We start from the raw sequence: 144179 nt of genomic DNA on the forward strand, positions 1-144179 counted from the left end.
CGCTTATCCGTCAGGGTCGCGGGGGAGCTGGAGCCTATCCCAGCTGACTACGGGCGAGAGGCGGGGTTCACCCTGGACTGGTCGCCAGTCAATCGCAGGGCCAACACACAAAGACAGACAACCACACACTCTCACACTCACACCTAGGGGCAATTTAGAGTAGCCAATTAACCTAATGTGCATGTTTTTGGTATTGTGGGAGGAAGCCGGAGTACCCGGAGAAAACCCACACAGGCACAGGGAGAACATGCAAACTCCACATAGAAGGGCCCAGACCGGAATTCGAACCTGGAACCCTCTTCAGTAACATACAGTAAAAATAATCTCACAGGATGTTTCACAACAAGACTACAAGCTATCCAGCCGCGTTACTTTCCCCAAATCAGTCCCAACATTTTCACCAACACTGGAACTACTTGTGGGTGTTAATTATCAGGAATGAACGGACACCCTGCAGTCACAGGCTCATTTTAAAGTACAATATTGTTACAATGCTCTGATGGCTTCGCAGGCATTTATGATGTTCTGTGGTTTTACTGCCTTAATCTAATCTGATCTTTTTTTAGTTTGTGTTTTTATTCTTCTATACTTTCATATAGTGTGTGTGTGTGTGTGTGTGTGTGTGTGGTTCTGTGAAATGTTTGTCAGGTTTGGTTCAGAAGCTTCCAGCAGTAGCAGTGAAGCAGCCAATCAGAGTGTGACAGACGAGTGAGAGTCCGACCATCTGTAGGTGGACTGATGCCGACACAGCCACACACACACACACACACACACACACACACTCGGTATCTGTAGATTCCTCATATAATTGCACACTGGGGGACAGAGGTGTCTACATACTTCTGGCAAAAGATGCTGTGTGTAGCGTTAAGGCTTGCAAATGACAACAATAACAATAAGAAATTACAACTCTGATTTTTAAAAAAAATTTGAAACCTGCTTTGTTTACATGAGCAGATCTTCTTCTTCTTTGCCTTTTGCTGAAGCATTTCTTGGCACATTACTGCCACCAGCTATCAGTTAGTTAAACAGCATGAAGCTGACGGCTGTTTAGATCTTCAACACAGGGAGCCACTGTTAAAGAGAGACCTTTGAGACTGCAGTTTTAGGTTTCTGTTATTTCACTTCATATCCACGAAGTAAGCCTTGTTTTAAAATGTGCCACACTCTTCCCTCTTTCATTTCATTTCATTTCAAAGAGACCAGTACTTAAGTTACTTTAAAGGTGCTGAAGTGGACTTGAGTGAATATAACACATGAACAAGTCCTGATGCAGCTGCGTGCTCCCTGCAACATTAACAAAACCCACCACATAAGACATTTGCTTGTGTTTTCACTCTGTCTGTTCACTCTGTGTTTTATTAGTTGTATACTGAATATGATTATATGGTCTCATCCGTTCAGTTTATTTTCTACTTTTTGCTAATTGCAGCATAATAGAAGCATAATCCAGCCACATTCATTATCAGAGGCTGAAAATTAAGTGTTGGCACCACATCTGCTCCAGAACGCCACAGTGTCTGTAAATACGTGTGAATCGCACCACCCAGGCTTTAGTTATTACTTTACTATTTCTAATATCTTACATTACTTCTGAGAAAAAGCATTATAATCACCAAGCAGGGAATTAAAAAATTAGCACAGAGCGACAGCACAGGAGTGCTGCTGGTGTCTATTTCTGGAGGTGTTTCTTTCTCCCAGTCACCTTCAAGAATAAGGTGAAAATTGAACCCGGGGGGGGGGGGGGTTATCCTCTTTGTCTCTGTCACCATCTTTGGCTCATCCCCAAAAAAATCCAGCGAGTACCACAAGAGCTGGTTTGTGTCTGCTGGAGACAACTGACTGGCTGGGTCCTCTGGGGAAACACAAGCTGCCGATGTGCAGAGAATCTAGCAGTTCAACATGTCCTCAGACTGTACACACAGGCAAAAAACAGCCAGGAAAGAGGACATCTAAAAACAGACTGTTACTTTAGAGTGAGGAAAGGACAAAGGTGTCTGTGAAAGTCTGATATCTGGTGTCTCCGAATGAAAATGTTGGTGAGTCAGCCACAGGTCTGATTATCAGTAATATTCTGCAAAATAACATTCATAGTCAACATGAATGATTTCTCATAATCGCTCACCATCAGGATAATTTTTGAACTTGTGCATAAGATCTATATCAAAATTAAATATCAAAATTTAACAGTTTAACAGTTTTGATATTTAATTTTGTGTTGTGCAGCAGAGATATCTACTTAAGTTAGCATGCTAACCAGCTAGGCCCAATTCACCCTGTTTATAATACCTAATACGGAAACAAAACAAACTCGAGAAATGTCCAGAGAGGAAATAAGCTTATACCTGTTTTCCTTCCTAAACAGAAAAATACAGCTGTACACCTCCTGAACTTAGTTCAGTTAATCTCTGAACTAAGACAAGTCTTGTTGCACTTCATTCCGCCTCCTTTGCCAAAATCAGTAAATCAGCATCTGCTGGCATCCACTATGTTAAGTTAAAAACTTGCATGCTTGGCCTCAGCCTGCTGCTGGTGTTACAACTTAATGTGTGACCTGTCAGATTTTCTGACCCACAACATACCGTATGTTTGTGTAGACAAAACTGGGACTTAAGAAATGATTATTTTCTGAATAACAAGGTATAAAATTAATATTATTTCAGTCAACAGGACTAAAAACCCAACAACATTTCAGCTCAGTTCAACCAACATGAGCAGATATTCAACAAAATCTTCATTCCACCAAACAAACTACCTAAAAAGACTCTTCAGATTCAATGAAATTCAACCAATCCTTAAAGCAAATAAAGTACTGAATCTGAATCCAAAGTTAGGTCAGGTGTGTCTTCTTTTAAAGGTATTAATGACTGGATTTACCCTGAGAGCTTTCATTAACAGATCCACAACGGCTCATTAGGAGAAGCAGGATGACAGGCTAACCAGCACTAAATGCCTGCTGCTTGAACCTGTTAATGGAACCACTAACCTCTGATCTATCACTCAGGTAACTGCACACCATCATTTATCTACATGCGCTTACCTGCATTCCTCCTGCCAGAGTCTCCTGTCATTGCGTTAAAAGTCACACCGGAGATGTCTGAACATGCAAATGAGGAGAGAAGAGGAAGTAATGGGTAGAAATAGTAGATGTACAGTTGTAGTTCTGTATAGATATCACACTCACATTCATGTAGGAAAATGAGACTTAAGGCTGAGATCTCACCTCCAGCTTGAAACATTTTCTGTTTTACCATGAAAGATTCATTTTTGCACTTGGTTCGAATTATTATTTTTTAATTATATGTAATCACATGGAATTTATTTACCTGCTTTCAACTTGTAACAAAAGTATCTTAAAAGCAAACAGGCACATGTAGATATCCCACTGAAGTCTATCATCTGCCCCTCTCCAATTGAATCACCATCTCACATAAACAAAGCAACAAAAAGTAAAAGAGGTTCCAGAAATACGGGATGCAGCACATCTCCAGAGCAACTGCAAACGGATGCTCGTTAGACTGCTGGCAATAGTTAAAGCCACTGTTAGCTCAGCTCACTCAGGTAGCCAAAAGAAAACACAAGGTGTGCAGAGCTGGAATATTTTCACATCTCACTCTGTGAACTGACGATTTATTTTGACCAGACCAGATGTGATTGTGGAAAGAAAAATCAGAGTTTTGGTGAGTTTTATTTAGTTTTCTCCGACAATTTAACCAGGCAGTTAAGCTTGTCATAATTTGGTAAGAGAGAAACTTGAGTGAATCAACTCGTTAGATAGCATGACATAGTGTGGCCCCTGTTTGGCTTCTTCACTCAGATTAAAGTGAAAATGTAATGATAATATTAATCAAAGCTCAGCTTTGGCAAGGAAACTCAAGTGAGGTGATGGAAACGAGAGAGGAAGAGCAGACACTGTACAGGACAGTTTGGTACTGTGTCCCGGTGCTGTTCATCACAAACTGGAACTTTTCACCATAAAGGCATCACCACTTTCTGTGCTTTTTTATTTCGTTTTCACTCCTTGACAGTACACCACTGATTTATGGCTCATTTAAAAACTGCACCCCACCATGAGTCACATGTCTATCAAACACTGACAACTGGTGAGAAAGTTTAGGAAGCGTTTACCAAACCAGTCAGTCATCACTCTCGAAGCTTTACTCTCTTACAAAGCAAAACATGTATAACTCTTCCCATTTAATAGGAACAAAAACACACAGAGACACATATCCTGTATGGTGAGAAAAGGAAAAACATTATTTTAAATTTTTATATTTTTGAAGACTCAGAGTCATCTAAATACTACTATTGTATAAATACATGGTACCTTTGTCTCTGGAAAATAATATCAGTTTGCCATTGTGGCTTGTAAATGTATAGATAGCCTAAAACCACTGCTCATGTCCCTATAAAACTCCAAGGCGCACCCTGGAGGCTGACAAGCACATAACAACAGCGGAGAGCAAGACAGTGTGAGCATCAATCTGAATAGAAAACTAAAAAGCCAGAGTCTTGCTCCTGGACATCCATTCAGCCCCTGTTCAAAGGCTCCTGTGGTCTTTTGTGTCATTCAAAGAAGCAATTTGCATGGTAAAATTCTGCTGGAACATTTCAAACCTGCCCAGTTTTTCCTCAGGATGGTGGTGTGTCGACAGAGAGCTGAAGCGTTGAAAATGTGGGCTTAACAAGGTCAACATCCTTCACCAGCTTCTCACCAACAAGCACAACAGCTACTGAAGTCAGTGAGCGTTTCACCCCTGAACTATTTGTACATCACTTTCAAAACTTTTGAAGGCATTTTTTTATTTAAATCCCTTTTTAAATGTAAGCTCTGAGGATTGTCTGCAGGTGTATATCTCCAATAACCCTACCAATGCATTTTAAAAATGTCTTCTGTTTTTGAGTATGTTTTCGTACTGATTTAATCCAGAGAATACAGCAGCAAGGTGAGATGCACTTTGTTTAGGAACTTTGGGGAAAGTTTTTCAAACGTGGGCATCAACTTAAATATTTTCCTCTGTGGACTCATTTGGGACCTCTGTCTTTGAAACAAGATTTGATTTTGCAGACTTTATGAGGTTGACCTAAATTATTTCCATCTGAAGGGGCACATTACATCTGGTGAAGATGATAAAACAGTGTATAAAAAAATATGTTTTCAACAAATTAAATCAAAATACATGAAAAGAATATTTATCCAAAATAAATACATGCTCAACTGGTTTCTCTCTGGACTTGACATCACTCAGCAGGTCAACCTGTTGTGCCCAGTGAAAATTTGCTAAAACAACTGTCATCATCATCATCATCACCTTCCTTGGATTTCTAGTTGAAACCAGTCAGTCCCAGAGAAATTGGATTTAAATATTAATCTCTGTTTTCTGATCTCTGATCAGTTTTCCTGGGCCACACAGTGGTGCAGTGGTTAGCACTCGCCTCACAGCAAGAGGGATCCAGGTTCGAATCCTGGTCTGGGCCCTTCTGTGCAGAGTTTGCATGTTGTCTCTGGCTTCTTCCCACAATCTCAAAAACATGCACATTAGGTTAATCGGCTACTCTAAATTGCCCCTAGGTGTGAGTGAATGGCTGTCTTTTGTGGATCAGCCCTGCAACTGACTGGTGACCAGTCCAGGGTGTACCCCACCGCTCACCCATAGTCAGCTGGGACAGAGTCCAGCCCCCCTGCGACCCTGACGGATAAGCGGTATAGAAAATGGATGGGTGGATATAATGCTTCTCCAAAAAATGTTCAGTTGTAGCAGATGTTCCTGCCCATCTCGTCATCACATCTTCTGCAGTTCAGTTCAGCCTGGTTTGGCTCAGTTTACTTTGAACAGAAGCACATCACATTCACCAAAGAAAAATAAACACATAATTCTGAGATTATTAGGAGACACATAAAAGAATCAATTTGTTTCTTTGGTGAATTCAATGTGCTAAGACAGACACACTCTAAAAATATAAAACAATAAAAACACTTATTGCCGTGAGATAAAACCTCACTCAGCATCAGCACAAAAATAAAAATACCATCAGATACGTTCAATAACAGTAGTCAGCTCTGCAGATGACTTTTGTCTAAAATGGATCCTTTTCTCCAAATCCCCCCTCTGATGTCACAGTATGAAACATGTCTGGCAGATGATATATGAAGCATGCTTTGTTGGCAGCAGTCGATCTACCATCTCTGCTCTATTTGCACAGCCCCAGAGTAAGAAAAAAGACTTTGTATTTCCAAGTTTACATTTACACCAGCAGGTATGAAAACCAGACATTAATCACTGAAGGACACTCAGGTTTAGCCACACACACGCGTTTCAGGTCAGACTGTCTCCTCCACAGCATCCACTGCCCTGAGTTTTGAGGTCAAACACCAAACAGTCCACTTATCAGGTCGGTTCAGGAGATGGAACCAAAGTTCTATTAATATAACTATCATCAGGAGGTTTCAATCCACTGCAAACTGTTGACATGTACCTGACTGTATGGAAATGAAGTCTGTTTGATTCTCAGGGATATTTGCTTCCAGGTTACCACATGCTTGGACCTGTTTCTCATCAATTCAGTGTTCAATATGTCTGTTTGCACTATTATTATTCCAGTCAGCACAGCAACTTGTGGTTCTGCTAAAGGTCACTCTTCTCCATGAAATAGACAAACTTTCAGCTAGAGAAACCTCTCTTGGGAAACCAGTGTTTCCATTAAAAGGCCTGTGCAGCACTGACATGCAGCGTATGTCCTCTATGCCAGTAGACACCACGGCGTCTCGTACCGGTCACACTCCAGTTTTATGTTGATGATTGTGCAGGGAGCACCGCTGATAGTCAACTCCTGTCGGGACTCCACCTGGTAACGAAGGTTAGTGAGCCCCCCCTCCGGATCCACCTTAAACTGCTCCTTCAGGGAGGAGGGAACGAGGGAGATGTTAATACTCTCAAGGCTGACCATTGCCTGTATATAAAGATGGTAACATGAGAGCTCCCCAAAAGTGAAGCCAAAACATCTGCATCGCCCCCTGGTGGCTGCCTGCAGTACAGCTCATAAACCCCTCCCCCTTCATGTTAGCAGATGGGACATGGGCCAAACTAAAAACTCAAAGTACATTTCAAAGAAATTTTTCCCAAAGATGGTTTCTGTCATTTTAAGTAGTTTTTTATCACACTGATCTTTGTTCAAGTGTTCATTTTTATGATTAGTTTGGATTTAATTAGGTATCTGCTAATGCTATAAAAAGACAAGATGGTAGCGCTTAAGATATTCTGGCTTCATTTTTGTACAGTGGGAGGAATTGAAGATGCATTGTTCATTTTTATATACGTCAGTGTGGCTGACAGTGGAAGCTGTGTTGTGTTTAATGTTGTTCTGCAATAGTTTCACATTCACTCATTTTCGCATGTCACTTCAGTTGTTACTCTTCAGCATCTCTCCAAGAACCACTGCTACCCTTTTCACACCAATTACTTTTTATAAAAGAGAAAATGATAACCACTCTGCATACTAACTGCTCAACTGCTGGTTACATATATAAATATTCAGTCTAACACAATATTAAGTTTCTGTTTTGTTAAAAACTGATTTCTCCTTGTGTGAAGTGCTCAGTGTGACAGGTGAACTCTGGTACCTGTTTCTGAGCTGCCACTCTCTTCTGGTCTCTCTTCCTCCAGGCCGGGTCATGGATGTGGAGGAATGTTTTATATCCTGTTGTGATTCCACTTGGTCTGAACAGCTGCAGATGAAAACAGCTATGAGCTAAGATCAGATCATGTGAGGCTCTGGTAGCTTTTTATAAACAGTCGGGAAGAAAAACAAGGCAGATTTCCTCTTTCTAATAAGGTCTAACGTTGTTCAGTGTTGTAAGACTTTTACCTGTAACTCAGCTTTTCGCAGTCTTCTGTAGAACTCGTCATCCTCTCTGCCCCAACCCCAGAACCGGTTTGACATCCCGTTACACTGCAAAACAGGAAAGGTAACCATTTTATTTTCTGCTTCGGAGCCATTGAAGTCTGAAAAGAAATAAACAAGAAATCACTAAGGTCACACATCCATTCCACTCTGAAAGCCTTGTCTCTAACTTTGACCCTACACCTCCAGCAGTTCATAGCAGCTCACTCTTCTGTCTTTTCTTTGTTTCATTTGTTCATGTCAACCACAGCCTTGCCACAGTTGGCATGACTTTTAAATCAACTAACTGCAGTTATTGGAGGTGATGTGGTTTTGGTCTTTTAGACACTTTATCACACATTAATAATTAATTTTAAAAAGTGTTGTTGCAGCTACATGTTCCCACTGAGAAAAACACTGAAAGTAGACACTGAACAGTTCAGGTCAGAGAGGTCACTCAAAATGGTGGTGAACAACATCGAAAAACCCTCAGAGACCCCAGTGTGAAGCAGCTCAGTACCATGCTGTAGTGTTTCTTGGTGAGCAGCAGGATTCCTCCCACATAGGTCTTGTAGTGGTACAGCGGGTGCAGCTCAGGTGAGGCCACGTGAAAAGGTCCATCCTCGGGGAAGCCGTACTCAAGAGCTTCGTTCAGAGGCAGCAGGTCCACGTCGTGCATCGCCAGGTAGTCTGTGTCATTTCCGCTCTCCAGGTGACCCACATTGATCAGAGATGCTCGGTTAAATCTGAAACAGGAGACAAACAACAATATAACCTCCCTGTAGTTTTAAGTCACTGTGGTGTCTAATATGACTATCAGTTCAATTCAGTTTAGAGAACAATAGTGACATGAGTGTCATGTCACTTTTGTTGTGATGTGGCGCATGACCTGACAGTCGTGTCACTTTTGTTGTGACACTTTCCGAACAGAGCAGGTTTAGACCAAACTCTTTAATTTAGTTTTTAATACAGACAGAACCAACATTCCCCATGAGTTATGTACAGTTTGTACTGGTTGTATTATGTAAAGTTGTATAGCAGGCAGCACGGTAGTGCAGTGGTTAGCACTGTCACGGTTCCAGGTTCGAATCTGGTCCGGACCCTTCTGTGTGAAGTCTGCATGTTCTCCCTGTGCCTGCGTGGTTTCTCAGGCTTCCTCCCACAATCCCAAAAACATGCACATTAGGTTAGATAGACAGATACTTTATTGATCCCCAGGGAAATTCAAGGTTAACTGGCTACTCTACATTGCCCCTAGGTGTGCATGTACGGTTCTCTTTCTTTGTGTGTCAGCCATGCTGGAGAGCAGTCCAGGGTGTACCCGTAATCAGCTGAGATAGGCTCCAGCACCCCCGGGACCATGATGAATAAAGCGGTATAGAAAATGAATGGATAGATGGATTTATAGTTGTATAAACATGTGTTTATATATTTTTTGTTTAGTGTAGAGTACTGCCTGGTCCCTGGAGGAATGCTGTCTCGTTTCTCTGTTCACTGTACTACTGTAAACAGCTGCAATGACAATAAAAAAACCACTTGACTTGAGCAAGCACAAAGAAGATATGGACGGGGACAATTTCTTCTAGTGGATTTAGGTTTTTTTTTTTTTTTTAAGTGATCAAAGGAGTATGGTCCATTGCAGATTCCTCACCTGTAGTGATCCACCTGGTTGATGACAAGGATCTTGTGTCGGATCTTCTTCTTGTTGAGGAAGGTGTGCATGAAAGGGACAAACACGAGCAGCTCCTCAAAGCGTTCTCTGAAGGGGACGATGAGGGCCAATTTGTGAGGACCCCAGGAGCGGTCGTCCACTGCAGACGCCAGACTATCAGCTGGGCAGGGTGGGTGCTGAGGGGGGCGTTGGTCTTCACGTGTGGAGGCGAACATGTCACCTGAACAGCTGAGCTGCAGCCAGAGAAGAGAGACGAGCAGCAGCACCATGCAAAGGCCGAACAATTTGTAGACCGTACATTTACCAGACAGAAACCTGAAAACACACACAAAACATTGATGGGTACACAACGTGCACACACTCTGGTGGTTAGACACTAGTGATGCACAGCTAAGATCTGCATTGCAAGGCTTCTTACAGTCATTTTAAACATGTCCATGTGCACAGTAATGTCACTGCAGCAAATACTTTAGGATGTTTGATTTCCTGGATGGTGTGTGACTTTTTCTGTCATCAGTGATAAACGGTATATTAATTTCTACCTCTTTTACTTTTGATTATTTATGTCAACAGATTTAACTGCAGTCTGAAATGTAGAACTGAAAATATAAATCTGTAATAAACTCAAAGCAGCTCTGAAGCACCTGAGAACTGTGGCTGATTGAGCATGAGGACGTTTTTATCTTTGCAGCTGTTGAAGATGTCAACAAAGTGTCTGATTATTTAAACTTCTCTGAAGCAGTTTCACACTGTCATTTCTCGAATCCACTGAGTACACATGATGTTGAAATGAAAAACACACACTCACACATGCTGCCAAGCATCCAAACAGAAAAATATGTTCTTAACATCTAAAAATTTCATTTTCAAGCAGAATCAAACATGTCTTGTTCTACAGAGTTTTATATATGATATTCTGCTTTGTTATTTCAGACAGTATCATAGTACGGTCATATGGTATGTCATATGGTACACTTTGCCGCTGCTACTCTCACCACTAAATTACTTTTCTTGAGGCAGTACTGCACTCTTAGCTCAAGTACAACACCAGTTGTGGGTGTTGTACGTGTACTTCTATCACTCGGTTGCTGTTGGAATTTCTAGTTAAACTGTTCTCTATAGTTTCCATCTTACTTTATTCTTACTTTAATATAGTTTTAATTGTTTTCTCTGTCTATCTGTGTTTATTTCTGTCTTTGCACTGCTGCAACCCTTGAAGGGAACAATGACAGGCTCAACAGCAAGGACAAGTGAGACACCACCGTGGGCTAGTAAATATAGCAAGTACAAATCCTGCACACTACAGACAGCAGAAATCTAATCTATGATGTCACCCATTCAAAATATATTCCTTTGCTCTATTTGTATTTGTCTTAAATTGTTGTTGCTTTTCATTTACACACTTACTTGTTTTAACATGACAGCCCTGTTTATTTGACCTGTCTTTGTTGTTCCCATGTCCAGCTGGACAACTCTACCTAACTAGAGGTGATTGCAAATTTACTGACCGAATCCAATTTCCAATATTTTTGTAAGTGTGATCTGTCGATTACTGATTTTTGCCGATTCCGATTTTCTTTTAAGAACTATAATTGATGCAACTGCTTTATCATAATAAAGATAGGAGAGCCTGCTGGCTGGTTAATCAGTGCATCTCTAGTTAAAACCTTACGTAAAGCACATTCTGATTCTTCTGATTTAAAGGTGTCACACTGAAACCTGTGGAAGTTGTCACTATTTCCAGTCATATTTTAGACTTAAGAATGGATTGAGTAAATCATCCGTGGATTAAAAGATGGTTCTCCGTCTGCTTATGGAATGTGTTGTTAAAGGGCAATTCTGTTGTGGTGAGCCGTTGCAGGAACTTGATTTTATATCCAAAGCCATGGTTGAATATTTATCTGTTTTCGACAATCTAGATGAGGAAACAACAGCAACAAAGCTGTGTCCTCCAGGCAGTCCACGAAAAATGCGCACACAAAGTGCAAAACATGCAGGTGACATCAACAGAGGTTCCCAAACTGCATCTGACAAACACAATTTTACAAATAAACATCTACAGAGACTGCAAAGTGTTTAAAAAAAACAAAACATTTGACAACATTTTTTGTTCCAGTTTGTAGTAAAAAAACTATGATATTTTCTCAGAGGAAAGTTTTATAAGCTGACTTTTAGAATCCAGGGGGGAGTCCAAATATGTTTACATGAAGTCACATCATTTCATCGTCATCATCATTTTTTGGTCATTTATCCACGGGAAGAAGAAACACACACCAAAATACTAAACGTTAGTAACATGTCTCAGAAGGACCTTTAAAACTAGCATATCCAGCTTCTTCTGCAGCACAAACATGAAGGAAGATGAATTTTCAAACATGGTGCATGGTTGGGTCACAGAGACACCAAAAACTACATCTTGATGTTCACACATGCTGTAGCAGAGGGTTACGAGCTGGTTTATACTTATGAGGGTAACGAAATAGCCTGCAACAAGATGGTAAACTTTCATTTCGCTCACATTTGAGCTGCAGCACAGACAGATTTCTCCTATTTGTCTTCCTTTCATACTTTTTGCTAACAGTTCACCAAAGCTTACAATATCAACATTTATGTACAGAGATCATTATTCATGCAGTGAGACTAATTTGCAGCTAACACATTATGACCAGGAGCGTTCTGTATAAGGAAGGTAGTTTATAGAGTCTACAAGGCTGCAGCTGGACCCTTCTCCATTTTATTTCCTCTTGAGTAGTTGTAAGTCATCTGGCGTCTTAGTGAAGACCTTTTTTGTTTCCACAGAGTGAAAAAAATTAAACTCAAAACTCAGATTTTCCTTGTGGCATTATTCCATCAAAAACAAACAAAAAATCCATTACATTCCTTGCTAATTTGGGAATTCTGGATCTTTGGAAACTTTGTGAACTCCATTAGAATTTACAAGAAAGTGACTTTAATGACCTCTGGATGTCCCTGGACCACAGTTTGGGAACCACTCGTGTCACGGTACCTACTTACTTCTGTCCTTGACGGGGAACTTTAGGGTTCTCATTTCTTGAAAGGCCAAAAAACGAGCATCACTTCAGCAGTTCAGTACTTTCTTTATTCCACACTTGCTTTGAATGTAAAAAAAAAAAAATCCATCTTACCTTCTCTCCTCTTTTAAGTACAGCACGGGTTTTCTTTTCGATGAATACATCATCCTTACAACCTGCCTGATTTTCAGTCCAGTTAAATTCCAAACAACGACAACTACTTCTACGGCTTCAACTACTCAAACCAACACAAAACGTGCTGTTCATCATAATGACTGATTTTTCACTTGTCCATCCTTTCTCATTTGTACGCGTTGACGGAGACCAAACTGTCCTCTATGAGAACTCTTCACTCTCTCTTTGAGCACACATTCCCAACGGCACTGTAGTTTTACACCTTAACCGGTTTGTTCTGGGCCCATGTCTATCTGTCCATCTGTGAGCGAACAACCCTCCTCACGTTAACTGTTACCGTACACGTATCATGTAGCGGTTCATACACACCGCCGCTCCGGCTTCAACACTTTCACCTTTTTGACTGGTTTTATCTGCGACACCGACTGTCAGCGAACATCCGTTAATGTTTAAATTCGGTGAAAAAAACAACAACAACACAGTAACAGCCGATAGTCGAAATATTCTATAATTTCGAGCAGGAAAATGTCAAACAGAAGCTAATTGTAATTCTGTCCGGCGAGTAAATGAGTCCGAACGGCAACGAAAGCAATCAGTAGAAAAGGTTCCTAGAGTTAAAGGAACATTACACCACCAGTGGAAAGTCTGATTGGGCAACTATTGCTCTCTATCTTGAGATGTTTGAACCTTTTCACGTTTATGTATTACACTGCACAACATTTCAGAGGGAAATAACGTGTTTTTAATTCAATTCAATTCAATATATTTAGACAGTGCCAAATCACAACAACAGTTGTCAAAACACCCATGAGTAAGCACTTTGCGATAATGGCGAGGAAAAACTTCCTTTTTTGAAGACAGAAACCTCTGAGCAGAATCTGCCCAATTTTTGCAATGTTGTGAACGTGAAAAAGGCAGTCCTTGAAATTTGAGCTCTGTGTGAGTTATAGGACATATCCTGATCAGAGATAACTCCCAGATTTCTTATGGTGGGGCTGGATGCAAAGATAATCCCATTCAAGGTAGCTCTGTCATTAGATAATTTGTTTCTAAGATGTTTAGGGCCCAGTACAATAACTTCAGTTTTGTCTGAGTTTAGAAGTAGAAAATTTCAAATTATTTTGTGTATTTAAGGCATGAATGAAGTTTGGTTAGCTGATTGGCTTCATCTGGTTTCATTGATAAATTCATATAATTGTGTGTCATCTACATAACAGTTAAAATATATGGAGTATTTCCTAACAATGTCATCAACGGGGAGCATATATAGTGTGAATAATACTGGTATGAGCACAGAACCTTGGGGGATTCTGTGACTAATTTCTGTGTATAAGGAGGATTCATCATTAACATGAACAAACTGATTGTGATGAGATAAATAAGACTGAAATCATCTTAATGCTGCAGTCCCTTTAATTCCAATTAAGTGTTCCAATCTGACTAATAAAATATAATGGTCAACAGTATCAAATGCAGCACTGTGGTCTAACAATACCATTACAGAGACAAGACCCTCATCTGATGCAAGTAAAAGATCATTTGTGACTTTGACCAGCGCCGTCTCTGTGGTGTGGTGAGTTCTAAAACCAGACTGGAAATCCTAAAACAAACTATTATTAAGTAGGAGATCCTCAAGAAAGCAGTTTGATCTTAAGGAGAAAGGGAAGGATAGATATCGTTCTGTAATTGCCCAAAACCTCTGTCTCAAGAGTAGGCTTTTTAAGGAGAGGTTTGGTTACAACTAGCTACTTTAAAGGACTGTGGAAGGTAGCGTGTTGTTAGAGACAGAATTATCATGTCTAGTAAGGGAGTGCTAAGTAGGGGTAAAATTTCTTTGTGCAGCATAGTTGAGATGGGGTCTAAGAGGCATGTTGTTTGTTTAGATGAAGAGGTCAGTGAATTTTGTTGATGAACGTCACTGGGAGAAAAGTGGTCTAGATCAGTGATTCCCAACCACTGTGCTGTGGCAGTTGTGCCGCCTGTCAACCATGGCTTCCGATTAGCCTGTGGGTGATGGTCCTGGATTCAGTGACATCATCAATGCATTTGGTGATATAGTCCATAACTGCTTTTGTGTATACCTCAATGTTGGTATGATGGTTGTAGGTGGCTGCTTGCTTGAACATTTCTCAGTCGGTGGTGTCAAGGCAGTCCTGAAGTGCTGAGGAGGCACTATCAGTATACACTCTTACTTACCTCTGAACCAGTTTGGTGACTTGCACCTGTGGTCTGTACGCTTGCTTTAGCATAACAGAGATGTGGTCAAAGAGCCTGATGTGGGGGAGGGGTGAGGCTTTGTATGCTCCTCCGTGAGTTGTGTTGACCAGGTTCAAGGTATTGTTTCCCCGTTTTGGAAAATCAATGTGTTGGTATATACTGGGATATATGCATGACTGAAATCCACAGCCAGGATGATAAATCATCTAGATGGGCTGCCTGTTCCTCACTGATGGTGTAGTACAGCACCTGAGTGCCCCATTCCTGTCAATCTTGCTAGAGCTGGGAGGGTTGTAAACAGCGACTAACAACATGGCTGTAATCTCCATCGGCGGGTAGAAAGGTCGACACTTGATAATTATAAACTCTGCCAGAGGTGAGTGATGTCCGCAGTCTACTGTGGCATCACTGATGTAAACACAGACCCTGCCACCACGGGTCTCCATCTTCAACCAGTGCTCTGTCTGACTGATAGCACATTATCCAGTGAAGTTGAATGCCTGAGTCCAGGATGTTGTCGTTGAGCCACGTTTCCGCAAATACAAAAACACAGCACTCTCTTGCGCGCTGAGCAGATCTCAGAAACCGTATCTTGTCCATTTTCTTGTCTAGAGAACATACGTTGATGAGAATAATTGTTGGAGTAGCCTAGCCCAGATAGCCCAGCTTAATCTTGCACAGCCTACAGCACCTCCTATGCGCATGGGGTATAGTAAACAATGGTGATGTAGTAGGCCAGCGGAGTAGTCCACGTCTCTGTAGTTTTTCATCCATCTTGGAGTTTAACTTACAAATTCCAGATCTGCCCATGTCTAGAAAATCCTCCAGTTTGTATATGCGCCTTGAGATGCACAAACACGACAAACACTTAGAAAAAGATAAAAATGAGTCAGGGCAGGGACAGAGAGGGGTCGCTGCGTCTGTACACGCCCCCAATCTTTAGTCACTCACTCGCTCCTTTAAACCAAATGTGACAAAAACTTTATTTCTGAGTGCAATTTCAGACAGATTTCACATGGACAGTCTCTCTAAAATTTAAATAAATTCAAGCCCCTCTTCCAGTCCAATTCAATTGATTTACATTCTAACCCAGGAAAACACTTCTGAAATCTACCAGTAACATGAAACCATGTTAACACAAACCAAAAGAAAGAAAGAAGGGAATTAAAAGAATATAAAGGAACAAAATCTTAATAGTGGAAGAGGTAAAACCTTTAAAGTGAGACTAGACTGACAGTGTCAAAAATCTGCCACCTTCCTCTGAAGCTTCTTAAAAATACGTCAGCTGATGGACACTCCTCAGGTTCTGATTTATTCCACAGGTTTCTTCTAATTGAATATGAATATGTTATGATTCGGGTCTTTGTGGTGCTGCTTGTAACCGGTCAATGTTGCCATAACAACAATGACTGAATAACATTATAAACGAGCTGGCTTGTGTTACGGGAAACAGAATGCATCCAACTTAGTTTTTAACAGATGCGGTACCACTCTGAGTCCGGTGTTACGACTTACAAGTACAAATCGAATGCAGCATTACAGTTAACGTTTTTCTTCAACAGATCCATTCAGTGTGGCTTTCTGATAAGTCGTCAGTTGAGAGTTCAGTGACTGACGTCACTGACAAACACTCACAGCTGAAGGTTGTTCCACTGGTGTCCTGACTGAAACCCCTTAATACTTCTTTTGATTGTTTTCCTTTAAGTGACTGGTTTCTAGTCAATAGAAACTATTCACAATAAGAACAGATCCATACAAGGTATGGATCCACACAGGGAGGCATCTCTGGTAGTGCTGATAGGCTTAAAAAAAGTCCCATCTGAACATTCTTGTCTGTGTTTCCATCAACATCTGAGACAGATTTAAAAAAGCAAACAAAACAAAACAAGCAGAGTATAAACAGATCAGCAAACGAGCACTGAGACAAAATCCAGAAAAAAGAAACATTTAAACATTCAGTTTGGACACAGTCAAAACGGAGATCCACTCACATGCAGTAACACAGAAAATGCCTCATTTGGTTCAATGTCATATAAACTGAATCTGATAGCAGAGATACCAAACTACACTTGGCTCAAAATTTACTGTAGGTACTTAAAAACATGAAAATCTGTCAGCCAGTGGAACGTGAAACCTGGTTATCTTCTTTGCAGTGTCCACTTTTTCAGGTGTTTTAATCAGCAAAGCCAAAATTCAGACAGATTATTCAAAAGCTGTACATGTTAGAAACATGTCTGAAATCCAGTGGTCCAATAATGAGTTATGATATACTTTTGAATACAAGTTCATGTGTGTTTGATGGAGACCAGTCAGATACTGTGTTCCTGAAAAAACAGAAAGCCCACCTCCACAGGATGCAGTTTAACCTCCTGAAGAGTGTGGGGAAGCATATCAGGAAGTTGGGAGGAGCGTCTAATCAATCATCATCATCAACATGAACAGTTTATTCTTTGAATATTTTTAGCTATGTTCAGGTTAAGACGCTCCTGCATGGTATTTAATATCTCAAAACTGATTTTACAGATTAAAGTGCCTGCTTTTAATTGGGGTTTCACCAAAACCAAACTGTTGTTTCATCCTGCGTGACACTGAACAACAACTCTGGAGGCCACATCTTTGAGTTATGAAAGGAAAAACAGGGCTAATTAATGATGATGATAATAATAATAATAAAATTCATCATTCATCAAATACAAAACTGTCTGGCTGGTAAAGGTTGACTTGTTTTGTTCATATGACCCAGTGCAGCAGAAGAAAACCTATGGAATAAATAAGATGTCACATGTTAGCTGACAGTCAACTGCAAATATGAGGGGCTCATTACCAAACACTGAGAATATTATCATCAATAATCAAAGATGTTTTCATGCCGAATTGTGCAGAAGCTGGACTTCACTACGTCTCGTCTCCTCACTGGTGAATGCTGCTGCTCAGTTCTGAATCAATCAGTAGAGGCACAACATATACATACACACACACACACACACACACACACACACACACACACACACACACACACACACACACTCCCCTGAAGAAAAGTTACACCAGTTTCTTGGCCTCGAAGAAGCTCTTGAGGTGTCTCATCTGCCAGATGCCGATGGCCACCAGGATGAGAGTCTGGACGATGGACCACCAGAGAACCCGCTGGTTGGTACTCTCACTGGTCTGACGGAAACGCTCCTCACGGTACTGAGAGAGGACAGACAGCAGGGGGTGCTCAACAGCACTCTACAACACTAACAACTTTCTGTTTCAGGAAACACAAAGAATCATTTGCAAAGTTTCTTTAATTTTAATTTCTTTAATTTTTAAACAAGCCAGAAACTAACCCTCTGGTAGTTCTGCTCCTTCTGGATCTGGTCGACTTGCTCCACCAATTGCCGTACTCTCAGCTGTAGCTCTGTCAGTTTGTCTTTGGCGGCGATCTCAGCGTAGTTGTTGGCATGTTCGCCCACCTGGATATCCAGGTGAACCCTCTGCAACACAAGTTAAGCAGGACGTCATGAAGGACTATAATGCTGCAGCACACACTGACAGATGTCACCAACAAAAACTTTCACCCACAATAAACATTATTACAATTATATGTAAAAGAAAAGCACACTGGCACAATGTGTGTGAATAATGAACGGTGGTGATGAATTTATATACATGATATACATGATACATGATGATTATACAGGACGTACAGGAGGAAACAGAGAGGCAGTGCAGGTTGTATCTAAAACAAAATGTGGTGTGGACAAAACGTCTGTGATGCCAGTCTGCAGGGGGATGTGCCTACTCACCAGCATGCCTCCAGCAAACAGGGAGAACTTAGAGGAGTTGGAGTGCAGACAGATCTGATGCTCTCCAGGTGTGTGTGACGTGAAGGTGAACCTTCCCTCTGAGCCGTACTGCCGGGACAGAATCACCTGCAGGAAATACGGAGAGCATGCAAACACGTTTGATAAGAATGACACTGTGAGCTGATGATGATGACCATTCAGACACTTCTGCTGTTCATTGGAACTCATGTCTGTGTTCAGTCTTGTTGTTCACCTTATCATCAGGATCTTTGACCTCCACAAACATCCCCAGCCCCTGAGTGGCCGGCAGGTACTCTTCTCTCTGTTTGTCATACAGTTGAGTCCGATAGTTCCCTGCAGACAGAAAGAGACATGTTGTGGTTAGAAATCTGTGTATGTGACCTCTTAGTTGATTTCAAATGATTATCAAGGCCTGTCAATCTTTCATAAAAAAAATATGGAAATGTTATCCTTTTCATTTTGTCCTCAAAATAGAATTTTGTATTATTTTCAAGTTACATATTTTCAGAGTCACACACACAAAGTCCAGTTTCCAAATTACAAAATTTTAAAGCACGTTGTAATCACAAGGTGGATCAGAAGAACTATTACTGACAGTAACAAGATACATTCATATTTATTAAACTGATGAGAACTGTTGGCTAGAGATCACTACTGATGTGCCCACACAAGGGCACTCTTCTGGCATAAGGGATTAACAACAGTTGTTCTCATATGTACTGAGAGCAGAAAACTATTGTGACTGCACCACAACATACTGTAAAACAGGACACACAACCTAAGAACATGAATTCTTTACTTGTTTATACAACAGCACTTTATTGAAATGGAATAAAATGAAACAAACTATTTTTAATGTGCCAGTGACTGTTAAAATACTACAAAAAGTAAAGAAGTATTTGCATTGACCTGCACCTGTTTGTGTTGCAGTTCTGCATGACTATAGACCAGGTAGTACACCTGTTCTTGTCTTACATAAGGACAAAACTGACAGTTATAAAACTGTCTAATTCAATAACTGTATAGAGAAACTCTATTCTTCCGTAGCCTAAATTAGGTGGTATATTCAAAATATACGTGTCTGGAGGACACAACATAGTAGATGTTCGGCATAAATGTATCGAAATCGTGTAACTCTGTCCTCACTGATGCTATTAGTGAGGCTGCGATCCATTACTTACAACCAAAGGTAAAATACGTTCACCAGAAGTCACTACAGGAGCTGAGAGGGAGCTGACCACATGAACACCAAACTACAAGATTTGTCTGCGCTTTAGTTTCTCTCTTATTAAGTAAGCTCCACCACAGATGTTGTGACAAGCACAAGATGAGACATCCCACCCTCTCTGCTTCAAACAGGTCGTGCCGCACATATAAATGCAGCGTAAGAGAACAGTCCGCCTTATGGCATGCATACATGTGGCTGTAAGGCTTGGCGTGAACCTTGTCTAATATGACTCAAGATCTTCATCATACATCTTGTATGTTTTGGAGATTCTTTAATGGTGGTTAAATATCGCGTTACTAACGTTATTTGCCACTCTTAAATTACTTAAGATGCTTATGCTTTTATAATTGGGCTGGTGTAGTGTGTTGCCTGGCGACTTCTTTAAGTCACACGCAAAAAATATCGCTAGATTAACCATAGCTTTCTGACAAGTTACTCCGAATGCGTGCGTCTACTGAAGATGAACACAACAACAGTAGAGAATCGTCTGTGTGGACTTTCTATGCACACGAAAGATAAGTTGAACTCGGTTAGCCGATTAGCTAACTAGCTAAAGTTAGTAACAGTTAGCTTTAGCCGGTGACCTCCTCTCACCGCTGACACTCACCGATGATCATCGTCTCATCAGGGATTTCCTCTATAAAACATTTCTTCTCGGTCTCTCCGATGTGAAAGTACAGAGAGGACACGACACTGTAGAAACCGTTCAGCAGTAACAGTGACAACACAGACGACTGCATCTTAACAGAAACCATTTTCCTGCCGAAAGACAGCTCCACTGGGCATGCGTAAACACAGCAGTGCCACGTAAACCATCGCTCGGGTCTATCCAATCAGCTCGTCGTGAGAGAATGTTGGGCGTTGTCGTTCTTAACTGCCTTGGGCAGTTTCATGATACTACGTTTACATGTAGTACATTGCTATAATTGTCTAAAAAGATGTTTGGTTTTGTTTGGCTTTTTTGTCCATAGGTTAGTTTTTGAAGAAATATAAATTGTCAAAGGAAGCAATTCTTTTTCTTTGTCTTCTTCTCCTAGTAGTAGTTACTGTAACGTAGTACTACCACAGCCCTTCTAAGGACAGCCTTTCTACTCCCTATTAAAACCCATCCGTTCATTTCCTACCGCGCTTAACCGTCGCGGGGGTGCTGCAGCCAGTTGACTACGGTCGAGAGGCGGGGTACACCCTGGACTTCAATCGCCAGTCAGTCGCAGGGAAAGACAGAAAATCACACACCTTGGGGCAATGTAGAGTAGCCAATTAATGCATGTTTGGGGGATTTCGAAGGAAGCCGAAGTACCCAGAGAAAACCCACGCAGGCACAGGGAGAACATGCAAACTCCGGGATTCGAAGCTTGAACCCAGTGCTACCCGGTGCACCATCATGCTGTAGATACAGCTATACAACTATACATAATACAACCTGTGCAACATGTACATAGGGAACGTAGGTTCTTCTTGCATTATAAACTAAATTAGAAAGTTTGTTACAGGCTTGCTCTATGTGGAAAGTGTCACAAAAGTAATGAAAGTTGGCTGCAGTTCGCCTAGGGGGCACTCGCGATATAGTCCTCTGAAGGGAGTGAATGTAGCTAGATAGCTAAAATAATTATTTACACCTACTTCTAGACCAAAACGCCCAGGTTTTATTTTAGCTATTGTAAATATAGGTTCGATTATATATGAGACTTGAAAAGAAAAATACTAATGCCCTTTCGTTTTTCTTACAGGGCAGACGGTTTTGCCTACAAAGTGCTAGTATTTTACTAATGTATGATGTACGCTGATTAGTCGGTTAAAGATTTACGACTAGCAGCGTTACGTTACAGTGGGCTACCAAAGAGAAAAAATAATATGTATATATATACTCTAATATTCTATTATACATGGATATATCCATATATCCTTAGAAGGGCTGTGGTACTAGTAGTAGTTGTAGTCTTCCTTCAGGGGGCAGTAAATAAAAAAAAGGCGCTTCGCTGTAACCAAACATGAAAGGTCTCTTCCTCTCTTCCTCCCAAGCTGTTTCCATGGCAATCAGACATGGCGCCCGGTGAGTTTCACATTCTTTATGCCAAATATACATTTTGACGCATAATTAACACAGTTTCCACACTGTAAGTGTTTACTGCACATAGTGAAACGCGTTACAGAAACAGTTGGGTAGTGTGAAGTTGGACCATTGGCATTCGGTGAAGTTAGCCTATGTTAGCTGTTATTCGGACAGCAGTAACATATTAGATACGTGTATTTAAAATAATAACAACCTGTAATTAAAACCACCACCAGAACTTCATGTCAGAAGTTTGCTCTTGTGCCTGAAGCCCCTGAAGCCCCTGGGATCATTCGTTTTTATCATCGTGATGGGACACTTAAACTTCAATGACATACTGACGTTAGTCTTCACAAATAAACTGACTAAAAGCTAACACGTTACTAGTGCATCTGCGACTGCTAATCAGGTGGAGTGTAGCAGACGGAAAATACTTGTTAATATGAAAAATTGATAAAAGTTTGACTTATGTAATGATTCACTTGTGGAAAAACTCCCAACAGCTTTGTATTTTTCCTTCTTGTCTGCAGGGAGCCAACCAATTGTATCCTTCTCATGAGAGTGATGCCGAGATGCAGCTGCTCTGTGTCTGTCCCTGTCTCTGTCTCAGGTGTTCCTCTGTTGTCCTTTACTCATTTCTTCTTCAGTTTTCATCCACTCCTCTCCAGGTCCTCCTTTATCTGAACAGCTGGTACTTTGCTGCTTTCTACCTGGCAGAGATTCTGATGATGGTTTATAAAGGTCTGTCTTTACATGTCTGCATCACACTGTCAGCGATGAAGGAAGTGGAGCAGTCATACACCTGACTGATATCAAGATTACATTTTTCTGACTCAAACTCAAAATACGAACTGATTATTTTTTTCTGTAAATGTACTAAAAACTTCAGTTTATAGGTTGAGGCAGAGTGAGATGTCTGCATTGAAAATGTTCATCATATGAATTTTGGTGACACTTAAATATATCTCGCTGTAGTACTTCTGCTTTACACTGTATGCTCAAACAGTTTCGAGTCTGTTTCATGAGTATCATCACTACTCATTATGCTGCCAAGTACTGCAAATGTCCAGCATATACAATAAGACGTAAAAAGGGATATGTCATCTAAAGTCCAACATGTGAGAGCTTAAAGATCAGAAAGTTATTCTTTTCTGATTTCAGGAAACTTTTCAATCAAACTCCACATTTTGAACTGTGTCTCCAAGCAGACAGCTGGAAGATAGAACCAAAAAAAATAGATAAAGAATGAAAAATCTCAAATTAACAGGGGAACGCAATTTCTAAAGAATCTGCAGATGTGAATGATACCAGAATTCTAAACTCTGTTACAAGACTAGTATAAAAACAGCACTCTGTACTGCTTTCAGTGCAACAAAGAAAAAAATAAAATGAAATATATTGCCATTATACATAAAGATTACATAAATCTTACTGCAGATCAGTTTAAGTTGGAACATAGTAACAAAATCAGGTTTCAAGGATCAGGAAAGATTTCAGGTTTTATTCATTTAAGGGAACCAAAAAGCTAGTACATAGTACAGATAGTATGTATATATATACATATACATACATACATACATACACATAATATAGTACATATTATGTACTCAGAGTATATTTTCAAATCTTCTTCAGAGTAAAGTGTATATAGTGATTAAAATCACATAAAAATGCAAACAGACACCTTCATTGAAAGACATCTACACCTCTCGGGTCGTGACAGGTCCAAATAATTTCACATTTTATTCAAAATAGAAATTTAAAAACTTTCTGCAGGCAATAACATGTAGCTGGAAGAAGGAGGTCACACCAGTGTATTGAGTGCAGAATAACATGATGGCATTTCCAGTGTCAGTTAACATTAAACTGAAAGCATGTGTTTATGGACCAACTTTTATCCTGTCCTGTTTCTTCTCCAGGGATTTTGCTGCCCTACCCATCAGATAATTTGGTCCTGGATGTGGTGCTGCTGCTGCTCTTCCTCGCTCTGGAGACTGTCAGGATCTTTTATGGTAAGACACCAAATTGACAAAACACTCACCTGTTTTCAAGTCTAATCAGTAACTAAACTGCATGTTTGACCTTTTGATTGATTTTTATAAATATCTGGTGATTTTGATGGTAGTAACATGTTTCAAGCCAAATGGGACAATAGCAACAGTAGACTGGGAAAGTTGTGTACTGGTCAGAAAACATCAGTTTGGAACATTAAACAGGTAAAAAGCTGAAAAACAGCTGAAAACAAAACTTCTCTCTTTTATGTCTGAAAAGGTAAAAATAAAGCACCAAATGACAGATGCTAGCTGTTAATATGTGTGGGAAAGTAAACATTCCCACACAAGTTTGCATGATTTTATACTCACTCACCATTTAGTTCCTTTTTATTTATTTATTTTGTGATTTTATCAAAGGCCATAAGCAACCTGTTAAGTAGGCTGTCGCTGCTGATCAAATCATTGTTTGATAAAACAAAGAGAAATACAGATCAGCGATGGCTGTGGTAACAGACAGTTAAAGATAACAAAAACTTGTTAACTGTCACACAGTCGACTGTGAATGTCACTGATAAGGCTTAAATCACTGACTTGCAAAGCACAGACACAGACACACACAAAAATTGTTTATTGTGAGTGTTGGAAACCTGAAAACCAAACAAAATTGAAAACTGAAGAAGTCAGATCCAGTTGACAGCAGGTATTATGTCACTGTTTCCTAAAAACTCACGTTAAAAATTTACCAACTCTGGAGGCTGAGGTACCAGCTTAGTGTGGACAGACAGACATATATAGTAAGAATGTGTTCTTACAGTAAAAGTTAGTTAAAACTCAGACTGAACAGCAGCTTCTTCTAGAGGGAAGCCCTGAAGGACATGACAGAGTCATGGGACGATGACCTCATAATGCTGTGTGGTTGTTCAGGTGGAAAGGGGAACCTGTGCGAGCGCTCTCTAGCCTCGTGTGTGTCGCTCTTCATGCTGATTCCCTGTGCAGCGCTGGCTGTTTACTACTTGCTGCTGCAGACCTTCGTCCTGCGTTTTGAGGTCCTCCTCAACACCATCTTGATCTGTTTCTACATCCTTGAGTTCCTACTTGGTCTCCTCTCCATATCAGCCTTCTCCAGGTGACTAAATCCCAACCATCTGATGTGTGTGTGTGGTTGGGGGGGGTTCTTGGTTCTACGAAAATTTTCATTCTTTTCATGTACCTTTTTATGTTTTCCTTGAAGGTCCTAAGTGTACTGAAGTAGAAACATCCGTGACCTCACCTTAAAGCAGGATGGATCAGCAGTGGATGGAAAATGTAAAGATTTTTTTCAGATGCCATGTTGGAGATAAAACATTGTCTATTTTCATATTAAAAAATAAATCTGTTTAGGAATTAATATTTTTTTCTGTTGGTTTCATACAAAACCAGTAATATGAATTTTAGTCCTGAAAATATGTTCAATACGATTATGAAGTTAAAGTCACACTACCTAATTTCTACCTCTAGAGGTCTCTCAATCAAAATGAGGAAAACAAAAGTCAGTTTGAGGATGTAGTGAAGCAGCATGGACATGTCTGTAACTTATTTTTACAAAGATCACCCGGTAAATGAAACTGATGATTAAAGATACTCTAGTTCCTGTTGACTTCAACAGTTTACAGAGACATTAGCTAATAGAAGCTAATAAAAAGTCTCTCAGGCTGCTGCAGGGAGTAAAGCTGATGATAAAATGTTTCTGTATGTGACTGCAGGCTTTCAGGAGACATTGTGCACCTCTGAATGACTTCAAGGAGTATTGTGATGGTGGATTGTTCTGCTGGAGGCTGTTTGAGTGTAACACTATCACTATAGCAGCACAAATCTTACTGTCTTCTGTTAAATGAATATTTATAAAATTAATAAAATTGTTCTTTTTGTAGACACTGCTGCATACTCATTAAAAACACTCGACTCTATTGCCCTCCTTAAAAAACAAAACAATAAAGCAAAAGAGATTAGTGACAACTCTAACATCCACAAATTAAAAACCTCAAAAGAAAATGGTGTTCCACTAAACTAGAATTTCATCTGATCTTGCATGATAGTCTCAAATCATACAGAAAGGCCCTATGGAATACCAGGGAAGTCTATTACTTAGCGTTAATTGAAGAAAAGAAGAACAACCCCAGGATTCTCTTCAGCACTGTAAGTATGGAGTCATGATTTTATGACCTTTTTAATTATAAAATTTTACTCATTGGAGACAAAATTTTACTCATTGGAGACAAAACACCTCCTAACCTCAACTGGTACTCTCTCAAGAGAGAAAGGAAAGGTTAGATACTGGTCTATAATCCTTGAGAGATCCTTGAGAAAGCAGTTGCTCATCAGCTATGTGACTTCCTACATAATGATAGAGTTTGTTGAACCTGCTTCATGAAACACGCCCCTGGTATCTGAAATTTTCCCTTCAGTTGAAGTAAGCGGCATAGCCCAACCCCTGAAAATAGACCCTGAAAAATATCCCCATATCACGCCTGAATTCAATAATAAATAGGTGTGACCAAATAGTCTTGTCTATATAGTGCCTTTCTATTGCTGACAGCCGTGAGCCTGTCGTTAGCTACAGTTTATTTTGAATCTTTAGACCGGAAATACCCACACGCTATTTTATACTGTGAAAGAACACATACCAGTAGCTTGACAACCGGTTCCCTCATTCGCCCTCGGGAGAAGGTAGCTGCTAGCTGTAGGAGGAAATCCACGAGTAAGATAACAGACATCTGTGTACAGTCTGAGGTAGTGTAACTCCGCTCTTTCTGCCAACCGTCTGTCTGTTTGTGTGTCTATCTCAGTTTCTCCCGTTGGTACATTTTCTGAAACCATAGGTAAAAAATGACTATGGCTAAGTTAGCTAACTTAGCAAGTTGAACTCGGACTGCAGGCAAACCGTTGTTAGAACCTGTCTCTGAGCTGATGTGGGCTGTTATTTTTTGGCTTCCACATTCCTAGGCATCCAAGAGGCGACATAATTTAACATTAGTTACTGCTATCAATATTGGACTTTGTTATTTTGAAGTCTACTCAGTCTATTATTCTGATGCGCCTATAGTGCTGTCATTACGGTAACTCCATACACAGTACGTTATACCAAGAAGCACGTATGAATGTTCAAATAGGAAAGCTTAATCACATGCTTTAAACATCATGTGTGACGTACAACATGTTGTAATGTAGTTATTTGTTACCATATTTATGCCAAATGCCACATTATAAAACACGTTTAGGTAGACTGATGCTTCCAGTGTTTTGTATTCAGAATGTCCTTGACTACCCCATTCCACAAATAAATATTAACTCACTCTGACAGGGCTGTATTGGGGCAGGAGTTTTTAAAAAAAGATCGCATTTATCCACCTTTCTTGTAATAGTTTACTCACTTGTCATTGCGCAATTTTAGCAAGTTTTCAAGTTGAAATCCGTTATTAATAAACATTGTATGACTGTTCAGAGCACAACCTCGTTTTTGTTTGGTTCAAGTGTTGCATAGTACACGCCCTCTCCTCTCTCCCTCCCTTCCTCTCTCGCCCTCACCTTTGCGGACAGCATGCTTGCTAGCTCAATGATATCGGAGTACTCTGGCATGTGCGCAGACATCAACATGGACATCCGTTAATTATCCAGTGCTTAATCCATGGATCAGATGACGGAGGTGATAAAAATTATCACTCTCATTTATAGCAAATGGGTTGCTATACCATGGTCTGGATGAATACTAGATTCTGATGTGCTGCAGGATGTCAATTAATTCCTGATAACAGAAACATACTAAATATACCTCCCCTCAAATTATCTGTTTATTGCTCTAAACCAGTGTGCTGGCTACTGAATTCTTGATATTAGAAATAAATTAAATGAAAAAAATCTGAGCATCAATACTGAGTGTAGTCCTGCAGTGCCTCATCCTCATCACAGGATGGCAGCTATACTACACAACACATTGCCTCTCTGAATTGTCATATAAACATATATATCATCTCACATCCCTTTTATTATGCAACTTGCTATTAAGAGAGTGGGTGACAGCACATGGACTGTCATTTGTTTGTGAAAATGTTGAGATTGATTTGGGCAAAAGTAGCATGGCTGACAGTAAATACTGTCATATTTCTGTTTATGAACCGTAAGCAACATTTTGGACTCTGACTCATGTTAGCGTAACATTAGCTTTCTGGATCACAGTTAAGCCAGAGCGGAGTGGACTATGGAGTGGATCCTCATCCCAACTGCTTCACACTCAAAGAGCTAAAGCAAGGCGTCTGGACTTGTGAAGATTGACTTGAAGATGTTTCACTGCTAATCCAAGCAGCTTCATCAGTTCTGAGAAGGAGGAACTCAGCCTTGCTTTAACTCTTTGAGTGAATATGACCTGGATGACTGAGAATCTCCACAGACAACTGCTTCACACTTTGTTGAAAACAGTCCCAATGTGAGCTGGTGGTCACTGTTCAATGAAGCCAATAGGAGTACATCATCTGACAGAGTCCAACCCTAACTCGGAACAGATTTCACTTATTGCTGGAAATATGAACCATACTCTCAATCTGACAATACAGAGATTGGATGGCCCATCGCATCAGGCCATACACCACATATTCCCGGAGGAATCCTCACAGGATACCTTTGGGGACACAATTGTAAGCCTTTGCCAAGTCCACAAAACACATGTGGACTGGTTGGACAAACTCCCATGCCATGACCCCTTCATCACCCATGTTAGGCTGTAGAGCTGGTCCAGTGTTCCACAACCAGGGTGAACACCACATTGTTCCTCTTGAATCTGAGGTTTGACTAATGGTTAGACTGTCTTTTCCAGCACCTTCACACCTTCAGACAAGGTCAGTTGCTCCCCATCCCCAATGTAAACAGTGTGAATGAAGTGCCACTGCCGCTTCCCCTTCCAGAGTCGCCGGATAGTTTGCCAGAATTTGCCAAGTCCACGTATGGACGCCGTTATGTTCAACCATGGTGTTAGTTATGGACAAACTGATCAGCACAGAAGTCCAATAACTGCACACAGCTCGGGTTCAGATTAGGCAGACCGTTCCTCCTAGTCACAGCCCTCCAGGTCACACTCTCATTGACACTTGAGATTTGAAGTCCGCCAGCAGAACAGTGGAATCCTCAGTAGGGGCATCTCCTAGCACTTATTCCAGGGACTCCAAAAAGGGTGGGAACTCTGAACTGTTGTTTGGTGCATTTGCATAAACAGCAGTCAGGGCTTGTTCTCTGACCCAGAAGCACAGGGAAGCAACCCATTCCCTCACTGGGGTAAAGTCCAACAAGCAAGCAGCGAGCCAGGGTCTATAAGTAAGCCCACACCTTCCCTATGCCGCTCACCTGGGGCATCTTCAGAAAAGAGTCCAACCCCTCTCAAGGAGCTTGGTTCTAGAGCCCAAGCTCTGCGTAGAGGAGAGCCCAACTATATCTAGCTAGTATCTCTCGACCTCATACTCAAGCTCAGGTTCCTTCCCCACCAGTCAGGTGACATTCCATACTGTAACAGCTAGCTTCAGCATCTGGGGATCGGGCCACCAAGGTCCCCACCTTTGTCTTCTGCCTGATCTACTCTGCACCAGACCACATTGACTCCTCCTGGAGGGTGGTGGGCAGACTGAAGAAGGATCTTTTTAGAAGAATCAGTTTTATTGGCAGTACAGTGACACACACAGGAGCAGTCAAGTGCCCGGGGAGCAAATTGGGGGTTAAGTGGCTTGTTCAAGGGTGCATCAGCCGGCTAATGGAGGGGGAACGTTTATCGCATTAATCACTCCACCACACCCAAATTTTTCCTGCCCCCAAAAATGTGGGGTAATTTTTGTACAGGCAGGGTCTTGAACCCTGGTCTTCCAGACCAGCGTCCCTTGCCTTACCAGATGCGCCACTACAGACACATGTCCCTGCTTTTTTTTTTTTTTTTTTTTTTTGTTATTTTTTTAGATTAGATTCAACTTTATTGTCATTACACATGTACAAGTACAATGCAACGAAACGCAGTTTGGCATCTAACCAGAAGTGCAATAAGCAGTAAGTACCAGGTATACAGTAATTTACAGTATGTACAGGTGTCTATGCTACAGATATACTGTAAACATGATATACAGGTAGTTGTCATAATATGTATGTAGATGTAGGTCCCCAGGAACTTAAAGCTGGAGACACGTTCAACCGTCATCCCATTGATGTGTATGGGGGCATGCGTGCCTCCTCTCTCCCTCCTGAAGTCCACAATGAGCTCCTTTGTCTTGCTGGTGTTAAGGAGCAGGTTGTTGTCTGCACACCATGTGACCAGGTGCTGTACCTCCTCCCTGTATGCTGTCTCATCATCATTGCTGATAAGGCCAATAACTGCGGTGTCATCAGCAAATTTGATGATGGAATTGGATCCATGTGCAGGCCTACAGTCTTGGGTGAAGAGGGAATAGAGGAATGGGCTCAGCACACAGCCCTGTGGTACGCCTGTGCTGAGTGTGATGGTGGAGGAACAGATGTTGCCTGACCTAACATGCTGAGGTCTGTTGGTCAAGAAGTCTCTGATCCAGTAGCAGAGGGAGGTAGAGGGGATATAGGTTGTGTTGATGCCCAGATCTCCAAGTTTGGTGATTAACTTGAAGGGTCTGACGGTATTGAATGCTGAGCTGAAGTCCACAAACAGCATCCGTGCATATGTGTTGTTATTGTCCAGGTGTGTGAGCACAGAATGCAGTGCTGTGGAAATTGCATCCTCTGTACTCCTATTGCTGCGGTAGGCAAACTGATGTGGGTCCAGTGTGGGTGGGAGGTAGCTCTTCAGGTGTGTTTCAGAGTGTTTTGGGACTGGTACAATGGAGGTGGTTTTGAGGCATGTTGGCACAGCTGCTTGGGCAAGGGACAGGTTGAAGAAGTCCATAAAGACCCCGGCGAGCTGCTCCGCGCATGCTTTTAGCACACGACCAGCGATGCCGTCTGGGCCGGCAGCCTTGTGTGCGTTGGTCCTACTCAGTGCAGCGCAGACGTCTGTGGAGGTGAGGGAGAGAGAGTCTGGTGTTGGTGGCCGTTTCAGTGTTGTCCCTGTCAAAACGAGCATAAAAGTCATTTAACTCATTCAGAAAGGAAACAACTGTGGCTGTCATGGACGAGTTACCTGGTTTGTAGTGACTGATGATCTGGATGCCCTGCCACATGCGTCTTGGATCGGAGTTGGAGAAGTGCTCCTCTACCTTTAGCTTGGCCTTTTTGATGCCCCTCCTCAGATTAGCTCTGGATATGCTGTAGGCATGTGCATCACCTGATCTGAAGGCGGTGTTGCGGGCTTTCAGCAGGAGCCGCACCTCCTTGTTCATCCATGGCTTCTGATTTGGGTACGTGGTGATCTGCTTCTCTGTTGTGTAGGGCTGATCAAAAATCATCAATCAATCAATCAAAAATACCGATACCTTCACTTCGATACCGGTTCCTTAACGATACTTTTCTCGATACCAATTTTATAATATCAATTCTAACAAAAAGAAGATTACATTATACATTACAGTACAAGTCTTTAGTTTTATTTTTCAGCTTTGGTATTTCGCCAATCCAAGCGGTTTTCTTACAGACAAAATAAACAAGGAATAATTTCCAGTGCAGTTGCAAAGGTGGAGATTTTGAATCAGGCCGCTTGGTACGGTAGCCGACAAGTACAAACACAGACAGGTGTTACAAATACAGAAATGCACTACATATAAGAAACAGATGCAAAAGGAAAACACTGCAAATACAGAAACACACTGCATATAAGCAAACAAATGCAGAAAGAAAAGCCGCACATCCAGTCATACAACGTAAGTGCTCCAGACCTCTAGGGGCAGTGCTGAGCTTCCACCCGAGAGACAGACAACAGACGTACCAATGTCAAAGAAAAAGAAAAAAGAATATGTAGTATATACGTAGCGCATTTCTGTATTTGCAGCATTTTCCTTTTGCATCTGTTTTCCTATATGCAGCGCGTTTCTGTATATGCAGCACATTTGTACTTGTCGGCCACTGTAACCTTGGGCTTTGTAACGTCCACAGGCGGACTTGAATGCTGAGAGGAGGAAGGATGCGGTCCGCTGCGGACTGTCCGCTCTTCTTGCAGTTAAACACGGGGCAACTTTCTGCTCTGAACTTGATTGCGTGCACGGTCAGGTGCTTCACCAAATTAGCTGTGTTGCCGGCCTTAGCAGCAATGACTTTTTCGCATATATTGTATTGCGCACTATTGGTATCAATCTTGCTAAAATGGAGCCACACTCGACCTCGTAGCATTTTTTTAACCAGTTCAACGGCACACACACAACTACAGTTTCCAACACAGATGCATGTGAACCGCGTCTATATGCCGCAATTACAGGTAACGTTACAGCCAATCGCTGGTAGCATGATCAGGTCTTGATCACGTGATTAACCTCTGGGTATCGAAACTTGGCACAGAAAGACGAGGCATATTTCGATACTCGATACTATCGAAGCATTTCGGTCAGTACCATAAAAGAACCGAAGTTCGGTACCCAGCCCTACTGTTATGACACTGTCAATGGTGGTGTTGATATAGTCCAGCACAGAGGAGGTGTATGTATCAATGTCTGTGTGAGAGCCACAGGTAGCCTGAGCAGCAAACATACTCCAGTCTGTGTTTTGAAACCTGCTCTGGAGTACATGGTCTGTCCCTTCTGGCCACACTTTGATGGTTTTGGTTGATGGCTTCACACGTTGGATAAGTGGTGAGTACTTAGGAACAAGAAACAAAGAGAGATGGTCTGACTGTCCGAGGTGGGGGAGGGGGGTCACGGTGTAAGCCCCAGGAATGTTTGTATAGACATGGTCCAAAGTTTTGTTTCCTCTTGTGTTGCAGGAAACATGCTGGTGGAATTTTGGAAGCACTGTCTTTAAGTTTGAGTCATTAAAATCACCGGCAACTATAAAGGCAGCTTCTGGGTGAACAGTCTGTTGTTTGCTAATGGGTGCATAAAGTTGGTTCATAGCCAGCTTAGCATTAGCGCCCGGGGGGGGGGGATACAAGCAGCAGTTATATGAAAGTGACATATTTTGTCATTGGAGGGAACTCTCTCCAACAAAATTCGTGCTCTGCATTTAACCCACCCAAATGACGTGCACACACACAACAAGCCCGGGGCAGTGGGCAACCGCGTGCAGCGCCCAGGGAGCAGTGGGGGTTAGGTACCTTGCTCAAGGGTACCTCAGCCATGGACACCGGTACGGGGGATCGAACCAGCGACCCACCGGTTACGGGTCCGATACCCTAACTGCTGATCCACGACTGCCACAGTGGAAGTGAACTCCATTGGAACGGTCTACACTTAACCACGAGAAATTCGAGGTTAGCTGAGCAGTGCCTCTTAATAATGACAGAGTCTGTACACCAAGATTTGTTAATATAAATGCAGAGTCCTATACTTCTTATCTTACCGGAGTCATCTGCCGCTCTGTCTGCTCGGAGTGTGTGACGTCCGGCTAGCTCGATAGCGTTGTCAGGTACGCCGCTGTTTAGCCATGTTTCGAAGATCATGACATTACAGTCCATAAGTCTCCTGTTGTTTGTGATACGGAGTCGTAGCTCATCCATTTTGTTCACCAGACCGCACGTTGGTGAGAAAAATGCTGAGTAGAGAGAGCCGGTGTGGTGTTAGCTTTAGCTGAGCTCTTAGCCCCCCACGTTTACCTCCCTTTGTTTACCGTCTCTACGCCGCCTGCGTGCACTTCCGTCCGGCCAGGTAGAATGCGTAGCCTCCGGTGTTCTGGCGATCTCAAGGATAAGCCGAATATTCGTAACAAAATTGTCGGAATGTCCGATGTCCAAAAGCTCCTGTTGGCTGTAGGATGTTAAGCAGAAGCTGTTCTGAACGAACAGACCCGAGATGAGCAGGTAGATTACTGCAAAATTGCAAAATCTGGAGAGACACTGAGCCTTGCTGGTCAGATCTTGCTTTGGGCTGGATCCGGCCAAGTCTCATGGGTGAAAGCCAGGGCACCAGGAGCTCATCGACGGGCCCCTTCCCCTTGGGCCCTGGCAAGCCACCAAGCAGGGTACACTTGTCCGTGCTTTTATTCTTCATAGAGGTCTTCATGACCTGTTTGTGTCTGTGAGGTGACTGCATTAAATGCTACAGGCTAATCATAGTCCGAAATCACAACACAATAGAGTGCATTGTTTCATGCTGTTAGTAAAGTGACAGTCACTGAATGCTCTACTCAGCGCAAGGCATTTAAGTTCTGAAGACAGTACTTTGAGAAAGTACTTTGAGTTTTGATTTCCATTTTACATCGGTGTTCAAGAGGCAGGGTGGTGCCTTCGGGACACTAAGAACTCAGGAGAGAGCTCCTGAATGTTTGACTGTGTGGGAGCATCTTATGACTAATAGCATGTCCATTCGTGACACCAAGTGCCATAGAGACTTTTTGTTAAATGACTGTTTTGGGACAAAGATTTATCTGCCAGTGTCTCTTTTGAAGGCCAGGTCATTTAAAACAAACAAAAAAAAACAAACAAAAAAATTTTCAGTATAAAAACCACATGTTCACAATGTAACGTGTTGACAGAGCGTTAACAATGTCTGAACCCTATAGAGACACTGTAATTTATTTTTGGGTGGTTGACATATAAGCCGGAAAAAGTTTTTTTTAAAACCTGAAAATTGTTTTATGACATATGACTTTTATGACTCTTAACTTTCCAAATACATATGTGTTCTTATAGGTTTTGAGTTAAAATATGCATTTTTCATCAATTTGCTCTATCAGTGCCTTAAATTGTCAGATGGTGTGACATGAAAGCTATTTCATGTAAAGTGAAAATGAGGTTTTTATTTTTATTCTAATCAGAATCAGAATCAGAATTCCTTTATTTATCCCCAAAGGGAAATTCTTTTTCATACAGACATTGCACTTGCAGTTTTCCCAACCAAGAAAGAAAAGATATAAAAATAGGATAAACAAAAACAAGATAAGTATAAATCTAAAATTTAAAAATGCAGGTATGTACATGTGTATAAAACATATATACATAAAGTAAGTGTGTCCATCACAGTGCAGAGTTTAGTAGTTTGATGGCAACAGGCAGAGGGTGAGAGGGAAAGTCCAGTATAGTCCTTATTTTGGACAACATCCTCCTCTCAGACACCACTGTCAGAGAGTCCAGTTCCTCTCCCACAACATGGAGTCCATTCATGAAATGCCAGCATGGTCTAGATAGTGTCAACCGTTCTCACTAATACTTAACACTAACTTAATCATGGCACAAATTGAAAATTGCCACCATAAACCAAAATGTTCTAAAAAGAAATGTTACAAACAAACATTTTCATTTTTGAATATAAAACAGTAAACTTAGCAAACTAGTCTGTCCAGAAGGGCGTGATGGAAAATGAAGGCCACCACTACACCACTACAAGCTTTCATCAGACTAGGTGTAAAACATGTTGTTTGTTGTGGTCAACTGTCCAGAGTATGGCACAGTCTGCTTCAGGCACAATGTAGATAAATGTATTCACTACATTTCTCTTGGGCATCTTCTCACATTTATGTACATATTGTTGAAAATATAGAGTTGTGGTTAAAGCTGTGAATCACAGACAAACACAGCTGAATGAAATGCAATTATAACTCAAGCCAGCACAGTGTGTCACAGTGTAGCGGACAGCTGTGTAGTAGTGCAAGTAAAAATGCAATGCAATATTATAATCCAAATCATATCCAAGTCCTGTGAATGTCTGACGACCAGTCCAGGGTGTACCCTGCCTCTTGTAGTCAGCTGGGATAGGCTCCAGCCCCCCCACGACCCTGACAGATAAGTGTTATAGAAAATGGATGGATGGATGGATATCCAAGTCCTTTTATGAATAGCAAATTTTTGGTGAGCAGGCTTATGGAGAGTGGAGATGTGAGTGTCAGATCCATGGAAGAGATGACAATCTAGATTGTAATTAAAGATTTAAAAGTCATTTGTGCTGATAAACAGGGCCCAGCGGGCAGACATGCATTCCAACAGAAACATCTTGAAATATACAATAGTTTGCAGATTCTAGATATTATAACATCTTTATTCTTATAGTAAGTTAACTAAAATTGTCCTAGGAAAACACAATTACCCCTTCAGTTGTTGATATACAATTGCTAATCTGCGTCAGCCTAGTATCATTAGTTCACTAATAATACTAGGCGTTTGTGTACTGAGTCATTAACGTATGTTCTCTAGCAAAGGGTCATGTCCGAGTTCCTAAAACTGGGCTCAAACTTTTGGCTGTTTTGTGCACAGTTATCACCGATTCAACACTGCTGACAAAAATGATTATTTATTTGTTGCTGTGACATGACTGTATGTATACGCATAGATTTATGGATGGATGTTTGGTGGAAAATGGATGTCTGTGGCAAATGAATGATTCATCCATTTGGATGAACCTAGAGCCAATCTGTGCATTTCTTTTGTGTGTGTGTGTGCATGCTTGCTTTTATATGCATCACAGAGAGCTTATAAATGTCTCAGCTTGAGGCTAAAACAATCAGCTTCACCTGGTAACCTGCAACAGGTACAGAGGACATGGTACCCAAGTACCACTTTAAAAGTAAGACGACTTTATTTACAAATAGTGGCAGAAATTTAACCAAAAGTATGTGAGTCAGGAGGTATGGCCAAAAAGAACAAAAGGGGGGATGAAGACCAGGCTAGCCACACAATTGGCCCAGAACATCCTCCCTAATCCGTCAAAAACACAAAAGGCCTACAGCCTTTTAAAAAAACAAACAAACAAACAAAAACAACAAGACATCAACAAAAGGGCAAGACTCTGAGCTGCTCAAGTTTTGTGTCTGAAAGAAGAAAAGAGAGCTCCTTGTTCTTCTTTAATCTCTCTTAAACATGGACACCTACAGGAAAGAGGAACTTAGGCTACATCTCCATTCCCTTATTTGATATTTCTTTGCCTCTCAATTTTCACTTGAACTAGAAGTTGTTCTGACTCAAAATCTTGCGTCCCATCCTAAAATCCGAGGCAAAGAAATATGAGTGCAGACTTCACAGAAGTTGCAGTGTCACATGCCTCCTTATTGGATATCAGTTAAAGATTGGGCATCCCAACATCACTGGAGTTTCATGCCTGAGTGTAGATGGATAAAAGATTAACTCAAATTAAAGTACTTGAATGTATCACTCCCATATTTTCTCCTTTATTTTCTGATTTACCATCTAATTAGTTTATGTACCCCAGTCCTTTCAAACCCTCCCTCCCGCCTTTGGCCCACACCTCCTGATTTACATACAGCTTGAAAATCAATATGTGAAATATGAAATGGCAGAGGCCTAATGGAAAATGGAAAAGAGAAATTTTTAAAATGCAAAATTACTAAAAATTCTTTGGTTAAAGATTTTAATTTAAAGGTTTATTATGTAAAATTTAATAGCATCTAACACTGAGGTTGCAGATCTGTAACCAACTGACAACCCTTGTCTCACCTTTCACTGTGGTAGCTACTAACAACATGAAAAGATGAAAGGCCCTCTCTGTAGCCAGTATTTGGTTTGTTTGTTCTGGGCTACTGTAGAAACATATCAGTGCAACATGTTGGACTCTGTGGAAGGAGTAACTGGTTCCTCTGTAGATATAAAAGGCTCATTCTTTTGTGTAATCTTTTTTGAACTTTGCATGTTATGGGTTATAACAAATGCTTACAAAGGTTAAACACCCACTAATGCTTCACCAGTTCTGTTAACTTTATATACTAAAGAGTGCAGAAGTTTCTGTTCTAATAATCACATCATTAAATTCGCAGATGACACTGCAATTCTAGCCCTGTTGAAAAAGAATGGTCAACTTTTAGAAATTGAAATGTTTGTGAATTGGTGCATTGACAACCACCTTGTTCTGAATGTCAGTAAGACAGAGGAGATGGTGTTTGACCCGAGTGGAATTGGTGACCACAGACCTGTGATCATCCACAACCAAACCATCACACAGGTCGCATCATACAAATAACTTGGTGTCTTTATTGACAACTCACTTACACGGAATGCACATGTAGACAGTCTCTGTTGGAGGCTACAACAGTGGTTGCATTTTGTTTTATGTCATCTGAGAGTTCATGGTGTTGATAAAAAGTTATAATTTTTTATCAGGCAGTCCTTGAGAGTTTAATCAGATACAATTGCACATCTTGGTTTGGTCACCCTTCTGTGCAGTTAAAAACCAAACTGCTCCATATGATTCGAACTATTTGGAAATTTATAGGTACCAAGAACAGACCCTCTGGCAGGAGATTTCCCTTGCTGCAAACTTAGCAGATTTAAAAATGCATTCATCCCTCTGTCCATAAAGCTTTTAAACAATAGCAGATAAAGCCAGAATGATGATTCACTTTACACTTTTTGAGGGGGGGGGGCGTGAGAGCAGGTGGCACAGAGTTCAAAAGTCTGATGGCGGTGAGGTAGAAACTGTTCTTAAGCTGTGTTGTGCCGGTGTGCATAGTCCTATAGCGCTCCCCAGATGGCAGCAGAGTAAAGAGTCTGTGACCTGGGTGGGTATGGTCCTTCAGTGTGTTTTTTGCTCTGCCTGTGCACCGTGTGTGGTGTATCTCGACTAGTGTAGGGAGCTGGGTGCCAAAGATCCACTGGGCAGTTTTGATGATGCATTGGAGGGCCTTCTTACTGTCCGAGGAGCAACTGGAGTACCAAGTTATTATTGTGTGTTGTGTAGAAAGAGTAATGACAGTGTACAACAGCTGTATGACAGTGCTATAAAATTCAGTAAAAAAAATTTATGGAACACGGCATTGTGTTTTTACATTACTTGGCATTAAACATCCTGGCTAATAGTACTTTTGTATTATGCTAGTGTTGTCTCTTTAAATGCAATGCTGTATTGTTAAGGTAAAATGGACTGTAACATGGCATGAAAGGAAGAAAAAGCAAGAAAACTCAACTAAGTTTGAATTTTACATTTAGTTATCCAAAGTTCAGTCTAGACTTGACGGTAGGCTAAAATGGAGGCTCATGTTTATTCACCTAATGACATTCAGGCAACAATGGTTAATCTAGGAGCTAAAACCGAGAATTCAAGTTATGGAGTAATGATAAATTTTATTTACATAGCACTTTCCAAGCATATATTACAAACAGCTTTTCAAATTAAACACAGTGATAATACAATAAAAAATGAAGATATAATATTAAAACTGGGCATTAAAATAATCCAAGAAAACAGCAAAAAACAAACCAAAAAAAAACAAACAAAACAAAAACAAAACATAACAGTAATGCCTGTATACTCTTTCAAATCAGAATATGCTGAGAGGAACATATTAGTTTTTGACATAACCCCTGTCTGTCACACTAGCAGATTTATCACTGAAAATGTGCTGAAAGTGTCCTGGAAAATAATCTCTACATAAGAGTAAGCCCGTGAGCATCTCAGGAACTTAATATTGTAAAGATCAAGCATAATACAAATGCACATACAGATTCAAAGCCAAATATATGAAAAGATAGCAGTATGTGTCTTAAATAAATCAATCAATAAATAAACATAAATAAATAAACATTTAATAATAAATAAATAAACTAATAAATAAATAATAATAAATAAATAAACATTTTTTGAATTCAAACTTAAATGAAATGATATAAAGAAAACTTTTAAAGTGGATTTTGAACAAATATATATATGTACCTAACTGTAGCTTTCGTCGGGTCAATCAACCCTGACAAATACCTGTTTAGCTGCTAGAGGGTCAGTGGTCTTTGTTTGCTTCTCCACTTGTTTGCTACATCTTTTGCACTAGGCACTTTGCACTCAAGGACATATGAGGGAATGACTTCTTTCAGCTTTTATGCTACACTGTGCTCGAGAAAGTATTGTCTGCACATTTAGAATGAAAGCTTTGTCTCTCTGTGTAGATGCCAGGTGCTGGTCCATGGGTGTGAGCAGACTGGATGTATTTTATAGAAGGCTTCTCCTCACCAAACTCTTCATTGGTGGATGGGGTAAGCCTGAAGACCTCAAGAGGTAAGGAAAAAAGAGAACACAACACAATACAGCCAGAAGTATCAGGAGTGGTGCGAATATACAGAATAAGATAACGAAGGAGGAAACATAATAAAAGAATTCACACATTTTTTTTTGCAAATGAACTTTGTTTACTGATGACAAAGTGTTCCCAAGCCCATATAGGCTTTATGCACTTTCAAAAGTGGTAAACCCTGCCCTGTCCTTGTTTGTGAACAACTGAGCCTTTCAACGATGTCCCTTTCATACCCAATCATAATATTATGATCTGCTACCAATGGGTCTGTTTACCTGTGGAAAGTTCCAGACAGGGTTTTTTGAGCATTCCACAAGTTCCCACAAGCTCAGTTGATTAGATAAATCATGACATAGATCAAGTAGATGCTGTTGTGGAATCAGTCATGAAACAGATGCATCTGTGCTGTTGTTGAACTGATTTGTCTTGTTTGTGTTTTGCAGAATCTTTGCGTTCCGTAAGACCATTGGAGACAGAGAGAAGTGCAAGTCTCTTGTGCCAAAGGACTATCCAGTTTACATAAACAAGGTAATCCATGTGTTCTCACTCTTCGCTAGTTTAACAAAAATTGTTTTTATTCTCACAGATATGTGTTTGTTCATGCCTTTGTGACCAGACTGAGGAGCATGCCGACTGTCGGATCCATGATGGGTTCTTCATCTCTCCTCTCAAGCACTTGGTTCCTGGAATCCTGCCACCAGAGGCTGTTAATGCCAGGTGCCATACATAATGTTGTCCTCTACTTCTATTGTGATGATGTTGCGGCAGGTGATATTGTCTTCTGTTCCCTGGACATTTTAAAGGTATCGTTCTCTTTCTGGTGAAATGTGAGCTTTGACAGTTACAAAATTGAAATTGAAGGTTGCAGCGGAATACTAGCAATTTAAATCTGTAAATACTAATTGGATATGTCATAGAAGAGCTTAAGTTAGGGCAGCTGGACTTGTAGTTGGTCATGAAGAAGGTGCTCCCTGACAGTCATCACAGCTTCCAATGTGGGTACACATGTGATAAGTGAAGTGGCATCGAAGGACACCATAGTCTCATCTGGGGAGAGTCTCAGATGTTGAACCTTGTCAGTTTAGGATATGGAAAGGAGTCTTGCCCACCAGGGGAGCTAGACAGGGAGATGTAGATAACAGAGTTGTTGCTGCTGATGATAGGTCTGGGTGGGGTTCCTTCTATGTGTGTTTTGGGGAGACCATGTATGGTGTGGCCTCCCTGCGGTACAGGCGGTAGTAGCCCTTCTACATGACCATACCCTACATACCAGAACAAAAAAGGAGCACACACACGCATAAAGACAGCACTGAGGGCCGGCAGAGAAATAACAGAATCGCTATCATCAAAGAGAAGATGCATAACATGGGCAAAAACACCACTGTCACATATGTGGCTGGAGTGTCTGAAAGACTATGGAGGATCTTCTCCAGACATGACATTCCAGTACACTTCAAATCTATCAACACCCTCAGACAGAAACTGGTTCATCCGAAGGACAAAACTCCTAAACTCAAACTGATCTGTACGATGGGGAGACCAAACAACCGCTCCACAAGTGCATGGCCCAGCACAGGAGGGCCAAGCACACTGGCCAGGATTCTGCAAGCAATCTGCATCTTGATTAGAAGGGACGTTCAGTTCAGAACAATAATCTTCCTTGTAGTCATATGTTGGCATCTAGCTTTAATACCTGGGACTCCCAACCAGTTAATGCGAATCTGAAGAAGCCTTTTGGATGAGAGGTGAAATGTCTTCACTTTTAATTAAACTTTCTTGTGTGAAAGATGACCTGGATGACTGAGAATCTACACATACATACTAATTAATGAATTTATTATTTCTATATTTATTTCTAAAAGAATACTAGTTTTGCTTTGAAGAACTTTGATTCATTTATATGTTTTTTAACCAGGCTTGTCACTGAGATGTAAGCCAATGTGTTAAAAAAGATACACTTTCAATTGCTGTCCCTTTTTGAAGTGGTAATATTCACTACAGTTGAACTGTTTGTCAGTTTTCTAAAGAACAACATGCATTTTGTTTTATTTGAGTTTAACAGTAGGTTAAGGCCAATTAAAGATTTTCAAAATATAAATGCAATGTTGTGGTGGATCAAGTGGCAGACAAAGCCAGGGACCTGGGTGGTCTCATCCCCGTTGCTGAAGCTAACTTTTTGGACATGGAATGTCACCTCACTGGTGGGGAAGGAGCCCGAGCTTGTACATGAGGTTGAGAGATACTGACTAGATATGGTCAGGCTCACCTCTATGCACAGATTGGGCTCTGGAACCAACCTCCTCGAGAGAGGTGGCACCAGGACACTCTAGGTCCAAGGTCAATGATCCACTTTGTAGTCCTATCACTGGATCTGCGGCTGTATATTCTGGAGACTTGGGTTAAGAGTGGAGCAGAGCTGCCAATTGATCACCACCTGGTGTTGAGTTGGATCAGGTGGCAGGGGAGGATGCCAGATAGACCCAGCAGACCTAAACGAACAGTGAGGGTTTGCTGGGAATGCTGATGACTCTGTCAGGGTGGTCTTCAACTCCCACCTAAGGCAGAGCTTGTATTGCATTCCGGGAGGGGTGGGGGACATGTAATCCAAATGGGCCGTGTTCTACGCTGCTATTGCTGTGGCGGCTGTTAGGAGCTGCGGTCAGAAAGTCACTGGTGCTATTTGGATTCATGAGGAAAAATGCCGTTTTCGCCTTGGCCGATGACCACTGAACCAGCTCTACAGCCTTGCAAGGGTGCTGGAGGTGTCATGGGTGTTTACCAAACTAGCCGACGTGTTGGAGCCAGGTCTGGTCAGGATGCCTCCCGAACGTCTCCCTCGGGAGTTGTGTCAGGCATGTCCATCTGGGAGGAGGCCATGGAGTAGACCCAGGACGCGATGGATGGACTATGTCGCTTGCCTTGCCTGGGAACGCGTCAGTGTCCCCCCAGACGATCTGGTGGAAGTAGCCAGGGAGCAGACAGTCTGGGCTTCCCTGCTGAGACTGTTGCCCTCACGACCCACACCCAGATAAGCGGTAGAAAATGAGACGAGACATATGTGATGTTTTGAACTGCCTGGGCAATAGACCATATAAAATGATGGCATTTAGATAAATTGTACTATTTCTAACTTTCACACCTAATTCATTTATAAAAATTATGACTAAAAGTGGTTTGAGAATAGAACCTGGTGGCACCTGTGTTAACTCTGATGAAGCTGGACTCCATCCATAGCCATCAGCCACAACTGCTTGTGTTCTGAAACAGTCAAACAGTCATATCATGTAGTCACATCTAACATTGTCTGTTGAGTTTCAAACAGCCAAATAAGTTGCAAGTGATTACTGATAACATGTTTGAGCACTGTTTTGTCCAAGTGAATCCTCAAAGTGTGTGTCTGCGTGTGTTGTTTCAGGTTCCAGTTTATAGTTCCTAAGCGATGGCAGAAAAACAGACCAGTATGTATTCATTTGGCTGGGACTGGCGATCACGTAAGGCACTAAAACTTTTAACCTCAACATAACTTTAACTTCAAAGTGTACCCAGATAGCCCCCACCAAACAGAAAATACTAAATAAGCTAAGGTCAATAGTAGTGCAGTTGAAGTCCTGATATAGGCTTTGGCTATTGGCTCTTGTAGATGTTCTATGTTCCTTACTAATGCCAATTGTAGTAACATGAGAATATGAAAGGTATGAGTAACACACGCCAATTTCTCTGTTTTTTGGCTATAAGAACCAACACAAATATCTACTCTAACCAGAGTAGTAGGTTGGATGTTGAGATGCCTTCTGGCCCCTTGTGTTCTTCCAAGTGCAAATGGCATTACATTATGTTACTACATTATGTTGGCCGTACCTCATTTTCATTCCCCTTTTAGCAAAAAAAAAAAACAAAACAAAACAAAAAAAACACATCTGTTTCTTTCATCATTTTTTCTTTCTTGATATGCTCCCTTAAATTGCCAATGGAGTGAAAAGATGTAGAGTCATGTTTTGAATCAAGTATCCTTTTTATTTTTGTCATACCATGATGTAATACTACCAGAATAAAAAACAACATAAAGATAAAATTCTAGCAGATTAGAGATATTATCTGTACTCTCTGACTCATTGGTATTATTGTATGTGTGTGGGTGTCTGCACGTGTGTGTATGTATCCAGTTTTTCTGGCGAAGACGTACCCTGATGGCCCGACCCATGGTCAAAGAGGCAGGAATGGCTTCACTTCTTCTGGAGAACCCTTATTATATCCTTCTGTTGTCTTTTCTCTGATTTGATCTGATTTCCTCTTTATTTTTTGTTAATTTCCCTTTAAGAATAGTTCTGCTAGACAGTCTTGAGTCTACAGAATAATCTTCAGAACATATAATTTATATATTTTGTAGGGCACATCTAGACAGAAGTAGGTGTTGTGGAGATTACTGCAAAGTTGTGCAGTTGTTTAGGCAGCGTGATGTTGTGGAGATTAGCACAAAGTTGTGCGGTTGTTTAGGCAGCATGATAATAGGTACCAAATAGGTACCAAACAACATAATAAAGAAGTTTATGACACATATAGTAGCCAGCCACCAGGTGGTGGTCAAGATCTCTTGTCCCTCTCAAGTTGTCCGTGTTTAAATACAATTCATGGTGCAAAATAGAAAAGATCTGTGCATCTACATGCATGAGCGGATGCCACATCACTTGTCGCCCTCATTGTAATTTGTTAAAATAATAGATGGATGATTGGATGATGGATATTTTTCCACTGTTAAAAATATTCAGGCAATGACAGTTAATGTGGCTCCTGCTCCACTGTTCATCTGCAGGCATAGAAATTTTTTTTTTTAAAGAATCTGATTTATGCTGTGTATGACCACTTTTTTATTCCTTGACTGACCTGTTACATGGTTATCGTAAACCCAAAGATCAACTGTAAGTTACCTCCCCTTGTGACCTAATTGATTTGGCAGTTGGTTGCATCTTTAATTTAAGAAAGAAGTAAATAAAAGGAATCTTTTCAGTTTGAAAAATGAGAAACAAAATGAAACAGTATGAGAAAAACAAATACCGTAAATAAAATGAGAAGCCTGACAAATACCTTCAATTTGAAACTAATGGCTAGATACATGACATCATGCTAACTCAGCAATGAGTGGTGGTTTGTCAAAAAGCTGTTCTAATTCTGTATTTTGGTTATTTTTTTGGTTAAGTTGTTTTGCCTTAAACCTAAAGAATTTAAGTTAATTTGGACACACACGCAAAAATCATTGTCGATATGAAGAGCTTTTGCCATTTTTCAGACAAAGATGCCAAACATTCTTCAGTTCCACTTCCTCAAATGTGGTATTTTTTCTGTTTTTTGACAGCAAATTCAATGTGTAAAGGTGATGGAGGATTAGTCAGACAAAACATACATATTCAATATATCACCTTAGACTAGAAATTAGAGCATGACTGATAGGTCAGTCAGTCAGTATTTCTCTATCACAAATTTATCCATAGCAGTGTTTATGTTTTGAGAAATATAAATATGTTTCTGTTATTTTGAGATACAGTACCCTGTTACAAGTCTGGAAAATCTAGAAGAGAATGAGTTAAATATTTGACCCACTCCAATACTTATATTGTTGTTGCACCACCAAGCAGTTGAACAAAAAAACCTTCCAGAGTTCCAGAGTGAACAGATATGCAGTAGGTGTTTTGGGTACCGAATAGACCAATGTTGTAGAACAGCTTGGAAATCATGGACAAAGTTATGGATAGATTTAGTGATCAACTGAGAAGTGATCAAAGTTTTTTTGGAATCTACTCTAACTGTTGTGAGCTGTAAGTCCAAACTTAATTAGGATCCAATTGTAAACTGCTCAAACCCACCTGGCAAGAGAACAGGATGTCATGGTTAAATACAAGATAGATTTTCAAAGCTGGCAGTAATTTACTGTGAAGTAAACAGGGACATTATTTTTGAGTATTTTAGGCGATCCAGTCTAAAGAATGTGTCAGACCTGTTTGTGATGGGAGGGGCTTTGATACTGGAGTCAACAGTGCTTCTCCATTGGCTAGAGAGAGAAGGTTACTGGCCACTAGGAATGACTGGAATCTCCATGGGAGGATATGTGAGTCATTATTTAATTTCCTTAAACACTTTCAAATTTGATTTTCTTTTACCAAACCCTTACATTCCACCAGTATTCAACTAGATATATATTCTACATAAGATGATAAAATCCTTTCTTGATCCCTTTTGGGGGATTTTTATATGTTTCTGCCATGCTTATCATCCTGGAGATGCTTAAATTTCAGAAGTACATATTTTACATGCACGCCTACATGTGAATACAAGTGGGTCCAATATGCTACTTAATCCTAACCACAGGTCATATTTTTCGTGTTTGTGTTCAGATGGCGTCCTTGGCAGTTACGAACTGGCCAAAGCCAATCCCTCTGATTCCGTGTTTGTCCTGGTCTACTGCCTCTAGTGTCTTCACTACGGTAACACATTTATTTAATTAAAAACATATAACTTAAAATAAGTGATTGCATAAATATTCACCCCTTTTAAAATTTAAAGTTACTGACCTCATTCAACAGATGTCCAGCCATTTCATGCTAGTAGTCTCACATTTTGTGAAATGGAGATCATCTGAGTGCAGTGAATATGTCTCAAATGACTGTAGTTTAAAGGCACCTGTGTCTGGAACATCACTGGTTAATCAGTATTCCTGGTTACAGTTATACTATGAAGACAAAAGAGCACTCCAAGCAACTCTGAGAGAAGGTTAGAAAAGTAAGTATAAATCAGGGGATGAATACAAAACATTTTCCAAGTCACTGAACATCCCCTGACGTTCAGTTACATCCATCATTCAGAAATGGAAGGAGTATGACGTGTAAATCTGCCTAGGGCAGGCTGTCGTCACAAACTGACCGTATAAGAAGGAGACTAGTGAGGGAGGCTGCCAAGACACCTGTAACTATTCAATTTCATTTCAGTTCAATTCAATATATTTATATAGTGCCGAATCATAACAGAAGTTGTCTCATGACACTTTCCAGTTAAAGTAGGTCTAGACCAAACCAAACCAAATCTTATATTTTTGGTACAGAGAGACCCAACAAAACCCCATAAGCAAGCACTTGGTGTCAGGAAAAACTTCCTTTTAGAAGGCATAGAAGATATGATGATAGTAGTAGTAATAGTAGTAACAATAACAATGTAGAATATAACAGTTGGTAATAACAATAACCAGCTGTCAGTGTCAAGCAGGACCACAGCAGGAGGTCTAGACATGATCTGTGGGAACCTGTGAGACAAGAAAGCACAAAGATTCCAGGGAAGAAGCCTGAACTCTGAAGGAGTTAAAAGTTCCAGCAGCTCAGGAGAAAGCCATAGAAAGAAGAAAGCTCATATTAGATCTTGGGTAGAGTTTGCCCAAAGGCATGTGGAAGATTCTAAGGTCAATTGGAAGAAGGTTCTTTGGTCTGATGAGACCAGAATAGAGCTTTCTGGCCATCAGACCGGATGTTATGTTTGGCAGACACCAAAATCTGCACATCACCACAAATACACCATTCCCATCGTGAAGCATGGTGGTGGCAGCATCATTCTATGGGGATGCTTCTTAGCAGCAGGCCCTGGAAGGCAAGAAGGTGAATGTTCTGGAGTGGCCCAGTCAAATCACAGACCTCAGTCCAATAGAGAATTTGTGACTGAATTTGAAAAGATGATGTTGCTGAGTGTCCAACCAAAGGTGCATCTACTGAATACTGACTTGAAGGAGGTGAATATTTGTGCAGTCACATATTTCATATTATATATTTTTTAATTAATTGACATTACTTTGTAGAAATCTATTTTCACTATGACATTAAAGAGGGTTTTTTGTACATTTTTTGTAAAAAAGAAAAAGAAAGCCAAATTATACTGTCCATGATTCCATCTATAAAAGCAATGAAAGGGGAAAATAGCCATACAATACATTATACAGTATAAGCACTGTATGTGACATATACTACTAGACTGAACTTTAGTTAAAGGAGTGCAAATACTTGTCCAGTTATATTAAGAGCTATGTTGGAGTGTGAGGGAGGATGAGATTTTTCCTTCTGCACATGAATCACTCTTGCTAGGTTTTTTGTCAGCCTTGTTTACAGTTGGAAGACAGTTTGGTTAATTGTAACTACTAACAGGTCCTCATTTTTCCATCAAATGTCGTCCTTTTTTAGTATATCTTTATAAAATGGTGGTATGGATTATATCAGAACCTTGTAAAGTAGTCTCATTTCTTCCATGTTGACTGACTAAAGAGGAAATGGAAATATCAAGGACATCAGCTTCAGTTGTAATAGATTTTGAACAGGTTAGAGATGGAGCAAGTGCACAAAACTTCACAAAAATAGAAGCAGGGCAAGCAATTTTTCAAATAAGCTACAGAGCAAATTAGGACATTTTGAAAACTAAAAAACAATGATATTTGGTTAAGAAGTGGTGTTAGTATTGTTATGACAACCAAATTTAGTAGGGGTACCAAGTGTTTTTCTTTCCATTCTGGTTAATGGAAGGCATGATCGTGCAATCAAACTGCAACTTGACTGGATTGTACAGACTGCAACCCTGTTGGTTGGATTTATGATCACATACCACAAACCATAAATATGGGCCTAAGCAGTTTAATGTAGCTCTGTGTTTTTACTCCGAACCCAAATCTTCATTTCTAATATTGTTTCACTTGTGCTTTTAATCAAACTCCTTTTAATTTTGTGTATTACACTGTAGACCAGCAACAAAAGGCGATGTTATCATAAGAAATAGTCAATTGTAATTGTTGCCTGTTGATTTAACTAATTTTAATTTAATAGCCAATAAGTTTGTGTCTTACTATAAGTCCCTTCCTGTGAATAAAAATTCTGTAGTAATAATCTTAAGATTGAAGAGCTATTATAAATATTTAGTATATTCTATAGTTTTGACAAAAGTACTGAACTTTTGGAGTAATTTGGCAACAGAAATAGAGATACATTTTCTTAAAATATAATTTGTGGTGGGTTTTAATTCAGAAATTCTCAGATTATGTAATAAATTATGGCACCATCCTAGTGGCAATGTGTTGCAGCAGCCCCCAGTACCTAGGTGTATTGTAGTTGTAGTCTGCTTTTTTCTGCTTTTCCTGTTTATTTATTCTGCTTTTGGACACAAGAAGTAACTCCAGTGTTTCGGATAATTTTTACAAATTTTCATTGTACTCGGAACACTGCAATTAATGAAAGCCATGTCTGTAATACCGATGGAATTGTTTACAGTCGTGGCCAGCTGATTGTCCTGAGGTGATTGACTCTTCTATTCGGAGAAAAACAGAACTTGCTGGAGGAGATAAGGAGGAGACGACGAGGCTGTAGTACAGGGGTTAAGAGGAGGTTGAAGAACAGGAGATTTAAACCTTGCATCTCTGCAGTCATCACAGGGAATGTGAGATCCTTGTAAATCCTTGTAAATACAATGGGCGAACTAGAAGCATTCACCAAGACCCAGAGAGAGTACAGAGTAACATCATGTGTTTCACGGAAACATGGCTACGTGAACAGATACCGGATGTCAATGTGGCTATCCCTGGCTTCCACATGGTGAGAGCAGACAGAGACATAGAGAGCGTTAGGGATAAAGGAGGTGGATTGCAGTGCTTGTTAACTTCCGGTAGTGCAACCCTTGACATATCTCCATTAAAGCATGAATCTGCAACCACGAACAATGGGATTTTTGACGTCGGATTGCACCTATACTATCTGTCAAGAGAATTCACAAGTGCGACTGCCATTACTGTTTACAGCCTTCCATGCAGGAATGTAAGAGTGGCATGTGACGTCATACACACCTAACTGCGAGTTTACAGATGAAACACCTGAGTGCCGAGCACAGGTGACTTCAACCATGTCTGTCTCTTCTCCACACTGCCCACTTTGTACCAGTTTGTCACATGCAATACCAGTAAAAATAAGACTCTAGACTTTCTGTATGCAAATATTAATGATGCATACACTTCCACTGCTCTCCTCCCAAATGGGTACAAAAAGAGTTAAGGTGAGCAAAGACGTCTGCAGGAGGAAACTGGAAGAGAACCTGGAGAGGAACAACATCAAAGACGTGTGGAGTGGCATGAGACGAATAACTGGCTTAAAAGGAAAGACAGAGGTGCAGCCCAGGGGAGTACACTAAAAGCAAACGAACTGAACCAGTTTTTCAACAGGTTTGGCCCACCAATGGTCCCCTGAGCAACAACAGCGCACTATCATTTCCCCCGCTGAGATCCAAAATCCCCTGCGGTAGACTCCCCTCTGTTCCACCCCTCCTCCCCCCGTGCTGATAACCATCACAAACTACACCCCCAACTGACCAGGTGAGGAGACTGTTGGAGAAGCTCAGCCAGAGAAAGGCTGCTGGTCCAGACGGTATCAGCTCTTCAACCTCAGCCTGTACCTTCAGAGAGCACCAGTGTTATTGTAGGAATGACCACAATTACGGCTGGTTGGTACAGCAAAAAGAATAATCCAAGACAGTTTTAAGGAGTTTCTGGCTGATGTGAAGACCTCTGCCAGATGTGCAGCTTCCTCTGCTGTCTTGGGGTCATGCTCTGATCCAGATCTCCAGCTCTGGATGGACCATCCTCAGGAACTGTTCAAGGATAATAGTTTCTGATAGTTCTTCAACTGTTGATCTCTCTGGCTTAACCCATTTGCCAAAAAGGTCTTTCAGAGACACATACAGCTCTCGTGAAGTTTCACCAGGCTCAATCTTGAGCTTCATATTTTGCCAGAATTACTGCTTTACCTTTTTCATACTTTCCTGAGTCTTTCATGTCCATCAGAACATAAGCACTGCGTGCCTTGCCAGTGAGCAACGGAACCAGACACACAGCCCATCCATCTTTAGGCCAGCGACATACCTGGACCATTCTCTCAAATTTCATCAGAAAATGCTCAATGTCATCATCTGGAGATAATGGCAGCAGTTTGGGATCCCTCTGTTGTCTCAGATCCCAACTTGTCTGGCTCATCATCTCATCTGGGTCCTCAAAATCTCCATCATTGTTGTCACCACGAGAGCACTCTTTCTCTCTTTGCTGATCACACTCTGCTTGTGCCTGCATGTGTGATTTCACCAGACCTGCTAGTTCATCCAGCTTGTCTTCCGCTTTAGCATCTGTCATGGTGTATGAAACACATGCTCTGCTTGGCCCCTCATCTGGTTCCTCTTGGCCATTGTTCTTCCCCTGCCTTGGCATCATTTGCTGTAACGTGCGCCCCAGCTTCTGACATCACTTGTAGGAATGACCACAATTATGGCTGGTTGGTACAGCAAAAAGAATAATCCAAGGCAAGTTTAAGGAGTGTCACAGATGTGGTTCTTTTATGCATCTATCTTGGCAAACAGCACAGAGTCATCAGAGCAGCAACAACACTCATATTGTTAAAATGGCGCCTATATATAATGTGTCTCAGCTAATGACCCTGGAAGATTCCACCCACGGGGATCCATTGCCGGCCAACATAAGTAACCCACCATTTTTGTTTCTTGATGTACATACAAACATATTCAGTTACCTATACATACCCATTTACATCAACTATTACTAAAAACAAATACATCTAAATCACCTTACATTTGTTGTACTACACTGCACACATATCCATCACCCCACACCCCTGGAACTATAAAATCTGTGTCCGTTGCCTGGGGAAGCCTTTTGCCCACACACCCTGAAGACACAAAGACTAGTGAGTACACAACACTTCTTGATCTACTTAATGCTCACACAGCATCCCAATACAGCTTAGCTTACTTCATTTTTAACCAATTAACACATATTAAATATACACATTTAATACTATGTCCCTCTCCTCTAGGTGAAACTGTGGATCACACAGCACCTATCAACAAAGTCAAAGTCAGACCTGAAAAAGCCCAATGAATATAATGATATGTGTTAAAATGTATTGTGCAAATCTTCAGTGAAGTGTTGTTGCTCTTAAAGTGCCTGTGCAGTTATTAAAGTGCATATATAGTCATACTCAGTCAAAGTGCGTGTTGCTGTATGTGCAAGCCAGGTGACGATATGCCCTTCATCACAGTTATGGAATACATCTTATGAGTTTCTGTTGCCCAAGAAGGGTCATCCTGAGGCCCTAAATGACTGCAGACCCATAGCACTAACCTCTCACATAATGAAGGTCATGGACAGACTGGTGCTGGCACACCTTAAACCACTAGTACGCTCATCTCAGGACCCTCTGCAGTTTGCGTACCAGCCACATGTTGGCGTAGAGGATGCAATCATATACCTGCTAGAGAGGGCATATTCTACTCAGGACAGACCCAACACCACAGTCTGCATCATGTTCTTTGACTTCTCAAGTGCCTTCAGTACCATGCAGCCTGGATGTCTGAGGGCTAAACTGGAGGATATACAGTGGAATGTGTTATTTCCCTTCCTCTTCACCACGTACATGGCAGACGTTAAGTACTGCATCGACTTGTGTCATCTACAGAAATTCTCTGATGATAAAGCCACAATGCGCATGGAGAATGGGAGAGAAGACAAGTACAGGGCCCTGGTTGACTGCTTTACAAAGTGGTGTGAGGAGAAGCGTCTCCAGCTGAATGAAGACAAAGGAGATGGCCATGGACTTCAGCTGTGTACAAAAAGGGCCTGAGGAGGCTCAGTTCCTTCAACATATGCAACAGGGTGCTCAGGATGTTCTATCAGTCTGTTGTTGTGAACACCATCTTCAGTTTGTTGGCATCTGCAAAGAATCTGTAATTGGTTCAGAGCTTGCCATCCCTGGAGGAGGTAGTCAGGGACAGAATGCTGGCAAAACTGCTGGTACTTACAGACAACACCTCTCACTCCCTCCATAAAACAGGCTCATTCAACCCTGCTGCTCAAAGGAACAACACAGGAAATCATTCCTGCCAAATGCAATCAGGCTCCACAATGCATCTGTTCATGTTAGATCCGTGTATACTGAACTGGACTGGTTCTCTATATCATTTTTATTTATAAGTACTTACTCTACTTCTTTATAAGTTTTTTCCATGCTTTTATATTGTTGTTTGACACGTAAGTGTACCAAGCTGCTGTAACAACTCACTTTCCCTCTGGGGATTAATAACGTTGTCTGCCTGCCCTGCCCTGCCTGTCTGTCTATCTATCTATCTATCTATCTATCTATCTATCAATCAATCATTTATCTATATAAGGAAACTTCTAATTTAGATTGTCTCAAATAAATATGTTCCTTTCCAGGAGGGAAAATGCACAAACAAAAGAATGGTCTACTCTCATTCATATATACTATAATTTCCACATGTAAGCTGAATGAATTGTTGTTAAAATGTCATGGCATGATTCTGGTAAAATTATTTATTTTTAGCATTTAATTGACATAAAACCTTTTGGCTGAACCAGCCATTAACAGGTCAGCCACAGAAGGAATACCTTAGATTGTCAAGCATAAGAAAAGATGCAGGCCTTACACAAAATCCATATGAGCTTCACTAACTTTCTGCTCTTGCTTAAAGCATTCCTCACATTGTCGTCTACTAGACAGCATGGCTGGACCAACTTTGTCAGATGTGGTGAGGTCAAAAGGGAAAGTAAAACGTAGCAAAGAACTGAAAGACTGTAATATTTGAACATAGAGGCAGTCATAAAGGGATTTTTGCACACTTGCTATGAAATCACTTCAGGAAGGAATCTCTTTATTGCCAGTAAGGACAGCAGAAACAACTACAAAGATCAATAACTGTTTTACATGTGTGTATGTATGTATGTACATATGAGCATATGACTATTGTCTTATGTTCACATTTCTTCCAAATTTACATATCTTTTTATGTTAAAAGTAAAACCATCACAGCCCTGCAGAAATTAAGTTTAATATACTATTTAAATGTAAAAATCTATCATTTATCATTTATGGTCCCTACTAAGAATGACCCTGGTGTGTGTGTGTGTGTGCTTCTGTGTGCTTCTGTTTGTGCATGGACATGCAGGGAGTCCTGAGTAAAGCAGTAAACTGGACAGAGTTGGAAAAGCAGTATGCCATTAACTCAGTGTATGAAGAGGAAATCATTAAGCTGTTGGAGTACTGTGGGGTATGTTATCCTTTAACTCTTCTTGGAAATCACTCATGTTCTTACATAGTGACTGAAAATGTCTGGAATTTTTGTGTGATGTTTGAATTTCTCATAAGAACTGGGGGGCAGAGGTGTTATTTATCTATCTATCTATATTTGTTTTGTGTAGGTAGGAGCAGATTTGGTTATTAGCAATGTTTAAAAGTCATAAAATTATTTACAAATAATGTCAATATAATGTCAATTACAGGGCCCCACCCTGTTACCAGTGACCAACAACCAAACTGAAAAAACAGTCTCAATCTGGTGTTCACTGAGTGTCAATATCTGAGAGATATTAACATGAATCAAGTGAACAGTGAATGGTTGAATCCGAGCACTAGCTGTCAGAACTGTCAGAATGCAAATAATCACAAACAATGATCAGTTAAGCTAAAACAGAATTTATTAATAAAAGTAATAATTTGCAATCAATACTACTTCCAATTAGCAAAAATGTGTCATGGACTACAACTAAAGCAACACAAGCAGCCATACTACAGCAAAGCAAAAGCACACATGCAGTGTGTGTGTGAGAGAGAGAAAGCAACGATGGTGGACGAGGTTACGAAGAGATTGGGTAACAAAAGGGGAGACGGCGTGGTTTAACGTGTCTAACAAATAGAGCAAATCTGAGTTATGCTACCGTGTGATCCCTACACTCAGATGATTGTCGGTGTCTAGGGTGTATGTATGCAGGTTAATAAAAGAGGAAAAGGAGAAGAAGAGGTGGATAGAGCAGGAAGGATCCTAATTATCACAGAGGCGCAATAAAACAGCTTATTTTACCATATGATAACAAAGTTGGCAAACCGTCTATCAGCAGGCTTTACACAGGTCATTCAACTGGTAAAATATCAGTTCACTGGCTGGTGGTGATAGGCTCAACAAGAAAACACTTGTGTCAAGCATAAACAAAACAATGAGCAAATCAAACTTAAGTGTTTAGCACACAAAGTACACAGTGTTGTTCTATAACAACAACGCAGTGAACAAACATTAACTGTAACACACTAAGTCTCAGACGTAAGCTCTTGTTTGCTCATCGCTCCTTGGCTGAAGCTGGCGGGTCCATTGTGCGCTCATCTGATGTTTACAGTGTGCTGATTTCCTTAATGGGCAGCAGGAAATCTGTGGTGTCGACTCAGTTGAAGGAAAAGTGCGTAATCCGTGATCTCCTTGTCCTTTCACGGGTGGCATCAGCTAATTGGGTGCAGCTATCTCTTTGGATTCTAATAAAACAGTCTTGTTGCTTGACCAGTGAGTAAAAGATACAGTGGTATGAAAAAGTTTGGGCACCCCTGATCATTTTCAGGATTTTCCTTTATAAATCATTGGTTGTTCGGATCAGCAATTTCAGTTAAATATATCATATAGCAGACAAACACAGTGATATTTCAGAAGTGAAATGAAGTTTATAGGATTAACAGAAAGTGTGCAACAATTACTTAAACAACATTAGGCAGGTGCATAAATTTGGGCACCCCAACAGAAAAATGACATCAATATTTTGTAGATCCTCCTTTTGCAGAAATAACAGCCTCTAAACACTTCCTATAGCTTCCAATGAGGGTCTGGAGTCTGGTTGAAGGTATTTTTGACCATTCTTCTTTACAAAAAATCTCCAGTTCAGTCAGGTTTGATGGTTTCCGAGCATGGACAGCCCGCTTTAAATCACACCACAGATTTTCAATAATGTTCAGGTCTGGGGACTGAGATGGCCATTCCAGAACGTTGTAGTTGTTCCTCTGCATGAATGCCTTTGTAGAGTTTGAGCAGTGTTTGGGGTCGTTGTCTTGTTGAAGTATCCAGCCCCGGCGCAACTTCAACTTTGTCACTGATTCTTGAACATTGTTGGCAAGAATCTGCTGATACTGACTGGAATCCATGCGACCTTCAACTTTTACAAGATTGCCAGTACCTGCACTGGCCACACAGCCCCACAGCATGATGGAACCACCACCAAATTTTACTGTGGGTAGCAAGTGTTTGTCTTGGAATGCTGTGTTCTTCTTCCGCCATGCATACTGCCCCTTGTTATGTCCAAATAACTCAATTTTACATTCATCAGTCCACAGCACCTTATTCCAAAAGGAAGCTGGCTTGTCCAAATGTGCTTTAGCATACCTCAAGCGACTCTGTTTGTGGCATGTGCGTAGAAAAGGCTTCCGCCGCATTACTCTCCCATACAGCATCTCCTTGTGCAAAGTGCGCTGAATAGTTGAACGATGCACAGTGACACCATCTGCAGCAAGATCATGTTGTAGGTCTTTGGAGCTGGTCTGTGGGTTGAGTTTGACCGTTCTCACTATTCCTCGCCTCTGCTTATCAGAGATTTTTCTTGGCCTGCCACTCCGGGCCTTAACTAGGACTGTGCCTGTGGTCTTCCATTTCCTCACTATGTTCCTCACAGTGGAAACTGACAGCTTAAATCTCTGAGCCAGCTTTTTGTATCCTTCCCCTAAACCATGATGTTGGAAATCTTTGTTTTCAGGTCATTTGAGAGTTGTTTTGAGGCTCCCATGTTGCCACTCCTCAGAGAAGATGCAAAAGGGAGAACAACTTGCTACTGGCCACCTGAAATACCCTTTCTCATGATCGGATTCACCTGTGTATGTAGGTCAAGGGTCAATGAGCTTACCAAACAAACTTTGTGTTCCAATAATTAGTGCTAAAGGTACTCAAATCAATAAAACAACAAGGGTGCCCAAATTTATGCACCTGCCTAATGTTGTTTAAGTAATTGTTGCACACTTTCTGTTAATCCTATAAACTTCATTTCACTTCTGAAATATCACTGTGTTTGTCTGCTATATGATATATTTAACTGAAATTGCTGATCCGAACAACCAATGATTTATTAAGGAAAATCCTGAAAATGATCAGGGGTGCCCAAACTTTTTCATACCACTGTATGTGGCTTAAATCTTAAAATGAAAGAAACTAAAAATACCCAAGCTTGATTAGAAGTGCTCCCTTTTTGCAACTCGGATACCAAAGAAAGCCACATGGGGAAAAAGCGATAATACTTTTATTACCTGCATGACATCACAGTGAGAGGCCAGAGTTTAAACTAGGTGTGATGAATGAGGTTTTGATGCTTTTTTTTTTTTGTTTTGTTTTTTTAATTACTGTTTTTTTTTATTCATCCACACATAAACAAACAATCAAACTAGAAAACTAACATTGACACCAATAACAGACAGTATATCCAACATACAACCATATATACAAAGGCCTCCTGTACATTGACATTTTCCTTTTTTTTCCACTTTTGAACCCACCAATCAGCCATGTCTATAGTTTTTCCCTATGCCCTGCTTACAAAAGAATACATTCCTAGGCTCTTCTAAAATGTTAGTAAAAGAAGGGTTTGAGCCAATGAGACGATATGATGCTTGCCAGGTTTCTCTTGCAAACAACAATAATAGATTCTTGGATGGAACTTTTCCCCCACTTTGTGAAATAAAAGCCTGTAATGGCATTGGTTCAGTAAGTTCTTTTTCAATCAGGACCCAACCTGGAGCTTGGTCCTCCAGAATATATGTATAAGCCAGCTGCTTAAGAGAAAAGGTATAGTACTACCAGTCCACTCTTGGCAGGTTGATGTTTTCTGTCATCACGTCTTTTAAACCTGGTGTAACCTTTATGCCCAAATACGCTAGACCGGAAGGAAGCCGTTTAAACTGCCAGTTCTGCCTAATACTAGGTGGTCACAAACTAGACAGAGGCATTGCTTCTGATTTTCCCCAATTTATTTTGTTTTGTAACCTGAGATATGAGAGAAGGTATCACTCAAAAACAAAATTTGAGGGACCGCTGTATCTGGATTTGAGGTCAGTGGCAAAATAGCATCTGCATGCAGAAGTAATTTGTGTTCCTTCTTTCCAGCTTGGATACCCTTGATATTTGTGTTATTTCTGATGGCCGCTGCTAAGGGTTCTAACTCCAATACAAAAATTAGGGGGCTCAGGGGGCAGCCCTGTCTTGTACCCCAGTGCAGAGGGAAATGTGAGGATACCCTTCCATTTGTTAACACTGAGGCCCTGGGGTTACAATATAGAAGCTTAACCCATTTTATAAATGAGGAGCCTAATCCAAACCTAAACAGCGTCCTGAACTGAACTGAGCTGAGAAGATCCTCAGGCAGCCCCATCACCCCGGACACTCACTCCTCTCCCTGTTGCCACCAGGCCGTCGGTTCCGCTGCCTGAGAACACGGAGAGGATGAGGAAAAGCTTCTTCCCCCAGGCCATTCGTCTGCTCAACAGTGAGCGTTAATCTGGACAATCCTACTCCCACTTGCACTAGATGTAAATACTGCACATTTTCACTTTTTTAATTTTATTATTTTTATAAGCTTTCGATTTTACAATATTTAATTTTTACTTACCTATTTTTTGATAGCAGGGACAAACAGAATTTCACTGCGCATTGTACCGTGTATGATTGTGTGTGTGACAAATAAACCTTCTTGTATCTTGTATCTTGTATCTTATATCTTGAACAAGTATACCCACTCCACTCTATAAAACGCCTTTTCAGCATCGAGAGAGAAAGTGACCACAGGCTCATAGTCCGTGAGTCAGAGGGGTTGGTCGTTACCGAAAAAGTGGCAAAGGTTACCATACCTTTTCGGAAAGCTTGGAATCTCAGCTTTTCAATGATGTATGATGGCTATCTGACAAGAGTAGCTGTTTTGAGTTATCACACATAATGTAGACCAAGGTTGAGAAAATAATGCGTATAAATCAAGCAGAGCATTGGACATACTGGAATATTTAATTTTGTTATGTTTGGTATCATTTTAAAGGGGAGACTCTGAGCTTTCATTTAAACCCTTTTGTGAACATTTTGGACTAGTATAGCCAACCCTGGAGCTCTTCAAACTTTTAATCACACACATTTTCCTGCCATTTCCGCCTAATTCATCTTTTGTCTTTTAGTCCTGTGGCACCAGGGAGCATCAGAGAAACTAAATTCAAACACTGAAATACTGGCATGACCCTAAGGATTCAGAAAATGTATCATTTACCCATATTATCTGATTTGGAGGGGGTGATATTCAGTCTTATATCAGACAACAATAGTGTACTATTGAGAAAATAATGCATATATCAAGCAGAACACTGACATAGCTGAAAATCTAACAACGGTATAACTGGATGGATGACATGGATAGACATGGATTCCTATTTTAAGGTGTGGCAAACCCAATTGTGACATTGCCATTACTATAAAAGGTCAAGGTCAAGACCTTTAGGCATGGTCAATGATATTTTATGATATTTTCGCACACAAGGCCACAACACTAATCAAACACCTCGTCGGAATCCTCATCAGAGGAATAGGATTGTTCCTCAAAATCATCCTTCTGGTTTTTGCACTGTCTTGCATGGCATAGGTCAGTGCAGGCCAAGTTGTTGGCAACACACTGACATGATGGAGTGACACAGTCCCTTCTGCATGAGCAGGACAGAAACTCAAGTACTGCTTGTGGACCGATGGAGACACTGAACCAATCTATGGAGAGCTGCAAGTCACCATCTTGCTCCACTCGAGACCACCCGTGCTCAACTGGGGAAGGAACTTCAGGGTTGTTCTCGAGGCATCTTCTCCAGATAGCACCTTGATAGTTAGCTCTGAGACAGTGCTTACTGAGAGAATCTGAGCATGGAGGTAACTGCCAGGATTCTATGCCTTTCTTTGCGCAAAAAAGTGCATACCTCATTTCATTGATGTTGGTGATTTTGGACTTGGAGCTGTACATTTGACATGTGAACTCCTGTAAGGCTGCATACAACTCAGGTGTCATTGTCCAGTCTAACCCAACCTTCTGAAAGGTCTCACAGAAGTTTTCATTCTTCTGAAGAAGTTTTAAGGCTGACACTTTACCACGGCCCGCAAATGCACTTACAGTGTCGCAGCCTGTGTATGCATGTAAACCAGGCAAAGCCTGGCACAACTGTGAACCCAGACCACGAGCGAGCTGAGAGATGTTTATGTAACTGGTGCGATTCTTTGTCCCTGTCTTCAGGAACAGGTCACATGTGAGTGTGTCACTGGTAGCCAGGCTTATCACCAAGACATCAGTGTCATCAGACACAAGGATGACAGACTTGTAACCAGTCCTTGAAGCATGGCAAGCATGGAGTAGCATACGGGTGTCAGCCTCTTCCTGAGTGGACGACAGTTCTGCTACCTTGTGCACTCCCTGTTGGGTCAGCTTGTAACACTGATCTTTCGCTGTAGTGTACAGAACCTTTTCACCGAGTCTCGTTCTAGACTGTTCTTTGCCCCACTCTTTGAGCAAGAAGGTAGCAAGATTTGTTTTGTTGTTGTTGCTGTGTAGGAACTTCTTCCATTGCTGAACTCTGTGCCCTGCAATGATCTGTTTGACCTCTGTGCCTGAGTCTGCACCTCTAGCCACTCTCTCCATGTGTTTGATAGAAGCTTCATTATATACATCAAAAACAATGTCAACACGGGTGCTGTGACTTGCTTCAGCTAGCACAGTGGACAAAGCATAGACTGCAATATCAGCAAATGTCTTGCCATCACCGTTCAGCTTCTGAACAAGTGCCATGCCATCTATTACGCAGGTGGAATTAAATGGCAATGATTCAGCAACACATGGGAACTTAAGCAGTTGCTTGGCAAGTGAGGATTTGCAGGTCTTCCTCAGATTGCCATCTGGCGAAGCAAGAGCCCACGGAAGTGGTCCAAGGGGATGAGAAAACACCTCCTTCAGGTTGAGCTGTCTACTCTGTGCAATCAGTATCATCTGGGCAAATATTCGATTATCAGCTTTGAGGATAACCTCTTTATTCCCAGTTTTGCATGTCTTTGCCTTTCCATGCATTGAGGAGAATGTTTTCAGTTTCATCTTGGAGAGTGGTGCATGGAACTGCTTGGCAGGAGGATTACTCTCAACACGTTCAGCAGAGAAGGTTCTGTAGGCATTCTCGCCAGTGGTGTGTGCATTCAGAAGGTCTTCAGCAACATCTGCTGGTGCTTTACTTCCAGTAGACAGAGAAACAAGGGACTCACTACCTGCAAATGGATTTAGATTAGATAATGGATTTTTTTTGAGAGAGAGAGAGAGAGAGAGAGAGAGAGAGAGAGATTAAGTGATACAATGCTCTTTTCGGAACCAGACAACAACTGGACTGTTAGCACGTTAGCTGTGATTGTGTGTGTGTAAGTGGGTCAGTGTGAGAAAGAAAAAACTTTTTTTTTCTTTTTTTTTTTTTTAATGTGTGTACTTCACCACCAAAGGGAGGTTAATGGCGCACACCGTCAATTATATTTAACTGAAAGTAAATATCGAACAAGAAGCGAAATATTGTACGAGCAGCAGATCCAAACTGAGAGGGTCAGTCAGAGTGAACTCTGGCACAGAGGAACTGTCTTTATATTCCACAGGCAGAGAGAACACACACCCCTTCAATGGGGAGGAGTCAACAATTTAGTCAGCATCACTGACATTTCTCAGAAAGTTCTTGTTCGAGAAAAAAAAAAATAATCGAAAACATTTTGTGCCATCGTTGCATTCTGTTTTTATTTATTACAAGCCCATTATTTACATGTTTAAACTGCTTAAACCACAATAATAACTTTAAATGTGGCCTCATCCAATACATGTCAAGTTTGAACATTTCTCCAAAATTAGCACCTATTTCAGTAAATTAAGCCTAATTTGCATATTAAGCCATTACTTTTAAGAAAACCTGAAATACAAGCAATACTTCTCTTAATGTATGTGATAAACTGGGGAAGTTTTGTGGTGTTATATAAAAGTTTTACCCTATTTACCAGTATTTCTCACCAGAGAACAGTCATTTTTAAATGTAAATTCCACAAAAGTGTGGACCTCATATAAATTAGGCTACATGTGGTTGTTGTGTTTTAAGGACCCTTTGAACTATCTAAAAATGATGAAAATGCTGAATAACAACTTTTTCTAAAAAATATTTACCTCAGACTTTCAACTTGACATATCAAGAAATTAGCCTAGGGTTAGGCTAATAGTACACTTCTGTTTCTGTCTTTTGAAAAACGCCATGTCTGATATAAGACTGAAAATCACCCCCTCCAAATCAGATAATATGGGTAAATGATACATTTTCTGAATCCTTAGGGTCATGCCAGTATTTCAGTGTTTGAATTTAGTTTCTCTGATGCTCCCTGGTGCCACAGGACTAAAAGACAAAAGATGAATTAGGCGGAAATGGCAGGAAAATTAAAGAAAGATGAAAGTGACATATTTTGTCATTGGAGGGAACTCACTCCAACGAAATTTGTGCTCTGCATTTAACCCACCCAAGTGACGTGCACACACAGCAAACCCGGGGCAGTGGGCGACCACGTGCAGCGCCCGGGGAGCAGTGGGGGTTAGGTACCTTGCTCAAGGGTACCTCAGCCATGGACACCAGGACGGGGAATCGAACCAGCGATCCACCGGTTACGGGTCCGACACCCTAACCGCTGATCCACGACTGCCCCTGTGTGTGATTAAAAGTTTGAAGAGCTCCAGGGTTGGCTATACTAATCCAAAGTGTTCACAAAATGGTTTAAATGAAAGCTCAGAGTCTCCCCTTTAAAATGATACCAAACATAACAAAATAAAATATTCTAATATGTCCAATATAGCTTTTTAACTTTGCCAATGCTCTGCTTGATTTATACGCATTATTTTCTCAACCTTGGTCTACATTATGTGTGATAACTCAAAACAGCTACTCTTGTCAGATGGCCATCATACATCATTGGAAAGCTGAGATTCCAAGCTTTCCGAAAAGGTATGGTAGTCTTTGCCACTTTTTCGGTAACGGTTTCCATATTTTGGGGCCCTGGCTCACGGACTATCAGGGCTATTCCTTACTTGCCAAATTACAAGATACAAGATACAAGATTACAAATTAAACCTCATCTAATGTAATATCTCCCCCTATTTCTTTTTGTTTTTCCTCGGACAGGGTTGGCAGATGCACCTGTGACAAGAACTTATCTATGTCCTTCTGGTCTTGTACCTTGAGACGAATACAATTTTTGTTAAAATACCCTAAATGTTTCATTGATCTCCCCGCAGTCTGTCATTAAGGTCCCTTTTTCATTCTCCACAGAGGTTATTAAAGTGTGATTGTGCGGCTGTTTTACTCTCTGGGCCAGAAATCTCCTTGCCGCTTCACCTTGCTCATAGTACCTCTACGCTGAAACAATGCATATTCTGCCTTCTTCTGTAGGATAGAGTTTAGCTCCAGTTTAATTTTGTTTAATTGTGCAAACACTGCTGGGTCTAGTTGCGACGCATATATTATTTTAAGATCTTTAATTTCTTTCTCCAGTTATAATAGTCATGTAGTGGTTTGTTTTTTCAGATAAGAACTGTGTTGCATTAAGCGACCCCTCAAGCAAGCTTTAAATGCATCCCCTTCTAGACCTGGGTTAGAAGTTGACCCTTCATTAAATTCCCAATGCCCGATTCCCATTTCCTTTCTAATGAAGTTACAGGATATTTCATTTTGAAGCAGTGAGGTATTGAGTCTCCAATGGTTTTTAGGGATATCAGATAAAGACCCAGAACCTAACACCACTTCAACTGGAACGTGATCTGACAATACAGTATTACCAATTGACACAGTAAGTAGTAGTAGTCCTCACTAATTGTTTATATATTAGGAAATAGTCTATCCGATGAAATCCGATATGAAACGTGTGGGTTAGAATAGAAGGTGTACTCCCTATCCTGGGGGTGTAAAACCCTCCAAATATCGACTAGTCCCAGCTCCTCTTCCAGAACCTCAATAGCTACTTGAGATACTACTTGTCAGAAAAAAAATCTGGAGAGTCTATATTTGGTGCATAGACACTAATAAGAGAGTATCTGCTACCAAACAGATCTACACTGATAGCAACCCATCTGCCTTCCCTGTCCGAAAGTTGCTTGTGGGTAGTAATGTTTAAATTTTTACAAAAAAGTATACAGTTGGTTAGATGAATAGGCACCATAAAATATTTTACCAACCCAATCCCTTTGCAACTTAGTTGACTCTTCATTATTTAAATGAGTCTCCTGCAAAAAGCAGATGTCTACTTTTTTTTGTTTTAGATATAGAAGAAGTTTGTTCTTCTTAGTAGCAAGATTTGCCCCTTTAATATTCCATGATAGTACCTTAAGCATGTCTACCATTTTAACATATCACTTCTACTATTTTACCCTCAACCATGCCGTATTGAGATCTTCATGAGGCTCTCTTAGAGATGAAACTTCTCACCTCCTCTGGAGAAGTGAAAGTTTGTCGGATGTTGTCCGCCACCCTCAGCATGCCTGGATATAACATAGTGTACCGAAGCCCCTTCTCCTGCAGTTGCTTCTTTAGTTTGTCAAACTTTTTACGCCTCTGAATAATATCCTGTGAGAGGTCCTGAAAGAAAGATACCCGCTTGCCTCTCCATTCCACACACTCCTTCTCTCGGGCCACCATTAACACTGCTTCTCTGGCTCCAAACCTCAGGAAACGTGCCAGGATATGCCGGTCTCTGTTGCCCCGCTGACCAGTTCTATGGACGCGCTCTATCTTGAAGTCCGGTCCCATTTCGATATCCAATACTTCCTCTAGAAATGTCTGCACAAACCTTTGCATGTCTCCCCCTTCAGCACCCTCTACTACTCCAACTATGCAAACATTATTACGGTGGCCAGTGTTGGGATCTCTGGCCATGCACTCTGGAGAACAATAGAGCGGCCTACATGTACCCCATAAAGCCTGAGTTAGAGTGACTGCCGGTTAGAGACCCCCACCCATGACCTACACCTAGTCGTAAAACCCTGAATTTGAACTCAGGACCGGCACGGACATTGGCTGTGTGTCAGCCATCTCCACAGGGGTCCGAGGCAACATCACTCAGGTAATAAAAGTGCACTGCGACCCTCAGTCGCTGCTTTTTCCCGTGCGTGCTGTGACAGTGAGAGCTGCTCAAGGCTCTCCAGGTGTCCAAATCGCCGAAAGGGAGCAACAATCAAACGTTTGATTATCATCAGTTTAGGTCCCGGGTCACAGTTCTGCAACTCACAGGCTGAGAAACAGACTGCTGTATTTTTCCTGTAACATTTCCTTGCCGAGGGATCAATACTCCGCATCGCCTGAGACAACGGATTGCCAGCATCCCGCTGAGCACGACGTTATGATCATTTAAGCGGATTATTAACTTTCAAACTCCGAAGGATCGGAGCAACGCAAAGTAAGAGGCTTATGTCTGGGCAGAGACAATGTAGGGTTGTTTACACATGATTTTCTGTAACTTGTAAGTGATGCATTTATTGATTTTGGGTTACTGGTCATCCACTTTCGCCAGTTCAGCGAGACCGCGCGTCACTGGTTAAGGGACCAATAGCTGAGCAGATAAGCTCTGGTTTACTGACTCCGCTATTGTGTGGTGATACGTGAGACTCCAAAGAATTGGAGTGGATTCTTTTTCTTATTGAGTGTGTTTTCTGCTCTTTTCATTCCTATCCTTCTTCCTCAAACTCTTCCTTCTGAAAAGTGAGTCGAAAGTACTTCTGAAAGCATGCGATCATGAACCGTAACAAAGGGGTACGTGGCGCCTAAAGGCTTTCGCCTATTGTTCTCTTCTATGGACACGTAAGCCACATCACGTGGGTTATCACCACCTTGGCTCTGAATAATACGGCGCATTCTTCTGTTGCCATTTTGGTTTTGTTGAGTCATCACTGGAGTGCTTATTTGCTGCTTTGTGTGCTGAGTCACCGTTTGTGTGGTTGTTCACCATTTTGTGTGCTGATTCTTTCTCACGGGCTAATTCGCCATTTTGGTTGTAGTTTCCCCACTCACGTGGCCGTTCGCCATTTTGGTTGTAGTTTCCCCATTCACGTGACCATTCGCCATCTTGGTTGTAGTTTCCCCACTCACGGGGCCGTTCGCCATTTTGGTTGTAGTTTCCCCACTCACGTGGCCATTCTCCATTTTGGTTGTAGTCTCCCCACTCATGTGATCAGCCGCCATCTTATTTGTAGTCTTCCCACTCACGTGATCAGCCGCCATCTTGGCTTCAAGGGACACGCGCCCCCCCCCCCCCCCCCGCATCATCCCTCTGCCATCTTGGTCTCCATTGTCATCTCTTTCTCTCCTGTATATATGCACACCTATGTATACATATACTCTTGCTGCTGTACCTGTGTTATCCCTAGTTAATAGTTAATGTGTGTTGATAAAACATAGATTGTAATAGTGTTTATTATAAAGTGATACTTATCTCTGGATGGTTGTTGCTGGTTAATAAATCTCGGTATAGTTTAACCTGTCGTTGTCTGTGGTTATTGTGAATGTACTTGTAATAACAGCTGAATTCATGATAGTCAGTGCTCGGATTCATCCTTCGTAATTTTAAGAGACTGTTATTTCCTATTAATTAATTTGGCTATTGGTCCCTGGTGACAGGGTGGTGCCCCGATTTTTATGTGTATAAAGCATACACTGATTTTGCTTTAATGATTATTCCCCATAATCATTGATTCTTCTGCCAATAACCAAATTGCTCCTCTAGTGCACAACACCGGCGTCTTTTAAGTATGTTATTTTCTCCTGAAGTTCAGTGTTTGTTTTGATAGCCGTGTCCACCGCCACACTCAGGCATTAAAATACATGTCTCAGTTTCAGTCACTTGAGCTCCCAGTTTCTCCACCGCTATTTTAACTGCATCCATGCCCGATTTCAGCCCACACATATTGGATGAGATACCTTGTAGTAGCGTTTTAATGCTCGTTAGCTCAGCTGTGGTATTCATCTGTGGTGGGTCTGGGGTGGCCGCCATGTGCTCCTCCGTGCCCTCCTGAGTCTGTCGAGTTACGCTTCTGAAACTGTACTGTGTAAGGGTTTTTTGGACTGGTTGCATATTAATACGAAGTTTCAATCCTACGCACGGGTATTTTCTGTATTTGGAATATGTCAATGAAAGGAGGGGGTATGATGAACGGCCTCGCAGCACACTCCCCTACGCTGCCTTCTCAGGTGCTTGCTCCACTGGAAGTCCCTGAGGAGCTTTTTTTTCTTTTCTTTTTTTTTTTAATAAAACCTACTTGATCTCCATGTATAATGTCTGGGAGTATTTTCTCTAAACATGACGCCAAGGTCTTTATCAAAATCTTACAATCCACTCCAAGAAGGCTCACAGGTCTGAAATTAGACAAATCAGAAGTGTCTCTGTCCCCTTAGAAATAAGAGAAATTAAAGCATCATTAAACATACCAGGCAGTGAGCCCCTCTCAAATGCCTCCATGTACACCTTATGCAATATGGGGGCCAAGATATCAATATATTTCTTGTAATATTCCACTGGGAAGCATTAGGAACAGACTGAGATGCAGAGCACACCATTCACCTCTGCCCAGCATCCTACTCGACAATGTCCAGTCACTGGAAAACAGACTTGATGAACTCAGGGCCAGAATAAAGTTCCAGAGGGATATACGGGACTGTAATGTCATCTGCCTCACTGAGACATGGCTGACTCCCCTGACTCCGGGCCACGCCGTTCTTCTCTTCTCGAGTTCTTCTCAGTTCAGGATGGGCAAGTCTGGTAAATCAAGGGGAGGTGATGTGTGTCTGATGGTGAACAACAACTGGTGTGACAACAGGAACGTTGTGTCTCTCAGACACTCATGTTCCCCTGACCTGGAGCTCCTGACATCCAGTGCCGTCTTTTCTACTTGCCCCGCAAGTTTACTTCGGTCATCGTCAGCGCTGTTTACATCCCACCTCAGGTGAATACGGACACTGCTCTCACCGAGCTACATGAGGCTGTACCCTCCCATCAAGCTAACCATCCTGATGCAGACCTCATCATGGCCGGGGACTTTAATCATGCTAACCTGAGGAAGGTGATACCGGAGTTTAAGCAACACATCGACTGTCCCACCAGAGGAGAAAGGACTCTGGACCACTGTTAGTCTCCTTTCAGGGAGGGATGGTTACACGGCCTCTGCCTCAATTTGGCCTTTCGGACCACGGTGCAGTCCTTCTCATGCCGAAATATAACGGCTGAAGCAGGAATCTCCTGCAGTCAGAGAAGTATCACAGTGGACTGACCAATCAGAGGCCGCTCTGCACGGTGCACTGGATTCAGCGGACTGGGACATGTTTCGGTGCAGCTCGGGCGGTGACGTCAATGAGTTCACGGAAGCGGTTGTGGGTTTTATCGGGAAAATGGTGGAAGACATAACACCAACAGCCACCATCAGAACTTTTCCCATCCAGAAGCGTCCCAAAGACAGCCCAACCCAGTAAACCCAGTATCGCCCCACTGCCCTCACATCTGTGGTGATGAAATGTTTTGAGAAGCTGGTCAAAACATTCATCACCTCCTCTCTGCCCCCCACCCTGGACCCCCTTTAGTTTGCATACCACCCAGACAGATCCACCGACGACGCCATAACTTTCATGCTGCACAAGCCACTTTCCCACGTGGACACTGGAATGGGGAACTATGTGAGAGTGCTGTTTGTGGACTACAGCTCAGCATTCAGTACCATAGTCCCCTCCAGGCTGGTTACTAAGCTGTGTGATCTTGGACTGAACTCCTCCCTGTGCAGGCTGGTCCACAGCTTCCTTACCAGCAGACAGTTCCCTGCTGTACTCCCTGTACACACACGATTGTGTGTCCACATCAAACAACAACATCATCATAAAGTTTGCTGATGACACAGCCATTGTGGGGTTAATCTCCCACAACAAGGAAGAGGCCTACAGGAAGGAGGTCACTCACCTGGAGAGCTGGTGCTGGGAGAACAACCTCCTGCTGAACTTCAGCAAAACTAAGTAGCTGATTGTGGACTATACTCTTAACCCAAATTAGTTGAGTTTACTAGGACAACGCGTGGAAACCGATTGCCTTAAATGGTTTAAGTTTTTACACAGTGGTTAAACTAGGCATTTTAAGTTGTATTAACGTAACACATTAACTAAATGCAATAGTCTTTACTAAAAATATTTAGCTCACATGACTAATTTGTTTCTTTTTTGAGTCTGTAAAAAATTACTATTATAAATTCAACATACATATATATATCAAAAAACCTAATATGTATTATTTCTCATTACTTAAAATGATTTTTAAACTAATTTTTAGTAATTTTTTATTATTGTATTTTATACAATAAAATAAGAAAGAAATAATAATCCAGAACATGAATTCATTGGGTTCAACATGTTTTATTTTCTAAATAATTGGCTGCAACAACATTAACTTGTAAAAACAGGTTAAAAAGAGGCATTAAAACAGTTTAACTGTCTGGACTCAAAGGAACAGTGAATACAGTGGCACAAGTTTACAGTGGACAAACAAAAATCAAAACTTTTTTTTCTTGTCTTAGTAAAGTTTAAAGGTTGAGGCCAGGTTGTTGGTTTAATGGTCAAGACAGATAAGTTCTTCAATACAATACTGGGAACATCATTTCTTGATGCTTTTTTGTGTTATTTCAAACAAACTGTTTATATGAAAACAAAAAATTTTCTCTGGTCTTTCATAAAATGTCAGAATACAAGTGATTAAACATGAAAGAATAATATAAACAATCATCAGCTGGAGATATGCCTGCGTCAGATCTAATAGAATGCAGAATAAAGAGCAGTAAAAGCATTGCATTCATTATTGTTTTTAACAAAATAGTGGTCAGAACAAATCCACAAAATCTGGAATGCAAATATTTGCACCTCAAAACAGGGAGACCAAACAGGTACAACTTGAGGCTTTCTGATATGGCCCTGTATATATTTTTCCTTTAAATTGTCAGCTGGTTTGCCAATGTAATCTAGGTTTCAGGTCAGTATGGCCCAACATCAGGAGCACCTGCTGGATGAAGTGGAAGGTGTTTTTCATGGACTTGGGATAGTTAAGGTGTAATGCGTATACCAGTCCAAACAGGATGCACACAGCCTTTGGCAAGTCCTGAAGACTGTCCACGACAGGTTCTCCCTCAATGACAATGTTTCAATCAATCAATCAAGGCCATTTTGTGCTGTATTTGACGGGTCTAAATGGAAAAGGTACAAGTAAAAAAGCAAAAAATAATCATCATTTTGATAACTATCAAAAATGAGACTTATTGTACTTTATGGAGACTTATGGTAATTTAACAGATATTGAGAGGATACTTGCAATACATGTTTTGTAGGCTTGTCACCAAGCAGAAGAGGAAGTCCTCTGAGCACCAGTGTGCGGATGTCAGCTGGTTCATTAGTCTTAGGGAGTAATATGACAATACATGTTAGAATATGATATGTTGCCCTTCTTTTAGTGGTTGATAAGGGGCCATCCTTGCCAAAAAATTTTGTTATGACATTGCTTTCTGAGACAGCCCTGATTATTTTTCGAACAGCTACTTACAGTTCCACGGCATCATTGAAAAACTATAACAGGTGAAGTGAAAAAAGCTTTTGACCGTTCTTTTAAAATATCGACACAAGCACATATTAACCATTAAGTGCTCTCTGTTTAGCTCAACAGTGGCTCGACAAAACAATAAGAATAATAATAACCTAAATATAACATAACATAGTGTCATAATGTCTACTAAACATGATCGTTGCATTAAACATTTCACTTAAATATTGCAATCAACGAAATGCATTTTGTAATGAGACCCACTTTTTACTAAACACAAAAGATTAACTAATGACTACTAAAAAGCTTAATTAAAACTAAAATCTGGGTTTACAGTGTACAGGAAGAAGCAGCAGAGGGACATCTGTCCAGCAGCATGAGCAATGATCATGGTTTCAGTAATAACTAAAAACATATTCAAGAGGTTGTTCAAAACATTAGGCCTTCTCATACATACTGTCTTAGTGCCAAGATAAAATATGAAAAATCCCGGTTAAATCCACCCATAATTTGGTGCTTCTAACTAACCTCCACCCCGCCCCCCGGTTAACCTGAACTAAATTAACTGTGTCCTTGAGGTGCATTTTTTCAATAGCACAGCTCTTCCTGCCTCCCAGAAACCATCTTTAAAGTTACCTTTCCCACAGATTCACACACACTTCATCTGGTTTCTATAAAGTTTCCCAGTCCTCTATTCAGCTTCTCACACAAACATCTCTGCGTCGTTGCTGTCTCGAAAAGTTTTCTTCTGCCCTTTCCATGTGAAGATGAGTGTTGCAGGGTAGACCAGCCTGTGTCTCACATTTAGCTCATGCAGATGTCTTTTCACTGGAGTGAATGCTCTTCTTTTCTCCACCAGCTCTCTGGACATATCCTCATTAAAGGACTGCTTACAGTCCTCCCAGTCGATCCCTTGTCTCTCCTTAGCCACCTGCAGCACCTTGCCTCGAGTCGATGAACGTAAGAAACACATCAGTATGGTCCTGGACGGTTGGTTCGGGCCCGGTATGGGTGCCAAAGAGCGGTGGGCACATTCAGTTTCAAACTCGCTGCCGGACTGTCCATGCCCCTGAGAAATGTTTTTTCCTCATACTGAATAACTTTGCCCGTCTCCTCCTTGCCCTCTTTCAGTCCCACCAGTGTTACATTATTCCACCTGCTGCAGTTTTCCAGATCTTCCACACGCCTCCACCGTATTTCCGGTGTCTTGTCACACTTCTCCATGCTTTTCTTCATTCGTGTGTTTACACCTTCCACGTCCGATATGTGTTGTTCTGCCTCTCCAAGCCTCACTTGTATGCTCTCCACCACATCTTTAAGCTCTTTCGTGGTCTCCTTAATTGAAACAACATCTGTCACCACCACATGAAGCGTGGCACTCATTTTCCATATTTCCTCAAACATTATTTTATTGTCAAACACTCCTCCAGGTTTAGGGTTGTTGTCACATGCCAGTGTCAGAGAGGTACATTCTGGTATTGGACTGATCTTTGAGGTTAGCTTACTTCTCGTCGCCGCTCCTTTGACAAAGTTAGCCTTGCTGTTGTTCAACGTTTTGCTGGAAAACTACAGATTTTTTAGCAAAAATTGGTATTAACTCTTATCTTTAACACAGGACCTCAACTTTCAGACCAAGAATGAAATGTGTGTCTCCAAGTTTACGTAATTAATTGATGGTCATGAGGAAGTCTCCTACTGTGCTGCCATCTTCCCTGCGTCCCACGTGACCACGCTGGGTTGTAAAACTCTTGTTCAGACCTCTGGAACTACATGTGGGCCTCTCTATTGTTTAATCTCAGCACATGGCATGAGTTCCCAACAGTATATATTAATCAAAGCTAATTGCACAAGTTACCATCAAGTGCAGTACATACCGAGGTGATGTGCTATCCCTGCCACTGTTCTGCATAGGCCTGAATCTCCTCAGCCAGATCATCACAAAGAGTGGTTATGTATACCAGTTCTGAAGTGGGGCAACTATCAGCCACCTCCTCTACATGGATGACATCAAGCTGCATGGCAAGAGCAAGCGAGACACTGACTCGTTGATCCACATCACCAGGATTGACAGCAATGACATTGGAATATCATTCGGACTAGATAAGTGTGGCTGGATGGTAAGAGAGGGGAGATGATCAGAATGGAGGGGATTGAGCTACCAGAAGGCAACATTACAGATGTTCGGTACAGTTACAAGTACCTTGGGATCCTGCATGCAATTGCAAACCATCAGGAGGCTGCAAGGAAGTCAGCTGTAGGTACCCACACAGAGTGAGGCAGGTCCTGAGAAGTTAGCTGAATGGTAAGAACAAGGTCTGGGCCATTAATTCATATGCCCCACCAGTCATCAGATACTGTGCTGGCTTTAGAAGTTGGCCAAAGGAAGAGACAGAGGCCACTGATATCAAAACAAAGATACACGGAGGGTTTCATCCAAAGTCCACCACACCGAGACTGTACACTAAGGACTAGTGAGTGTCAAAGCCACTGTCCTGTATGATACAACAAAGATCCAGGAATACATCAGGAAGATGGCCCCCAGAGATGAACTACTAAGTGAATACCTCAGCCATCAGAAACTTGACAATGATAAAGAGGAAGAGGATGTACCATCATGGAGGGTCAAACCTTTGCCCAGTATGTACCACCAACAGATAGTAGAAGTGGCAGATATCAGCCCAAGAACAAGCACTCGGTACAAGATCAGTAGCGGCTGGGATCTACCACACCATGGCAGGAACAGCATACATAAAACGCCATAACCAAGTGGCTGGCATAGTATACAGGAGTATACAGCACTGAGTCTGGGCTGGAAGTCCCAAGATCAGAATGGAAGTCATTCTCAGCCCAAGGTGGCTGAGAATGACCAAGCTAAGATCCTGTGGAACTGCAAGATCCAGACTGACAAAAGGGTGATCTGGCAAGCTGGCTATTACGTTGGTCAACAAACAATGGAAAAAGGCAGCAGTGATAGATGTACCAGTCCCAAGTGACAGCAACATCAAGAAGAAGGAACACAAGAAGTTCGAAAAATATCAAGGGAGGAGCTTGAAAAGATGTGGCAAGTAAACAACAGTGATGCCAGTGGTGATCTATGTATGTATATGTACAAGCATGCACATATAAATTCTTAAGTTTTAAAATTATTATAAATACTAAATTGATAATGAATAATAATATACATAATACACAGTGTACAATAAATTTGTACACTGTTGTTGTTATTCATTACACACGCAGGTGTGAAATACAAACAGGACCTGTAGCCATGGATTAGTTGCAGAGATGTCTGAGTGATGGGGCTTCTACATTGTAAGTATTTCAAGCATTTAGGGGTTTGATGTCTTGCTCATGGGTGCTTTGGCATTGCCCAGGAGGGGAGGTGGCACCTGTCCAGCTACCAGTCCACACACCATACTGTGGTTCTTAACTGAGTTGAAATAATAAACCAGTTCCCAAGCCACTTTCATACGAACTGAGCTATTGATGCCCCTATAATCAGACTACATTATGTGTGGTCATCCTGTGAACTGGAGAGCATACCGTCCCCCAGTGACTTCTTAAATGAATTCCCTGACTTTCTATCATACCTTGCAATAAAGTCAGACAAAGTTATCACAGTGGGAGACTTTGATATTCATGTGGAATGTTGAAAATGACTGTCTTCTGCATTCAAATCACTGGTAGAATCAATTGGCTTCTCCCAGAGTGTAAATAAACCCACTCACTCCTTTAATCATATCCTAAACCTCGTGCTAACCTATGGCATTGAGGCTGACCACCTTACAGTTTTCTTCCAAAATCCTGTTTTGTCTGACCACTCCTTAATAACTTTTGAATTTACTTTTGCAAACTATACTTTGCCTGGAAAAAATTCCACTACAGTAGATACCTTTCTGACACTACTGTATCTAAATTTAAAGAACATTCCAGCAGAGCTTGCCATTACGCCCTGTATTAATATAACGGAGGGCAACTTTGCCAATTTCACTCCCTCACAGGTAGATCTTCTTGTAGACAGCACAACAACATCACTTCTTGGGACCCTTAATTCTGTAGCCCCTCTGATAAAGAAGGTCATTAACCAGAAGAGAGTAGCTCCCTGGTTCAGTTCAAATCGTTACATTTTGAAACAGAAAACCAGACAGCTGGAAAGAAAATGACATTTCAGCCAATGTGTAGAAGACCGTCAAACCTTGAAAAATAGTTTATCAATGTATAAAAAAGAACTGCGTAGCACCAGAAGGGCATATTACTCCTCATTAATAGAAAGGAACAAGAACAATCCTAGATTCCTCTTTAATACTGAAAACCTTAGGGCTGTTGAGTCATGCATCCCTCCGACTCTCAGCAGTGATGATTTCTTAACTTTCTTCACTGATAAGATTGTGAACATCAGAGCGAGGATTGGCAGTAATACTCCACCAAATATAGTTTCTCTTATAACAACCTCCACACCCAAAGTATGTTTGGACAGCTTCTCCCCCATTCACCTCTCAAAGTTAACTTCAGTCATTATCTCATCCAAGTCATCCACCTGTCTACTTGACCCAGTCCCAACTGGACTAGTTAAGGATGTCTTTCCCTTAGTTAACATTTCTATACTGAACCAGATCAATCTCTCTTTAGTCACAGGTTATGTACCACAGGCCTTTATGGTGGCTGTCATCAAACCACTATTAAAGAAACCTTCCCTAGACTCAGGTATATTAGGTAATTACAGACCAAGATCCTTGAGAAGACATCTCCACTCTAACAACCTTTTTGAACTTTTTCCAATCTGGATTTAGAAAACACCATAGTACTGAACCAGCACTGATAAAAGTTTCTAACAACCTTCTCCTGGCATCCGATAGAGGTTTTCTCTCCATACTTGTACTTCTAGATCTCAGTACTGCATTTGATATCATTGATCACAACACTCTCCAGAGACTGGACCATGAAATTGGGATTGAATGATCCACCCTTCGATGGTTCAAGTCATATCTGACAGGTATCAGTTTGTTAACATTACCGTAATCATAATTTCTCCAAGTACAGTAAAGTTACTTATGGTGTACCTCAGGGTTCAATATTAGGGCCAATACTTTTCACTCTCTTCATGCTTCCATTAGGGAATATTATCCGGAAGCACTCCATCAATTTTCATTGTTATGCTGATGATACTAAGCTATGCTTAACCATAAAACCAGATGACAGAAGCCACCTTACCAAATTGGGAAAACTGTCTGAAAGACATTAAGTCTTGGATGTCCTCCAACTTCTTAATACTTAGTTCAGATAAAACAGAAGTTATTGTATTTGGACCTAAACATCTCAGGGACTCTTTTTCTAGCCGGGCTGCTACCCTTGATGGCATCACCTTTAATACAGCGGTGAGAAACCTTGGAGTTATTTTCGACCAGGACCTGTCCTTCAGTTCCCATATGAAACATATCCTTAAGACTGCCTTCTTTCACCTTCGTAGCATAGTTAAAATAAGGAACATCCTTTCTCAGAGTGATGCTGAGAAGTTGGTCCATGCATTCATCACTTCTAGGCTGGAATACTGTAATTCTCCTTTGTCAGGATGTTCTAAAAACTCTCTGAAGAGTCTCCAGTTGGTCCAGAATGCTGCAGGGCGAGCATTGACAGGAGTTAATAAGAGAGCACATATCTCACCTGTTTTAGCTTTTAGCTTCACTCCATTGTCTTCCTGTAGGATATAGGATAGACCTCAAAAACCCTTTTATTGACTTATAAGGTTCTCAATAACAAAACTCCGTCCTATCTCAAGGATCTCATTGTTCCTTTTTGCCCCAGTAGAACACTTTGCTCCCAGATTGCAGGTCTGCTAGTGGTTCCCAGTATCTCTCAAAACAGACTGGGAGGTAGAGCTTTCATCTACCGTGCACTACTACTGTGGAACCAACTCTCTCCATGGGTCAGAGAGGCAGACACTCTCTCCACTTTTAAGTCCAGCCTAAAGACATTTACAGTAGGGGTACAGTTAGGGCTGGCTATGGTAACTGAACCATTTTATAGCTATGCTGCCATAGGCTTAGATTGCTGGGGGACTCATCAGGATACAAGGAGCCATCTTCTCTTCTCTTCTCATCTTCTACACATTTGCTATTCTGTCTTTATCTGTTATACCGTATAGTCTGGCCTTGGTGTCTCACGCTCTCTCTGTGTCTTCACAGATTTCTCCAGAGCTCCATCCACCAGCACCAACCTCCACTTGCATCACCTCCTTCCCTGTGCTTCTTCCCTGTCTGCAGTCCCTGCTCATCAACCAACCTGCTGGTGCTGCTTTCCCTGTTCACAGCCCAGCCTGCCCACCAGCAGCTACCTCCACCTACTGACTGACTGAACAATCCCCATCTATCCCATATCTCATGTTGTTAACTGCTTTCCTGCCTGTACAACATTCATTGCACGTCTGCCAGTCTTGGGTGAGGGATCCCTCCTCTGTTGCTCACCCTGAGGTTTCTCCCATTTTTTCCTTGTTAAAGGTTTTTCTGGGAGTTTCTCCACACATTACCCAAGCCGAAGTCACTGAAGTAGTTGGGAAGCTCCTCAGTGGCAGAGCACCGGGAGTGGATGAGATTCGTACCTTAAGGCTCTGAATGCTGTGGGGCTGGGACCGGATGGTGTGCTCCAATTACATAGGGATCACACTCCTCAACCTCCCCGGGAAAGTCTATGCCAGGGTACTGGAGAGGAGAATCTGACCGATAGTCGAACCTCGGATCCATGAGGAACGATGCGGTTTTGCCGGCAGTAAGTCGGACCTGTTCCCAGTGCATGTTGGCCTTAGGCAGGGCTGCCCTTTGTCACCGGTCCTGTTCATTATTTTTATGGACAGGATGTCTAGGCACAGCAAGGGGCTGGAGGGTGTCTGGTTTGGGAAGCACAGAATTTCTTCTTTTGCGGATGATGTTGCCCTGTTGGTTTCTTCAGGCCAGGACCTTCAGCATGCGCTGGGGAGGTTTGCAGCCGAGCGCGAAGCAGATGGGATGAGAATCAGCACCTCTAAATCCAAGGCCATGGTTCTCGACCGGAAAAAGGTGGTCTGTCCCCTCCAGGTTGGAGGAGAGTTCCTGCCTAAAGTGGAGGACTTTAAGTATCTCGGTCTTGTTCACAACTGAGGGAAGATGGGAGCATGAAATTGACAGGCGGATTGCTGCAGCGACAGCAGTAATGAGGTCGTTGTATTGCCCGTCGTGGTAGAGAGGGAGCTGAGCCGTAAGGTGAAGGTCTCAATTTACCAGTCAATCTATGTTCCTACCCTCACCTATGGTCATGAACTTTGGGTCATGATCGAAAGAACGAGATCTCGGATACAAGCAGCTGAAATGAGCTTTCTTAGCAGGGTGGCGGGGCGCTCCCTTAGGGATAGGGTGAGGAGCTCTGTCACCCGGGAGGAACTCGGAGTAGAGCCGCTGCTCCTCCACATCGAAAGGAGCCAGTTGAGGTGGCACCTTCCTGGGGAGGTGTTATGTCACTCGGCTGGCCTGGGAACGCCTTGGGGACTGCCCGGAAGAGCTGGAGAAAGTGTCTGGGGAGAGGGAAGTCTGGGCATCCCTCCTCAAGCTGCTGCCTCGCGACCCGGTCCCGGATGAAGCGGAAGAAGATGGATGGATGGATGGATGGATGGATGGATTTTTCCTTAGTCACTGTGAGGGTTGAAGGGCAGAGGATGTTGCTATGATGTTATGTAAAGCCCTTTGAGACAAACTGCTTGTAAAAATGGGCTATGCAAATAAAGTTGTCTTGTCTTGTCTTGTCTTGTCTTAAATCTTTAAACCCTATTAGACTCTTGTAACATTGCCATTGGTCATTATTTCAAATTTACATTTAGGAATTGTCCATTTTTATCAAATGATAAATTAGAATTACATTTTTAAAGAAGCTCTCCAAGAATCAGAACAGTCACAAGGATGTTCTTTGTGTTAACCCCCCCTTACCGAACACTTACATAAACACACATTACCATCAGTAAGTACATGATTAACTGTATTTTGGTCTGTGTGTCCATGTCCATCAGGTAGATTCCTTTAAGATGGATCCAGAGCTTGTGAAGAATGCTGATTCTTTAGATCATCTGTGTGGCCTGTCTGGAGATGACAGGGCATCCATGGGGAAGAACTCAAAAGCAGCAAGGGAAGTGGAGACTGAGCATCGCCTGTATATTGGTAAAGGCCCTGAACGGGTTGGAGCTGGAGTGCACCAGTTGTTATCATCAGTGAACATCAGTGGGATGAACATTGACAGTCTACCAAGGTAATTCTTTTAAATTATTGTGAATAGAAGCTACAGAATGTGTGTTTTGCAGCAAGTCAAGCAACCTGTCTTAACATCTAGCAAAAGTGCATGATTTACAGGTGGACAAATGTACAGTTTTGTTGGCCTAGCTCATAGTTCATCTGTCATTGCCCCAGATATATTATGTATTCTAGCAGTGTGCAGCTCACACACGAGTTAAGTAAACAGCACAACATACAACACAAATATAAAAATGCTGGTTAATTGTTAGCCATCTGTTTGTCACTAGTGTGTTCATAAATTCAGTCTGAGACACAGTAAAAATATTGTCAAATCAAGTGTTTCTTATGAAGAGGGGTGAGAGGTATAATTAGCACAATTTACTCGCATTTACTTCGCATATGTTCAGGGTGGAGCTTAATGAAGTTTCATGAATATTAATGCTTCATATTTTATTTGCTATATGAAGAGTAAAATCTGCTTTGTCCAGAGTGCTCTGATCCTAGATCAAATGGTCAAATTTATGAGCTCACCTATTTATTTATTTATTTATTTATTTTCCATTAAAGTTGTAGCTACAATGAACCAACCCACTTGTCCTTCTGTTTCTGTGGGTCTAAGCCAAAGACAAGCCCCAAAATCCAAGCAATATTAATTCTCTTCTCGAGCATTCTTCTTTTCTCTTGAAAATATTTAAAAAAATCGATGAGTGCTATTTAAATACCGTGATAAGCAGTATCACTCAGCATAGCAAAACCATTTAAATCTAATTTATACTTATCTCTATAACACCGAATTTGGTTTATGTTGCCGTACAACTCAAACCCTCCAAGTTACACCTAGGGCCTTTTGTTTTGTTCCTTCTCAATGTGTGCACTTAGAACATGTTCAAAACACCCCAAAGTGGCATTTGAAGAGACAAGTTTTTACTTGCTACTGGTGGACATCCCTGTCTTCTTTCCTGGAGTGAGAGAAGCATACATGCCCCGAAAGATGTTTTTGATGACAGTGGTATCCGCACTTGACCTAAATGCTATATATAATCTTCCTGGGATCCCTTTCTCTCTTTAGCTCCAGTTAAGATATCCCATGAGGGCATATAGTGTAACTTGGATTGCACCAGTCATCCCACGCTGCTTTATGTAACATTTCAGATAAGGATGGGTTAAACCAAGGGGTACTACAGAACCAGTTTCCCAAAGGTCTTCAGAATGGGTACCACAGGATGGTAGTAGTTTAGAATATACACTTAAGACTTTTTGGGTAAATGGATGATGGTGACTGTCTTAAAGCAGCAGTACTCTCCTGTAAGAGTGGTATATTGTAAATGTCAGTAATAAATTTATAGTACATCGCCATTTTTTTATTGATTGTGTGATCCTTTTTATCAACTGAGAGTTAAACACAGTGCAACCAGAAAGTATTCACACCGCTTCACTTTTTCCACATTTTGTTATGTTACAGTCTCATTCCAAAATGGATTGAATTAAATTTTTCCCTCAAAATTCCACACAAAATACCTCATAATTACAAAGTGAAACAACTTTGCTTGAATTTTTTTCAAATTTATTAAAAATGAAAAACAAAAAATGTAACATGTACATAAGTATTCACACCCTTCACACCCAAATATACCAGTCCACCTGTGGTAAATTTAGTTGACTGGGCATGATTTGGAAAGGCACACACTTGTCTATATAAGCCCTCACAGTTGACAGTGCATGTCTGAGCACAAACCAAGCCATGAAGTCAGTGGAATTGTCTGTAGACCTCCGAGACAGGATTGTGTCGAGGCACAGATCTGGAAAAGGGTACAGAAGGATTTCTGCCGCATTAAAGGTCCCAAAGGGCACAGTGGTCTCCATAATCCATAAGTGGAAGAAGTTTGGAACCACCAGGACTCTTCCTGGAGCTGGCCCAAAAAAAAAATAATCTTGAGCAGGTAATCTAGCTGAAGAAAGGAATTTGCACTTAAAATAGTTCAGATTAAGGTTGCAATTTTGCAAAATGTCTGTGAGTTCTCTGCATTATTATCCCCAATGTGTCCATAATGTTGCATTGTGACGCGAATGAAAGAAAATTGCAACCTGTCCATCAGGAATCAAAACTTGATTTCTGAATGAAATTAAGTCCTTATTTATGGCTCTTCAACCTCTCCCTTCATCATCAAATACCTCATCACATGTCAGCAGATGTTACACCAAAAAAACTACAAAACAGAAAGTTACGAGGTTGATGAGAAATGGTCTCGTACATTTGTAATAAATTGCTTTTAGATGAGTTTTAAACACATGTGCCTGACTTGTTTTCTTGGAGCTATAATAGGGCTGTACAAAATGCCTCCCCCCAACTCCAAACAAATGTATAAATGTGTTACTTTGCGTCATGACTCAAGTAGTTTTACTGTCATAATATTCTTTAACAAAGTACTTCTTGACTCACTTTATATATACAATGTATATATTGGTTTTTTTACACATGTACATACCTGTATTTTAAATTTTCTTAAAAAATTTGAATACATTGTAAATACCTGTACTTTGAGATTTTAGTTTTTGTTTATCCTATCTTTATTTGTTTATCCTATTTTATACTCCGCACTTTTCTCCTTTTTGGTCAGGAATACTGCATGTGCAATGTCTGTAAGAACAAGAATTTCCCTTCAGGGATAAATAAAGGAATTCTGATCTGATTCTGATCTGATCTGATTCTGTTCAGCATTGGAAATAGATAGATGTCAGGCTGAGGCTCCGAGCAGGACTCAGATGCAGAGACTCGTGTAGCAAGAACAATCTTTATTGCGAATGTCTGTGGCAAATCCTCTAGGCAGAGTGAAATAACAGAGAGGCTATGAAAATTACCTGTCGTGAGATCTTCTCTAGAAGAGAACCCACGACTATGAAACATAAACTAAAACAACGAGGAAACGAAAGCAGGCTATAAGATTTAACAAACAGAAAACGCTCCCTTGGGAGGAAAAATACTACTTACTGAGAACGAAAAATCACTCCAAAGGAGGAAAAACAAAATCACACTATTAATGATCTACAACAAAAAAATCACTCATATAGAGGAATGGCTATGTCAAAAAATCTAACGAGATACTAAGCTGTGCTATGAAAAGGTTAAACAAAAATTCACTCAAGACAGAGGATTCAACAAAGAGATTCTAAACAAGATTTCTATGACTGTGGCAAGGTACGCTGGCGTGATCATACGAAGACGAAACACACTGGCACAAGACAAGGGAAACGCAGACTTTTTGAACACACAAGGGTAATGGGAAACAGGTGGAAACACTCAGGTAATCGGGAAGACAATCAGACTGGAGACACGAGGAAGGGCAAGTGACCTGAAACGAGAGGAGAGTTATACTTCAAAATAAAACAGGAAATGACGAGACAAAAACCCAAAACAAGACAATACCTCACCACGGTGTGACAATAGATAGATAGATAGATAGATAGATAGATAGATAGATAGATAGATGACTTTATTCATCCCTGAGGGGAAATTAAGTTGTCATAGTAGTCCGGTATACTTCAATACAGTAAAACACACAATGACACAAAATACTGGGTATATAAATAGAATAAAATACACGAAAGGGCACTTGTATGAAAATAAATAATAGTAAAAACAGTATCAGAATACTCCATTTTTTCAGAGTGCATAAAGGTGAGAGGTAGATTTAGTCCAGGTGTGTAATCATGGCTCTGACAGAGGTAGATGAGTTAAAAAGTGTGATGGCAGTAGGTAGGAACGATTTCCTGTATCGTTCCTTAGAGCAGCGGGGTTGAATGAGTCTGTTGCTGAAGCTGCTCTTTAGGAAAAAATACTTTCTATGTATGGTGTGTTAAGAGGGACAAAAAAAATCCCAATACTTTACTCATATGTCATTTGCATGTTTGTTTTAACGGTTCTGTTTGAATTTTCAGAGTCATAGTATTACTTGTCGCTCCAGTGACACTGTTTCATCATTTACTTTTCATCTAAAATCTTTTTTTTTTTCCTTAGAGGCCCACATTCACAGAACACACTTCATCTGAAGAAGATGCATTCGGTCAAATGCTGTCGACCATCATTGCATAGAGAGTCTATAAGCTTCATGAAGGGGGTCATGGACGAATGTACACACATGGCCAACTTCTCCGGTAAGTTGTATTGTGCAGACAGATTTATAGGCAATGTTTCTGAGTAGTACCATAATGCAGATGGGACGAGGGAAAGCATTAAAAACAAAACAATATCAAGTCCCATTAACAAAACTAAACATGAGCTCTCTCTCCGAGAAAGCCCAGCAGAGAATGTACTTCAGCTTGCTGAAGACAATGATTGCACACTTTTACAGTGCCATCACTGAGTTCATCAGAGAGGTAGTAAGTTAATCCTCCAGTTGGCTGCCATCATGGAGGAGGTTGTGAGAGATTAATTGGTTCTTGCAAGAATGTCCTCCACTTTTTTTAAGGCTAGGCTAAAAGAAGATGTCACTAGTTCTGCAAACCCCAGAGCTTGGATCTTGAGTCTTTTAGCCAAGACTTACTAACTGTGACTCAGTTCTTGCCTGAGGATCTGAGACTGCACTCTAGCTCATAGGGAAGCAGCAATTCAATAAATGTTCAATCTGACATCAGTGTGTGTCATCTGCATAACAATAGTAATCAATATTGTATCACAACATGTATTAATTGGTGTATCTGTCCTTCTTACTGTCCTAGTGCCTGTAGACACCAGTCTCATCATTGTGGTCCAGGCTAAAGAGGATGCCTACATTCCTCGTACAGGAGTGCTCAGTCTACAAGAGATTTGGCCAGGATGTGAAGTCAGATATCTGAATGGAGGACACATTAGTGCATACCTGTTTAAACAGAATGCCTTCAGGTAATCTACTGACTCAAAGAATATCAAAAGATGTGTGATCAGGTTTGAGGTGTGTGATACGTGACTTTGAGTCTTTGAGTACTTAGCTAGAAGACACACATATTCTTGTCATTTGTTGTGTGACTTCCGTTGAAGTCAGCTGCTGTTGGAGAAAATCGTTAGTACAATAATTAGCATGGCCTGTAAAACACACTTTCACAGTTTCATTGCTTCTTTATCTTTGTTGTGGCAACAGGTTATATGTGACAGAGTAATGGCTGAAAAATTAAGCCCACAGTGAATTTCTAAAAAAATGCATTTGCTTGAATGGCCACTTGCAGCTGTCTTCAGCATGTCAATCCCTATAAGACCTCATGTTAAAAGGCCCAACTTTACATCAAATATAAGCATGCTTACAGCCTTGCACAGAAAACAGTTTTGGTTTCAGATGTCTGTGCTTCAGATTAATGGGCATATATTAGTGCTCAGGAATTTGTTTATTATTATCATTGATCATTTATTAACCATTTGCTCCAAAACCGATTTGACATGTCTGACGAGCTGTCTCTATGCTGGAATTAACATAAATGAGATGTGGTCTGAGTGTCCAAGTTGGGCGCAAGACTCTGCATGATGCACACCAGGGATGTTGGTGTAAACAATATCCAACGCATTTGCCCCTCTTGTTGCAAAGTTCACATGCTGATGGAACTTAGGGAGTACTGATTTGAGATTTGCATTGTTGAAGTCTCCAGCAACAATAATCAGTCCATCAGGATGAACATTCTGCAGTTCGCTAATGGCCCCATGGAGTCCACAGAATGCCTCCTTTTCCTTTGCACCGGAGGGAATGTACACATTATGAGCAGAGGTGAATTCCCACAGTAAATAAAATGGCCCGTATCTGACGGTGATAAACTCCAGCAGCAACGAGCAGTAGTTAGAAACAAGCACAGAGTTCTTGCGCCACTCTGTGTTGATATAAACACACAAGCCTCCGCCAGGGGCCTTACTGCACAAAGCTGCATTTCTGTTGACATGGGTCAAGGTGAGCCTGTCTCTGCACAGAACATTTTTCTCATGTTTTTATGCTGCACCAGTATTGCCAGTGACAATAAAGATTTATTGAGTTGTATTGAGTTGAATTGAACTGAATTGAAAGTTGAAATAATTTTTAAAAAGCCAAAACAAGTGTTTGCAGGGCAACCACGATCCATGGGAACCTGCAAGCTGAGAAAGCAAAAAGACTCCAGGGCAGATGACAAGTTTGTAGCATACAGGGACATGAATGTGTACAGAGGGAGAGGGAGAGAAGTTCAGTGTACTATGGGAAGTCCTCCGGCAGTCTAAACCTGTAGCACCATAACTAGGGGCTAGCCTGGGACAGCCCTAACTATAAACTTTATCAAAAAAGGAAAATATTAAGCCGAATTTTAAATGTAAGGATGGTGTCTGCCTTGCAGACCAAAACTAGAAGATCACACTGGACAGGAGCTTGTTAATTGAAGTCTGTGGCTCACATTCTACTTTTGGTGAATCCCTACATCCTGAGAACATGGAGTTCTAGTTTGGTAAGAGGGTACTATGAGCTCTTGAAGATATGATGTTGTTTGACCATTAAGGACTTGGTGAGAAGAAGGATTTAAAATTCCATTCTGGATTTTACAGGGAGCCAGTGCAGAGAAGGACATGCGTAGCAGCATTCTGTATCAAACCGAGATCTGTCTGATGAATAAGACTGAAACCACCTTAATGCTGTTCCTTTGATGCCAATTAAATTTTCTAGTTTTTGTAGTAAGATGTGATGGTCTGTGGTATCAAGTCTAGTACCGTGGTGTAACAATACATGTACAGACAAGTCCCTCATTTGATGGAATTAGTAGGTCATTTGTAACTTTGACCAGTGCTCTCTGTGTTATAATGAATGGAAATCCTTAAATCAATTATTAATATATAGGAAGTCATGTAGCTGATTGGTGACAGCCTTCGAAAGGATCTTGGCGAGTAAGGGAAGGTTGGACATACGTCTGTAGTTGACTAGGACCTCTGGATCGAGAGTAGCCTTTTTAGATTAGATTAGATTAGATTCAACTTTATTGTCGTTACACATGTAACTCGATTCAGTAAACACGTAAAAGAGTCTGATACCGTTACGGTAACTCAGACGTAAGTGCAATAACAATATAGTAACTCTCGAAATAGTGCAAAGCAATAACCATTTAACAATAACTCAATGTTGCTCAAACGTTACTGTCCATATTCACAATATGACCAACCTTGTTCAGTTTGAACACACAAAAGAAACACGTAAAGCTCACTTTATCAGTTCATTCCTCATCCACGAATCCCTCGAATTCTTCTTCTTCAGTGTCCGAATTGAACAGCTGGGCGAATACGGCATCCAACATGCCCGGCTCGTTAACGTCGTTAACGTCGTAAATTTCTCTCAGCCACTCACTCATCTTTTCTTCGTCCATCCATCCCTTCGAGTTAGCCTTGATAATGACGCCGGCTGGAAAGTCTTTTGGCAAGGTCTTCCTCTTGAAAATAACCATGGGTGGTAGTTTCTGGTCATTAGCCTGGCAAGCGAGAACTACAGTGAAGGACGACTTCTCATTCCCTGTGGTGCGAACATTCACCGTACGTGCTCTCGTTTTATCCACAGTGCGCTTAAATCTGTTACTTCGGCCACGCCCCCTGACTACGGTAGCCACGATTGACCAATATTGATCCATAGATAAGGCGCATCGGATTATAAGGCGCACTGTCGGCTTTTGAGAAAATTTAAGGCTTTTAGGTGCGCCTTATAGTGCGGAAAATACGGTACAAGGCAATGAAATGCAGTTAGCATCTAACCAGAAGTGCAGTAAGCAGCAAGTGCGGATATATAACATCTATAGTTATATGTAAGGACAGTGTAAGGTTATTACTATGGATATTTTTACAGATGGCAATAAGCCTGTGAATATTCTCATTCATCCAGGTCATGGTTATCTCAAGGAAATTCAATCGAATGCAACTGGACTTAGTTATTTGTCTTTGAAGACGTTTCACCTCTCATCCAAGAGGCTTCATCAGTTCATGCTCACTTGACTAGGCTGGGTTTTCTTTTTTTTTGGGTTTGGCAACCCTGAAAATGGTGTGGGAATATGAAAAGTTGGCTCGGAAAATTGCAGATTACAGAAACCACCTACGGTTTAATCTGAGATGCAGACAACAAAGGCTTATACCAACTAGCCTATGCCTATGTTCCACTATGGAAGGCCATAGAGTGGAAAGAATCATAGGAAAAGCACAAAACCAACTCCTCAATGAGCAGATAAGGCAGATTAATTTCACTGTTGAAGGGCTGAAAGAGAAAACAGAGAAATTACTACAGAAATTAACATCACTCCTACCTGGTTCTATGTTGGAGAAAGTTGTGGATTTCACCAAGAAAGGCCAGTTATCTCAACACAACAAAAAGCAAAGAAAGACAGACCAGAAAGTTCCAGAACCTGCAGTCTCGGAACAATAGCAATAACAACACAGAAACTCTTACTTGGAAGCAAAAGACTGACATTCCAGCACAGAATACAGTACAAGACAGATGGGTAAAGAACTTGTCAGACAGAGAACTCACCCAACCAGAGAAAGAGGTCTTAGCCAAAGGCTTGAACTTTGCCATGACACCAAAACAGTTACCTACAGTTGATTTGATTACAGCTACACAATCAGCTATAAAGAAAAACAATTTAACAGAAACCGAAGCCGAACAGCTTAGGTTAAAAGTGTCAGCAGCTTTGTCCAACGCCAAGGCCCCCCCTTCCAACCTCACTTTTGAGGAAAGGAAAGCGGTTACACCACTCAGCAAAGACCCCAAAATCACAATTCTTCCAGCAGATAAAGGACGATGCACAGTTGTGCTCAATACAATTGATTACCACGCCAAAGTCTCTACACTACTCAGCGACACAGAAACATATGAAACCCTGAAAAGAGACCGACTAGTGGCTATAAAAAGAAGGCAATAGAATGTCTACAAAAACTACAAAAAGAAGGGATTATTGACAAAGCACAATATCACCGTCTTTATCCGCAAGATTCTATCCCTTGCTTATATGGACTTCCAAAAATCCACAAAGAAGGGGCTCCACTCAGACCCATTGTAAGCAGCATTAACTCGGTCACCTACAACATTGCCAAACACGTGGCAAACATCCTGGCTCCCTTGGTGGGCAACACCCCCCACCATATACAAAATTCCATTGATTTTGTCAACAAAGTCCGGGACTTAAAAATGGATCCAGATGAAACCATGGTTTCCTACGACGTAACTTCTCTGTTCACTTGTATACCAACCATGGAAGCTTTGGAAACAGTAAGAGAGCGACTTACACAGGATGACTCCCTCCAGGACAGAACAAAACTCAGACCAGAACACATATGCCAACTTCTGGATTTGTGCCTAAACACCACATATTTCCAGTTCAATGGCAAATTTTACAGACAGAAACACAGCCATGGGTTCACCGGTATCTCCCATTGTGGCCAATTTATACATGGAGGAAGTAGAACGCAAGGCCCTGAACTCCTTTGAAGGAGCAACACAGAGCCACTGGTTCAGATATGTGGATGACACGTGGGTCAAAATCAAAATACAAGAAGTGCAAGCCTTTACTGAACATATCAACTCAGTGGACAGGAACATCAAGTTCACCAGAGAAGATGTTAAAGATAATAGTTTGCCCTTCTTAGATTGTGACGTCCACATAGAAAAGGACAGGAGCCTCCACATTGGGGTATACAGGAAACCCACACACACAGACCAATACCTCCTTTTTGACTCACACCACCCTTTGGAACACAAACTTGGTGTTATCAGAACCCTGCAACACAGAGCTGATAAGGTACCCACCAGCTCGGAGGCCCAAGGGGAAGAACATAAACACCTGAGGGATGCCCTCAAAACGTGTGGTTATCCCAGTTGGACCTTTGTGAAAACTGCAGCTGGTTCCAGGAAGAACACCACCAAGGTGGTTGAGGAGGAAAAACAGGACAAAAGAAATAACATAGTATCCCATAACATATCCCATATGTATCTGGGGTATCAGAAAAACTCAGGAGGATCTTCAGCAAGCACCGTATCCCTGTGTATTTCAAACCCAGCAACACACTCAGACAGAAACTGGTACATCCCAAAGACAGAACACCACACACTCAGAAAAGCAATCTGGTGTATGCTGTCCAATGCAATGAGGAATGCAAAGACCTCTACATTGGGGAGACAAAACAACCACTACACAAGCGCATGTATCAGCACAGGAGGCCCAACTCCTCAGATTAGGCCTAGATTCTGCCATCTACCTACACCTGAAGGAGAAAACTCACTCCTTTGAGGATAACAATGTTCACATCTTGGACAGAGAGGATAGATGGTTTGAAAGAGGAGTAAAAGAAGCCATCTATGTGAAATTAGAAAAAACATCTCTCAACAGAGGAGGAGGTCTGCGACACCACCTATCTCCAATTTACAATGCTGCCCTTTCACCCCTTCCCAGGAGATTCAACAACTTAGCTTCTAAGAACAACTGCCATTCAGAAAGGACCCCATGTGACTCTAACGACTGTCGTTATAACACAATAGGGCATTAACAAGTCGAAACCAAATGACTGTCTCTCAACGACTGTCGTTTGGCACAGTGGGGCACTAAACGAGCCTATGACACCACTGGCCATGTGAATGCCTTTACAGAGGTTAAATACCTGGATCTCCACACCAGCTAGTTGGACTAGTCCCAGCCTAGTCAAGCGAGCATGAACTGATGAAGCCTCTTGGATGAGAGGTGAAACGTCTTCAAAGACAAATAACTAAGTCCAGTTGCATTCGATTGAATTTCCTTGAGATTACAGATGGCACTTACAATTGATATGTACATTATGAGGTCAGTAAATATGGTCAAATTTACAGGTCGATATATACAGTTGATATATACAGTGTTGTGTGAATGGTTTTAATATGTTGAAAAATGTGGAAGTGGTTAAGGTCCAAAAATGGCGGAAAAATAATAATAATAATAACAATAATAATAATAATTAGAGAATACAATTTCTGAGGAAATTGCGGGTGTTATTGCTGTTCCTGTGGAAAAGATTGCGCTAAACTGCAATGCTGGCTGAACAATACAAATGATGTATAAATAACTTTGAATACTTGAATATCTCTTCTAAAGCTTGTGCTAGGCTGAATTGCTGCCTTGAAATGATAATTAATGGGAATCATGAATGAAAGCTGTTGAATTACTTCCTTTAAAATGTAATTAATAGCAATTATGTGCGCAAGATGTTGAATATTTGTTGAAAAGCTTGTGCTCACTTGAACGACTGGCTTGACAAAAATTCAGACAAAATATTTGAAAGATTTGGAATATTTTAGAATTATTTAATGTTGAGTAAATACAGAAGAAGAGGGACATACAGAGGAAAGAGAAGGGAGAAAGATAAACAGAGAGAGGGGGTGACTGACTGACAGAAAAACAGAAACAGTAAGAGGGAAAGAGACAGAAAGAGAAAGAGGATGATAGACAGAGACAGAAGTAGAGAGTGTGCCTGTCTCTGTTTGTGTGTGTGTGTGTGTGTGTGTTGCTGAGTAATGCCCTCATAGGATTAAATAGCCAAATCACAGTTGTGTTCTTACTGCAGGCAGTGGTTGCCATGGTGATGCTCATTTGTTTGTGGTCAGTGGGGTCAGAAAGTGAGAATCATGCTGATTCTTCCTTCCTAACAATGTGGGACTACACAAAAACCATCATAAATTTACCTCAATTTTGATGTTAAAGATGTATATGTGGAATGAGAATTGTGGTCGTGGTCATGAGTAAAAGAGTGAACTTTAGGTTTATTTCTCAGCCTCTCTCCACTCTAGCAATGATGTCACCCACTCTAGCTGTGAACATTCTGCGCAATACACACCAATGGTAAAATCTGAGAATTTAATGAAACTTAAACACCAGCTGTGTAAGAACTGTGAATGATACGAAAGAGCTAATTTGTGAAAGTCTCAAGTCTTGTGAATGTTTTAAAGTCTATGACAGAGTGAGAAGAGTTTGAAAGTTAGTGGGTTTGAATATGTTTCTCATTTAAATGGATACATTTTTGCCAAAAAAGTTAAATATTTTGAAAAATTTGAAAAATCTGAATGATAGCAATAATGTCCTAATTGAGCTGAACGTTTTGATGTTTGAATGGTTTTAATACGCTGAAAAATGTGGAACTAGTTAGGGTCCAAAAATATTGGGTGGAATAATAATGTTAACAATAATAATAATAATAATAATAATAATAATAACAACAATAATAATAATGATATAGAATTCTGTGCATAGAAGAACATGTGGTGCTTGCAGCATTCACACCCAATAATAGACTAGTGGTATGTACAGCAAACTCTAAATGGATCGTAGGATAGTGCAAGATAAGTTGCAGTAAGCTACATGTGTCAGCCACTGCATTTACTGTAGGTGCATGTAAACATTCCAGTAGTGCAGGTGGGACAATGTATTACAATCATTCCCAGTTTGGAAAAAGATGTGAGGGGCAATGAGAAGTGTGTAGTCGTGTAAGGGACAGAGTTCAATGGAGAGACAACTGTGGTGAAAAAGCTGTTCCTAAATCTGCTGGTCTTGGTCTGAAGGCTCCTGATGTGCCTCCCAGAAGTCTTTGATCATGCTTCGAGCACAACGTAGACAGCATGTCCTCTGTGTATCCTAAATCACCTGAAGTGTAGGCCCTGTGATGCACAGCCTTCACCACCTGCTGCAAAGCAGGAGATGTTTGTTTGATCACAGCTGCTTTAAAGGACTGAAGTACATTGTCTGTTAATAGAAACATATTGATCATATCAAGTAGAGGAACTAACTAAGGGGAAGACTTCTTTAAGCAGAAAGTCATTTGTAACATTGAACAATGCAGCCTGTGCACAATGATGCATTCTAAAACTTGACTGGAAATTTTCTAAAAATTATTGTTAGGTAGAATGGTAGAATGTCTCTGGATCAAGAGTAGGCTTTTAAAGGAGAGGTTAAAACAATGGGCTTATGTAGACACTGAAATTATCATTATCAGTGTCCACATGAATATTAAAACCAACCACAATAATTATTCTCTTTTTTAAGGACTGAACTTGTGAAAGACTCAGATACAGATAAAAGAGTGTGGACCAGGAACATGGTACATTATAACAAATAAAACTGGCTGCACTGTTTTACAGGTTCGGTGTGAAAGACTAAGTATTAGGCTTTTGAAAGAGTGGGATGAATGCTATTGCTCTTAATCAGACCAGGTCTTCCAAAGAAAGTCAATTATCTACAAAGCTGACATCATTTCCTGGACCCCATCTCAACAGTTAGAGTTTGAATGATGACATAGAACTAAACAGGTCTTCACTGATCAGATTCAGCATGGGACCAGAGAAAACTAGGGATTCTGACATTGTCTTTCCAAATGTAGACATTGACTCAAAATATCAGCCTGCAGTTTTAAATTTGATAAGGACATCGCCCACTCTGGCCACAGGGATACATTTGACTTACCTGAAATGTTCAAATCCCAGACTGTGTTTCATAAACAACAATATGTTTTTACATTACCTTTTCTTTGCCATGCTATTTCTTGTTGTGTTGCTGTTGTTTCAGAATTGAAAGTGTGTCTGTTTTATTTCCAGACAGGCCATATATGATACATTCAACAGATTCTGCTTGAAGTATCCCAACCTGCACTAGTCATGGCAGACTGAAGACCTTTTCTCTCTGTAACAGCACCAGGACCTATAGCTGAACATTGGAAAAAAGGAACACCTATCCAAAGACCAGAAGCTTTAGCATAAAGTGTGGCAGTTAAGATCATGATGTGTCTTAGCTATAAAGATTATCTTTATAACTAAAGATAAGATAATATAGCTATCTTTCAGCAGAGCACAGCCACTTTCTAATTTTTTAATTTTTCAACTTGGGAAATCTTGGTGCACCCAAACAAATGAAAGTGAAAGTAAAGTAAAAGTATCGAAAAATGTTGTGGGATGTTCATTCGATGGTTGTCAAATAAACACTCAGGCCCCTAGTTTCACCATAAGCATCTTGACTGACGTGCAAATATGTGAGGCAGCTGCCAATTGCATCAATCAGTAGGGCACTTCAGATTTTGGTTAATACTTACCCCTAGAATATGCATACCAAATGTGGTGAAATTCTGTCCACGGTATTTTCAGGAACATATTTTTATTTGTGGCCCTGTTATAAGTCAGACCCAAAATGCTTTGGTGGAACTCTGGCCCAACATGGTCTGAAGATATGTACCCATATTTATGATGACAAATGTCCTTTTTCTTGCTAAGCCCTGCCCTTTGCAAAGTTTTTGGTTGATGGGCACAATGTTTCTTGTCTTTCTCATTTATAATAAAAAATTGGATCTCTGTCCCTCAATGTAGTGTACCTAGTTTGGTGCTGATACACGAATAAAACTGTGATAATTTGTTAATTTGTCCATCCATCCATCCTTTGCAGTGAGGTCAGGTCGTAACAGCATCAGGCTAAGTAGAGTATTCCATATGCCCCTTCCCAACATTTTCTAACTCCTCCTGGACAACATTCCTGGGGCAGATGGGGTCTACTCCTAGATGACATAACCTGGAAAAAAAGGGAGTCATCCTGGAGCGATCCAAATCAGATGCCCAAAGCACCACAGCCAGCACCTTTTGACGTGGCAGCAGCTGTACTCTGAGCTCCCCCCAGATGTTCAATGTCCTCACCCTGTTTCTAGGAAGAGATAATTTGGTCATCCTTTTTGACATAAACTCAGCTGGAAACAGTGCAAACATTAAAAAACTATTAGAGTTTATCAGAGACCAACAATAGCTTATTTAGTGTGGTGCTGTTTTTTTATTTTAAATTATCAATCAATAGACATTTTAAAAAGTTGTTATAAATTGACTACTTTAATTTGCATTTAAACAATTCATTAAAGGCCTGGGAAAGTTGGAAAGTAAATCAGAATTTCTCAAACACAGGTGAACAAAAGGGTTGCTTCTCTGCACCTTGTCAGGGAATGGGTCCTCACTGTTATTTGCGTATATGCACCAAACAGGTGTTCAGAGTACCCACCCTATGGGCAGTGACTGAAAGAACAAAAGTTCAGGTTCAGTTCAGAGTCCCCAAGAGAAGACAGGTTTATCTGGCCAAATCTTGACAGAGATGTGAGAGACTGTGTTCGTCAATTTCAGCGGTGCGTCGACAGTGAAACAGAGCAGGGCTCCCTTGGAGAGCATAACATATGCCGAACTGCTAGGGATCATCTGTGTTGACTTTTGGTCAGCCGAGGACTCCAAAAATAAATCTGTCAATGTCCTGGTCATAACAGAGCACTTCATTAGGAAGGCTCAGGCATTTCTATGTAAAGACCAGACAGCCAATCACATAGGGAGAGCTCTTTGGGAGTTATCGAAAATCTGAATGATAGCAAAAATATCCTACCGTAATTGAGCTGAACGTTTTGACACAGATGTGTCTTTGGGTTTCCTGAGAAGATCCATAGTGACCAAGGTACTAACTTGGAAAGCTGACTGATAAGTGAGTTTGGGGAGATTCAATCAGACCTTGGGTGGCATGATCCAGGCATTGCCCTTTGAAGAGAAGCCTTGGTCGCGACACCTGCAGACTTCACCCATGAACTGTATGACCCATGAGACAACAGGCTACCATCCCATCCCCGTTTTACTTCATGTTCCCAACTTACCTGTGGAGGTTCTCTTCCATACTGTCCTTCATGACTCTGCTGTCATGAGTTATGATAGGTACATGGCCTGTCTAACAGATGATCTGAAGAAGGCAGCTGTGATTGCCCAGGATCATGCTGTGAAGGAACAGAGAAGGCATGCTCAGCTGTGCAACAAAAAAGTGAAAGGATCCAGGATTGAGATTGGTGATAGAGTACTTCTTGCCAGCAAGAGGGAAAGGGGTAAAAAGAAGCTTCCTGACCATCGGCACTCAACAGTTACACTGTGGTGGACATGAATGCAGAGATATACAGTGCATCCGTAAAGTATTCACACTGCTTTGCTTTTTCCACATTTTATGTTACAACCAGAGTGGATTAAATTAAATTTCTCCCTCAAAATTCTAAGCAAAATACCTCATAATGACAAAGTGAAACAAGTTTGCTTGAATTTTTTGCAAATTTATTAAAAATGAAAAACAAAAAATGTAACATGTACATAAGTATTCACACCCTTTGCCATGATACTCAAAGGTGAGCTCAGGTGCATTCTGTTTCCATTGATCATCCTTCAGAGGTTTCTACAACTTGAGTCCACCTGTGGTAAATTCAGCTGATTGGGCATGATTTGGAAAGGCACACACCTGTCTATATAAGCCCTCACAGTTGATAGTGCATGTTAGAGCACAAACCAAGCCATGAAGTCAGTGGAATTGTCTGTAGACCTCTGGACAGGATTGTGTTGAGGCACAGATCTGGAGAAATGTACAGAAAGATTTCTGCCGCATTAAAGGTCCCAAAGAGCACAGTGGCCTCCATAATGCATAAGCGGAAGAAGTTTGGAATCACCAGGACTCTTCCTAGAGCTGGCCGCCCAACTAAACTGAGTGATCAGGGTAGAAGGGCCTTAGTCAGGGAGGTGACCAACAACCCAATGGTCACTCTGACAGAGCTACAGTGTTGCTCTGTGGCAAGAGGAGACCCTTCAAGAAGGACAACCATTTCTGCAGCAATCCACCCATCAGGCTTGTATGGTAGAGTGGCCAGACAGAAGCCACTCCGCAGTAAAATGCTTATGCAAACCCACCTGGAGTTTGCCTGAAGGCACCTGAAGGACTCTCAGACCACGAGAAACAAAATTCTCTGGTCTGATGAAACAAAGATTGAACTCTTTGGCATGAATGGCAAGCATCATGTCTGGAGGAAACCAGGCACTGCTCATCACTTGGCCAATACCATTCCTACTGTGAAGTGTGGAGGTGGAGATTCTGCATTGAAGAGTGTTAGAAGCTGCCCAAAATTAAGTATGCCAAGCTTATAGGATCATACTCAAAAAGATTTGAGGCTGTAATTGTTGCCAAATGGGCTTCAACAAAGTATTGATCACAGGGTGTGAATACTTATGTACATGTTATATTTTAGTTTTTTTATTTTTAATAAATTTGCAAAAAAAAAATCAAGCAAACTTGTTTCATTTTGTCATTATGGGGTATTTTGTGTAGATTTTTGATGAAAAAAATTAATTTAGTCCATTTTGGAATGTGACTGTATCATAACAAAATGTGCAAAAAGCAAAGCGGTGTGAATACTTTCTGTCCAAGACACAGTCACTTCACGGAAAAGAGTGATCCACAGAAACTTGCTGGTCAAGTTCAGTCTGGTAAACAACTCACGTGAGATGTCTGATCTGGCCTCCTCCATGTCAGCAGGGAGTGATGAGGCAGGAGACTGTGTGTGTGGTGGCAGCACTGGCTCTGGGAGTGACTGTAACTCGACTGTCTGAGAGAATGGCGTGGCCCCTTGGACAACACTGAACCTGTGGACTCTGAAGGAAGAACCACTGAATGGATTGTACAATTGTCCATGCCTTGTATATCAGAAGTGGACCTACCTGACGACCTGAGTATGTCCTCTGGCCCTCTTGACTGTTCAGTTACCACTGGGGACAACTGTCGGTTTTTGTTGCTGACCCCTTGACTGTTGTTTAGTTGTGGAATTATTCGTGCTTTGTACTGTCTAGCCAGTGCTTCATTTTGATAAAATTCAGTGGGGGTGGGTGCAACAGAGTTAAAAATTTTACTAATACTTAATACTTGTCTTTGTAATTTATATAATTTAACTGTTTTGTTAAATTTTAGAGTGAATTTTATCTAAATTCATCTTATATTTAATGTTATAATTTACCCTTTTTGGCACATTTGCCCACTCATACCTCTCTGTCTCTGCAGCTCCATTTGTCTCTCCCTCACAGTGCTCTGTTGCATTGCTGGGGGTTGCATGAGGAAATGCTGCCACGTTATCTTGCAATTTAGCGTGTACCTTTGGGATATATTGATTACTGGTCATGCTGTGATGTTGCCTTGCCATTTTTGTGCTGTTATGATCACTGGAACAAGTTTTATGGATGTTTTAAGATGCCCTTTTCAGTACGATTTGCCTCCTGGTACACTGTTTTATGTTATGCGACTATGTGACCATTAGCCATTTTGTGATGAAACTGTTTATTTTGTATGTTTAGGAGCAGAATTACAGAGAGGGTGGCTAGAAGGCAGCTTTTGTCTTTTGTTGTCTTCAGCAGACATGAAATAAAACTGGATAAACAGTCATCTGAGTCATTACATGTTTCTCCCTTAACCACATCTGTTACAGTACACATTTGAAAAGTGTGGCTTATCTCTGTGTAAAAACTGCAAAGTGTTGTTAGATTCATATTAGCACCACTGGTTAAGTGTTTTATTTTTTTTGTTGTTGTTTTTGTTTTTTTTTATTGTCATTTCAGCTTTTTTACTGTAGTACATTGAACAGTAAAACAAGACAACCAAAATGCTTTGGTACCTTTTGCCAGACAGTAGAACAGTGCTGATGGCTTTGCGAATGATGTCCTTGATGGGGAGGGGAGAGGGGAGAGGGGAGAGACCCCAATGTTCTTCTCAACTGTAACTGTTCCCATTACCCACTGCAAGATATATGTGTGTGTAGATAAATAATACACTTATCAGGTTTCATACCGATATATATTACAGTATTTTTTCCCTAGGGCTACAATCCAACGGTGCATGAACAAGACTTTTATTTTGTTACACGTATAAGGTGGAGCCGGATGTGACGTAAACTCACTATGTACACCAGCTGATCGCAGCAAAACCACTTTCGTCATTATTTTCATCTTGTAATGTTCTAGGACCATATCAGCAGTTGGGATTTCTTGCTGCGGACTTTCATCGGGAAACTGCAGCGCCTATTGTTGTCATTTGAGTTTAACGAGGCCTGTTTGCATGGTTGATACACCACCAAGGCCTACCTGCGATGCTAAGCTAATTAGCTAGCAGATTCCTGTAATTGAACTGCGGGTGAAAGAATTGAAAGCTAGGGAATATCTTGTCAGCCATACTCGGTCAAACGATGCAGGTCTGACAACCCGACAAATATTATACATGACGATAATAGTTGTTGTGAATTTATAGAAAGTGACGGGAAACTTATGTAGCCTGCCCAATTTTCACAGAAAGCTTCTGACAAAATATCTTGCACCAGCAGCGCTATTGTTAAGATGTGGTGGAAACTGTTCTTCTTACTCTTGTATTTCGTCGTGTTGTTTCTGCTAGCGCGGATTTTTGAGGCAGTAGTTTGGTATGAGACTGGAATGTTTGCTACTCAGCTTGTGGATCCAGTTACTCTCAGTTATAAGAAGTTGAAGACCATCCTGGAGTGTCGAGGGCTGGGATACTCGGGGCTGGCCGAAAAGAAGGACGTCAGCGCATTGGTAGAGAAATCAGGTAAAGGTCGGGAGTGCTTGGGGGATGTTATCCGTTACTTGCATTTTCTGAAATTGCGCTCAATTTAATTTGCACGTCATCGCAAAATGATGAGTCATAGTTTCGCCTTTAAACCAAGCCTATGAAATTCAACTCTGATGATATACATAATAATCCTAAAATACAACGTTAGCTCAGCAAAAAAGTGTAAAGCATTTGTGTTGTATTTTTTCGTGATTCAGCTGCCAGTCATGTAACTAATGCTGACTATTTGCTCCGTGACCGTATTAAGGCACTGTGCAACCCTTTTTTCCATTTGGTCATTTAATCTTTAAGGGCTGGGCAAAACTACCTAATCTGGATTCAGTTTGATGTGAGTGAAGGGCCAGAATTACCAATACTGATAACTTGATTTTACTTTATTTAAAGTGGCTAGTGTATTTACATATTTGTAATTATTAATCATTGGATCGGTTCTGAGTTAATCCAAAATCCACACATATAATGGTCCACCCACCAGCCACCTGAATTGGATAATTTCTCCTATTCAGAGACCCAGACCTGCACAGACATTCACTACACTGCTAATGTTTTCTGTAGGCTCTATTACCTTTTAAATTATGTCAGTTGTATTGATCTTAATTTAACAATTTAACCTTTAGTGAGGCTGCTTCCTGTACTTAAATCTTTTCGTGCACACAGTAATGCCACTGCAACATACATTATGTGACATTAAAGCAGCAAAACCAAAAGCTGTAGTTTCAAACTTGAAAGGACAGAGGACAGTCTTCAGAGAAAGCAGAATTGTACTTTTAGCTTTTGAAATAAAGGTTTTTAAACAGCTCTGATGGTGATCATGATTTAACAAAAGGATGGCTGCATTTACAGTTTCACTGTATAAACCTGGACTGTGTCCTTTTGTGACCTTCTGGGTGTTTCCATAGATGGATTAATTTACTTTAAATTCTCACCAAACATGTCAGCATGTTGCAGGATTTAAAATTAGTGAAGCTGCTATGCCTCTTGTGAGAATGAGTGCAGTATGTCTCAGGGGACACTTCACCTACCCGCAGCTCTTCCATTCCTCTTCCAGTCAGAATTTATAGATAGATGTTTAATTGACTGATATCACCCTCCACCCCTGCAAAAACAATTCAAAACTGTTGGAAATGAGCAGTCTTCCTCTTTAATGAACTGAGCCCTAAATAAATACGTAAATAAATAAATGTGGATCAGTGCATATCAAACTCAAGGTAATAAAATACGTAATACATAAATCTGGAATTGAACATCCAGCTCAAATTAGTTAATAAATAAATATGGATCTTATCAAACTAACCATTAAAATCTAGGCAGGTATAGAGATGGCTCCTCAAGTTTGGTAATAAATTGAAATTCATAAAGGCTGTAGTATTTTCCGTGACATTTAAAAGGGTTGTTTAAACTTAAATTAGTTGACTAGTCTAAAATTAAAAAAATACTTATAAACAATTCAAACTGAGCAGAAGTTAATCTACAAGCTTAATCATTAAGTTTCAAAATATACTGTGTACTTTACAAGAGCCATATGAAATCATTGATTACATTCTTCAATAACATCTTCAATGTAACAGGTAACTGGTGGTGTTGACTTAAGAAAAGACTGCTCTTTTCTGCCTTTATTTTACCAGGAAGTCCCATTGAGATTAAAATCTCTTTTACAAGCAAGGTCTGGCCAAGGTAGCAGCCACAAACATGTTAAAATCAACAAACAACAAATTACATACCAAAATTCATCAAACAAAACAGTAAACCGTAATGAGTGGCACTCAAGAAAAATAACCTGCCTCCTTTGCTACATTTCAAATTAATACCCTTAAATTTATTAATTGATACTAAATGTATTTAGTTTTAGATATGTTTGCAGGTTATTCCATGACCAAGGTGCATAGTATAAAAATACTGTTTCCCCCAGATGTGTCAAAATCTGTGGTAAATTAAAAACCACTTGGGGGAGCGTAGTTTGTAACAGCAGATGTTTGTTGGGAGACTTCTCAGTATGGCTTTATAGATAAAAGTATACCAGTGCTGTTGTCTGTCTGAATGCTGTTGTGAGTAAGTGACTTTGCATTTGTAATAAAACATAAAGCTGCATGGTGCACTGAATGAAGGCTTTGTAAAATGGAAGTGGCGGCATACATATGTCACTGTATTAACCAATATTTGACTAGAAAACATGGTTCTTTTGTGTAAATTATGACAACGTGTAATTTAAATGTGTACTGTCACAGTTAAGCCTAAACTTAAAAGGGACATATTTTGAAAAACTCACTTTTTCAGTGTTTATACACATATGTCTCTCCACCCACAGCTTCAGGTCTTACTTTGCGCGGATTCGTCATTTTTTGTTTCTCGCAAGCGCTGGACTCGAAAGCGTCATGTCTAAAGTTAGAGCCAAGCATGGAAACTGCCCTGTTGTTGGTTGCATCAACCAGCACAGTTCACTTTTCACCTTCCAGCCTCAGAGGACCAACGAAATCTGTGGATTAATTTTATTTTTGATGAAAACATCCCAGCAACAGTCCTTAAAAGCCTATTTGTGTGTGCTAACCACATTGCATCCGACTGCTTCTCTAACCCCAGTCAGTTCATTGCAGGACTGGCTCACAAACTTCGTTTGAAAGTGCAGACGAAGGCCATGTAAGTATATGAAGAAAACAATTACGCTAACAGTTGAAGTTAATATCACATGTAAAGTTATCTCTATTATTAGCCACTGACAAACACTCATGAGGCCATGTATGTTTGTTAGTTGAAGTTTAATTCAATTTCCTCTTATCAACACTATTAAATAATGTGAAATTAAAATGAGAACATGGTTGTATGTTAGATGTCTCCAAAGTCAATGCAGCTGACTTTATCGAAATTCACAATTCCCCGCCCCTCTCTTACGTGAATCGTGAGTAGACCTGCATTTGAAGTTACAGCCGACTGGTTTTATTCAGGTTATCATGAGTTAATAATGTTAGCATGCTGTGCTAGGACGAAATGTACTTTACGTGAATTTGGGCGTTTATCAGATGGCTATCACAATGTATGCACACACTTTCTGTGCTGCCTGTTAAAATGAACATGCAAGTTTGTAGACTGGAAAGATCAAGTATCAACAGCCTTTCAAGCTGCTGTGTGATTGATGTTGTCAACACTGTTTCTCTTGCCTTGTCACCGTATTGTTTGCTTGTCAAGCCCACGGTCATCTTAACAGATGTAACTGACTGTGCTTATTGTGTAAAGCTCGCATTGGGCCAGTAATGGAAGTGTAGATATCGTAAAAATGTAGTGGAATAGCTTGGATAACTAGCAGACTGTCTCAAAATTGTTATGTGATATTTGTTTGTAGTCCATTGCATAGGCTTGTTTGCACTGTAAGGTTAATTCCCTAGTAATTCAGGGAGCTCTGCATCTAGATATGCATTGTTTAAATGCTTATGTGATACAAAAAAGGCATTAAAAAATTGCTCTTCTTTGTGTCTAGGCAAGCACAACACACTGGCTGTAGTACATCATGTGGCCTGCGAGACAGACCTACCTGAGACATGCACAGTTGGCACACAATTGTCTGTCAAAACTCTCCAACTTTGCTTCAAAAGTATAGGTTTGTTGACCTGCAGTTTATTAAGAAATGCTATTCATTATGTTACTATTGTTACTATTTGTAAGTTGTTAATGCTCGCCATTTGTGGGTAACAGTATTTGGATTGTCTCTTTTTATGTCTAACAGGTACACAGAAAACTGTTGGTGTTGGCAGCCCCCCACTCCCCATCCCACACACACACACATTTTTGCAACCACTCATGTCATCAACACCAGCAAAGACACCACCAAGACACCTCACTTGGAGCTGGAGGATGATGAGGAGAACCCATTAAAGGGCAGTGCGTCTATGGACAGAACCCAGAACCACAGGATTACACATGTAATCCTGTCAACACAGCTGTGACAGAGTCAACAGATGTGATGTGAGTTACTCGAGATTTAGCCTAAGCATTGTATTAATCCATTGGATTTCATTCCACCGTTTTTGCTCTAGCAGTATGTCATTACGTTTCAAACAGAGTGGAATCTTCCTACCCTGTCAATAAGACACCAACCTATGTAGTGTATGAACACTGCCTTCTGGAGCTGTTTAAGGTGTGGCCTGTGTGTCACCATGTTTCAGATGTACAGACAAGAAAGTTAGGTACATTCCTCTGTGTAGAATAGCAGTGCCAACATTGTCAGTTCTCCCGAAAATAGAATAGTCGGCCTCATCTTGGAAGCACCCCTACTGGGGAACCTCCAACTTTCAGATGCAGTGTATGTCAATGGCACCTCTTTCTTTGGAAAAGGTCATGGGTAAAGCCTTCACTATATAAAGTAAAAAATAACTACGTAAAGACAATACAGCTACATATCATTTGGCTATATTTTATATAGAATGTGGAATGAAATACACACTCCAGAAGCAATACTGGAAAAATAAACAATAAACTGATGTGAAACAGTCAGTGTTTTGTTAACTTCATCATAAAATATGGTAAATGTTTTGTTGTTTTTGTTTGTTTTGGACCTGTTAATTTCCAATACACTTAAAGCATGTGATTTTTGGAGTGTTACTTTGAGATTTTCAATACACATACACGCTGTTTCTGTATGTGTGTATGGACCTCGATCCTCAACCATGTCTGAGATCTCCGTGCACATGAAGACACTCTTTTCCTTTGGTGTTTGCATCCACAACGCACTTCAAGGGACAAAAGCAAAAGGTTGATGCAGGTATGTAAACCCAAGTTGTACTTCAAAAAAAAAAAACATAAATTGAAAAAAGGGTTCCTATACATATGTCAGCTATATGTCAACAGTTTGATGATGATGTGTTTTGGTTTTTTTTTTTTGTTTATTTGTTCGTTTGTTTTTTATTTTGTTTTACAGGAACACCAGCCTTCTACAGATTATAAAAAGTATTGACCAACAAGAGGGTCCTAAAAGCTGTGGAAAAGGCAAGCCCTCACTACCAGACCTCATCACTGGAGGCCTTTCAGTGTCATTCTGCATTTTGCTCCCAAGAATGTTGTTTTCTCATTTGTTGGATTGTTTTGCAGGTGTAAGCCCTGTTATTTTGCCAACACTTAAGTGTTCTATGTGTGTATGCATGTATATTTTTACATATATATTTACACATACGTGCACACATACACGTATATCAATTCAGTTCAATTTATTTATATAGCGCCAAATCACAGTTGTTTCATGACACTTTCCAATAACAACAGGTCTAGGCCAAACTCTTTAATCTTATTTTTAGAGACACCCAACAAAACACCCATGAGCAAGCACTTGGCAAAAGTGGCAAGGAAAAACTTTCGTTTAGAAGGCAGAAACCTTGGAGCAGACCCCAGCTTAATGTGGGTGCCCATCTGCCTTGACCGGTTGGGTTGTGTGTGAGAGAGGGGGGGGGGGGGTTAGACAAGAGATGCTTAACAGCAGCGATAACAACAGAGTATTGGAAAGACAATAACAGTATTAACAATAATAACGATAATAGTTGTAGTAGCAGTCTAAGCCTATAGCAGCATAACTGGGGCCAGACTAAGCCAGCCCTAACTATAGGCTTTATCAAAAAGGAAGTTTTTAAGTCTACTCTTGAATGTAAAGAGGGTGCTGCCTCCCAGACCAAAACCTGAAGATGATTCTATAGTAAGGGAGCTGGTTCCTGTTCTACTTTTGCTGACTCTAGGAACCACAACCTTGCATCCTGGGAGCATAGAGTTCTAGTCGGATAATTAGGTACTGTGAGCTCTTTGATCTAAGATGGTGTTTCTAAGATGTTTAGGGCCAAGCACAATAACTTCAGTTTTGTCTGAATTTAGAAGTATAAAAATTGCATTCAGGTTTTTATGTCTTTAAGGCTTGCCTGAAGATTGGTTAGCTGATTGGCTTCATCTGGCGTCACTGATAAATTGTAATTGTGTGTCATCTGTGTAACAGTGAAAGTGTATGGAGTGTTAGGTGGAGTAAATAACACTGAAACCAGCTTAAGGCAGTCCCTTTACTGCTAATTAAGTGTTCCAATCTGTCTAATAAAATATAATGGTCAACAGTATCAAATACAGCACGGAGATCTAACGATACCAGTGCAGAGACATGACCCTCATCTAAGAAATATCTGGTCCTACAGCTGTTTCCAAGGCTATATGTAGATATGTATGTGAATGTATACATTTAATACACAGATATTTAAGTATTAGATGCCTATCATATTGTTACTTGTTTTATTTCCGCTTCCTAGACTCCCTGCCCTGCGTTTCAACAAACATGCTGCTCGTATAGATTACAATAATAACTGACACTGTTAAGCTTAAAAACCAATTGCTACTACTCTATTTCCCTTATACCGTATGTGAAAGCTGATAGTCTGCTCTGTAGATGTTGAAGGTGTTCTGTAACGAGAACACATTCATCCTCGCCTAACCGTAACCCCCCCAACCCTAACTGTTACTCCCACGATTTCAGACTCTTACTCCCACGATGCAACACAGGAAATCATTCCTGCCTGTTGCCATCAAGCTGTTAAACTCTGCACTGTGACGGACACACATACTTTTATGTATACAATGTATATATGCTACACATATACCTGTATTTTTAAATTTTTACTACACATGTAAAATACCTGTATTTTTTAGGTTTATACTTACCTTGTTGTTTATACTTTCTTTCTTGGTTGGGAAAACTGCAAGTGCAATGTCACTGGCTTCCTTCTCTTCACAGGAATGCTGACGAGAAAAAGCATCAGGCTTGATGTTTCTGGATCAAGGATGGTAGGTGAGGGCAAAGTTGAATCTGCTGAAAAACTTGCCACCTAACCTACCTGTAATTCAGCCTCTTAGCCATCTGAATGTAAGAGAGGTTCTTGTGGTTCTTGTACAGACCAAGAAAGGAGTTTCTGCTCCATGCAGCCAATGCTGCCACTCCTCTACAGCCAACAGCTCTCAATTCCCCACATCATGGTTCTGCTCAGCAGGAGACAACCACCGGGAAAAGAATGCACAAAGATGCAGTTTCTGATCTGTCTCAGGCCGTTGCAACAGAACGGCACAAACCCCAGAAGCAGAGGTGTACAGTTTCTTTAACTTAGCAAAAGCTGACAGTCTTCCACTTGTCCTCCTTAAGGTGGATAAGACTGTAGGTGTTTTGAGATCGAGTTTCATGAAAAAGAAGGGGTTCAACAACGGAGTTAATGATGGGGAGAGGGTACTTGTTTTTAACTGTGATGTTATTAAGTCCCTAGTAGTCAGTGCAAGGTCTTAAAGTCTTGTCTTTTTTGGCTACAAAGAAGAATCCAGCCCCGAAGGAGAGCAGGATAGACAATTGACACCGGCAAATCCGTAATATAATTTTTCAAAGCCAGTCTTTCCTCTTGGAATGGGTTGTATAAATGGCTAGAGGGTGAGGAAGCACCATACCCACAGTGTCTTAGCTAGCCAGGATGGCTAACGTCCATGTCAAACACAAACACAACAGTATCAGCTTCGGACTGTTCAACATCCGGCCTCTTCCGCATCTGCAAGGGTCCTCTTCTCCAGGATAATATAACTGACCGTAAGCTTGATTTTTGTGTGTGTGTTTGACTGAAACATGGCAACAACCTAATGATTTTTATCAGCTGAATGAATCCATTCCTCCTTTGTTTGTTTTCATATGTGAATTTTGTGCATCTGATAGAGAGGGTGGTCTCATAAGTTTTTACTGCAAGAAGTGGAAAATCTCACACTTGTCCACCAAGGCCCCATAATGAATTTATAAATGAATTTGCGGACGCTGTTACACATCTATTCTCACTTGCCCCTAACATTATATTGCTGGGAGATTTTAATACACACATGGACAGTATCAACAATACTCTCACAAAGGATTTCACATTGTGGCTGAATAGTTTCGGACTGCATGAATATATCAATTTTCCTACTCACTCAAAAGGTCATATTCTGGACCGGGTCTGCTGTTCTTGTGTCACTCCTGTTGATAATACTGCAGATGAGCTCCCCATCTCTGATCACATTTTACTATCTTTTCAGGTCAATTCATCATTACCCAAAGCCACCCTGCCACATGTTATTTCTTTCTGAACCATCAACCTTCGGATTATTACTTCTGATGTCATGTTTCCGTTCTAGACAAATTGAATAAATAAACTTAATGGAGCATCATCAGCTGTGTCCTGGTAGTTGCTACCTGAAGGAAAGCATAAAGGGATTCCGTTGTCTTGCAAACATGGGTTAATGACCCATTAGTTGGGTGACTTTTATGTCTAATAGTGATGTGTTCAAAACAATACTGTTTCTGCTGATCAAGAGTGTTAACTTATATATGTAGTACATATAAAAAAAATGAAGCAATGTTAATTCTGTTTTTATTCTTTTTCTTTAGTCTTTGTTTCTTAAAAAAACACCAAACTGTGAGTACTGTTAAAGTATCAGATGAAAAAGCAGTATCAGTGAGAGAGGTGAAACCATCAAAATCTTGACAATACCCATCCCTGGGTGAAAGTGAGTTTATTTATTTATTTTTTATCCATTATTTTCCATAAAAAGAAGTTCCAGTTGAGAAGTTGACTGGTATAGGAGTTCCACCAATACCAATGGTGTATTATCTATGCTTATTTACCAGCTAAATTCAGCCTAATTTCTATCTGCTGTCATGTTTACATTGTAGATTAAATGAATAAATAAACTCGTGCTTTTGTCCTGTGTTCTTGGTAGTTGCTGCTCTGAGCAGCACAGAAGGCAATCCAGTTGTCTTTGTGACAGCGGTGTCAACAATAATAGCACTTAGAAATCCTATGGGGAAAGATCTCTGTGTCCAAATTTACATGATGGAAACTGAATAACATTGCATTAGGACTGTTTAATTTTTCAGCTTAAATGAAATGCTATGCATTGAGCTTGTCATTGTAGTCGCAGTCATCTAGCAATTATGTCACAGGATAAAAGCCAGTCAAAACAAACAAACAAGCATGTTAACACTGGGATTTCAAAATAATTTACGATTTAAACGAGAATCAATCAAGAATCTTTATTGTCATTATGCAAGCATGACGAAATTTTGTAAAGATTCTCGGCTCATATGTACACATATAAATAGCAGCAAGAAATACCAGTAAGAAAAATATCAAAAATATACAACACAAAGTAAAGTGAAGTGAATAAAGTGCACTTAGTGCCAGTCTATGGTGTGCTGTGAGTGTTTGATTGTGTGTGTATGTGGCTGGGGTGGGACGTGTGAAGTCCTGTAGGGGGGTGAGATGTGAGTGTTTCACTGCAGGGCGGTTATTGTGTTACAGCTCTGGGGAAGAAGCTGTCCCTGAGTCTGTTGGTGCTGGTTTTAATGTTCCTGTACCACTTTCCTGATGTAAGTGGTACAAACAGTTCGTTGCCCGGGTGTGTGGGATCAAATAGCTGTTGTAAAAATCTACCAAGAAATTTGGAAATTTGAATCTGGAAAAGTATAGATTTTTGAAATGGAAAATGTGTAGCGCCCTTGTTATTAGCCCTTTAAAACAGATAAGATAGGTAAATACTGCATAAAGAAAGGTTATCACATGATTGAACATTAAAACAGGTCAATTTTCTGTTATTGAGTGGACTAACACTGTTATTGACACAAGTACTCAGAGTAAAACAGTCATTATTGCTGTACCTTCTGTATCTTTGGTATCAAACCACCTTGTATCTATAAACTCTTTCTCAGTTGAATTTCTTGAACATTTTGTGTATTTGACATATACCACTGATATGTCATAAAGTTGGTGAACAGTGTTAAAAAGATTTTATTACATACTGTCTACCCATAGCCTAAGGCAAGAATGACAACCACAGATGTCGAATTGCATAGAAAAATGTTCCTAGAAAAAGAAAATACATTTTTCCCCATATATGAGTCAATAACTAGCATGTATATATAGACAACCAAAACTAAAAGCAACAATAAAATGGACTGGTTTCTATTAATCACAGGATGCATAATGGTAAGTTGTTACAAAAAACAACTGGAAGACAATTCCATAGACACTCATCTCACAATATCACTGATGCTCAGTAGATGGTTACAAATGCTGTTCCAGACTGTTTTAATCAACTGCTGCAGACCCTTCCTGTACTGGGCCCTCATGAAACATGCCACTTAGTGATGTTTACAGTCAGGATGCTTTCTGTTGCTTTTCTGTAGAAATTAACAAGAAGAGACACTGCCTGGCCTTCTTAACAGTCCTGTTTACGTGCAGTGACCAGGACAGGTCCCGTGTGATGGTCACACTGAGGTATTTAAAACTGTCCACCCTTTCCACCTCAGACCTGCTGCTTCTTCCTGTAGCCCACAATCAGCTCCTTAGTTTTGCTGACGTTCAGCAGGAGGTTATTCTCCTGGCACCAGCTCTCCAGGTGGGTGACCTCCTTCCTGTAGACCTCCTCCTTGTTGTGGGAGATTAACCCCACGATGGCTGTGTCATCAGCAAACTTTATGTTGTTGCTGTCTGATGTGGACACACAGTCGTGTGTACAGGGAGTACAGCAGGTGACTCAGCACGCAGCCTTAGGGGGATCCAGTGTTGAGGGTGTGGGGGGATGAGCTGTAGGGGCCCACGTGTACCACCTGTTGTCTGCCAGTAAGGAAGCTGTGGATCCTCCTGCACAGGGAGGAGTTCAGTCCAAGATCACACAGCTTAGTAACCAGCCTGGAGGAGACTATGGTATTGAATGCTGAGCTGTAGTCCACAAACAGCACTCTCACATGGTTCCCCAGCCTAGTGTCTACGTGGGAAAGTGTCTTGTGCAGCAGGAAGGTTATGGCGTCATCGGTGGATCTGTCTGGGTGGTATGCAAACTGAAGGGGTTCTAGAGTGGGGGGCAGAGAGGAGGTGATGAATGTTTTGACCAGCTTTTCCAAACATTTCATCACCACAGATGTGAGGGCTATGGGGCGATAGTCGCTGGGGTTACTGGGCTGGGCTGTCTTTGGGACAGGGACTACAACAGACTTTTTAAAACAGGTGGGAATCACACAGTGTGAGAGGGAGAGGTTGGATCCTTGAATTCTAAATTTACATACATGCATTTCTAGTGACACAAAAAGAAAAGATAAAGGCAGACAACTACAGTGTGGATGGTATTTGTTACTAACTCATCGCACAATATCACTGATGGTTACAAATGCTGTTCTGGGCTGTTTTAATCAACTGCTGCAGGCAGAAGAAATGTATGTAGAAAATGTAACGGTATTTGTTTAATTTAAGATTGGGTTTGGGTAAATAAGTCCTTAGCCCTTTTATTCTTTATTTCCACACAGGAGAGTTGACACAGGGGGAGCTGTACTCAGCCATCAAGAAAGAGAAGGAGCAGACAGAGGCAGGAGCCAGCACCACACACTTCAGTGGAGAGATGCACTTCTATGAATTGGTGGAGGACACGAAAGATGGGATCTGGCTGGTTCAGGTAGCACTCAGTAACACTATGTTGAAACAATACAGTTGAGGTGAATCATTGTCCTGTGGGCACTCAGAATCAGAATTCCTTTATTTATCCCTGGAGGGAAATTCTTGTTCTTACAGACATTGCACATGCAGTATTCCCGACCAAGAAAGGAGAAAAGTGCGGAGTATAAAAAATAGGATAAACAAATAAAGATAGGATAAACAAAAAACTAAAATCTCAAAGTACAGGTATTTAGAGTGTATTCAAGTTTTTTAAGAAAATTTAAAATGCAGGTATGTACATGTCTAAAAAAAACCAATATATACATTGTATATGTAAAGTGAGTGAGTGTGTCGGTCACAGTGCTGAGTTTAACAGTTTAACAGTCACACACAGATTAGATTGTATTTATTTAAAAAAGTAATAAACTGGCTAATAGAGACATCCTAAGTTGAATATGAGCAAAATTCAGCTAGAATACACTCAATCAAATACTGGTTGCAGCCCTCCTCTTCTTCACAACAGTCAGCTCAACAATGAGATCACTGTACTGATTCTGAATTCTCTTCTCTCTCCTCAGTACTTTGTGCTACTTTTTCATTTATCACTACATTTTAATAAATTTAATTTGAGCAGAAGTTTTGGATTTTTTGAGTCCTAAATATGTGATACATTTCTGATCAACCATAACTGAGCAGCGCCGTAAAATTGAATTTTGTACATAAGCTCACTTTTATTCCTATCTGTTGTGTTTCAGAAATATCAGAAATATTAATGAATGATTTTTAAAAAATGTAAAGATAAGGAATACCCATAAAGATAACAAGTAGTAAAGATATGGTGTGGTAAGACATTCTGATGTAACAGCCAGAATATCCTTGATATGAGGATGACTTCTTATCCCAATTGCCAAAGGTTCTGTATTAAAGGTGCTATATTAAATAACAACAGAATCAAAGCAATCTCCCTGTCAAAGCCTAAATCTTTCTGGGCATCCAATGTCAACAGCTATTTGAGTATTTTCACCCCAGTCCAAATACAATATGTTCAACAAGCAATGCACTTTAAAATAAGGCCTCTCCGGGATAAAGCCAGCTTGAACTGAATGGATTATTGATGCTATGTGTTTAATTGATCTGGTAGCCAATATTTTTGTCAGCATTTTTGTGAGAATTTTTTGTGGGCCTGTAATTTGCAGAATCCATTAGATCACCTTTCCCTTTTTTAATGCCAGACATACACTTGCCTCATGAAGAGAATGCTTGTCTTGCAATTGATTAATTATTATTATTAATTATCCTGAGTAGGAAAAGTGCATACATCTCATGAAATGCTTGGTAAAGCTCTCCTCCAAATAACTGATTGTATGTTGATTGTTCTCATTTAGATATAGCAGAGTTCAGGATCAAAATAACTGAGATTAATCTGTCTCTCTTGCCGTAGAGGCAGAGAACTAAAGATCAACATAAAATTGTTAATATCTGTCTGTCAGTAGTTAAGATGACTTTGATGTTGCAGAGTGTCCCTGACTCAATAAGAAACCGACCAGTTGAGTCAGCAATGACATCTTCTGCTTCAAATGGAATATTATTTTGAATCAAAATGGCAGCACTCCTGGCTCTTGCACTGAACTTTGAGTGATATAAATGACTGAACCTGCTCCTTTTAAAGCACATAGTCTCATCACTGCATAAATGTGTTTCCTGCAGGAACACTATACATCTCCTTTCAGATCTTGAAGGTGAGATATGATCTTACTTATTTTAGTAGATGATTTGCGCCTTTGACATTCCAAGATATGGAACAAATATTATTTACTGTGAGTTTACTTCTCATAAAGGTAGTGGTGAGTTAGGACTATACAGTACACTATACTGTAATATAGGCAAAAAAACAAAAAACAAAGCAAAATAAAAGTCAAACAAATGGATGTAAATATATGGAGAAGAGACAAGTAACATGTCAAATGTGTTCATTTGGTTGAAGATAAAAGATTAGCATGCCCAAAAAAAAAAAAAAAAAAAAAAAAAACATAACATGAGTAAGCAATTGCCTTTGGTTGGAATCAGTCATTTTTCATCGGTTGTCCGGACTTCTGATATGATGCCAAAATCTGCCGGGCTTCCTTCACTGAAAAGACCGTTTCGCTCCGTCGTCAGCCTTGATGAACAGCCACACTGGATACAGTAGTGAAGGCTTGAGAGTGTACAGCTGATGCATGACTTCCTTGTACTCAGCTCGTTGGTCTATCACCTCTGTACATTAATCGTCGTATATGTACATTGACTTGCCATCATATTTTAATTCATCTTGCTTCTTGCTGGTTACCTGTGATTCCAAGAACTGCAGTTGATTTAGCCCAGATTCCAGATCAGAGATGTGTTGTTCATGGTTAGTGACTGTGGTCTGCACGCCTTCTAATTTGGAGTCGATGGCAGCAAGTTTGCTTTTAAATCTGACAGGTAGTGAGTCAGGTTTAGTTGGCAACTCCGCCCGCAGTTCTGCTAGAATACCGGCTAAAGTAGCAATGTTGATAGCAAAGTCAGTTTAAGCAAGTTGTTCTTTTTTTTGAAGGTTTACCGTGTCTAGACGACATACTGGCAGACTAAGACTGTTAAGGCACCGTTTAAAATGTAATTGTAGCAAAGTTGAGATTAATTACACCATCCTACTAAATTCCACTCACCGGAACTCATCAGAATTTATGGGCACCCATACACAATATCTTACACCAAAGTCAACACAAATGACACACAACCGAAGGACAAACGATACAATGATAAAAATTACTCCACTGCTGATCAAAATGTTAACTGTTAAAAAATAAATAAAATAAAGTAGAATAAATTAAAAATAAATAAATGAATGAATGAATACATAAAGACATTTAAAAAAATAGAATCTGAAGTGCAGTGGTTGGGACAAAACAACCTCTGTCCAGAGGGGAAATCTGAAAGTCACTGCGTGAAGAGTGCAATTTGTCTTTTATTGTTATTGGCTATCCAGTGTAAGTGTCTGGTATTGGGTATATGGTACTGGATTCAGTTGTGATTTGCAACTTACTTGACCATTTTACTAATTGATTTCCTGTTCTTTAAAGAGAGACTTCTGAACCATGAGACAAGGGAAAAAGATGAGATTGATTCAGTAAAGCATGATAAAATAAGATCATCATGGTTTTATCTACTTGGAAGGAATTTCCTTAGTGTAATTGGTGGTGCCCCTTTTTACACACAGCTGCACAATTCTCTTCAAAATTGATTTTTGAGTCAATAATTAAAATAAAAAAATTAAAATTAAAATAAAATATATACTGTATATATAATAAATAAATATAAGATAAGATATACTCACAGATTGGCGTTTTGTGGTTTCATGGATATGCTTAATTGAAGATGTGACTCCGCACACCACCATATTTTCACTGACAGTTTTTCATTACAGTTCATGTAAGAGCAACAGATCTAAAATCATTAAGAATTTTAGGAACACTGGATTTTTTTTAAATTTTATTTATTTATTTTTTTTTTTGCATGCTGTATCTGCAAAAAGTTATTAAAATATAAGTATAACACAGTATAACACAGATACTTCCATAACCCATAACTCATAACTCGATCAGCCGTTATCCATAGTTGAGAATAGAGTGTTACATAGTATGGATCCTTTAAGAAATAGAGTAGTACTCAATCACATGACTGAGTGGTGAAGCGAAAGAGCAAGTGGCGGGTGATGGCATGTGCTCAAAGGAAGCAGAAGTGTACACACAGTTAGCCATAAGTTTTAGTAGACTGTAAATGTCACAGTCAGTTGGTAAATAAATGCTATGATTTCTCAAGACCAAGCACAACTCCCATGTGTGTTCACCACTATTTGTAAAGTGAAGGGGTTAACCCCGAAGCAGAAGTTAGCTTTGTCCCAGGAGAAAAATTTCCCTCCTTCCCAACCACAGTCCGGAATCTAAGCAGAGAAAAGGTTGCTTCATTTTGAGAAGAAAGTGTATTAGAATAATTTATTATAAAAGTACATTTTTGTATTGAAGAGAAGTTTATTTTTATTTGTATATGCTGTCAATTATAGTTTTTAGAAAGAAAATTGGAACTGGCAAAAATTGGTGAATCGGCCAAGAAAATTGCAATCGATGCACGTCTAATCATAACAAGTATAAAAGCAATGAAGAGCATTGGCAAACTCAGTGTCAGACTTGAATTCCTCTAGAGAGGATGACTGCTGCTTCTTCTATCTACCACACACCAGGAAGTTGTGGGTCTTTTTGGTGTTTTTGTTCGTCGCTGAACTACACTTTTCGGAGCGGCGATGCAACTCCTCGCTGCCCGCATTGTTTACACTCGGGATCAGCTGATGGACCTGAAGCCGGCCACTGCTCCAGGGAAAACACCGAGAGAAATCCCTGCTGAATGCTGGATTAAAACTCACAGGGGATGCAGGGGAAATAAAAAGTTACGGAGGAAGAGGGAAGCTTTGAAACAGCGGAGGCTTATGACTAGAAAGTTTAAGCCGTGTCTCCCCTCTGTCGTCATGGAAAATGTGAGGTCACTCGGGAATAAGATGGACGAGCTGACGGCACTGTCGCAGAGTCAGAGGGAATACCGGGAGTGCAGTTTGATGTGCTTTACAGAGACATGGCTGCACCAGGATATACCCGACGACAATGTGACAGTAACGGGCTTCCATACGGTCCGTGCGGACAGAGACTGCGCTACCAGCGGTAAGCACAAAGGGGGAGGGCTTGCCGTGCTCGTCAACAACCGGTGGTGTAATCCAGCTCACATCACGGTGAAGGAGCGCATCTGCAGCCCGGATGTGGAACTTTGTGCCGTTGGACTACGTCCATATTACCTGCCCAGGGAGTTTTCACATGTTGTCATGGTAACTGTTTATGTTCCCCCCTCTGCAAACCCCAGCAGGACATGTGACACTATTCACTCTGCAATAGCCTGGATACAGACTCAGCACCCGAGTGCATTCATTGCAATCTCGGGTGATTTCAACCATATTAACCTGGACAAAACACTCCCCACTTTCACTCAGTTTGTGAACTGTCCTACCAGAGAGGGAAGAACAATAGATCTGCTGTATGCTAATGCGAAGGACTGTTACAGCACTTCCCCCCTCCCCCCACTAGGCAGGTCAGATCACAACCTGATCCACCTCTCCCCCTGCTATGTGCCTCTCGTAAAGCGTCTGCCCGCAACTTCAAGGACTGTGAGGAGATGGACAGATGAGGCGAATGAGACACTCCAGGGCTGTTTTGAGGTGGCAGACTGGCAGGCACTCTGTGAGCCCCACGGCGAGGACATTGATGGGCTCACTGAGTGCATCACTGCCTACATAAACTTCTGTGTGGACACCATTGTCCCAACCACAACGGTAAAGTGTTACCCCAACAACAAGCCGTGGGTAACCAAGGACATCAAAGCCATCCTCAACAACAAGAAGAGGGCTTTCAGCGCAGGCAATAGGGAGGAGGTGAGAGCTATCCAGCGCACCCTGAGAATAAAGATCAGGGAGGCAAAGGAGAGGTACCGGAGGAAGCTGGAGTGGAAACTCCAGCAGAACAACACGAGAGAGGTGTGGAGTGGCATGAGGACCATCACAGGTTACGGGCCAAACAGCGGAGGAGTTGATGGCGGTGTGGAACGGGCGAATGAGCTGAATCAGTTCTTTAACAGATTCGACACAGGGACCCCAATTCACACTTCAAACGACTCCTCAGCAGTACGGTTGCAGCAACCAGCCACTCCAGCCTCTCTCCCTCCCTCCACATTCCATCTGGATGGCCTCGCTCACACCTCGTCCCCAGAAGCCTGGGTTGACCACTCTCACCTGGGTACCACAAGCACTCCTCCCCCACCCATCACCCCAACGATGACCTTCACAGCTGACCAGGTGAGAAGACAGCTGCAGAGACTCCGTGCAGGCAAAGCTGCAGGCCCAGATGGTGTGAGCCCCAGGGTCCTGAAAGCCTGTGCCCCCCAGCTAAGCGGAGTACTTCATCATGTCTTCAACCTGAGTCTGAGTCTTCAGAGGGTCCCCGTGGTGTGGAAGACGTCATGCCTCGTTCCTGTCCCGAAGACGCCGCGTCCCAGCGACCCCAAGGACTACAGGCCTGTGGCCCTGACGTCACACATCATGAAGACCCTGGAAAGACTCGTCCTGGAACAGCTCCGGCCCATGGTCCAACCACTTCAGGATCCCCTTCAGTTCGCCTACCAGCCCCGCCTTGGAGTGGACGATGCCATCATCTACCTGCTGAACAGAGTCTACACTCACCTAGACAAGCCGGCAAGCACTGTGAGAATCATGTTCTTTGATTTCTCGAGTGCGTTTGACACCATCAGGCCGGCTCTGCTGGCTGAGAAGCTGACAGCGATGCAGGTGGATGCCCCACTGGTGTCCTGGATCGCAGACTATCTGACGGGCAGACCGCAGTACGTACGCCTGAAGTGCTGCCTGTCAGATGAAGTGATCAGCAACACCGGGGCTCCACAGGGGACTGTCCTCTCTCCCTTCCTCTTCACTATTTACACCACAGACTTTAAGCACTGCACAGAGTCCTGCCATCTTCAGAAATTTTCTGATGACTCTGCAGTGGTTGGGTGTATTACTGGGGGGGATGAGAGAGAGTACAGGACGGTAGTGGACAACTTTGTCACATGGAGCGGGAAAAACCACCTACAGCTCAATGTGACAAAGACCAAGGAACTGGTGGTGGACCTGAGGAGGACTAAGGCTCCAGTGACCCCTATCAACATCAAAGGGGACACCGTGGAGGTGGTAGAGGAGTACAAATACCTGGGGGTGTACTTAGACCACAAACTGGACTGGTGCAAGAACGCGGACATGGTCTACAGAAAGGGCCAGAGTCGCCTCTACTTTCTGAGGCGGCTGAGGTCCTTCAACATCTGCAGGACGATGCTGAGGATGTTCTACGAGTCGGTGGTGTCCAGTGCCATCACATATGCCGTTGCCTGCTGGGGCAGCTGCCTGAGGGTGAGGGACACTAACAGACTCAACAGAATCATCAAGAAGGCCAGCCATGTTGTGGGAGAGGAACTGGACTCTCTGACAGTGGTGTCTGAGAGGAGGATGTTGTCCAAAATAAGAACTATACTGGACTTTCCCTCTCACCCTCTCCACAATGTGTTGATCAGCTACAGGAGCTCGTTCAGCAACAGACTCATACTGCCACGATGCACCACAGAGCGACACAGGAAATCATTCCTGCCTGTCGCCATCAAACTGTTAAACTCAGCACTGTGACGGACACACTCACTTGTATATACAATGTACATATTGTATATACAATGTACAATGTGTAAAAGTAGCCAATATGTACATTGTATATACAATGTACATATTGGCTACTTTTACACATTGTACATACCTGTATTTTTAAATTTTCTTAAAAAATTTTGAATACAGTTTTTTGTAAATACCTGTACTTGAGATTTTAGTTTTTTCTGTAAATACCTGTACTTGAGATTTTAGTTTTTGTTTATCCTATTTTTATACTCTGCACTTTTCTCCTTTCTTGGTCGGGAATACTGCATGTGCAATTGTCTGTAGAAACAAGAATTTCCCTCCAGGGATTAATAAAGGAATTCTGATTCTGATTCTGATTCTGATTTGGAAGGCCCATTATAGCTTTCATGCTATCGCAGTTTGAACCCAGGTGGATGTACACTGTTGTTGTGGGAACTCATGAGGCAAGTAAAAAGGATGCAGCAATATGGATAATACTTCGACATCTGGTATACAGATGCCTTCTTTGACAGTCACAGTATGTCAGCTGTAACAGTAGAGTTACAGTATCATTTATTAAAATATAAACATACCCCATCACCATCACCTGAGAAGGCCAAAGCACAGCACTCTCTGAAGTCTTTCTGAAAGAAGATAAATCCCTGGAGTTCGTCCATTTTGTTCCTCAGAAACTGAACATTCCCCATAATCATTGAAGGCAAAGGGATACACGTTAGCTGCTGTTTTCTGAGTCTGACACTGCAGTGTTTCCCCTCGCTTACTCTTCTTCTTCTCCCTTGTCAGGTGATCCGTAATACCCTCTCCAACTAAAGTCTGGTAGCTGTAGTACGATATCTATTCCACTAGCTAACCTCAGAGAGTTCAGATGCACTAGATTGTCTCTGCTGTACCTTATCCTCACACTAGTGAAGTCACTGGCAAGCACAAGACAAACTAAAATCCACAGTATGACAGGACAAAAGGGATCCATTTTGAATTAGCAGCATATGGAGCACTTGAACCACATTAAGAAAAATATTGGAAAACAAGTTTAAAACAAATTGAAATCACCAAACTTGAGAACACCTATTTTAAAGAGTTAATAGTACCCTATTATCCCACCAGAACTTTGCGTTCCCAAAATGCAGGGCTACTTGTGGTTCCTAGAGTCCTCAAAAGTAGATTGGGAACCAGAGCCTTTAGTTATCAAGCTCCTCTACTATGGAACCATCTTCCGGTTTCGTTCTGGGAGGCAGTCACCCCCCCTCTCCACTCTATTTAAGAGTAGACTAAAAACTTTCCTCTTTGATAAAGCTTATAGTTAGGGCTGGCCTAGGCCGGCCCGTAGTTATGCTGCTATAGGCTTAGACTGCTTAGACTACCGGGGGCCCTCCCATGACGCACTGAGCTCTTTCTTCCTCTCCCTCTCCTTCTGCACACATTCATGTCCCATTAATGCATATTACTAACTAAACTTCTTCCCTGGAGTCCTTGTGCTTTCTTGTCCCGTAGTTTCCTATCGATCATGACTGGACCTCCTGCTGCGGTCCTGCTGTCGTCCTGCTCAAAACCTACTGCAATTACTACTGTTTAGTCATAATCTGATTTAATTCTGTTACGACTCAGTACAGCTACTACCATTATTGTTACTATTGTTGTTATCAAAATCACCATAGTACCGTCTGTATACTTCATTGTCATTATCATTATCTACATTTCCGTTACTTCTGGTATTATTACTGCTGCTATGCATCTCTGCTTGTGTGCTCCTTCTCTCACACCCCACCCCCTCTCCCTCTCTCTCTCTCTCTCTCTCTCTCTCTCTCTCTCTCCCCCTCTCTCTATCCCTCTCTCTCAACCCAACCGGTCAAGGCAGATGGCCGCTCATCTTGAGCCGGGGTCTGCTCCGAGGTTTCTGCCTTCTAAAAGGCAGTTTTTCCTCGCCACTGTCGCCAAGTGCTTGCTCAAGGGGGAATGTTGGGCTCTCTCTATTTACAGTTTAATTAAAGAGTTTGGTCTAGACCTGCTCAAATTGGAAAGTGTCATGAGATAACTTTTGTTGTGAATTGGCGCTATATAAATAAACTGAATTGAATTGAATTGAACACCAAAAGCACTCACTGCTGCGTGTCTGTGTGTCCAATAATGTTGCCCACAGGAAGCAATGATAAGGTGATTGGGCCGAGCACAGAACTTTACGGAATACCGTTTCTAACTCAGTCTGATAAATAGGACTGAAACCAATATACAGTAATTCCTTTAATGCCGATCAAATGTTCCAGTCTTTGTAATAAGATGTGATAGTCAAGGGTATCTCCAACCTCAGCTGACGTAGCCAATTGTTCATTACTGTGTCTGAATAAAGTACTACTTTTGCTAAAATGACGACTGAGTGTTTGAGCTGAACAAATGTGGGTTCAAAAGTATGGCACATAATTCGCTATAGAAGAGAATAAGACAAAAGTGAATGGGGTTAAGCTAGAGTAAGAGTAAGTAAGTAAGAGCAGTTAAGTACACTACCAGTAACACACAACAACAAAAAAGAATGCAATATAATTAATCATTGTAGCACGTCAACATGAACTCTTCAAATATCAGTCAATGTAGGCATCTGATGTTTTTTTTGAACTTTTTGAACTTAGGCTTATCCTATAGTTTTCTCAATCTTTAACTTTCTTCTGCAGTCACTTTATCAGTTTATTTTACCTCATTCTTTTTTAATGAGCTGGCTTTATTATATTTGTTGGCTTGATGTATCAAAAATGATCTTAGTTGCTAAAAACAACTGCAAGTTAAGTGAATGATTTCTGTAACTTCTTATGATTGAGATTTTTAAACTCAGACATTTACACTGTAACTGTCAGGTCCCTTTATTATGCATTACCTGTCCTCTCTGACCCTGTCATGTTATGGTATGTACTTGCAGGTCATTGCTCAAGGCAGGGAAGCTCTGATTAGTCAGTCCAACTGGGGGAGGATGGTCCAGAAACTGTCTCAGTTTGGGATCAGAACTGGAACCTTCAATTGCTCTAATGACCACAGGTAGGAAAACAGTCTGTCAGTTGCAGACTGACAGCCACCATACTATGTGTAGGATGTGTATTTGCACTCCCATATTTTCACGTATTCTCCAGAGACAACACATCCATAAGATGTCAAGGTTTTCTTTCTAATGTGCACAGGTTCTTAAATCCTTTCCAACTGTCCATGAACATAGCATTTACATTGTTAGAAATGCTCTAGCCAGTTGTTGTACTTTTTAGGCATTTGGGGAAAAATGTTTTCAGATGTCATCATTGCGACCATATCATGAAAAGCAATAACCTGTCCCTGTCCACTGACAATGGTTGACTCACCATTTGTAATGAAACCTCACCAGCCCTGAGCTTCTCCATAACTTGCAACTTGATATCTGTCTCCATTTTGTAAATTATCTATCTCTGAAATGATAGGGGTACTGTCCTGACAATTACTGCTTTGTCCACCTTAGTTTTAGTGAGCACAGCTGCTGGAGGGAAAAGTAATTCTTCAGCAAAGATAAATTTCTTGACTTTTTCCAAAAGTACCTATGCCGCACAATATGCTTTCAGTACTTAGGTTAATGTTGTTGAGTTTTGTATTTTCATTGGTGATGACTTGCATTTTCTCCTAAAAAAAAGACCAACAACTTGCAAATGTATGGTTGGTGTTTCAACCAGAGATGCCACTGAAGATGGGCTGGCTTCAGGACAATATTAGCTAGCAGCATGCCATATAAAAAGAGTGAGGTGAACAGCATTCTGATATACTCATCGCAGAACTGAAGGCATTTCTGTCATTCAGTTTTTTTTTCTTTTTAACTGTTTATTTTGCATCAACAGGAGGCTCTCTTTTAAAAAATATCTTTTCCAACTTTATAGCTAGCTGGCCGTCAAGCCCCATTGCATAATAAATAATTATTTTTAAAAATTGTAAAAAATGTAGTCATAGTTTAATGTTTTAATATTTAAAACCCCTGTAGCTCGTTTGTACACACATTAGAGAAAAAAGGAAGTAGTTAACAGGATAGAAAGCTGGCTGTCCAGTTGGTACTGATACAGAACATCCAGTAATTTTCAGTTTCCATATGGCATGTCTTCTATCAATAAAAAGAATAGTGTTTCAGAATGATATCTGTCTGTAGAACTGATATAGGGATTCTCTGTTTTGTTTGTCCAGGTCATGTATCAAGCGTGGCTGGCAGCGCTCTACTCTCATCATGTCTGTTCCCCAGACTTCAGCATCAAAGGGCAAAGTCATGCTAAAAGAATATAATGGTCATCGCATTGAAACTGAACACATCTTCCGCTGGATGACCTCACATGTAGCTCATCGAATCAAAACCCTGCGTCAGTCTGACCAACTAGTGGAGGAATGGCGCTCTGACCTGGCTCATCCTGTGAAGATGTTTCTGTTTGCCTGTCTGTCCCAACCACCTGCTTTCTTCTCTTCACTGTCTATTAAGTTCACTGGCAGGATTGAGTTCATCTACGTGGACATACGTCACTGGGACAACCACAGCAGCCTATCAGAGATTGGTGTTACACAGAGCCCTGCCTACATCCTCAAGATGCCTGAGGGCATTTATCGCTATGGCAACAGGTGATGAACATGGAAATGATAATGGCTATTATTAAATTCACTGGGAACAAGATGAATCTGTAAGCTGCTGTTTAATTTATGCTGACAGAGTCTGTTTAATTGTTTTAATCCCTCCTCTCCTCATTTTCTCTTCCTCTTGTTCATTTCTCTGCTCTACCTCTTCCCCTAATCTTCTCAACTCCTTCTCCTCTCTCTTTAGTACTGGGGAGTACCTGTCCCTGGCAGCCATGGATACTTTCCTGCGTTCGGTCCAGCCGGAAGTCAATGATTTATTTGTCCTCAGTCTGGTCCTTATCAACTTGTTGGCCTGGATGGATCTCTTCATTACACAGGTCACTTTCTTTTTTCCATTAGACACAGTGATCAAATGTATCTTGGAAAAATGTGCCACTGTGCTCAAGTATAATTTTGAGATACTTGGTTATTTCCATATAATGTGATTTTATACTTATAAAGTACAATTTAGTATACTTTTTTCTGTACTCCATTAGAAAAAGGGAAATATTGTACATTTGACTCATTTATTTGATTTGGCGCCCCAGCATTAATACATTTGGAGTTTGTCATGTTGTTAATACTTGGGTGCTTACCACTGTCCAGTTTTGAATGTGGGATTTGTTGTAACATTTTTTTTTACAGTGTGATTTGCTACTTTAATTTGAGATAAGCATCTGGGTGTTTTTTTCACCATTGATTAGACACCTTAAACACATTGCTTGAAAAAGAAAATACAGAGAGATACTGCTAATTTATTTTTAATCTTTATTCATTTTTTATGGACAGGGAGCCACTGTGAAACGATTTGTAGTTCTGATCCGAACGCTTGGAACCTATAACTCCATACTTCTGGTCTCCTGGCTTCCTGTTCTGGTAGGAAATCATCTGTGTTACGTAATTCTCACAGCTGACTTCATTAGCACATTCTTATTGTTCAGCACAATTAGAATGAGGGCGGCATGGGGGTGCAGTGGTCAATCACTGTCGCCTCACAGCAAGAGGGTTCCAGGTTCGAATCCCGGTCTGGCCTTTTCTGTGTGGAGTTTGCATGTTGTCCCTGTGCCTGCATGGGTCTTTTCCAGGTACTCCGGTTTCCTCCCACAATCCTAAAAACATGCACATTAGGTTACTTGGGTACTCTATACTACAGAATTGGGCCTAAGTGACTCTGAGCATTTAATGATTGTTGTTGGTGTCAGATGGGATAGTCTGAGTATCTCACAAACAGCTAAACTGCTTAGTCTACAGTGACTATTGAAGAAAACAACAACCACTGAGCAGCAATTCTGTTGGAAATGATGCTTTGTTAATGGAAGAGGTCAGAAGAGAATGACCAGATTGCTATGACCAGGCATTACAACAGCATAACACAGAAGAGCATAAAAACTTAAACACACAACATGTTGAATCTCCAAATTAATTGGTTCCAGCAGCACATAACCACAGTGGGTTCTACTTCTGTTAGCAAAGCACAGGAAACTGAGACTACACAGGGAAAAAAAAATTTATGAGCAGATTAAGACATAAACAATAACACAAATTTATCCTGCCCCTGCTCAGGCTGGTGATGTGATGGTGTAGGGAATATTCTATGGACCAATTAGTTCCAACTGAGCATCATTTAAATACCATAGTCTACCTGAGTGTTACCTACCAGATGTGTCCCTTTATAGCCACAGTTACCCCATCTTCTAATGGCTACTTCTAGCAGGATAACACACCATAATAAAGAGTCATAAAGGAAAAAGAAAGTTGTACCTAATGAACTGGCCACTGAATGTATTCAGTCATAGACTATTTCTGTTTTAACTGAGTGAAGAGTTGAATTGATAATTCTTGATTACTAATCACCAATTGATCACTCCCCACAGGCTCTCCTCCAGCTGCCCTATCTGGACACTCTGTATGGATACAGTTTGAAGCTGCTTCGTTATGCTGACACCACCACTCTGGCCAGCCTTGTTAGAGCTGACTGGACATTCTATTCATCCCACCCAGCTCTTTTCTTGTCCACGTACCTTGCCCATGGCCTGTTGGTCGACTATTTTGAGAAGAAACGCCGCTGTGGCATCAGAAGCCAAGAGGACAACACTACAAACCTAGAGTGGCTAGCAAGTCTGTGGGATTGGTACACTTCATATCTGCTCCATCCAATCACATCACTGCAACAGGTCCCATCTGACCATTCAGACTGGGAGGATGATCCCAACTTCCTATTTGAGCGTTTGGCTTTCCCTGATCTCTGGCTTCGCCCATTAGTAAACATGGACTACATTAAAGTCCTGCCAACCTGGAGGTTCAGAGCTGTTGGTCAGCACGGAAGCGAGGGGTCTGGTGTAAAGCTGGATGAAGAGACAGATAGCTCACATTCAGACACAGAGAGCAGGAAAAACACTAAGTCCTCTCCTGCAGATCCTAATAGCAGACCTTCACACATCTGCAAAAGGACCAAGAGATCATTGTGCAAGCAGAGCAACACTTCACAACTGTGTGTGCATAATGACACAGACGCATCATCCCTCTGCTATCATCATGGGAACAGAAGCTTACCATCAGCTGACAGGGCACTGGCTGATTGCTGCCGAACACCTGAAGGTGTCTTTAATCAGTACTGTGACTGGTCAGTGTGGCCCGGTAACATGCTGCAGTGTTCAGAGTGTGTGGTGTGTTTGGAAAACTTTATGAGTGAGGAGCTGCTGATGGGTCTGCCCTGTGGCCATGCCTTTCACCAGCAGTGCATTGTGGTATGGTTGGCAGCAGGCAGACACTGCTGCCCAGTTTGTCGCTGGCCCAGCTACAAGAAGAAACAGCAGAGCAGCTCCATACTGCAGGACTGTTGAGTACTTCTAACTGAGTCCTTTTATCTCCATGTCTCCTCTCCCCTTTCACTGTCCATTGGCATGAAGCTAACTTAGCATTGAAACCATGGCTTGATTGTTGGTGGGACTGGGGAGGAATTAAGTAGAAACATTGTCAGTTTGTGTAATCAAGGCTGAGGTTGTCATGAGCTCAGTCAGCTTGTTTCCACTCATGTCAAATGGAAAACACACATCACTGGCGCAAAAAGCTCTATGTGTGCATGTGTTTCGATCACCATAACAAGACAGTTTAAATTAATGAAGTAGGTGTGAAGTATCTAGTCCTTCTCTTTCTGAAGGTATTGACATGACCCTGTCAATTACACCTCATAATGCTCAGTTTTACAAGACTTCAGATAGATAAAAAGACAAAATACAAGTGTCGTAAATGTGGTTTTTCAGTGATGATACAGAGTAAAGCTTGGTGGTATAATCACTGTGCTATATGAGGTATTCTGCAACAAATCCTCTGGATCATTGTCATTGTACCTCTCTGCTTCCAGCCAACTAATTGGATGTGCCCTAAACCACATAAGGTGAGAGGCTTTAGTTATTAATGCAAAAAGATGGGCTCCTAGATTTTTTAAGATGATGCAGAAGTAGCAAGACTGCTATCTGTCATGTAATATTCTAGCACAGTACACATTGCTTCACTGGCATTATTTGCCTTGACCACATTATTTTTTGATGTATACGACAAACAGTAAGGTATAACATATATCAAAGAATCATAAAGGTTTTTGAAAGGTTTTGAAATGTTTGTTGAGCCTCTACCAACTCCAGAAAATCCAAAAGTGACTGAACTGGGCAGAAAACTTAGTTTGACCTCTGTTTCTTTCAGATTCCAGCTTTTCACTTTCTTTGTCACCCGAATACTAATATGCATTAGCCTTATGTGTGCTGTCACAAAAATGGTGTGCCATATGTTTGAGGATTTGAAAGAAATTTCATCAGTGACACACAGACATGTTTTTGATACAAGGTTATACCATATAAAACATTTTAGAGATTAGTGATCACTACCACCTGCCTGAGGCCACACCCATATCATCCCTCTGCATGCGACTAATCACAGCCAGCCAATAAATCTGTACACTTCCTGCCAAGTGGAAAATGGTAGAAACAGAAAGTAGCTGGTGAACAGCAGCCAAAGAATCAGATATTACCCTCAGGAATTGGTGATAGAGTAAGGAGAGAGAATATTGCACTTATCCTTCATCAGATGGACACACTCCACTCCAGTAATTGTGTTATGGGCAGAAAATTTAGTTTGATCAAAATGAGTAGGCTAAAATCTTCTTCAGTGTTGAACTCTGCAGTACTGTTATTAATCAGTCCAAATTGATAGAGTAGAATTGAAGTTTGATAGAGGGCTGAACGATGAGACAGAAAATCATGATGCAATTATTTGGACACATAATGCGACTTACAATTTTAGTTGGAATTGTGATTTTAGTATTTCAATTCTGCACCAAACTGGATGGACGATTAGATACTATTTATAGGCTAGGACATCTCTGTAGCACCTGGTATCTCTGGTATCGTGAGATTTAAATGGCCATTTTGCAGTTTCATACTTCAAATAATTGATTGACCCTTGTCTGATGTGGTTGTCTCTGAGGTAACAGTACGTACGTATTTAAATTTAACATGATGGTTCAGCATCAGGTGAAGATACAAGAGGGTTAGAAGTCTTTGTTTCCCATTACCCTACAAATCCTTAATTATAGAAAGTTTGTTGCAGTTGTTGCAGTTAACAAAGAGCCTTTGCCAGCTGCCAGTTGTTATCATGTGTTGTCATTCTGGGCAGCACTGATGGATTAGAACTAGACAGTTATAGTTGACTGATAGATTAGAAAGAAACCCACAGTTGACTTTTGACAGTCGTTTTTATGCGTCTGCGTTGGCAGTAGCTGTGGCAGGGGGCGTTATATTTTGAGTTTTTCTATCCATCTTATTCTTGCAAACGCAATTTCTTGGGAACACCTAGAAGGAAGTTCATTACATCTGGCACAAACATCCATTTGGACTTAAGGATAAACTTAAATGCATGCACTAATTATTACAGAACACATATGTCCAATAAGATAAAATCATAAAGTTGTAATTTTTTGTACTAAAAGGTCCAAGGTCAACATCATAATGACCTCATAATGTTCTGCAAAAACAGAAAGCCCACCTTGAAACTGTAGTGATTATATAGATCTTCTTCTGTTCATATGGTGAAAATTTCAGTAAGAACTAAACTTATTATCTTTTATTAAATACTTTTCTTGTTGTACTGAATGTTTAAACAATTGCCTTTCAATTTAATGCTGGCTGACTGAGGTGCTCTCACTTTTTCTTCTTAAATAAGGGATATTTGACATTTGAAATTTGAGGTTTTGTAGTACATTACACAGTATGAATCACTTGATGGTATTAAAGTGTGACTGGGCAGTTTTGCTGTTCTCTGGCGAATGCAGTAAATTCCAGCAAGCTAAGGAAACATATCCTCCTCCATATTGTAGTGAAGTTTACTGAAGTATACTGAAGTTTAGGTTACGGTTTACCATTGAAACTCACAAGCAAACTCTCTATGTTTAAAATCCTCTCTGTTGAGCTGCTAGCAGGCTCTTTTTTGGGCTCTGTTTTGTTAAAAAAAGAGTCCTGTTTGAAAATGTCCAAAACTAAGTGTAACTTTAACTTTTACATGTGCTCATATGTTATCATTTGTCTCCTTCCTGTCTTCTGTGTATGAAGGTCAAGAAAAAAAAAATCTACAGTAACTCTTATTCAAAATAAAAGAAGTGGTTCAGAACTTTGTATTGGGAGTTGTTTTGTTATCATTCTTTTTTGGTAAGGGTCTGTTAAGTGTAAATGGAGCAGAGCTGGACAAATTTACCGTCATAGCCTATATTTACCTATATGACTTACTTATTTTCTTGTTAAGCATTTGAGGGAGTATAACAAAGGAAAAATCCTCTTTACTGCTTAACACCTTAATTGTGAGATATCTTAAGCTGTGATCACTTTTTTCTTTTCTTCTTTTGAAAGTTCACATTCATCTTTGTATCTATTCATTCTGTATCTAACACCATTGTGAACTGATCTATACTCTGACCCCACATTTACAATCAACATACTGCTGAACAACAGAAAATGTAATTGGCACGACTGATTCAAAATTAATGAAACACTGGCGCAGGCATTAAATTCTTGAATTGTTTGCTGTGACAGTGACAATCTGTTCCCAGGTTCCTGCCTTCTAAAAAGCAGTTTTCCTTGTTGCTGTCGACAAGTGCTTGCTCATGGGGAAAGTTGAGTCTCTCTATATTTAAGACTAAATTAAAGAGTATGGTTCAGACCTGCTCTGTTTGGAAATGAAGTAATAAAGTAGTGCCTATAAAAAGTATTCACCCCCTTGGATGATTTCCCCCTATTTTGATTTGATAAAAAGAATCATAGTCAACATAAGTTGACTTTTTTTTTCCCATTATATAGGCAAAAGTACTGAGGCACCTGACCATTACAGAGTCTTTAATGGCATGGTATTCTAAATACGCAGACAGCTTTGCAGCTATAACGGCTTTACACAAGAGTTTCTTTTGTCTATATAGTGTATGTAATTTAAAATAAATTGAACTGAATAATTATTCACCCCCTTCAAGTCAGTATTTAGTAAATGCACCTTTGGCCACAATCACAGCACTGAGTCTGAGTCTGTGTAGATACACACGTGGACAAAATTGTGGGCAAGAAAAACCCACAATGGTCACTGAAAAAACTTGAAACTGACAAAAGTAATAAATAAAAATTTACTGAAAATCAACCAATGTAAACCAGACATTGCTTTTGAATTGCTGTTCAACATAATCATTAAAAAAAACAACAAAAAAAAAACAACCAATGAAACAGGCCATGACAAAAATGATGGTACCCTTAATTTAATATTTTGTTGCACAACCTTTTGAGGCAATCACTGCAATCAAATGATTTCTGTAACTGTCAGTGAGACTTCTGCACCTGTCAGTAGGTATTTTGGCCCGTTCTTCACAAGCAAACTGCTCCAATTGTTTGAAGGGTGCCGTCTCCAGATGGCATGTTTCAGTTCCCTCCACAGATGTTCAATAGGATTTAGATCAGTGCTCAAAGAGTCCAATGATTTGCTCTTAGCCATTCTTGGGTGTTTTAGCTCTGTATTTTGGGTCATTATCCTGTTGGAAGGCCCAAGACACTAGGCAGCACATTTCGCTCTAGAATGCCTTGATATTCTTGAGATTTCATCGTAGCCTGCACAGATTCAAGGCACCCTGAGCCAGATGCAGCAAAGCAGCCCCAGAACATAACGGATCCTCCTCCATGTTTCACAGTAGGGACAGTGTTCTTTTCTTGGTATGCTTCATTTTTGCATCTGTGAACATGGAGCTGATGTGCCTTGCCAAAAAGCTCCAGTTTTATATCATCTGTCTGAAGGACATTCTCCAAGAAGCTTTGTGGTTTGCCAATATGCATTGTGGCAAATTCCTGTCTCACTTTTTTATGATGTGCTTTCAGTAGTGGTGTCTTCCTTGGTCGTCTCCCATGAAGTCCACTTTGACTCAAACAGCAACGGATGGTGCGATCTGACACTGATGTACCTTGACCTTCGAGTTCACCCTTAATGTCTTTGGAAGTTGTTTTGGGCTCTTTAGTTACCATTCAAATTATGCACCTCTTCAATTTGTCATAAATTTTTCTCTTGCAGCCACGTCCATGGAGGTTGGCTACAGTCCCGTGGACCTTAAACCTAAATAATACATGCAACTGTAGTCACTGGAACATCAAGCTGCTTGGAGCTGGTCTTACAGTCTTTAGCCTTAACATGCTTGTCTATGATTTTCTTTCTTGTCTCCTGAGACAACTCTCTCCTTCTCTTTCTGTAGTCCATGTTCTGTGTGGTACACACTATGTCACCAAACAGCACAATGACTACTTGTCTCCATTTAAATAGATAGACAGACTGATTACAAGTTTGGCGAAACCTGTGGTGCTAATTAAAGGACACACATTACTTTAACATGTACCTATGGTCAAATTTATTTTCTTTTCTCAGGGTACCATGATTTTTGTCCAGGCCTGTTTCATTAGTTTGTTTCTTAAAATTATTATGTTGAACAACAGCTCAAAAGCAATGTCTGCATTACATTGGTTAATTTTCAATAAATTTTTATTTATTATCACTGTTGTCAGTTTCAAGTTATTTCAGTGACCATTGTGGGTTTTTCTTTCATTAAAAGAGGGGTACCAACAATTTTGTCCATGTGTGTAAGTCTCAATCAGGTTTGCACATCTGGACACTGCAAATTTAGTCCATTCTTCTTTGAAAAACTGCTCAAGCTCTTTCAGGCTGCATGAGGATCAGGTGTTATTACCCCTCTTCAAGTCCAGTTCGGTGAATCTGAACACAGAAAACAGGTAAGTTATTCTGAAATCCTGAATGAGCACACAAGGAACCAACAGGCCTAATGTGACAGCACAGAACAACAGAAGACAGTCTGATGGAGATGGATGGGTGAACCAGTCTCTTAAACAGCAGAGCTCAGGAGAAGTTAATTGTAGGCTGAAGTGAAACAGGTGCGAAGGAGAGGAACTGCTGGTATGAGACACAGGACAGTCCAGCTCTGCTCCATATTGACTCAGAGGAATCCACACACAAACACCAGGAAAGAAGGAGAGGGGAAGGAAAAGCACAGGAAAAAAACTACTGAACTAAATCCAACAGATATGTATGTAACAGATATACAGTATCAACTTCTACAATACTAATACTAATAATACTGTAATATTCCCACCAGAGATCATTCAGGTAGTTCTCAGGCCTGATGTCATGATGTGATCCACAATTGCAAAGAAGGTCATCATCATTGAACTCACTGTCCCAAGGGAGGAGGGAGTACCAGCAGCAAACAAGTTCAAATGACTGAAGTACACCGAGCTGGCTGCTGAGCGCAGGAAGGTCATTCCTGTCCATCAGACTTCACAACTCCTCCCTCAGAATGTCAGACACTCTGAGTCATTAGACTGAGAGACTGGTTCTGCAATTTCACTGCATTTACTGCACTATTTTGCACACATACTAAATATATGTTGTTTATTTGTTTTCATATTCTATATATATTTTTACTTTGATTTTTATTATAATTTTTTTCTAGATATATTTTTACTTCTGTTTTATTGTAATTCTCACACACTTTACTGCTGAGGCCCTAATAATAAGAATAATAACAAAGTAAATTCCTGTGAATAGCAATAGGCTCCTCTCACTTTTAGTGTTAATATTTAATTGCTGCATTCTGAAGCAGAATGTGTTTCAATAAACATTCATAATTTTATTATCATTATAATTATCACAATATTGTACCATTTTACCATTATTATTTTGAAAAGTATCTTAGAAACTTTTGGGGTAGGTGTTGAGCAGAGCATGAACAGGTCTGCTGTGGATGAAGATTTTGACCTGGCTATTTATCAGTTGACTCACCCCTCAGACCTCCAATGCATACACAATTTGAACACAGGTGTTAATCGGTTTCTGCAAGTTTCAACCATATGACAGCCTACAGCAGTCTGAAAACCTCATACCCAAACCATCCAATATAGTCAGTGATCCATTGGTAGGTAAACCCCCCCTCAACCCAATGTGTCAGACACAGTGGGGTGAGGGGTGCAGGAGATAGGCTGATGATTGTGTGAATAAGGGGTGCTGAAAATGCTCAATAAAACCTATGCTAGTTTTCAGAAATAAATTTAACAACCTTGAAATTGGACAACTAATACATTTTCCCACTCCTAGGCCTGAGCCTGAGCCTAACCCAGAGCCTATCCCAGAACTTATCCCAGGTCCCAGTTATGCAGAGTACAATGATGTCTCAGGCTCTGCAGCACCTGCATTGGAGCTGGTCTTACAGCATGTGAGGGAGGGGGATATTGTGCAGCTAGAGGGGAAAGTCTCCAAAACAACAAATCATTCAACAAACATTCCTGGGGACGTGTGTGTGCAAATGCTGTTACACAGGTTGCTCCCCACTCACAAAGCAATGCTGTGCTGGTTGCTGCTGTGTGTCTCGCATCCAAGTGCTTGAAAAAGAATGGGAAGACAATCACATGCCATAACTGCAATAAGATGGGTCATTCCATATAAATAGGCCCAATGATCAGACGTCCAGGAGGAGTTCCAAGTAGAGCCACACTGTAAAAACTGCTACTTGGATCCAACTCAAAAAAATTAAGGCAACATTTTCCAACTACTTGTTGCAAGTTTAGTGAACTTCTTGGTATTTTGAGTTGGTAAAAATCAGTATTATGTATTTTCCTGTATGCTAAAAAATTAAGTAGAGTCTACAAGAAAAAGCAAAACATTTGAGTTTAACCATTGTGACAAAGAGCAGCATATTGACCAAATCATACTTAATTAAAATAAGTAACATTTGAAATAAAAAAATAAAATTTTTGATTTGAATTAATTCATGTACTTTCATGTTAAAGTAATGTGTGTATTAATTTAGATTATTATTATTTCTGCAATCCACCTCAAATAACTAGTTAGCACTGCCATAACAACAACAAATAAGGAAAGAGAACTATTTGTTTCTGTAATCAATTTTAATGTTGTAAACATTTTAACATTAAAAATTAGAGAAACTTCTGACCTCATCTTAAAGTGCAGCATAGAACACCTTCAAAGTGCAACCTGTATACTCTTAACACTGACATTAAAATACAGTGATTCTTGACCTGAGCATTTTACATAACAGAAGAGAACTGACTTAAACTTGAAAGTGCACAGTACCTTTTTGTATGTGCTAAAACATTTTAACAAACGCATACAAGAACACCTTTAAATTACAATCTGTGCTGTATTCTCCCAAAACATTTGACATTCAGCTCATCAAACGCACAGCAGCTGGAGGAACTGTCTGTGCTTGACTGCCATGTTGTTCTCAATTTAACTGCCCACCAAGCAAGAGTTGTGAAGCAAAGAAAACAAAAAAACATATTACATTATACTCTTAAAACAGGACTTCTGACCACAGCATTTGGCACGAAAGAACTTCAACTTATTAAGTGCACAGTACAGTACACCTTAGTATGGATTAAAACATTTACCATAAAATGGTTTATATACTTGAACTTCTGACATGCAGCCTTAACAATTAAACATTCATCTCACTCATTCATTAAGCTCTTAAAAACACAACAAAATGGCCATTTATGAGTGTGAGGTCAGCCTTTGACCAACTAGCTAAGGAAGTTTGTTTTTGAGTGTCATGAATCTGGAAGAAGGCTTTGGGCGCAACGTGTCAATTCCCACAGACAGTCCCACAAACACCTCAAATGTTTTGCAGAGCTGGGGTGGATAGTGCAGAGTATATTTCATCCCCAGAAGCAGGCAACGTGCCCTGGCCAGATTGCCAAGATCCGCAAGAACTGGGATTCCCTCAATGACGATTCCCACTGCATCTGGCTCATGGCAGACATATATCTGCATGCTGTGCGTTTTCAAGTCATCATGGACACTGTTCTCCGTTTTTCCCTGTATGACATATAAAAACAGAACAATAAGTGGCAACAGAGAACAATCGTCAAAAGCCTTCAATAAAATCACACATTAAAAGTTCACTGTATTTTAATCGGTATGACATTAACCTACATATGCAATGCAGTATAATTAATTTAAACCATTATGTTACCACTTTTGACGTTATGATAATGATGACATACATTATGTTTTTAGTCCAATTTACACTGCTAGTATTACAGTTAATAGAAAACTGATTAGAAAGTCCTTCAGTATTTTATTACCAGAGATAATATCCGACCAATAAAAATTACTTCACTTTGATTTGGCCATAGACTAAAGTGACTTCATGGGGTGTGTGTCAGACCGACTGCAGTTCTTGAGCATAATTTTTAAATCAGCTGCATCAAGTTTAAAAGTTTCAGAGCTCTATGTGCAGCCATCTCCTTAGAAATGAACAGTTGGAAATGTCTTCCAAAGAAGGCAGAGGGCAGCCAATAGTTCTTTTGCCAGTTTATAACCCTCTGCAGCTGCCAGCACACTCTCTATGGTGGCAGGGTAGAAGGATACCATGAACTTCCTCTTCAGCTCTTATTTACAAAGTACTTTCAAAAAAGTGTAGTTGTTGCTGGGCCTTCTTCACTGCTGAAGAAGTGGCCACTGTCCAGCAGAGGTCCTCTTACATCCCCCCCCCAACCCAGAACTTGAAGCTAGAGACTCTCTCCTCCCTTGCCCCCTTGATGTAAAGGGCACAAGCTCTGCTCGGTGTCTCCCCAGGGTTTTCTCCCAGATGGACATGCCCAGAGTCGGGGAGGCATCCTAACCAGATAGCATAGCAGCAGGTCATCCATCCTATATTCTCAGAGAAACCCCCACAGGATACTTTGAGAGACATGGTTGTAAGCCTTTTCCAAGACCGCAAAACACATGTGGCTGTAGAGCTGCAGAGCTTTTCCAGTGTTGCATAGCCAGGGTGAAAATTCAAGATTCTCCTTGAATCTGAAGTTTGACTCCCAATCCTTCTATTGTTGGAATATACCTTCTGGTCCCCCTACTTAAAAAAGGGGGACCACCACCCAGGTCTGCCATTCCAAATGCACTGTCCCTGATGACCACACAACATTGCAGAGGCATGTCATGCCATGACAACCTTACAACATCCAAAGCTCTGAGGAACTCAGGGTGGATCTTATTCTTCCCCTGGGGCACCACTGCTGTGGAGCTGTTTAATTACCTCAGCGATTTCTGTCCCAGTGATCAGAGAGCTCGCCACCAAGTCCTCTGTGTCCTCCACTGAATATGTGTTGGGGAGATTAAGGCGATCCTCTAAGTATTCCCTCCACTGTCCCACAATATCCTCAGTCAAGGTCAGCAGCTCCTCATTTCCACTGTAAACAGGGTGGCCGCAGTGCCACTTCCCCTTCCTGAGTTGCCAAACGGTTTGCCAGAATTTCTTCGAGGCTGACCCAAAGTCTCTCTCCATGTTCCCACCAAAATCCTCCCACATCAGGGTTTTTGCTTTTGCAACTGCCCAAACTGCACGTCATTTGACTTGCAGATAGCTGCCTCAAGAGTCCCACAAGCCAACCATGCCCTGTGATTCTTCTTCAGCGTGATGGCACACTTTAATGTACCAAATGACAGTTCAGAATACCCACCCTTATTGGAGTCCCTGGAACAGGTGCTGGAAGATCGCCCTACCAGGGATTCCATTGTTCTAGCGGGTTACTTCAACGCTCTCGTTGGCAATGACAGTGTGAACTGGAGAGGTGTGACTGGGAGGAATAGCCTGCCTGATCTGAACCCGAGTGGTGTTCAGTCATTGGACTTTTGTGCTAGTCATAGTTTGTCCATAATTAACACCGTGTTCGAACATACAGGTGTCCACAAGTGCCTGGAGGAAACAAAGCCGGGGGTGCAGGGGAGGCTCTCTCATCACTGGGGCAATGAGATCCATCCAGAGTACCTCAAGACTCTGGAAGTTGTGGGGCTGTCATGACTGACACACCTCTGCAAAATTGCGTGGTCATCAAGGACAGTACCCTTGGAGTGGCAAACTGGGGTGGTGTATTCCAACTATCAAGGGCTCACACTCCAGGCCAGACTACTGGAAAGGAGAGTTTGTTAGTTGAAACTTGGATCCAATTCAATTAAATTCAATTAAATTCAATTTTATTTATATAACACTTTTTACAATCAAAATTGTCTCTAGGTGCTTTACAGAAACCCGGAGCCTGAACCCCCGAGCAAGACAGACAGTGGCAAGGAAAAATTCTCAGGGTTATAACGGGAAGAAACCTTGAGTGACATATTTTGTCATTGGAGGGAACTCACTCCAACGAAATGTGCTCTGCATTTAACCCACCCAAGTGACGTGCACACACACACAGCAAACCCGGGGCAGTGGGCGACCGCGTGCAGCGCCCGGGGAGCAGTGGGGGTTAGGTACCTTGCTCAAGGGTACCTCAGCCATGGACACCGGGACGGGGAATCGAACCAGCGATCCACTGGTTACGGGTCCGACACCCTAACCGCTGATCCACGACTGCCCCAGGAGGAGAAGAAGAGGTAGACAGGACGAGGATGAAAGTGATAGGGAGAACCATACATGCAATAAACATACTGAATGTGGCAGACTTCAGGAGGGAAGTAAAAGATAAATGACAGTTGCTGACAACGCCACCTGGAGGAGAGGTGTCTCAACCCCAGGAAATACACACAGGCACACAGGTCCAGGTCACACACAGGGCAAGGGACGGATACAAGGAACACTTTTTATTAAATCCCCAAAAAAAGAAAAAAACAGGCCCAACAATAAAATTTAATCGTAAATACAAAAATTTTGTTGCCTATCACAAACAAGGTACGTTGGGGTCCTGCAAAATCAAAACCAAAAGCCAACAGGGCTGTGGTGTACTGAGGGTGGGAAGGAAAAAAAGAAAAGGGAGCAACCTACACACCGTGACACTACAATCCAATAAAATAAGGATGTGAAGACAAAACCCAGCACCAGGAAATGGGGACAGCCACCACCAGGCCACAGCTCCTGTACAGCGAAAACAAAGACAAATTAATCACAGGGACCCAACAACATAGCAACCTAAAATACACAGACACTCACACACTCCAATAAACAAACAAAGGAAGAAAATAAAAATGAAAGAAAAACATAGTAACTATACCTACTTTACTAAATTTAACCCAGAAACAATACAAAGAAATGTAAATACACACATACAAAAGTTAAACCTAAATTTACACACTAAATCAAAATAACAAATAATCCAGAGGAGCAAAACAAAAATAAAACACAAACCGCCACCAACGCAATCTGACTAAACGTGGCTGCTGCTACGTTCAATTCAGAGTCTTTTTAACAGTCCCTTGGACGAACGACCCGTCTCCGGAACGCATCCCGAGTGACTTACCTCACGTGTATTTTGTAAAGTTTTCTTAAGTGTGCAATTTTAATTTTCTGCTGCTTTTAAGCCGAGAATCTGCACAAAATTTCGTTATGCTTGACTCTTGAATCTTGAATCTTAAACCTGCACTCTGTGATCTGAGTGTTTTCTTGGGAATATATGGCATTATTAGAGACTATGCCATGAGGAGGTCATTATTAACTTTAACCAGTGCTGTTTCTGTGCTGTGATGGGCTCTGAAACCAGACTGAAACACTTCAAACAGACTGTTCCTATGCAGGTGATCAGTTAACTGACTTGCAACCACCCTTTCAAGTATCCTAGAAATAAACGGGAGGTTGGATATCGGTCTATAGTTTGCTAAGATGTCTGGGTCAAGTGAAGTAAAGGTCTGATGACAGCGGTTTTAAATGCCTGTGGCACATAACCTGTTGTTAAAGACAAGTTGATCTGCTCTAATAAGGAAGCGCCAATCAGAGGAAAGACGTCCTTGAGGAGCTTAGTTGGGATGGGGTCTAAGAGACATGTAGTTGGGTTATATTTAATATTTAATAATTTAATAATATTGGAGGTTAGCACAGGGAGGTCTAGGGGCAAGAAGCTGTCCAGAGGTGGATTAGGACTAACAGAGGACTCATAAAGTCTTCACTACTAAGAGCTGCAGGAATACAAGGATCAACAGAGCTGTGACTCTTTGTCAGCCTGGCTATGGTGTTAAAGAGAAAACACGAGTTGTTCTTGTGTTGCTCTATTAGTGATGAATAATAAGCTGTTCTGGCTTTACAAAGGGCCTTTTTATTCATCAATAAACTATCTCTCAAAACCCGTTGGGGTTCAATTGATTTGGATGAGTATCACTTCCTCTTTATCTGTCTTGATACCTGTTTCAGTGTTCGTACATTTGAATTATACCACAGAGCTAGCCTCCTAACCTTCTTTTTCAGTGGTGCAACCATATCTAAAACTGTGTGTAAAGTGTTGTTGACAAAGCAGTCAGTTTCTGCAGGTGTAATATTTATATTTGTACGCTTTGTTGACCATAGGCCCAAAAGACTGCTCAGTTCTGGAATAAGATTAATTTGACAACCAAAATGATGGGAGAAGAAAAGTATGTAGGAGGAAAGGAACAACACATGTTCCAAAATATACCACATCATCTGTCAAACAAGATGTAGGCAAACAAGCAACAGCTGAAGGCAGAGGAAACAAGCATTTTCATGTCCATCGGTTCCAGACTTCAGGGAGTCATTGACTGTAAAGGATTTTCATCCAAGTGTTAAATACAGTCCTCGGCAGCGGCTCTTATGGGAGAATTAGCCGGTGCTACGCTTCTATAAAGTCAGTTGCAGTCACCCTACAATCAAAACAGACAAACAAACATACATGAGCAGCTTATAACTGGTGGGAGGAGGAAGCTGAGACCACTACGCTACCTACCGAACAGGCAGTCTGGGAACAACAACACTGTAGCCACTTTGTGTCTCTGTCATTGCTCTGTGGCAAAGACAGAACCCCTATGGAGGTTTAGCTGGAGGCCAGCATCACCCTCTGGAGGCTGGCGACACGGATGGAATGGAAACCAGGATAACAAGATAGGTTCTCTGTGGTGCTGCGTAGCTGAGGCTCCAGAATTCTGGGCAGCGGTGATGTCAAAATGCTTACCAACTCAGCGAGTGAAAGGAGGCTTGCAGGCTGGTTGCTGGCCAACTCAGGCCAGGCCTGGAAGCCTGAGGCAAGGACGGGAACTCTCTGGAAGTATGCAACACTGGTGGAACTGCGCACCAGACTGTTGACAATTCTGGAGATCAGGACAGGAGACAGAGGACAAGGCAGTCAGGCTGGAGGCTGGCAACAAGTCAAGTCAAGTCAAGTCAACTTTATTTGTATAGCCCATTTTTACAAGCAGTTTGTCTCAAAGGGCTTAACATAACATCAGCAACATCCTCTGCCCTTCGACCCTCACATCGACTAAGGAAAAACTCCCAGAAAAACCTTTAACAGGAAAAAATGGAAGAAACCTCAGGGTGAGCAACAGAGGAGGGATCCCTCACCCAGGACGGGCAGACGTGCAATGGATGTTGTACAGGCAGGAAAGCAATTAACAACATGAGAAATGACATTACTAAAAAGATAAGTAAAACAAAATCTCAACTGTTTAGTTTCACTTTTTGCTACCACCTCAATATGGTTTTAACATTTCACAAGTTATAAGAAAATTATAGTAATGAAAATTATAATGAACTGCTGTAACATTCATGTATTCTTTTTTTATGTGATGTTGAGCATCACTATCCTATCAGTTCGATTTCGGCCCGTAGGGAGAACCACCCCGCCGATAGTCGGTACACAGAGGAATGACAGGCAGATGTCAACAATACATATTGTGTTGGTCATAGAGCCGGCTACAGTTCAACTTGAAGATCTGGATGGAGAGATACCTGCAGAAAGATACAGAGAGAGAGAGAGAGAGAAAGGGAGGGAGAGACACAAGACTACAAGGAGAACTGGACACAGTTAGTGACATAATATAATGAACTGTATGTTAATCTGACGAGGGGAGAGGATAGAAGAGGAAAAGGAGGAGGGGAAACTGCTTGGTGGATCATGTTTGTGTCCCCCGGCAGCATAGGCCTATAGCAGCTTAGCTATGATAGAGATTTAAAGATTAACAGTTAGTCAGACCTATTCTACCTGTGGCTATATAGCATGAGGTGAGTGAAACTATGCCTACCAGCCCTACACACTTTATTTGGGGCTAACTATATGCTTTACTAAACAGAAAGGTTTTAAGTTTAGTCTTAAAAGTGGAGGTGGTGTCTGCCTGTCGAACCCAGATTGGCAACTGGTTCCACAGCAGGGGTGCCTGATAGCTAAAGGCTCGTTCTCCCGTTCTACTTTTATGAATTCTGGGAACTGTAAGTAAACCTGCACTCTGTGATCTGAGTGATCTATTGGGAATATATGGGACTATTAGATCTTGCAGGTATGATGGGGCTAGTCCATTTAGGGCCTTATATGTAAGTAGGAGAATTTTAAAGTCTATTCTGAGTTTTACCGGAAGCCAGTGAAGAGAAGCTAAGATGGGGGAGATGTGATCCCTTTTACTGATTCCTGTTAAAACTCTAGCTGCTGCATTCTGGATCAGCTGCAGGTTATTAATGGAGTAATTTGGACATCCTGACAATAGTGAGTTGCAGTAGTCCAGCCTAGAAGTAACGAAAGCATGGACAAGTTTTTCAGCATCACTCTGAGAGAGGACACTCCTAATCTTAGCAATATTACGGAGGTGAAAGAAGGCGGTCTTAGAGGTCTGTTTAATGTGATGGATAAATGACACGTTCTGATCAAAGATAACGCCGAGGTTCCTCGCAGTCGTACTGCAGGCCAAAGTAATGCCGTCCAGAGAGAGAATATTATCAGCTATTCTATTTCTAAGGTGTTTGGGGCCTAGAACAATGATCTCAGTTTTGTCTGAGTTTAATAATAAAAAATTGGAGGTCATCCAGTCCTTTATGTCCTTAAGACATGCCTGGAGTCTGGCTAACGGCTCTGTTTCTTCAGGCTTTAAGGATAAGTACAGCTGAGTGTCATCAGCATAACAATGAAAGTTTATACCATGTTTCTGAATAATATTTCCTAGAGGGAGCATGTATAAGGTGAGCAGGATCGGCCCAAGCACTGAACCTTGTGGAACACCGAGGCTAACCCTTATATATGAAGAGGAAACATTATTAACTTGAGCAAAGTGAAATCTATCTGTTAAATATGATTTGAACCAGCGTAGCGCAGTCCCTGTGATCCTAGTCTCATGTTCTAATCTGTGTAATAAAATGCTGTGATCTTACAGTGTTGAAAGCAGCACTGAGATCTAGCAAAACAAGTATGGAGACAAGCCCACGGTCTGATGCCATGAGGAGGTCATTTGTGACTTTAACCAGTGCTGTTTCTGTGCTGTGATGGGCTCTGAAACCAGACTGAAACACTTCAAACAGACTGTTCCTGTGTAGGTGATCAATCAACTGATTTGCAACCACTCTTTCGAGTATTTTAGATAAGAACGGGAGGTTGGATATCGGCCTATAGTTTGCTAAGATGTCTGGGTCAAGTGAAGGTTTTTTAAGTAAAGGTCTAATGACTGCGGTTTTAAACGCCTGTGGTACATAACCTGTTGTTAAGGATAAGTTGATCTGATCTAAGAAGGAAACGCCAATCAAGGGAAAGACGTCCTTGAGGAGCTTAGTTGGGATGGGGTCTAAGAGACATGGCAGCAGGACTGGGGCATGTGACACAGCTTCTAGCAATTTAGCCAGAGATGCTTAGGCAACCATTAACAGCTTCTTCTGCCCCGAAACAGGTGACTGCTGCAGCTCAGGGAGTGGAGGCTGCTGCTGCATCATGGGAACCAGAGAATTTCGCTTCATCACGGTGACTGGGGCTAGCTGGGCTGCAGAGCAGGAGGCAGATGACTCTGCCACTGGCTGAAGACCAGGAGCAGAGGTTGGCCAGGCCACTGTCAGAGAACCAGGAGTAAAAGTTGGCCAAGCCGCCTACTGGGAACCAGGACAAGAAGATAGCCTCTCTGTGGCACTGGGCAGCTGAGGCTCCATAATGCTGGGCAGCAGTGAGGCGAGGCTAGCAGTCTGGTGGCTTGCCAACTCAGGGGCTGGAAAAGGTTGGCAGGCTGGTGGGTAACCCACTCAGAAACTGGGGCTAAAGGGAAGTTAACAGGTCTGTCGCTAAAACAAAACCCAATAGTCCAAAACAGCCTAGAAGCTAGCCCACTGGAATGCCGACTTGGGGCTGGCATGATAGAAGGTTGGCAGGGAACCAGAACAACTAATAAAGTTCTGAAAGCATTCTCGCAATGAATGTTTTAGCCAGAGTCTTTCTGATACTTTCCTCCTTGAAATCCTAAGACCTCTGTATCTTGAGATCTTTTCCATTCTCCATAAATAAGCACTGGGTGTATGTTGAGGCAAATCAGGAGGATGGAGGAGCAGAGGAGTGCATCTTAAATCTTGAATTCTCAAAAGGAAGAGGGAAGGTGAGGTAGGTGATGCAGCTGCATGGGATTGCACAAAGTGAGAGACAAAGCCTGCAAACACCTGTAAACACACCCTGCATCGATTTGGAGAGAGCACAGAGACGCTGTTGATATGAGTATAAAGATTATTTGCTGAACACATGGACTTGTCTAATAAATTAATTTAATCATGACTGATTGTTTGATTTGATTTGATCATGTAATAGCTTTTTAAAAGAAAAAAAATCTTATTTATGTGTATTAGTTAGTGAATTTGATTTGAATAAACTGTGTAGGAGCCAGAGTTGGTGGATTTGATTTTAAAAATTCTGTCCTGTTATTTATGTTTAAGGTTTGATTTGACCCTGATCTGTCACGCCCTGGGTTTCTGTCTTTTGGTTTTTGAGTCCATGTGTCATGTTTCATGTGTGTCTTGTGTTTCCATGTGTTATGTTCAAGGTTTGTCCCTTGTGTGTCCCTTTTTCATGTAGCTTTGCTTTTGTTTATCTTGATTGCTTTCTTCTTCCCTTATGTATTTCACCTGTGTCTTGTTATCTTGTCTATTTAGTCCTTGTCTTCCCTGTCACTGTTGTTGGTGCGTTTTTTTTTGGTCTTCACGCCAGGATGTGTGTTTGACTCGTCATACCATGGGTTTTTTTCTTGCCACAGTTTTTTGTTGACTCCAAGCCACAGTAAGTGTGTGCCTGTTTTGTTTTGTTTTTGATAGTAATAATTAACTTTAAGTTTGGACCTCTGCATCCCTGTCTCTCTGAGTCCCTGCACCGGGGTTCTGCTCTTTCTGCGTCAGCGACGCCGTATTACCCTTTTGACATGATCCAAGCTGAAACTAAATGAAAGCAAAAGGAAGAAATGGAAAAGATAGAATAGAATCTGAGTTGTCCACTGTGTCCTCTGTTGCCATCTAGGCCATTTTCAAGTTTGGGTAGAAACTGAAGCAGAATATCTAAATAACTTGACAGTGTATGACAGTCTTAGGATAGCCTTTAACTCACGCTTAGATTCAATAGGTTTTGTGGATTAATAAATATTTACCGTGCCTTATTGTGTTATATGCTTTGGTATAATTCATAATGTTATAATCATGTAGAACTAGGTGTTTGTCTCAGGACTGCGCACTCTGAGGGAGATAGAGGCATCATGCATAGTAGGAGAAGGACACCATATCTCAAGTCACTCTGACCGACATGCGAAGACACTGATACACCACCCCTCTCCTCTGGCTTGAGTGGAAAGGTGCTGAGACTAACAACCGGTGTTCTCTTAAAGTATATATAATGATGTACTTCCTTGAGTGCTTGAGATCCCACTTGGCGTTTGGCTGAAACAGACTTGAACTCTGTGGTGGGATCTCCAAAGATCTTGGACGACGACCCTGTTTTAACTCTCTTACATCAACCTACTCGGGGAAGTGTGCTTCAACAGTTTCCTTCACATAGTAAATGAACCAACACACTGTCATAATCACACCCGCGATTAAGAACCTGTTAGTTGTCCCTCAAAACCCTCTCCTTTCAGACCATTCACTTCTAACTTTTGAGCTAACTCTAACAGACTTTACAGCACACAACAAAAAGGTCTACTATACCAGATGCCTCTCTGAGAATACTGTAGACAGATTTAGGAATACAATCCAATCAGAGCTCCCTTTAACACCATGTACCAGCACAACAGAGCTGCCGTGGACACCATACTCCGCTCCCTGGCGTATTCCTCTCCAACGTGCGCTCACTGCCCAACAAAATAGACGAACTTCAGCTACTGGTGCAGAAAAACAGAGATGTTTCCTCTTCCTCAATCTTGTACGTCACGGAGACGTGGCTGTGTGGATCGACACCTGACCCCACGCTGAAGCTTTCTAGGTTCCAACTCTACAGAGCGGACCATGACACAGAACTCTCTGGCAAGAGTAAAGGTGGAGGAATCTGTTTTTATGTAAACTGTGGCTGGTGTAGAGATGTAACAGTGATTCTACAGCTCTGCTCCCAGGACCTGGGATTTTTTATTGTTAACTGTAAACCCTTCTACTCTCCTCGTGAGTTTGCTTCATTCATTCGGGTCAGAGTTTACATTCTGCAGACGAATGCGCTGGAAGCCCAGTGAGCGCTTGCCAATCAGATATTAAATGTGGAGCAGACCAACCTGGACTCCCTAGTTATTGTCCTCGGAGACTTTAACAAAGGAAATCTCAGCCACAATCTCCCAAAGTACAGTTTATTAAGTGTCCGACCAGGGAGGGGAACACGCTGAATCACTGCTACACAACAGTCCTCGACACCTATCATGCGGTCTCTCGGGCTGCACTGGGCCACTCGGACCACACTATGATTCACCTGATTCCCACCTACAGGCAGAAGCTGAAACGGTGCAAACCTGTGGTGAGGACATATAAACAGTGGAGCAGTGAAGCCATTGAGGTGTTGCAGGCATGTTTGGACTGCACTGACTGGGACGTGTTCAGGATGGCTACCAACAGTCTGGAGGAGTACACAGAGGCGGCAACCTCCTACACCAGCTTCTGTGAGGACAGCTGTATCCCATCACGCACCAGGGTTTGTTACAGCAATGATAAACCCTGGTTCACTGCTGAACTCAAGCGGCTAAGGAGGCTCAAGGAGGAGGCGTTAGGAGTGGGAACAAAGAGAGGTACACCGAGTCAAAGTACAGCTTTAGGAAGGTTGTGAGAAATGCTAAACGACGGTA

At 41.1% G+C, this 144179-nt stretch overlaps 5 protein-coding genes across 19 annotated transcripts; 3 read left to right on the forward strand and 2 right to left on the reverse strand.

Moving 5' to 3' along the window:
- Window positions 1-3971: 3971 nt before the first annotated feature.
- On the reverse strand, window positions 3972-13313 carry b4galt7 (xylosylprotein beta 1,4-galactosyltransferase, polypeptide 7 (galactosyltransferase I)). Of its 2 annotated transcripts, XM_046406290.1 has the most exons (7): window positions 12700-13313; window positions 12569-12604; window positions 9533-9868; window positions 8402-8627; window positions 7867-7950; window positions 7622-7726; window positions 3972-6897 (listed from the first exon to the last, which is right to left on the reverse strand). In XM_046406290.1, exons 1-7 carry the CDS (start codon window positions 12750-12752, stop codon window positions 6742-6744), a joined length of 996 nt encoding a protein of 331 aa, XP_046262246.1. In that variant the 5' UTR covers window positions 12753-13313; the 3' UTR covers window positions 3972-6741. The 2 variants fall into 2 exon arrangements, with proteins under 2 accessions (XP_046262246.1, XP_046262247.1); XM_046406291.1 differs by lacking the exon at window positions 12569-12604 and having other exon boundaries at window positions 12700-13311.
- A 2582-nt stretch (window positions 13314-15895) lies between these two features.
- Window positions 15896-20767, reverse strand: tmed9 (transmembrane p24 trafficking protein 9). The gene is made up of 5 exons (XM_046406292.1): window positions 20585-20767; window positions 18982-19082; window positions 18729-18854; window positions 18270-18416; window positions 15896-18129 (listed from the first exon to the last, which is right to left on the reverse strand). Exons 1-5 carry the CDS (start codon window positions 20730-20732, stop codon window positions 17980-17982), a joined length of 672 nt encoding a protein of 223 aa, XP_046262248.1. The 5' UTR covers window positions 20733-20767; the 3' UTR covers window positions 15896-17979.
- Window positions 20768-21899: 1132 nt separating this feature from the next.
- On the forward strand, window positions 21900-26246 carry tmem216 (transmembrane protein 216). 8 transcript variants are annotated; one of them, XM_046406298.1, is made up of 6 exons: window positions 21902-22030; window positions 22561-22574; window positions 22678-22771; window positions 23950-24042; window positions 24949-25150; window positions 25256-25935. In XM_046406298.1, exons 1-6 carry the CDS (start codon window positions 22021-22023, stop codon window positions 25260-25262), a joined length of 420 nt encoding a protein of 139 aa, XP_046262254.1. In that variant the 5' UTR covers window positions 21902-22020; the 3' UTR covers window positions 25263-25935. The 8 variants fall into 8 exon arrangements, 6 of the variants coding, with proteins under 6 accessions (XP_046262255.1, XP_046262254.1, XP_046262256.1 ...); XM_046406300.1 differs by having other exon boundaries at window positions 21924-22030; window positions 22534-22574; window positions 25021-25150; XR_006844895.1 differs by lacking the exon at window positions 22678-22771 and adding an exon at window positions 26100-26246 and having other exon boundaries at window positions 21934-22030; window positions 22534-22640; window positions 25256-25329.
- Window positions 26247-26537: 291 nt separating this feature from the next.
- Window positions 26538-93258, forward strand: abhd18 (abhydrolase domain containing 18). Of its 3 annotated transcripts, none has more exons than XM_046406288.1 (14): window positions 26538-26793; window positions 39959-40067; window positions 40527-40611; window positions 40700-40800; window positions 43499-43574; window positions 44247-44331; window positions 44972-44999; window positions 46045-46183; window positions 46470-46559; window positions 54115-54216; window positions 78668-78903; window positions 82903-83039; window positions 83604-83766; window positions 92451-93258. In XM_046406288.1, the coding sequence occupies exons 2-14, from the start codon at window positions 39976-39978 to the stop codon at window positions 92482-92484; spliced, it is 1368 nt and encodes a 455-aa protein (XP_046262244.1). In that variant the 5' UTR covers window positions 26538-26793; window positions 39959-39975; the 3' UTR covers window positions 92485-93258. The 3 variants fall into 3 exon arrangements, with proteins under 3 accessions (XP_046262244.1, XP_046262245.1, XP_046262243.1); XM_046406287.1 differs by having other exon boundaries at window positions 26543-26793; window positions 92447-93258; XM_046406289.1 differs by lacking the exon at window positions 54115-54216 and having other exon boundaries at window positions 26541-26793; window positions 92447-93258.
- Window positions 93259-97521: 4263 nt separating this feature from the next.
- On the forward strand, window positions 97522-127279 carry rnf103 (ring finger protein 103). Of its 5 annotated transcripts, XM_046405691.1 has the most exons (12): window positions 98137-98267; window positions 100883-100925; window positions 101761-101880; window positions 102007-103041; window positions 103198-103265; window positions 105037-105090; window positions 109609-109754; window positions 119926-120041; window positions 121197-121619; window positions 121819-121951; window positions 122403-122489; window positions 123488-127279. In XM_046405691.1, exons 6-12 carry the CDS (start codon window positions 105039-105041, stop codon window positions 124454-124456), a joined length of 1926 nt encoding a protein of 641 aa, XP_046261647.1. In that variant the 5' UTR covers window positions 98137-98267; window positions 100883-100925; window positions 101761-101880; window positions 102007-103041; window positions 103198-103265; window positions 105037-105038; the 3' UTR covers window positions 124457-127279. The 5 variants fall into 5 exon arrangements, with proteins under 5 accessions (XP_046261643.1, XP_046261644.1, XP_046261645.1 ...); XM_046405689.1 differs by lacking the exon at window positions 100883-100925 and having other exon boundaries at window positions 98130-98267; window positions 103198-103367; XM_046405690.1 differs by lacking the exons at window positions 98137-98267; window positions 100883-100925; window positions 101761-101880 and having other exon boundaries at window positions 101940-103041; window positions 103198-103367.
- Window positions 127280-144179: the final 16900 nt, after the last annotated feature.

The sequence above is a fragment of the Scatophagus argus genome, chromosome 12 (assembly GCF_020382885.2).
Source record: "Scatophagus argus isolate fScaArg1 chromosome 12, fScaArg1.pri, whole genome shotgun sequence".
NCBI lineage: Eukaryota > Metazoa > Chordata > Actinopteri > Scatophagidae > Scatophagus > Scatophagus argus.

Coding starts and splice junctions, on each gene's coding strand:
- tmed9 (XM_046406292.1), bottom strand. CDS start 20,732: ATGGTTTCTGTTAAGATGCAGTCGTCTGTGTTGTCACTGTTACTGCTG. Junction 18,417..18,728: donor TGTTTGCTGGAGGCATGCTG/GTGAGTAGGCAC, acceptor CTTGTGTTGCAG/AGGGTTCACCTGGATATCCA. Junction 18,130..18,269: donor AGGAGCAGAACTACCAGAGG/GTTAGTTTCTGG, acceptor GTCCTCTCTCAG/TACCGTGAGGAGCGTTTCCG.
- b4galt7 (XM_046406290.1), bottom strand. CDS start 12,752: ATGATGTATTCATCGAAAAGAAAACCCGTGCTGTACTTAAAAGAGGAG. Junction 8,628..9,532: donor AACCAGGTGGATCACTACAG/GTGAGGAATCTG, acceptor CTCCTGTTTCAG/ATTTAACCGAGCATCTCTGA. Junction 7,727..7,866: donor TGCGAAAAGCTGAGTTACAG/GTAAAAGTCTTA, acceptor TTTCATCTGCAG/CTGTTCAGACCAAGTGGAAT.
- tmem216 (XM_046406293.1), top strand. CDS start 21,969: ATGAAAGGTCTCTTCCTCTCTTCCTCCCAAGCTGTTTCCATGGCAATC. Junction 22,031..22,533: donor GCAATCAGACATGGCGCCCG/GTGAGTTTCACA, acceptor AACTCCCAACAG/CTTTGTATTTTTCCTTCTTG. Junction 24,043..24,948: donor GACTGTCAGGATCTTTTATG/GTAAGACACCAA, acceptor GTGGTTGTTCAG/GTGGAAAGGGGAACCTGTGC.
- rnf103 (XM_046405687.1), top strand. CDS start 98,042: ATGTGGTGGAAACTGTTCTTCTTACTCTTGTATTTCGTCGTGTTGTTT. Junction 121,952..122,402: donor TGGATCTCTTCATTACACAG/GTCACTTTCTTT, acceptor TTTTATGGACAG/GGAGCCACTGTGAAACGATT. Junction 122,490..123,487: donor TCTCCTGGCTTCCTGTTCTG/GTAGGAAATCAT, acceptor CACTCCCCACAG/GCTCTCCTCCAGCTGCCCTA.
- abhd18 (XM_046406287.1), top strand. CDS start 39,976: ATGGGTGTGAGCAGACTGGATGTATTTTATAGAAGGCTTCTCCTCACC. Junction 45,000..46,044: donor CGTAAACCCAAAGATCAACT/GTAAGTTACCTC, acceptor TGAGTATTTTAG/GCGATCCAGTCTAAAGAATG. Junction 78,904..82,902: donor AACATTGACAGTCTACCAAG/GTAATTCTTTTA, acceptor TTTTTTCCTTAG/AGGCCCACATTCACAGAACA.